Source organism: Bos indicus, chromosome 15 (assembly GCF_029378745.1).
Source record: "Bos indicus isolate NIAB-ARS_2022 breed Sahiwal x Tharparkar chromosome 15, NIAB-ARS_B.indTharparkar_mat_pri_1.0, whole genome shotgun sequence".
Taxonomy (NCBI): Eukaryota; Metazoa; Chordata; class Mammalia; order Artiodactyla; family Bovidae; genus Bos; species Bos indicus.
In genome coordinates, this window is record NC_091774.1 from 64,954,165 (window position 1) to 65,098,343 (window position 144,179).

At 44.6% G+C, this 144,179-nt stretch overlaps 1 protein-coding gene and 2 long non-coding RNA genes across 6 annotated transcripts; 1 reads left to right on the top strand and 2 right to left on the bottom strand.

Moving 5' to 3' along the window:
* Positions 1–5,331: 5,331 nt before the first annotated feature.
* Positions 5,332–35,872, bottom strand: LMO2 (LIM domain only 2). Of its 4 annotated transcripts, XM_070804020.1 has the most exons (5): positions 35,733–35,872; positions 27,880–27,943; positions 16,718–16,949; positions 12,441–12,656; positions 5,332–6,340 (listed from the first exon to the last, which is right to left on the bottom strand). In XM_070804020.1, the coding sequence occupies exons 3-5, from the start codon at positions 16,756–16,758 to the stop codon at positions 6,121–6,123; spliced, it is 477 nt and encodes a 158-aa protein (XP_070660121.1). In that variant the 5' UTR covers positions 16,759–16,949; positions 27,880–27,943; positions 35,733–35,872; the 3' UTR covers positions 5,332–6,120. The 4 variants fall into 4 exon arrangements, with proteins under 4 accessions (XP_070660121.1, XP_019831094.1, XP_019831092.1 ...); XM_019975535.2 differs by lacking the exons at positions 27,880–27,943; positions 35,733–35,872 and adding an exon at positions 17,741–17,935; XM_019975533.2 differs by lacking the exons at positions 27,880–27,943; positions 35,733–35,872 and adding an exon at positions 17,214–17,356.
* LOC139187354 (uncharacterized) lies at positions 35,835–37,876 on the top strand. The gene is made up of 3 exons (XR_011570905.1): positions 35,835–35,972; positions 36,191–36,516; positions 37,132–37,876. It is a non-coding gene; the product is annotated as an uncharacterized lncRNA (long non-coding RNA).
* A 1,560-nt stretch (positions 37,877–39,436) lies between these two features.
* On the bottom strand, positions 39,437–75,156 carry LOC139187355 (uncharacterized). Its single transcript, XR_011570906.1, has 3 exons — positions 70,294–75,156; positions 69,226–69,351; positions 39,437–41,390 (listed from the first exon to the last, which is right to left on the bottom strand). It is a non-coding gene; the product is annotated as an uncharacterized lncRNA (long non-coding RNA).
* Between the last annotated feature and the right edge of the window lie 69,023 nt (positions 75,157–144,179).

The window sequence follows — 144,179 nt, forward strand, 5'->3', positions numbered from 1 at the left end:
TCCATCTAGTCAAGGCTATGGTTTTTCCAGTGGTCATGTATGGATGTGAGAGTTGGACTGTGAAGAAAGCTGAGCGCCGAAGAATTGATGCTTTTGAACTGTGGTGTTGGAGAAGACTCTTGAGAGTCCCTTGGACTGCAAGGAGATCCAACCAGTTCATCCTAAAGGAGATCAGTCCTGGGTATTCATTGGAAGGAATGATGCTGAAGCTGAAACTCCAATACTTTAGCCACCTGATGCGAAGAGTTGACTTATTGGAAAAGGCCCTGATGCTGGGAGAGATTGGGGGCAGGAGGAGAAGGGGACGACAGAGGATGAGATGGCTGGATGGCATCACCGACTCGATAGACATGAGTTTGAGTGAACTCCAGGAGATGGTGATGGACAGGGAGGCCTGGTTTGCTGCGATTCATGGGGTAGCAAAGAGTCAGACATGACTGAGCGACTGAACTGAACTGAACTGAGAAACTGGCACTGAGTGGACCCTCCTAAACGCATCATTTATATTATCTGTATTTGGAAGGAATTGCTGGCTTGGGACACATAACCTTTACTTCTAAGGCCAAAAGTGTATTTAAATTGTGACAAACAAATAGTACAATATCACCGACTTCTAAACTAAGCTATTTTCACTCTATCATCTCTCCTGTTCTAATTAAATCAAAAACCCGAGACAAGAAAAAGTCAAGATTTCTGAAGTTTTAAAAAATGTTTTACTTGTTAAATTATCAAATTTAAAGAAAAGATGCTAGAATAAAAATCATGCACCTATGCATCCTTTACCTAGATTCATTTGTTAACCTTTTTTTGGCTGCACCTCACAGCAGGCTGGGAATTCCCCGACCAGGGATGGAACCCACAACCTCTGCAGTTGAAGTGTGGAGTCTTAACTACTGGACTACCAGGAAAGCCCCTTGCCTTTAACATTTTTTTACTCATTTGTTTTGCCATTTATTCCTCCTCTCGCTCTCTACACACACGCACACACACACACACACATATACACACCACATGTGAATTTTTTTTGAGAATAAGTTCCATATGTCATGACCTTTTAGTCCTAAGTATTTCAGTACCTACCTAATAGTAGGGATAGTCTGTTTTGCAACCACAGTTGTCAACCTCAATAAATTTAACATTTGTGCATTAGTTTGAACTAATCTACCTATTCATATTTCAATATTACCAACTGCCCCTGTGATGTCCTCTATAACTTCTCCCCTCTCTGGTACTGGAGGGAAAGAAAAGGGCCAGGTATTAGATTCAGTCATCAGGTCTCCTTAGCCTTCTTGAATCTGGAACATTCCATAGCCTGCCTTTATTCTTTATGACACCTACATTTTTGAAAATAGAGTTTCATCTCCTCTCTTTTTGAAAATACAATATTCATCATTTTGAGTTTGCCTGGTAATTTGTCTCATACTTAGAGCCAAGCTCTGTCTTCTCAGGCAGAATGCTAAAACAGGGATGGTGTGTCCCCTGCAGAGGATCACATCTGGAGACACACACAGTCCAACCATCCCTCACTGATTACCTGGTCAAGGTGCTGTCCAATTTCTCCACTGAGTAATTATGGATTTCCCCCTTGCAATGAATAACAATCTGTGGGAAGGAACTGTAAGACCATCCAAGTACCCTGGTCTTTCTCTGTTGAAATTTAGCAGCTATTGATACTTCTTGCTTGATTCTGTCATTTCAGTATGGTAGTTTCAGAAGGATGACTTTCCAGCTCCCACATTCTCTTCACATTTACTAGTTAGCATTCAAGATTCTGCAGTAAACGAGAGCCCTTTCTTCTCTCCATTTATTTATTATTGGTATGAACCCACAGATTCTTATTTTTCCCCCAACACTTTGTAACTCATTACTGTCCTTCATGATTTTCGTAATCAAATTGCCCCAGATTTGGCCACTGATAGCCCCTTCAAGCTGGCTTCTTTGTCCTCGTGACATGCCTACATTTTTAAAAGCACTTCCTTATTTTCTAGTGTAATAAGATGTTCCAGGCCCATTTTGTACCTCCCTTGTACCCTTCCTCTGTCCCTCAGAGATTCCTGGGTTTGGATTTTGATTTGCCATGCAGACTCAAAACTGTGGAAAACCCCATCTACCTGTTTATTTACTCACTGGTCCAGCCCCTCTCCAGCCAAAGGTGACCATAATCACCACCACCATGAAAACTCTGGGTTCATTTGACTGCCTGCTCTACAAGGTCGAGGTCTCTGAGTCTTTGGTCTTGTCTGTGTCACCTCCTTGCTGGTTCAGGGACATTTAAAATGCCCCCAATAGCCACGCATGGGCCAACTGAATTGTTCCTTTACTTGTGTTTCCATAACATTTTTTACATACCTTTATTATGGTGTTAATCTGGTATCGTTGTACTTTGGTTACATTCCTGGCTAGACTGAAGTCAAATATTTTCAAGTGACCTGGGGAGGAAGGTATTTATTTTCCCTAAACTGCAGATGGGAAACCTGAGGTTCAGGGAGGTGAGCCTAAGAGAAGCAGCAGGGCACAGGTTGAGGTCTTGATTACAGCCAACTTCTGCCTGTATTCGCTGTAGGACCTTAAGCAGGTGACGAAGCCTGTCTGTACTTCAGTTTCCCTGGAATCAATGTGGATGACAATGAACAGAAACTGCCACGTGGGGCTGTTTTATGGTGTGAAGGAGTTAATACTTGTCCAGCCTCTAGAATAGTGCCTGGCACATGGTAGCTAGCTAAGTCACTTCAGTCGTGTCCGACTCTGTGCGACCCCATAGACGGCAGCCCACCAGGCTCCCCTGTCCCTGGGATTCTCCAGGCAAGAACACTGGAGTGGGTTGCCATTTCCTTCTCCAATGCATGAAAATGAAAAGTGAAAGTGAAATCGCTCAGTCGTGTCCGACTCGTAGCGACCCCATAGACGGCAGCCCACCAGGCTCCCCTGTCCCTGGGATTCTCCAGGCAAGAACGCTGGAGTGGGTTGCCATTTCCTTCTCCAATGCATGAAAGTGAAAAGTGAAAGTGAAATCGCTCAGTCGTGTCCGACTCGTAGCGACCCCAGACTCGTAGGACTGCAGCCTACCAGGCTCCTCCGTCCATGGGATTTTCCAGGCAGGAGTACTGGAGTGGGGTGCCATTGCCTTCTCTGGCACATAGTAAGTGATGGGTAAATGTTTGTTAAGTGATTAAGTGATGTCATTGCAATTCAAATCCCAGTCTTATGATGATAAAGCTCCTAGCCACTGCTCTGTTGTAACTTTGTAGGATTAAGATTCCCTGAGAAGCAGTGATTCTATTTTTGTTTCTGCTTAGTGGCTAAGTCATGTCCAACTCTTTACGACCGCATGGACTGTAGCCCGCCAGGCTCCTCTGTCAATGAGATCTCCTAGGCAAGAATACTGGAGTGGGTTGCCATTTCCTTCTCCAGGGGGTCTTCGTGACCCAGGGATTGAACCTTGGTCTGTTGCATTGCAGGTAGATGCTTAACTACTGAGTCACCTGGGAAGCCCAGTGACTCCAGACAGTAGTTCGATTAGAGACAGCAATAAAAGGAGGCTGGTTTGGGATATAAAACATGAATAAGACAAGAGGAAGTGAAATATCCCAGCTAACTGCTGAATTAAGTCATGGACTGCGGAAGGGTGCAGGTACCTTGTCCTGACTCTGGGTCTTGGGGCGCTGGCTGCACAGCCAAGGACGGACCACCAGGTAAATTCTGGGAGTTGGTCCCTCTCTTTACACGTCCTTGTCTCAAGTCAGTTGTGGGTTAGACATTTGACCCCCTGGAGTGACATCACAGAGACTGTCTATGCATTCACAATTCTGCAAGATGGTGCTATAGACAATCAGAAAAGTTAATTATTACTTTACTGAAGATGGGAAAGGCATTAGCTGAGTTCTTGACTCTTATGTGTGTTGTACTACTGTGGGGGTTAAGAATAAAATTTACATTTCTAAAGCAAGAATCATTTTTATTCTTACCTAATAGTTTACATAACTAAAATCTATTATTATTATTAATAATGTCGATATGGTTGAAAATGGTGGATTACATTGTGATTGTTCTGGCAGATGACAACTGCTAGCTGAGTTACAAAATTATGTAAAAGTTTTCAGTTTAGAGACCAGGGGTAGACAGTGTTTGTCTACATGTGGAAAGGTTACTCAGGGATTAACCATTGTGTCAAATATTAGCTATTAACAATTTAGAGCAGATGCTTTACTAAACTGGGAGATGTTGGAGAACATTCTCAAGCTTGAGCATGAGTCAGGAGCATTTTTAGGGCTTGTTAAAACAAAGATTGTTGAATCCCATCCCCAGCATTTCCAACACATTTTGTCTGGGATGGAGCCCATGAATCTTCACTTTTAATAAGTTCTCAAGTGACTCTGATATTGCTGGTTCTGGGGCCACAATCGGAGAACCACTTCCCTCTGCTGATTTAGAACAAACATCCCCTCACTGGCAGTCCTTTCCACCACCTGAGTTGAAACTCAGTATAACTAGATTTGATTTAAATAGGCCACCCTCAGCAGTCAAATTTCCCAACCACTTTTAGTATTTTACAGACCAAGGGAGCCATCACTTATTTCTCCAGTAGAAAAACAAACAAAACCCAAACAAACCTTAAAGTTTTTAAAGGAATATCATGGTTACTTAACTGTAGTATTAGATGCATGATTCTGATGTCTTGATAATTAAACACATTAAGACTTCGTGATACTTGCCAATATTTTTACGTAACAATTGAAATGCACCTGTTAGTCGGTCATTGGGACATTCTTCAACTAGAGACCTGAGAGGTGGTGACCAGCAGGTGGCGCTCTGAGTCAGTTCACGGTGGCCTGGATGCCGTGAAAGGCAAACACGCAGACGAGGTGCCTGCTTTAAATCCTCAAAGTAAGGTTCTTTTAACCACTTGTCATAAAACACCCTGAGACACACGTCTTGGAAAATCGAAGTGTCAAGCTCAGCATCTTTGCCACATTTCAAACTAGGTAATTACCTTCTCTCCCAAAGGGAATCTGCTTTATGTATTTGTGTCCTTTCTAGGTTACAGGTTTCCCAAAGGCAAAGATCTTGCCTTCCATTCACTGCATACAATGCTGAAGTGAAATGCTTGTTTTACAATAACAATCTAATTATTCTACGTCCCTCTGAGCTACATGATGACCTGTTACATACTAATTGCTAGTAATATAGAAATGTGCCTGCCTCCTATAAACCCCACACATAAACCTAAGTTTTATTTGACCTAAAGGTAAATTGCTTATTTACTTCTCCTTTTTCATATAAAGTCATTTTTCTGCCATTCCAAATTATAAGTCATTGCCAAATACACAACACTGCATTTTAGTCAGTCATTTTTATTTTCCGCAGAGTTTTTTTTTCAAACTACACACAACAAATACTTTGATATAATCTAAGATAATAAAATAGTTGAACAACTTTTTTTTTTTTTTTAGATTTACATTTGTATAGAAACAATCTGTGGAATTCCTCACTTCAAAACTAAGGTGTCTAAAAACAGTGATTCATCAGCATTGCTTTAAATAATTGTTTGGTTAAAAGTTGCAGTTTTCATTCTCAACTAAAATGTTGTCTCCATGCAGTGTCCCTTGGGTCCAAAGCTTAAGGCCTTGGGAAGGTGGCCAAGAAGAAGAGGATGGCCACTCTTTATCTCTGTCCTTCTCTCGTGTGGAGGACAGTGGCTGGAACAGGGTTGTCATAAAAACCAGGAAGAAAACAAATCAATTGCACATCTCTAGTTTTCAAGGGTCAAAGACATAACAAGTCTGGGCAGAATATGTCCCTATCTGTAGATGGAAGTCCCATCATGACGGCACCGCAGTCCCCGACTTTCCTTGGCTAATCATGTCAGTTATTACCAGAGGCTGTGGCCACTGTCCCTAAGTTCTCCCCCAAGGCCAGTCATTTTGTGACATTTAAGTTCTGCCCCTTGCATCATGTCACTTGGGTGCTATGTCTTGGTTCTTGGTGCCCAGTTAGAATCTACCATCCCCTAAGAAATGCCTCAGCCCACCCTCAAATCCCCAGAATGCCCGAGAGCGTAAGACCCCACAGAGACAGGGACTTTTCAGTGAATCTCCACCCCGAGAGGCTGGGGCCCCTGGCCTATATCATCCCATTGATCTTAGTCCACTCGTAGATGTCCTGTTCACACACGATGTCGGAGTTGATGAGGAGGTATCTGTCACCCACGCAGAAATGCTTCTGACAGGCGGCACATTTGAAACATTCCAGGTGATACACTTTGTCCTTCACCCGCATCGTCATCTCGTAGGCACGGATCCGCTTGTCACAGGATGCACAGAGACCATCTTGGCCGAAAAGCCTGGGGGGAAGAAAGAGAGAGAAGCTAAAAAGGCAGGTGCAGAGGTAAGACTGGAAGAAACAGCCTGAGGACGGGTTCCATGATGTAGGTTGGATTTCCAAGATGTCGCGAAGCAAGGAAGAGTTGGGTCCAGACAGACGGCCAACTAATTCATCCACCTCTCCACAACTGACTATGACTAATTCATAGTCTTTCCTAGAAGGAAGAGGGTCCTCTGACATGAAACCATGCCTGGGGCATTTGTGTTTGGCATAACTCGTTCTTCTTCCGAGCTCTCTCCTTGCTTCTAGGATGCCCTAGGACCTGCCTCTGTGAAAAGAGTCTTAACTGAAGTGATTTAAGAGGTTAGCTGTGTGTAAACTGATATAGCCATGATGAAGAAGAGTATGGAGATACCTTAAAAAACTAGGAATAAAACTACCATATGACCCAGCAAGCCCCCTACTGGGTATATACCCTGAGAAAAGCACAATTCAAAAAGGCACATGTACCCCACTGTTCATGGTAGCACTATTTACAATGGCCAGGAATTGGAAGCAACCTAGATGTCCACTGACAGATGAATGGATAGAGAAGTTGTGGCACACACACACACACACACACACACACACACACACACACACACACAGGAATATTACTCAGCCATAAAAGGAAGGAATTTGAGTCAGTTGTGGTGAGGTGGATGAAGCTAGAGCCTGTTATACAAAGTGAAGTAAATCAGACAGGGGAAAACAAATGTCATATATTAACACGTATATATGGAACCTAGAAAAGTAGGACTGATGAACCTGTTTACAGGGGAGGAATGGAGACACAGATGTAGAGAATGGACACAGCAGAGGAAGGAGAAGGTGGGATGAATTGAGAAAGTAGCATTGACATATACACACTGCCATGGGCAAGATAGATAGCTGGGCGGAAGCTGCTCTGTAACACAGGGAGCCCAGCCTGTGCTTTGCGACAACCTAGAGGGTAAATCAGGGCAGGGGACATATATATATCATGTATAGTTTTACATACATAATTATGACTTACTCATGTTGTACGGCAGAAACAAACACAACATTGTAAAATAATTTTCCTCCAATTAAAAAAAAAAAAGGTTAGGCATGGATTGTGTGTTTCCTCCCAAGGGAACTTTTATTTTAGAAGGGGAGCAGGAGTAAAGCCCAGGGGCCTTCTTGAGAGGAATGCAATGAAATGGGCCTCTTTCTGAGGCTCCCTCCCACACACTATCACATCAAGGGCTCTAATTCCACCCCCAGGGAGGGCTGGTCATTGACTTCTCCAGAGCCACACAGGCCATTGCACACAACAGCTTCTGGGAGATGGAGGGAGCTCAACAGTGAACAGTCCCTCAGCCACCCGGGGGACGAGCAGTATCTCTCCATATTGAATGGAAGATCCTAATTCAAGATCCTCGCTGGCCCAATGGCATAAGTCTCTGAAAATCTTCTCTTCTGTCATCAAAATCAAGACCCTCCCAAGTCTCAGTTGACTGGTCACTTATTTTAAGCAATATGCGGTGTCAAAGCAGGAGATGCACTATGGTGGAGCCTACCGCATGCTGAGTTGCTTCAGTCCTGTCCGACTGTGCGACTCTATGGACTGTAGCCCTCCAGGCTCCTCTGCCCATGATTCTCCAGGCAAGAATACTAGAGTGGGTTGCCGTGGCCTCCTGCAGGGGATCTTCCCGACCCAGGGATCAAACCCGCGTCTCTTACATCTCCCGCATTGGCAGGCAGGTTCTTTACCACTTGTGCCACCTAGGGAGGCCGGAGCCTAGTGCAGTGGTTCTCACAGTGTAGTCCTGGGACCAACCGCATTGCATCCCCCGGGAACTTGCTAGAAGCGCACACTCAGGCCCTCCTGACTGAGACCTCTGTGGGTAGAGGCCCAACCGTCTGTCTGGTCCTGAATACGGCCAGGTGATGCTAATGCAGGCTGAAGTTTGAGAATCAGCCCGCACGAGTTGGATAACACAAGTGCTGGAATCAGAAGACTCCGATTCAGGCAGGACCGGCCCTGAGTACCTAAGTGACCCTGTTGAGACCTCTGTTGACTGTGAACTTGTGGAATGACGGTCATCACAGCATCAACCTCACCCGGCTGTTGGAGGATGGAATGCAACAAGTCAAAGCTCCAGTGCTCAAGGGTGAAGCCAACGCTGGCTGGGTTTTAACACATTTTGGGGGTATTCCCAAAGGGGCCAGTCTTGCTGCCTGATTACATGGCATGTCAGCAGGTCTTTTCCATGGGAAACCTTCAGGGAAGTTTTAGGTAAATGGTTGTTCCTCTCAGAAGTTCTTAGGAACTTCAGCGTAGCAGCGAATCAACTGGTAGGCTCTGAGAGGATGTAGAGGCGATGAGAGCAGTTGACAAATTTAGAGCAGAATGAATGGAACCAGGAAGACATGGTCTGTGGGTAGAGAGCTCGCAGGTACAGACAGGCTGGCTAGTTTCCCTCCAAATCCCACTCTCCATGCGAAGATCTCCGAGTGTTTTCAAGGCCCCACCTGGGTGCAAACTCATTACTGGGGGAAGAACACTTCATCCCAAGATGGCAGATGGTGGAACTGTCGGGAACTGCCACCTTGGAGGTCATGGAGTGGAAAGACAGTTCTGATTTCCTGATTGTTCAGTCAGAGGAGTTTGGGCCTGAGTGAGAATAAACGACTCACAAAACAGCATGCGTGGAAAGCAGCCAACCGCCTGGAGTGTGTGGCCCTTACGGAAGGGGAGCGTTTATTAAAGGGAAATCAGGGGGTAAATTACACACACGTCAGGCAGTTGATGACGGGAAGCATGAAGGACTAATATCTGGGAGACACCTTCAGATCCCAACATCACCTCCAATCAGCCAGTTCTCCTGGAGCCAGGGACATCCTCTGCCTTGGCTTCCGTGTCTTAAGCTGTAAGACAAGAGAACTGAAAGGGAAGGAAGGCCTCTACAGCCCCTTCCAGCTCTGGTGTGCTGAGACTTCACTAAGTGAAAATAAGCTAGGACTTGACATCTAACTTGCACATTCACCTCTGGCACCAAGAATTGGTAACTTAGGCTGGCTATCCCAGAAACTGACCCAGAGGCCAGGATTTATTAAGGATGTGTCATCAGGGAAAACAGGTACAGTGGCGAGGGAAACCAGACAGAAGATGGAAGGCAGGCCAAGTTGCAGTCTTGGGCCAAGTCCCCCAGAAGGGAGCTTTGGCCTGAATGCACGGGGACTCTGGGGTGTAAGTTATGTCTCCAAGCGGCCTTGGCTCCAGGCAAGATTACTAGACTTCTGTCTCTGGCAGTGCCAGCCACTGGGCAAGGTCTGCTGGGCATTGGGTGGGTGGGTGGGGGTACTGGGCAGGCTTCTGGCTTTAACAGAAAGGTGCTGTTGAAGGTAAAACAATAGGGGGTAGGGGCTGCACTGAGCACAAAAATCGTAAAAAGGGATCTGAGGGGATCTGGACTTGGTACTGACATTAACAGCTACTGTTAAGTTCCCAAGAAAACAACATAAATAGCACAGGGTTTATTTGGGTTCAGGCTTCCCTGGTGGCTTAGATGGTAAAGAATCTGCCTGTAATGCAGGAGACGTGGGTTCAATCCCTGGGTCAGGAGGATCCCCTAGAGAAGGGGATGGCTACCCTCTCCAGTATTCTTGCCTGGAGAATTCCATGGACAGAGGAGACTGGTGGGCTGCAGTCTATGGGGTCGCAGAGAGTCGGACACAACTTAGCAATTAAGAGTTTATTTAGGTTCTGCATGGGGATCTCCTGATTTTGTGAGGCTAAATGTCTGAAAAAGACTTTAACGGGCCAGGCAGCAACTGGAAACCCTGGAGAGAAGCTCTCCTGGGGTGACGGTGGGGGGTGGGGGGACGGGGGCAAGGACTGAACACCATCCCAGCACACATATCCTCACTCCTCCAACTTGCCTTTTGCAAAGGCGCTGTCAGCTATGTGAAGAATGCAAGCAAACAAGTCCATGGCTGAAGGGCCATGCCTGCAGCAAGAAACGATTTTTCTCCTCTGTCAAGAGGTGTCATGTCTGAAGCTTCCACCTGCCCATTTTAATAACAATAATATAAATATGAAAGGATGGCTGGAAACGCCTGCACTAACACAGAGTTAATTAACATGTTGCCTAGGAATGTAGCAAGGAAAAGAATTATTTCATGTCACCAAGACACAAGTTAATTAACACTGGGTCTCCCAGACTATTTTTTTTTTCTATCCTTTTTAAAAATGCAAGAGATTAACAAGCCCAGGCAGCACGGAGTTTTCTTCTTGAATGTTATATAAAACCTCAGAGATAGGGAGAAACCTGGGCTCTTTTGACCTTACTCTATCTGTACTTCATTTAATAAGATTCAAATGATTTGACAGGGATGTAGTCAGGGGGCCCAGTGGGAATCATTTACCCGTCTGCTTTTCCACACTGATTTGGCAAACTAGTAGGGAGGAGAATCAGGTCTCTATTTACCCCAGTTCTATGTTCTTGTTCCTTAATAATAATAATAATAATAAATGGTGAAAATTAAAATCATGATCCTTGGAAACTTCTTTTCTCTGAACCACCAAATCTGCAAGGACTTTAATCAGGAAATTTAGGGGGGAGAAAAAGCTTATTCTGTCAGTCTCTGGGTAAACAGATAAGCTTGCTTCACCATGGAATTGCCTGCAGTTTTTTTTTTTTTTTTTTTTTTTTAATGTAAAATGCTCTGAGGGCAGGTTTGGGAGAAAGAGCTGGCCTGGCAGCCAAGGGCACTGGAGTCTAAACAAGCTTCCCTGGGTTGGGTGGTCCTAATGTATTAAGGCTGCATGCTCCACAGACCCTGTACCCCGCGAAGATGGCAAAAAAAACTGACAGCTGCACAGTCGAGCAGGTTTGACAGCAGAGGGCATGGAGTTACCTCTGCCGCAGCTAATATGGAACTGGAAATTTCATATGAAACTAGAACATTCCAGGCAAAGGCACTCGTTTGAGAATCGGAAAATTCACATAGCCAAATGTATGACCCAGAGTATCCGAGATAGCTTCAGTGCCTGTCTCAGTGGGTGTTCTAGAGTTCCTCTTTTGCCTTTCCATTCTTCCATCACTTTGTTCATTAGGTCGGGAAAGACTCTAATGATAAACGTCATGAGGGTTACTGAAAGACAGCAGCTGACTGAAGCGACTTAGCAGCAGCAACATCTATTTGATACCCATGCACCATGCCAAGCACCTTACATGTACCACCTCATCTAATTCCCACCCCTTCCTGGAAGCAGGTACTGCTATTCTATAACCCCATTTTACAGATGAGGAAATTGAGGCTTAGGAAGGTTATGTAACTTGTCCAAGGTCACAGAGCTAGAAAGCAGTGATGCCAGGGCTCAAATCTACAGCTGACTTCAGGGCCTTCCTGCTGTGACCAAAACTGCTTGGTGTGCTGGGGTGAGATTGTACTTTCAATTTTTGTAAATTTATTTTTAATTGAAGCATAATTACAATATTGTGTGGGGTTCTGCCATACATCAATATGGATCAGCCATAGGCATACATATGTCCCCTTCCTCTTGAGCCTCCCTCCAACCTCCCACCCCATCCCACCCCTCTACGTTGTCTCAGAGCCCCAGATTGAGTTCCCTGAGTCATACAGCAAGTTCCCAATGGCTATCTATTTATAAACATTAGTGTATATGTTTCCATGCTACTCTTTTTAAATTTCTCATCACATTATATTGAGATCTTACAAAAGAATACTTATAACCTATGCATATGTTTTTGAAGCATCAAATGAGCTGCTAGGAATCCACCCTCAAACTTACAAGCTTCAAAACTCTCAGTTCCCTTGGCATACCCTGTGCCTTCCTTCACCACCCTCTCCCTTTGTCTGACCCCCAGAGGGAACCATTATTCTGAATTTTGTGCTCATCACTCTCTTGCCTTTAAAATATGAGAATTGGACCACACAGGCATGTGTCCCCGAGAACATGCTTCCCTAACAGGAGGAAAGGCCAACTGCTCCCCTGCACAGGGCAGCTGAGACCAACGTGATCTCACTGGCCCAGGAGGCAGGCGCCAGAGAGACAGAGCCAGGGCCCCAGGAGGGCGGGGAGGACGCACCTGAGATAGTCTCGGCGGCAGAGCTTCCGGCCCAGCTTGTAGTAGAGGCGCCGGCCCACCTCGCCCAGCCGGCACCCGCAGAGGTCACAGCTGAGGCAGTCCTCGTGCCAGTACTGGTCGATGGCCTTCAGGAAGTAGCGGTCCCCGATGTTCTGCTGGCAGCCTCCGCATGTCAGCAGGGACGGGGGCATCTGCAGCACCTCGTCCACCGGCTCCCTGGAAGGAACGCCGCACATTAGGGATGGCCTCACCTCGGGGAGACGCTGCGCCCACAGAGAACCTCACTCAACTGTCTGGTGACATCGGAGAAAGGAGGGGAGAGCAAACACCTAGGGCAGACGACGGCAGAGAGGCCCCGCCAGCCTTGGGTTAGGACGGGAAAGGGCTAGCCCCTACGTTCTAGATCCTGGAAGAAGCAAGGGCAGGGCACCAAGAGGCACTCAGGCAAAGGGCACTGCAACCCCCCCAGCTACAGCCCAGCCCCCTCCCAGACCTGTGGTCTCTCTTCTTCTTGATCCCCCCTCCCCTCCTACTCTACCTCCACACCTCATCTCCTTCCTCCCCCCATATCCCGGAGCCAAGGGCACTGCCCAACCCGAGGAGACACCAGGACTCTAAGAGCTGCTTGTGGCCAGAACAGTGACTAGCGGGTTAAACATTTTCAAATTCCCTTTTGAATCTCTGCGCCACCTGGACTCCATCCCTTTCCAACTGCACGAATGTAAAGATGAGGATGAAAGGGTCCCCAAATTATTTTAGGTTACTTTCTCTTTCCCAAATAAAAATACCATCAAGATATAATAGAAATTCTCATTATTTTTAACAGAAACTCCACATCCTATCCTTCTTATGGAATGAGTCCTTGAGGAAAAATCTCAAGGTGTTGATTAAAGCCACTGTTATATTTATAAAGGAGATCAAACAGACCTTTTTGTACATGAACACTTTTACAGCAGCAAAACTGATTCGCATGAAGTTGATTTAGGAAAGAAAATGGGGAGGGGGCAATAGTTCTTTTCGGGAGAGAGTGTGGAAGGCAATTAAACACTGAAATCTCCTCCAGGCAATTGTTAAGAGTGAGCCTGTGACATGCGTTCTTTTATTACAAAATCATACAGTGTCTCCAGTTCACTTAACTGGAATCTGAATCCTTTTGTTTTACATTTTAAAAGAAATAACCTTACTTGCCAGAAGAAGATAAAAAAAATAGAGTGCGAGAAATGATTCCTGCACCAGATGGGACATAGGAAAAACTGAATACCTGTTGATCTGTAGCAATTAATAAATGCTCTCTTGAACTTCACTCAAACACAAATCTATTTTTCAAAAATCTATTACTTTTGGAAAAATGGACCTGCTGCCAACTGTGAAATTCCCAAAGGGAATTTCCCCTTAGTACCTTGAGGATATAAATCTGTGTCTCCTATTTCCAGCTGATGCTGGCTTACTTGGTGACCTTGCATCCTGACTGGCCTGTGCCCACAGCATTTAAGGGCCTTTATACTTAGGAAGGATGAGGCTCAGGGAATCAGTGTTGATAACACACTCTGACACCTTCAGAGAACTCTGTCTTTAAAGTACACACTTCCCTGTGAATATTCAGGCATATTGAAACCGAGCCCACACTTTGTAGAATGGGTATGAGGGTCCTTTGTGAGATGATCTCCTTTTAGACCAGGGAAGTGTAAAACCCAAACTAATTATCTCCTAAAAACTCCAGACTTTAAATAGAGTTTTAAACATCCACTGAACCCTGACTTGTCTTTGTTTCCACAGGTTATGTATAAGGACTTCCACCCTCCCTCCTGAAAAATAAAACACCCAGCATTTTCCTGTGCCTCGGAATCACTTCTCTTCCCTTTTCACAGCCCGTGGCCTTACTTTAGGCTTTCAGAAACATTCATGGAACCTCAACACCACTGGATGCCCTGACGCAGATCCTGCCAACCAACTGTGAAAGAAGAGAATTTGCACTTAGCTGGTGCAAAACTGCCTGGAATTGAAATGAACTGCTCCTGTTACTCACAGGGAGGCAGTAGGGGCCACCGACGGCACAGTAGAAGAGATCTGTGTGTGTGTGAATTCTGGCTGGCTTTCTGTCTAAATGTTTCATTTGCATAGGCCTAGTCAAGTTTCTGGGTGTAATGTGGAGTTGCTGATCAGACTGACCTCAGTCACACTGACCCAAGTATGTACACATTGAAGCATCTGGTAGGGTAGTGGTCCACAGGAGAAATGTTAAGCCAAAAAGCTACTGTCTGTGATGGCCTAAGATGAGATAGGAAAGGACTGGATAAGATATTGGCTCTATCTTTCTATAATTAAAGATAATATCACATTATCTTTGGTGGATGTTCCAAGCCAATAACTGTGGGACTCAGCCTCTAATTAATATTTTACATTCTCCTAGAGCCTATCTGAACATTACACCTCAATACACTTTGGCCTGGATTTCCGGGATAATTTCTCAACAGTTTCCAAGGAAGATATGGGGAAAAAATGCTCTGCAATAATTTCTCAGCTAGCTGGTCCATCTCCAATTAGAGCCTATCTTCACTGGGCAAAAAATAAAGCAAAGGATAGAGAAGAGCACCCTACTGAGCATCCTTCCGCAGATGCCTGCTGTGTTATGAGGTGAAGATGTTTCAATTTTCCAGTCTCTTTGTGAAAAAGCACAAACTTTGAAAGGAGCAAACTTCCTTCAGGGAATTGAAACCTCCAGATTTATCTTCTAATAAAAAGATTAGTGACTAAGTTCTGTTGCTCGAAAAAGCATTAGGCACCTTTCAAAGGTAATTCATCCAAATCACTCTTTTATTGTATTACTATCATCTTGCCCAGGCTCTGAAAACTCAGGGCTAAGTGGTAATTCTAGGTTTGTAAAAAAAAAAAAAAAAAAAAGTGAGCAAAGCACCCTTCCCAGAGTTTTCCTAAATAAATACTTAAAAAAAAAAAAAAAAAGCAATGTTATTTTTTTTCCCTGAGAATTTAAGGAAGCTGGGTTTTTGTTAGAACAAACCTGACTCCTTGTAGATCTGGCTTCTGAACCTTCAAGTTTGAATAGTGATGTTTATATTCTCACTGGATCATGGTTACTTCCTGTGTTTTATGAGAACACGCTGAGCTTTTATGCTGGTAACTGAGGGTAAAACCCAGGTATATAAACACCATAGGAGGCTGAAATTGGGAGGAGGTATTTCAATCAGGAAAGCACAATTCTTTTAAAGCAGGAAAACAAAACAAAACAAAACAAATGCCTCTTAAAAGCACAAATGGACAAGTCATTAACCAGCTCCTTTGGTCTGTGTAACAAATCCCTTCAAAGGATTTAGATGGGGACTTCAAAGGCATAAAAATTCTCAAAACCAGACAGCTAATGAATCTTAAAAGGGCATTTGCGCTGAGGGGAAAATGACATCTTAAACATCCCTTTCTCTCCATGTTAACACTGAGCAGTGGGCTGAAGGTAAAGATTGGGAAGAGGGGGATACTTCAAGCCAGTCGGGGCTCAGAAAACAAATGCGGTTCATTTAGAGCTCTGGTTCCCAGACCCCAAACCCTTTGAGATTGTGACAAAAGCCGTAAGACTCCGCTCTCTGGAAAAATTCACCTAATACCCAAAATGGTGCACTAACTTTGGAGGTTCAAAGGTACCCATCGGTGGACTCTGAAGGGAGAGGCGTGTCCGCGTATCCAAACTAACTCCCGTGTTGTTCGGCTGCTCTAAAGTCTCTGGAGGCCTGAGTGAGCTCCGAGGTGAACTCTCGCACCTCCTCACCCGCGGGTCCCCGGCGCCGTGGGCAACCGCTCCACCTGCGGGCCCGGAAGGGGACCGTCGGGTACCTGGGGTGGGGGGCTTCACTTGTAGTGTCCCCCTTTCCTGGACCAAACGGACAAAGAGAAGGAACGAGAGGGAAGAAGGGAGCAGAATCGAGTCCTGAAGGCTCTGGGGACTGCACCGGCGCGCCTCTAACCTCCCCCTGTGCATGCTCCTGTGCAAACTTTCTGGCCCGAAGTGGCTTTAGGGAGCGTCCCAGGGAGCCGCGAGGGGCCCGCTGAGGCGCCGGGCCGACCCCTCTTCCTGCCGCCCGCCACCCAGCCCCTCTCCCAGTGTCCCTGGAGTCACCCAAGAGGATGCGGGAGCCCGGCGCACGGCAGAGGGAACCAAGGGCACGCCGCGGGCGCGCACCTGGAGCCTTCTAGCCGGCCGCCCGCCCCACCCCGCCGCCCCGGGTCGCGAGGCCGTGGACCCTCGGTGGCAGGGGCGTCGCACTTACTCAGATGGGTCCAGGCTCTTCCTCTCGATGGCCGAGGACATTGGGGAGGGAGGTGGCGTGCCAGGCGGCGGGGGCGCTCCCTTTGTGGCGCGGGGCTGGCCGGCTGCCGGGGCTCGGACCCCCTCGGGTGCTCGGGCGCCGCCGCCGCCGCCGCCGCTCCTGCGCCTCTTCTTGCTCCGGCGCTCTGGCGGCGAGCTCGCCCCTCCGCGCTCAAGGACAGTCACCGCGCTCCCTTCAAACGCCAAAGAGAGAGAGCGAATCACCGGGCTGCCGGCGCGCCGCGGCCGAGGAGGGGACCGGGGCGCGCAGCCTGGCCCCGGGCGGCTGCAGCTGCTACTGCTGCTCAGGACTTAACCTTCCATCCCGGTCCCGCCGCCACCGCCGCCACCGCCGCCGCCGCCGCCGCCGGGTCTGGCTCGGCTCGAGCGCTGTCGCCGGCTCCGCGCCGCCCGCGGGGATGGTGCGCGCCCGCCCGGCCGCCCCGCGCCCCTCGCACCTTCAGCCGGCGTTGCGGCGCGCAGCTCGCCGCCGAGGGCAGGGAGGGGGCGGCGGCCTGGGGGCGGGGAGGGGACACCGCGCCTCTCTCCCCCGGCTCCCTCCTCTCTTGGGAAGGTCTATTTTCGCTCAGCTTCCCTCTGTCTCTGGTTTCATTTCCTTTTTCCTGATCACGATTCAAACACAATAGAAGGAAATCACATTTAAAGAGACAGCTGCCCGGTCCGCCCCCCCCCCCCCACATCTTTTTTCTTCCCTTTTTTTTTTAAACGGGGCTCCTGGGGATTAGCGATACAAACAGCGGCAGCCGCAGCAAGACTGAGTTGGCTTCTTAAAGGGGCCCAGCGTCGGGGACAGGGAGACTCGCTCAGAGAACACCTCTCCTTGGAGAGGCGGCTGGGTTGCCTGTAAAGCATTCTTTAGGGCTTTCCCTCTTCGGCGTTCCCCTTTTGGTTAACTAAGATTGAAAGTGACCAGCGGGCCGCTCAAGGAAGAAAGAAAAAACGAAAATGTGAAATAAACACATACAGAGATGTACGCGTTCCAAGTGGCTTTCGCGCGCGTCCGGGGTTGGAGGTCCCAGGTCCGCGGTCAGGGAACGCGGAGATGCCCCCAAGACAGCGCGGCTCTGCTGGCTGAGGACTTATGACTGCGTCCGCGCTCCAAAAAGACGACGGGAGCTGTGCGAACAGGGACCGCACGGGCTGGGTACGCCTGAGCAGTACCAGGGGCAGCTAATCCCGAGGGAGGGTGTTTGGGAGGGACCAAGCTGGTCTGAGTCTCCTCTCCATCTGCTGGCGGCAGAATTCCCTCCCTCAGCATCTTTAAAAATCGGACCCCTGCGGTTAAACTGGCCCCTCCTGTAAAGGGCCAATAGCACTCTTCACAGAGAAAAGTGCCTCTCCAATGATGGAAAGCAACGCTTAGAGACTATTTTGCCCTGGGTCAGGAAAAGAGAGAGAAAGCAGACTTGTTTAGTTCAGGTTTCCCCTCTAATCTCAAGGGCAAATTCCAAGAAGCGAAGGGAATGTAGAAGGGGAGAGGAGGAAGCTAATAGTCTTCTCTTCAATAGAGCAAAGCTTTAGGTCCCTTGGGCCTCATCAGAGTTCCCTGAAAATAATTGCATTCAGAAATTATTACTAAAGGCCTACTTGTGCATGCCACAAGTCTTGTAAAGAAGAAGCTACCAGTATTCTCAGGATCCATGGTTTTACAGGAGCAGTCTAGATCATGGTCATGGACACTGTATTCCCGTTTTAAAGATGGCACTGAAGAGTCTGGATGAGTTCACCCCGGAAGGTGGTGGTTGAAGTCAGAAGTACATCCCTGTAGGCTTCGTTTTCCTTGTTTAAAGCTGATTCTAACTTCTCACATGCATACCTAGAATTTACCATTGTCTGCATGCTCTTGTCCTTTTCTTATGTCCATGTCCAAAGCTTAGGTCCCTATGGGTATAATAAAAATCTCTCCCTGTTTCCTCCACCGTCTCCTATGTGTGTGTGTGTGTGTGTCAAAGGAAGTCTTAAGAGTAGCTGTGGGTCCAACTCAAGCCTTTCAATCTAAAAAGAACTTCTCCTGCTCAGGCCCTTGTTTTTAATTAAAAAAGGAAAGATGTCTAGCATTTTTAAGTCAGTCTAAATTATGTGATAAACATATAACCCACCACTCTACAATAAAAAATGGAAATAAACAAATAGGCTTTGATGAACAATTCACCTGCTTACAACCAATCAGTGTGGTGGTGAAACGCTAAGACTTGGGCATTGGACTGCATGCGTTTGATTTAGGCTCTTACTTATCAGCTAGTGGAGCCTATCTAGGAAAGTCACTTAATCTGAAGAGGCAGTATTGGGTAGTGGCTGTGAAGTCAGACTGCCTTCATAACAACCCACACTTTCCTACCTGTGATCCTCGTGGAAGAGCAGGAATTTATAAACTCCCAGGATCCTTATATGTCAGTGAGGGTACCAGAGTCTATTGCATCAACTGTTGTAAGGATTAAATGAGTAAACGCATGCAGTGTGGCCCACAGACCTGTAATGAACTGGGGGTAATAATGGATATGAGATTACATGCATGCAAAGCATTTGGTGTATACTAAGCACTCATAAATGGTAACTTCTGTGTTGTAGGAAAAAATTGCCGGGAGAATTTAGAGAGTTTGAAATTAAATTCAAAGGTGAAATGGAGGTTAAAAATAAGAACTTCCCAATTTCTCATGTAGGTTTGAAAACCTGTCCCATTTTTAAAAAGCAAATAGAACAGTGTCCTTTCACTTCATCTCCTTGTGCTCGTATGTAAAACATATATGCATTTTCCAGTTTAATGTTCACTATCTTGATGACTACGTGATGTGTTTTCATCTGCTTGCTTTTATTAAATCTGATAAGTTGCTTCCTTCCTTGCTATATAGTTTTGCATGGAGCCTAAGTTAGTTGTTAAATTAAATATATCCTTGGGTTCCAGGAGGTAACCTCCAAACAGCCAACTTTGGGACATGAAGTTTCCTTTTAATAATATGCTTCTGTTTTGACCCAAATGTGTAAAGAAAGAGTGATTACTGATGACTTTGGGTCAGTTTCTTATCTTTCACCACTCTTTGGGGAGAACTTCCTTAGAGAAAGTGAATATTTGAAATGGTATCTTAAGATTTCAATTTCACACACAGTGGTTGTAAGAAATAACTGCCTGCCGGTGGGATTTCATTTCTATTCAACGGGCAATTAAATTGCTCAAATTTAAGTTTAACATTTAGAATCGAGTCTCAAAATGTGTTTTCATTATGAATAATTTTAAAGCAATCATGACCTTATTGTATCCTTCCATAGCAACCTTATGCCTTATGTAGAAGAGCGACTCAGTAACTAGGAGGCAATTCGAACATGTAAAATGGTCCTTGAGAGTTGAGGAAATCTGGACTTGATTCCTCCCCAGTGGGTTTGCAGTTTAATTCCTTTTACCCACCCCGACTCCTTGCAAATCTTACATACCTTAAAATTTAGAAAATTTTCAAGTTTTCCTTCCTGAATGTGAATGTCACAGGAAGACTGAATCAGTTGGCATGATGATTCTGACTCTAGGTGGATTACTTTCTTCCTGTTGGCATTTTCTATTCTTTTTGCTTATTACATCTACAATTGTTTTCTCAGGAAGAGCAGTTTCAAGTGACTAAGGCTACATTTCTTTGCTAAAGTGGACTTCTAGTAGAAAGGAAAATGCAAATGTCATTGGGAAGATGCCAAGAATGACAATTTACCTCTTCTATGTTGTTTTTTTTTTTTTTTTTTGCCACCTTTAGAAGCCAAGTTGCATCATATACCTGTTAGTTGTGACATTCATGTATAGGAACAAAAATAAAGATTTGTCTTACTATGGCTTCAGCTCCCATGGAAACTTCTTTAAACAACTCAGCTGTCATAGGAATCTGGTTTCCAAACTCATCTCAAAACATTTCAGGGCATGTTGATGGACATATTTTCAGCATGTTAGATCTATCAGTAACATTTGTGAAAAATAAACCAGTTTTCCTATATAGGAGAAAAAAGCCCCACAAATCTTTTTGAAAAATCTTTATCAACTGAGTTTAGGAGATGAGCATAGGTGTCAGAAGGCATAACTCAGCTGTTTACCAGCTGGGTGACTTGGGGGAAGTTATTTCACCTCTCTGAACCTCAGATTCTATATCTGTCAAATGGAGGCAACAGTAAACTCAGCAGGGTTGGGACTAGAGTAAGGTCACAGGGATATCTGCTTACTTCACAGGAGTTTTAAGAGGATTCAATAAGATCATGTGTATAAAAATGCTTTGCACAGTGATGTAAATGCTCAGAAATGATACCTGTTGTTATTACCCCATCTTTCAGAAGTCATCACTACTGTATCAGGAAGCAGCCATCTCCTAGCCAGTCAGGACATCCACCAAAGAATGCTGAGACTGGGGTGCTGTAGAAAAAGCTGAAGTGTACCTAAGACATAAGCTGGCTTCAGGCTTGGGAAGCCCCCACTTTCCAATCAGAAATTCAGGAATGTGACCATTTAGGTCCTAGGTACGCTGTTGACAGCTTCATCGCTTCCCTTCATCTGCTTCAGCCACATCCCTGATTGCATGTTTCTGATTTTCCCCTTTCCAGCAACTTCTAAATCACCTGTTAGGACTGAGATGAGAGACAAAGTCAAAGTGCTTAAGTAACTGCCCCCAAATGTCACAACTCTACAGCGAGGTCTTAAGCAGAGTTAAACTCATGGCATGTCTGAGTGGAAGGAGCCTCTGAAATGTGATTTCCCAGCTTGCTCCTTGGAGCAGTTTGAAGTGTTTCCCTAGTAGGCTCCACCCGTTCCTGCTCCAACCACAGCAGCTCTGCACCTATTGACATGTTGCTCAGCCTCTCTGGACTTCAGCTTCTGCATCTGTAAAGTGGGCATATTCAGGGTACCTATCTCACGGAGCCGCTATAACAATTCTGTGAAATGAGACATATTATATAAGGTACTCAGAAAGGAGACAGGCACAGAGTAAGCTTCTGCAGAAGATTCGGCTTATACAGAGAGATTCCAGCTTTAAAGTATTTGAACACCCATTGGTGATTCAGGGCCCCATTGATGGACAAGGCAAGTGAGACCTAGAGTCAACAGTTCCTTCTTCTGTCTCTGTCCCCTTCAAACCCTCCCCCACCTTCTCTCTTGGGTACCAGACCTTGAATTTATTTGCTGCTCTGAATTCAAGGGGGAGTCAGAGCTGGGCGAGCTGGTCAGAGCTGTCCTGATGCCCTTTGTTCATGAGATTCATATCCTCCCTTTAGTTTCTCAGACGCAGACCTGCCTGAGTGACACAGCACAGTGCCTGGGACGCTCCAACGGCACACCTGAAGTCCAGCTCCTTTCTGTGGCCTTGAAGGCCTTATCCTATCTGGCCCCTTCTCCTCTTTTTCATTACAACCCTTTCACTATGCTAGATCCACACTGATGTTTTCCCTAAACTTTAAAACAAACCAAGTCAACTCCTATTGGAGGGCTTTTGCACCTGTCCTTTCCTCTGCCTGAGATGCTCTTCCTCTAGAGCATCCTATGGCTCCCATGTATTTCATTCTGGTTCAAATGTTTATCCTCATAAGAGCCTTTTAAAATCCCATTTCTTATCATCCTCCATTCCCTTATCCCGCTTTATTTTTCTTCCTAGTATCATCATTACTTCTACTTTACTACATATGTGTTTGTAGTTTTTTATGGGTTTGGTTTTGACCTTTCTTCCCAGCTAGAATATAAACTCCATAAGAATATGACTTGTTTCCAATTGTGTCTTTAGGACCTAGAATGTGCCTAGCACACAGTAGGCTTTCAATAACTGTTCGTGGAATGAATAAATGACAGCCCCACTCCCTGTGGCCAAAATATGCCTGCACTATACTCTCCAGGTAAAAGTTGAGAGGGAACTTGAAGATCACTTGTTTTCCTAGAGCATTGCTATTGGGAGAAAATAAGGGCCCATATACCATTCAGAGTCAGACCCAGGAATTTGGTTTGGGAACCAGATCAAACTCTTGGCTCCTAGGAACACACAGATACAGGTGGTGTCAGTAACAAGGACCTGCTTTGAAGCTTGATTCTCCACTGCAGGTCCCCCATGCCCACAAGGAGACGTAGTTACAGTGGGCTAGTGCATAGAATGCAGTCAATTCTATGCGTAAAGGCACAGGCTTTGGATATAGATCGGCTTATGTTTTAGTCCTGGCTCTTTCAGCTCTGTGGTTTTAGGCAAATCATTTGATAGCTCTGAGCCTCAGTTCCGTCACGTGTAGAATGAGGATAATTATATCTTCATCACAGGGTTGGAGGAATAAAATGAGATCATGCATGTCAAATGCTTAGCACAGGGCTCAATGGATGGCAGCTATTATTAGAATTAATGAAGCTAAGAGAACCTCAGAGGAGGACAGGCGACCAGGGCAGGCCTTTCTTGACACGCAGGTGGATAACTGGAGTTATGTTACAATATAGGGCTCAGTCCAAGCAGGTGGGGTCAGCCTCCTTGCCTGGGGGACTCCTGCCTTATCTCACCAGCTCGGGCAACCCCCAACCCCCAGGGGGCAGGTGGGTTAGACTCACAGACAGTTGGCCCAGCTCCATATTCAGATAAGCAACAAAAAGAGATGGCATCAGGAGCCTTTCCTGGTCACTGGTTCTTCAGAGTTGGGGGTCTCTGGTCTGAGACATCTCACTCCAGACAGACCTTCCATTGGAGGAGGGGCTGGGCTGCTTCTGGGGAAGCAGTGTTTTCTGACATTCGTGTCTAGCTGAGGGCCCTGAGCCTGGCTGGGGAAGGGAGTCTGACCTTCCTGATGGCACTTGACTTCCTAAGCTCCAGACCTCAGGGGAAAGGAGTCTTGTATGTGATGCTCCTGGAAATATCTGTAGCTAAGGGAGATATCTTTCAGCCAAAACCAGGGAAAGAGCTGCTTGCTTCTTAGTGCCAACTTTCTCTGCTTCCCTTCAGCTACCCCTCATGTATCTGGCTGCCTCACTAACCCATCTGGACTACTCTTTTCTTCTCTGTCACCACCCTGCTCAAAAATTTGCAATGACTCCCTTATTGCCTGTGATCATTGGCAAGTCGCTTAACCTTTTGGGATCTTGATGCTCTCATTTTATAGAAGAAAGAGGTGGACTGAAAGGTTAGAGCTGCAGCTCTATGTGAGATTCTGTCCTTCCAGAAGATCAAGACAAACTCTTGATGATTCCATGAAAGATGCTTGTGACCCTGCCCATCCCATCGAATCAACTTCACATCCCAAACCCCTAGAGCCTGACCCTTCCCACCAACCAGGCTGCTCCTCTTTGACCTCAGACATCCGGCTCATGCCCATTTCTGTGCACTGTTTTATTCGGTTCTTTCCATCAGGAATGTCTGCTTTGTCTGTGCTCCAAAACTTTGGTGCTAGAATTGTAGAGGGGTTAAGAATAGAGATTAATAAACCTGGTTTCTAGTCTCCACTTTACAACTTACTATCTGGGTAATTAATCTTAGGCAAATCTCTGTGCTTCAGTGCCTGCAGTGATAAAACAGAGGCGATGATAAATATAGGGTGAAGAGGCATGGCTGAGATAATGTATGCAGCAGGCAGAGCACAGAGCCCGGCACACAGTGAGTGCTCGGTAACAGCAATCATCCTGCAGTTTGTACAAAATCCTCCCCAGTCTTCTCTGCCTCTCCAGATTGTGTCCATCAACTTGGAGCCCACTCAAGCCACATCTCTGCACTGAAGGTTTCTCTGTCCCCTGAACTCAACTCCTTCCAGCTCTTGGTTCTGGGGCCTGGGTAGGTGCTCATTAGACTCTGCCTTGCAGAGCCATGATTTTATGTGTGCACACCATCTTGCCATCTCATAAGTGACTTATGTTCTTAGAGAAGAGAGATCATAATTTTCATTTTCACTAAATATGGAGATATTCAATAATTCCTTTTGAATTAAAGACTTCACATATCACCACCATTTTATCAATTTCCCAATTCCTAGCTTCATACTGACATTCGTCAATATGTGAGGGTCTCCCCGCTATCAGTATTGAGGATGGCCCATGCTTTGTCAGTTACAGACCTCTTTAAAAACCTGCCAACTCAAAACTATAAAACTCTTATAAGAAAATAGGGTAAAAAGTACATGACGTTGGATTTGGCAATGACTTCTTGAATATGACACCTTTTATTGTCACAGGCTACAAAATGAAAAACAGATGAACTAGACTGCAGGTTAAAAACTTTTGTGTATGAAGGACAGTATTAGGAGAGTGAAAATGCACCCTATGGAATGGGAGAGAATATTTGCAAATCATATATCTGATAAAAGGTTAATATCTAGAATATTTAAAGAACTCCTATAATTCAACAGCAAAAAACAATTAAAAAACGGGCAAAAGACTTGAAGAAATATTTCTCTAAAGAAGATATACAGATGGCCAATAAGCAGAGAGAGAGAGTTTCAAGAAATAATAATCAACAGAGAAATGCAAAACACAGCCACAGTAAAGTACACTTCACATCCATCAGGACAACTATTATCCCCCAAACAGAAAATGAAGTGTTGGCAAACATGTGGGGAAATTGGAAATCCCATGGTCTGCTAATGGGAATATAATATATATATTATATACAACATATGGGCTTCCCTGGTAGCTCAGCTGGTAAAGAATCTGCCTGCAATGCAGGAGATTCTGGTTTGACTCCTGGATTGGGAAGATCCCCTGGAGAAGGGATAGGCTACCCACTCCAGTATTCTTGGGGTTCCCTGGTGGCTCAGATGGTAAAGAATCTGCCTGTAATGTGGGAGACCTGGGTTTGATCCCTGTATTGGGAAGACCCCTTGGAGGAGGGCATGGCAACCCACTCTGGTATTCTTGTCTGGAGAATCCCCAAGAACAGAGCAGCCTGTCAGGCTATAGTCTATGGGGTTGCAAAGAGACACAACTGAGTGACTAGGCACACATGTATAATATATATTATATATATATAATATATTAATGTAATATAGTTTATGGTATAAGCAGGTTCTGCAAAAAATTAAAAATAAATTAATATATGATTCATCAATTCCACTTCTGGGTATATACCCAATAAATAAATATGCATAAAATGTGTGCATACTATCTTGCCACCTCATAAGTGACTTACATTCTTAAAGAAGAAAGGTCTACCTTAAAAAAGAAATCCTGTCACATGCTACAACGTGATTGAAACTTGAGGATGTTATGCTAAGTGAAACAAGCCAGTCATAAAAGGATAAAGACTGTATGATTCCACTCATACGCGGTACCTAGAGTAGTTAAATTCATAGAGACAACGAGTAGAATGGGGGTGGCCAGGGGCTGGGAGAGAGAAGAGTTGTTTTTCACTGGATATCATATTTCAGTTTGGGGAGAATAAAAAACCTTCTGGAGATGGGTAGTGGGTGACAGTTGCTCAACAGTGTAAATGTGCTCAGTGCCCCTCAGCTACATCCTTGGGAGTGGTTAAAATAGTAAATGTTACGCCGTGTGTATTTTTCACACACACACACACACACACACACACACACAACCTGGTAAAAGTCAAACACCTCTCCCTAGGTGCACAGCTGTCCAAGGTGCAAAGAATTTTGCCTTTCATTTCAGGGAGCTTGCAACCTTCTCAGGTTCACCCATAGATATATTTAACAACATCCAGTGTTATGGTGGCACTAGTGGTACAGAACCTACCTGCCAGTGCAGGAGATGTAAGAGATGTGGGTTCGATCCCTGAGTTGGGAAGATCCCCTGGAGGAGGTCATGGCAACCCACTCCAGCATTCTTACCTGGAGCATCCCACGGACAAGGGAGCCTCGCAGGCTACACCGTCCATCAGGTTGCAAAGAGTCAGACGTGACTGAAGCGACTTAGCACACACACACACAAGGCTACAGTGAGCCCTGTTGCATGAACTCTGAGACGTTCTTTGGGCCCCCCAGTGGCAATCCCTGCCCACTTAGGCCCCCGTCAGCAGCGCTGGTCCCTGACTCTCAGATGATCTTCCTTGCAGGCCCGCTAGGCCCCAAGGACGGGGAAAAGGGGGCAGTTTGTTACTATGTACAGCCTCCTCCTTAAAGGGACTCACGCTGTCATCGATTCCTATCTGCCCTCTCCTCTGAGAAACCGAGGGTTAGCATATAGCAGGCACAGGCTCCACATGGAGTGGTGGTGGCAGGATTGGGGTTGGGGTGGGGGGTGGTCTCATAGTAGAGCATCTTGAATGCCCCCTTCAGGGCACAGTCTCTCTCTAGACGACCCTGGGATGCTCGCGGGCCCGTTCAGCTCTTCCCATGCTATTAGGCTATAGTCTTTCCCATCACGCTGCAGAAACTGCCTTGGTCATAGCCTGCAAAGGAGGAGCTGTTAAAAACTCTTCCATTTGTATTTCCTGCATGGCTCTCCATCTGGAAATATCTTTTATCTGGCAACTTTTGCAAAGTGAACTGAATCTTGAAGGAGGTCCTGGCAGGTTTATGCTGGCCTCTCCATCACTCCAATAAGTCATTTCCATCCTAACCTTCACCAGAATCGAGGAATCGTGACTTAGTCCCGAAAACGGGACAGGCATGGCATGGCAGCAAGTCTTCCCGCCCCTGAGGCAGCTTTTTAACCCTGAAAACACCCACTGGGAGGGCAAGAGTGAAATCTAGAAGATTACACTAATACACTTCTCTCAACTCAAACATTACTTCAGCAGGGAAGCCCCCAGCCCCTCATGACTGTACTAGGACCCATCATTATATGACCCCACTCCCAAGCTTTTTGTTTTTAATATTTTTTCCTTTTTATTTATTTAAGTAGAGTTGATTTACAGTGCTGTATTAGCTTCTGGTATACCACAAGGCGATTCAGTTTTTTTTTTTTTTTTTTTTTTTTCAGATTCTTTTCCATTATAGGTATAAGATACTGAATAGTTCCCTGTGCTATTCAGTAGGACTTCGTTGTTTATCTACTCTTTGCCAGTTTGGATCACAATGGATAATTCTACGTTTTGTGGTTGTTAAGTACTGTTGGGTTCCCCCAAACACTGCAGGCTCCGTCTGCGTTGGAATTGAATCCAAGAGCCTAGCCCAGCATGTATTAAGCACCCAATAATTACTTACTGAAGGAATGAACGAATAAAATGCTCTTACCTGCCTCTCCACCAGTTACTTCAAGTCCAGGGTGAAAAACAACTTCTTTTCAGAGTCGGTGTTACTGAAAGAAAAGGAGAGGAACTCTCTGGTAGGTATTTAGAAGTAGAATGGAGGGAGAAGGGGAAAGAGCTCTTTATCTTCAGTTAGGGAAATGTTTTCACAGGTCCCTGATAAACTAGGGACAAATACCTCCAGGGCTTTGCGATGGCCTGAGTGTCCTTGATAGTGTGGCTGGGTGGGGCAAGTTGAGCTTTGGCATGGGGCAAAGGGATGGATTCTAACGGTTTCTTCACTGGTTGAAAAGGCTGCTTCCTGCCCAGCTTTCTTTTTTTTTTTTCTTCGTTATGTACCAGCTCAGCTTTTAACGCGGAGGAGTGGCCCCCTTCTCTAAGTGAGTGGAGGCCGGCAGAGCAGGAGCGCATGGGGGCCCGTCAGCTGGATGGGCCAGTTGCTCTGAGAAGGCAAGTGTCCTGTTTGTGCCTCATACTTTGCAAATCTCACATCCCTGCAGGTCTCAGAAATCCCCCCATCCCTGCCCACCAACTTAGAAAGGCAAGTAGCCAGGCTTCCACTTGACTGGAGAGGAAATTAAGACAAAGTCCTTCCAAACCTGAAACCTGCCTCAACTAGAGTGCCAGGGAATATATTTTCACTGGACTCTGGCAGTCCTGCTGACAGGAAGGTCTTTTGACAATTTATTTTTCAAGAGGAAGAGTTTTCATTAGGCAAAAACCAACTAAAGGCTATATTCAATACCTACTAAATGGTACTTGTTGGGTCTGTTTTTTGAAGATTATAATTAGGAGGAGATGGGCCCATTGTTGTAATTAATACCTGCCTGTTATTGAGCATGCACTATGCACCAGGAATCTTATATGTTTCATCTTAGTTAATCCTAATATAACCTTCTGAGATGAGTAGTAGTAATATTTCAATTTAACAGATAAGGAAATTGAGGGTCATAGAAATTCAATAACTTGCTCAAGTCACACAACTATGTAGTGAGGAAGTGGATGTAAGGTCTTCTGACTCCAGACATTCACTCTTACCACGTCGTGCTCAGTCCCTTAGTCTTGTCTGACTCTTTCTGATCCCATGGACTGTAGCCCACCAGGCTCTTCTGTACATAGAACTTTCCAGACAAGAATACTGGAGTGGGTTGCCATTTCCTACATTTGCTTGTTAACAACACATATTCTGGGGCCCACACCAAATCTACCAGATCAAAATCTCTTGAGGCCTCAGAAAGTCCCTGGACACTCAACCTCCTCGCCAGACACTACACAGCACTGTTTTATTTTCATCCCTGTACTGATCACTATCTGAGATCTTCTCACTTATGCATTTGCATATTTTCTTTCTTCCCCATTAAGTGACAAGTTCCACAAGTGCACCAACAGCACACCCAAAGTTTTATCCCCAGAATACTAAATAAGAGTAGTACCTAGTAAGTACTCAACACTTAACTTAATTACTGAATACATTAGTAGACACTGTCCAAAGCGCTGCGCTAAGGATGCTGAGTTTGGAGACGGGTGAGGAGGAAGAGAATTATTGTTAAGTACTAGTGTCTCCCAAGGCTAAGGGGTGGGGAAATGTTGGCACACATGCCACATATTTGCCACATATTCCAGGGAAAGAAACTCAATCCTAAAAAAATTAAGTGCAAGATGACACAGCACGTCAGTGGGCGAGCCATGTATAATGTTGTCCCTTCCTCAAGGACCTTTATGTCTTACTTGGGAAGCCAAAATGAATGCATATGTAATGGAGAACAGATATATGATTCACAGCAAGGTGCTGAACAGAGATGGAATCAGATTAATTGGATTAAGGAGAAATTGGAGTGGGAATAGATGTGGAAGGTTTTCTGGAGGAAGCATTAATAGAAAGTGAGGTACCCTTGATGAATAAATACCTGGGTATTTCTTTTGTGTCAGACTTGTACTGTGGGCTTTACCTAGAGTGGGGTATTCACATCTCTTACAACACCCTAATGGAGTAAGTATTGTGTTCATAACTTTATGGATGGGGAAACTGAGTCACAGAAAGGTTAAGGAACTTGCTACAGGTCACAGAGCTGAGGAATGAGTAGGGATAAACAGCAGAGGTTTCAAAGCCCATAGTCCTAAGCACCCAGTGAGTGAAGCAGGTGTGACTGGCAGGAAAGAGCCTAAGTGTCTGGGGTCAGGAGTTGGAGGCGTGGTTCTGGGGTACTGATGGAATAAAGACAGGTTCAGGTTTCATTTCACTGGAATATTGTTATGATTCAACTCGACAACCTGTCTGCCATTCCCCCTTGTTTAAAGGCATTGCCTGTCCAAACACACCACCCCTTGGCTGTGATCACAAGTGACTCAAAGATTTATAATCTAATCAGACATTGGCAAAATGAGGGGAATCCCTAGGTGAACAGCCCCCTGACAATAGAGCTCCCTAACCTCTTCAGGGAGAGAAAACCTGGTCCTGGGGACATCGATATAGGACAGGAGCCCACCTGCTGAAAAATGCCAGGAGGTGATGGAGAAGAGAGATTAATTTCAGGTGGTCTCTTATTAATACACTTGACTGTGGGCTGTACTGACTTTACATAACCCGTTCAGTATGTGAGGTCCACTTTCTGGTGGGAGGGTCTGGAGCAGGTCACCCCAAGAGTCAGGGAACATTCAGAAACTAGAGACTTCAAGCTACTTTGTATAAAATTTGGTTTTGGTTTGATGGTGCATCTGCTGGGCTATTTAGATGACTTTGCCTGTGTCACTTATCCACACATAGCAGGAAATTCCCTTGAGGACACATACTCCTCCTCTTTGAGGGCACATGTATTACAGTGGTAAGGTCATCTGGAGCTAGTCTGCCGTCTGCCACCCTGGCAGTTAGGACTTTTGCCCTTCAGTGAAAGCTTCAAGTGCTGCCACTGTTTGTTACACTGTGAACGTCACAAGATTCTAATAGAACCTCAGACATTTCCTCTGCTGCATCTGCTATAATACATTCCTTATGTAATCGAGCCCTTAGCCCCACTCCTCTAGCCCCAAGGTGTCACTTTTATATCTGGGGCCATGCATAGGGAAATGCTCATCATTTCTGCTGGGGATTGTGACCAGCAGGGTCCCCTCACGGGGTGGTTGGAAAAGGTCAAGAAGATCAATGGAGTCAGTAGGGTGTGCGGGTGAGTTTAGGAGTTGGGACATCAGGAGTGAGTTATCTAGGGGAGGGACACTGGCGAACCAGGTTCCTTCTGTAGCTTCTAATCACTCATGTTCCTTTACTATCTGGGCCTTTACTATCTTGGAGAGCTGTGCCTCCTATCATGCTATGTGGGCCTGGGAAGACACCAACACAGACATGTGGATTTGAATGGTTACATGTCCAGACTCATGGGCCAGGGACCAAACTTGATAACATTCAATCAATGTCCTGTCGGGTCCTGGGTAAGACAAAGCAAGACCTAGAGACCCAGACCAGTAGCATCAGTATTGGTGGGTGTAGGGGGGAGCCTTTTTTCATGAGTCTTGGGTCATCTGGCATGGAGTGAATAAGGAAGTGGCTTGCCCATAGGGGCTGAGTGCACCCAGTGACTGGGCCTCTGGGGCGTAGCCTTGACCATGTGTACATACAGACTAGCTTGGGGAGGGCCTTAAGCAGGAGGCTTGCTTTAGGAGGTTTAGGAGGGAACATTTTAGCCACAGTGGTAATGGGGTTTATTGTGCCCAATGGGGAGGAGAGGGTTAAGTTTGCAGGTCTGTCTGGTGTTCACCTCTTTTGAGTGTATGGTATATGCTAAGTGGGCTATCCCCTGAGGGGAAGATGCCTGTGTTCTGGCAGGGGCACCTTGGCAGATGATGTGTGTAACTGGGTAGTCATTTTCTGAGGGGTGGTTGTCTGGGATCAGGTCATCACCTGTAATGCTGTGATAGGCTCCCTGGGCAAGTGCAGCTCTTGACCCAGGTCGTGGAAGGATAGGCTGACATCAGAAAGGCTGTCACAAGGATGCACAGGGTAGAAGGTGTGTTCAAGGGCACAAGTTTCTGTGTACTGGGCATCCAATTGGGCATCATAACTATGATGGAGCAATCTTCAGAAGTGGGCACTAAAATACAGAATCACATTCCATTTTTATTTTCCTGCTGGCTGCTTAGGATAATGTAATCTGCTTGGCCGGTGGTGTTGGGGAAGAAGAGGGGTACACTCAAACAGATAGGAATGACAGTGTGGGTGCCACATTGCCCAGGCGTCCTGGCATTGAGTAGGAAAACTGTGTCCCAGACTGAGGCTACATCAGCCACATCAGGTGGAGCCAGCTAGTGAAAACCTACAGGTTCGGCAGTAACATTTTCAGATGTGTAGGCTCCACAGTGGTATTCAGGGATGCCATTCATAATGCTAGGGGGCATCTGTATCCCACAGTCATGAATGGCTGTCCTTGCTTCAACATCGTGTGGTAGAGAATAGAAAGCCTCAGGCACGTTCTTTTAGAACATCAGTGTTGAGGATCAGGATCTCTTTTGCTTTTCTCCAAGATCCACATGGTGGTAAATGTCAGTCCAAGGGCTTTCCCTACAAGAAGGGTCTGAAATTAGCCAGGCTTTAAATTCATCATAAATGCCATCATGGGGGACGTTTTAGAGGCTGGTGGTGCCTGTTCACCAGGCTGGTAAAACCATAGTATTGGGGAGTTTACTGTTCTGTGTACGGCCAGAGGGTCCCAGTTTAATGTCCAGACCAATGTGCCCTTGGTCTGGACATTAATCCTTTGTGGATTGAGTGCTGATTGAAAAAGAATGGAAGAATGGAGGACCAGGGAAGCTTGCAGCCGTTGGATACAGGAATTTATGACTGGAGCCTGGATCACCCATTAGAATCAGTAAAGGCAAAATGAGGTCATTTTGTTATGGGTGAGGGGCCCATAGGAGCAGGGATCAAGATAAAAGTAGTAAAAGAAAACTGATTTGGGAAACCACATGCCATTTTGTAGCTTTAAGAAAAAAAAAAAAGCCAACTCTGTAGACATCCTCAGAATTTAGTTTTATAATAAAAACTGTTTGAATGATTAAACCTTTACATTCCTGAAGATAAAATAAACATGTACTCTTTTATCTTATCTTGCTCAATAAAATTGTTCAGAAGATCAAACGTGGTAAAGACAATGTAAAATTTAACATTTTAATACTGATGTAGTACACTGTTTTACTTAACATTTTGGGGAGTAACTGCCTCTGACTTCAACTCAAGAAAACAGTTTTTGTTGCTAATGTAATCGGTTTTTGTAATGGCGTCAGCAAATAAAGGGACGCTTATTACTCAAAAAAAAAAAAGATGCGTTATCGCCGACTCCATGGTAACACTATGGGAAGGGCGAGCCAGTAATAGGGGTCCTGTCCACCTTGACTGGAACATGCGAACCTGGCCCAGGGAATCTGGGATAAGGGCCCATCTCAATCTGTTCGTCATTGGGAGTATGCTTAGGCTTTTTTCCTCAGTCATTCTGCTGAGACTGACAAAGTGCACCCAGCTCTCTCTCCTAGGATTAAATATTTCTGACAGCAGTAGAATATGGCTGGAAAAGGTGAATGTAGCCTCATATTGGAGGTGGTTCTGAAGGTCAGTCTCTAAGACTATGAACTTAATGAGCCATTAGCTCTTTGCAGACTTTTGAGCAGAACAAGGGATGTGACTGGATTGCACTGGGGCTGGACTGGGGTGGGAGAGGCAGGAGGTATCTTTGCTGTCTTCCTCTCCCTGGAATCTTATTCTCCGGATGCAGTTTCTCCTTATTAGAAAGGCCTCCCTTCGTCCCCAGAATAAGACACTGATAACCCTGACTGCCCACTTCCTTTCCCCAAAGCACATGCACCATCCAACCCCCTATCTGTTTACTGGCTTATTTGTTTAGTGTCGGTCTCTCCCTCTCTAGTTTGCATGTACCATTCAGGCAAGAGCAATGTTTGTTTTGTTCACATAAATGTATCTCTGGGGCCTAGAACAGGTCCCGCCATGTCTTAGGCGCCCTAAGGTGAATAGGTGAATAGAGTGTATTATTGCCTCATTTGTTGAAAGGGGAAATTGATGCCCAGGAGAGGTAAGCAACTCATCCAGATAAGACAGCTCTCAGTTGCCAGAGTCAAGATTTGAGTCCAGAAAAGCCTGATTACAAAGACTGCTCTTCCCATAGGGTACAGTACTCCAGAGGAGACTTAGACCATTATAACTGAGAAAAGGGTCTTTAATAAACTGAAGTGGGAGCCTCGACAGAAGAAGAGGGTTAGGTGGTGCTGGAAGAGAGATGACAAATCCACTTGACTCCACGCTCGGAGTCCGGGAGGACAGGAGATTTCTCGGACACCCATCTGAGCATGCTGTGCCAGGCACAGAGCTGGACACCAAGGATTCAAAAGTAAACAAGACGCAGTCCCCACCTTGAGAAGCTCACCATGCAGGGGTGGTGTGTCGAGGGCACACTTACTGAATTCAGGGAGCAGGAGGGATCCCTGAGCCCCCACCCAGCATCAAATGGGCACGAGGCCGCCTCCCTTAGCCAGGCACTGGCTGAGTAGCAGCATCTCATGGTCCCGTTCATCTGTTCAGTACAGTCACTGAACACGTGGGTTGTACCAGATGAAGTGGTGATATTACCGATACAGAGGCAGGTTAGACAAGGGTCCACTCTCAGGCGCATACAGAAGTGAGAGGTGGCAAAGCTTTCACTCTGATTCACTCACCAGCTAGAAAACAAGTGCCTCCCACGTGCCAAATACTGCTAGACTCTGAGGATAAAGCAATGAACCAAGTAGTTAACATCCCTATACTCAAGGAACTTACAATTATACGTAATCGTATGTGGTATTATTGTTACTGTTATTAATAACAGCAATGACTGGCAAGGGATAAGTGCCAACTGCTGTCAAAACACTTATGTGACTTATTTCATGTATTCCTTACAATGACCCTATGGTTACCCTAATATTACAGAGGAAGAAACTGAAGCTGCCATCTCCGTAAAGTCTATGATTTTCTGGGAGCACAAAGGAGAGTGTAACTAACTGTGATAAAGTCAGAAAAGGTTTTACAGGATTTTTCAGCGGGCACCTAAGGACATATGAGCGTCCTCGAAGCAGAAACATTGGGGCAAGAACCTGGAATGGTGAAAGCATAATACCTGCTTCAAAGGGTAATTGAGAGAAGCCATCATGATAAGATATGTAAAACCTGAGCCCCGTGCCTGGCAAGAATTAGATATTCTCAAATGTTTGCTCCCCTTCAGGTCCCCTGTGGTGGCCGGAACACATGACCACTCTCTCCATGCACTTGGATTTTTAGAAGACATACAAGCCATCATGCCCGTGGAGGTCACTCCAGGACAATCTCTGCCCTCAATTCAGAGTTGGAATGCTTGTCATTGCCAGCCAGGGCAACGCTTCATTGTATGAGGTCGTTGTACAAACACACACACCCACAGGGTTGCTGGGGAGTTTGTGGTAAACACCAGCCTCTCTTTTGGATCAAAATAACTGAGTGGTCTTTGTGGCTGGTCTAGAGGAACACATTACATGAGTAAATTAGCAGTTCCCCCACGACATGAGTGACCGCGGGGCGCACACACACAGAGAACCCCTGACTCACCGTGGGGCCTCTCCAAGTCACAGCCCATGAATAGACACTCTTCCTTCTTCCCAGAGAGAAGCCAGGGTGCCAGATACACCGGAGAAGCTTAAAGGCTCGTCCCTGCCACGGGACAGTTTTATTTTACAAAACAAATCTAACGATCACTTTTTCTGGCTCCTGGAAGAAGAAAAAAACCATTCCCTCTCGACACTGCACTCATCGGAGAGTTAATGAAGCCTACTTACCGGTCGATGATGTAATCCTGGTGACTTCCCCAATCAGCTCTAGGCCGCCTGCCCCCCGGACGCCTTCCCAGCTAATTGCCTGCTTCACACCTGTTCCTTCTCAGGAGGCTCTGGCACCCTAGTGCCTGGGGCCTGTGCTACCTCCTGTCTCTGCCAGGACACCCGCAGTCCCTGGTGGACAGCCAGGCCCCCTCCACAGCCTGGGGCTGAGGGGGTACTTCCTTCTCACTTCTGCTCAGGGTCAGTGGCTGTTCTGCGAGGGGGTTGCAAGCCCACGGCTCGGGGGCTGGGCCTGTGGGCCGCCTGGGTGTCTGACCGGATGGAACATGGCTCCCGCAGTGAGCGCTCACACCACGTGTGCTCTGCGTGGCACCCCTGTGTCCTCAGGGCAGGGCCACTGCAGACAGCAACTGCCTGATGGCTCACATCCTAATTCAGACCCTCCTTCTCTGCCTCAGAAACTGGAGAAGACTCATGATTACAGCTTTGAACCAGCTCCAACAGACCCTCTGCTTCCAAGAAGCCATCCTTTGACGCCGTGCCTGCATGGCACCCTCCCTCCTAGGGCTCCTCCTGCTGCTCTTCTCCCCTGCACCTCCGGCCGGTATTTACTTTTCCCTCAGAGTCAGACACAGCTGAACATCTAAGCACACTCGCTCAATGGAGCACCGTATTATTCCAGTACGGGAATGCTGCAGGCTATACTAGAACGTTCAGAGGCTCAACACAGGCTTGGATCCGAAGCCTGGCTCAGTCACTTACTAGCTGGACCAATTCAGATAAGGTACACAGTCTCTCAGAACCTCAGCACCCTCATTTCTAAAACAGGGACAACAGTCCCCACCTTGCAGGGCTGTCGGGTGGATTAAATGAGATAAGGCAAGGAGAAAGAGCTTGTGTGAGTGCCAGTGCTGCATGACCCATGCAGGACTGTCTCAGCCAGCAGTAATTTCAGTGTATGGATTTGATCTGCTCTTCATTCGATGTGAAATTCTAACTTGGCTCTTTCTTTGAGCCCCTCAGGGCCTGGCACGTGTGTGTGTGTGTGTGTGTGTGTGTGTGTGTGTGTGTGTGTGCGCACTCAGTTGCTCAGTCTTGTCCGACTCTTTGCAACCCCATGGACTGTAGTCCACCAAGCTCCTCTGTTCATGGCATTCTCCAGGCAAGAATATTGGAGTGGGTTGCCATTCCCTTTTCCAGGGGATCTTCCTGACCCAGGGATCAAACCCGGGTCTCTCTCATTGCAGGCAGATTCTTTACTGTCTGAGCCATCAGGGAAGCCCCAAGGCACACGGATAGGCAAACAGAAGTCACTCATAAGTAGCTGGGTTTGTATTGGCTGCATATTGATAAAAGAGACTCCTGACTCCTACCTCTCCTTTGCCTTTTTTTTTTTCAGCTGTGCTGGATCTTAGTTGGGACATCAAGGGTCTATTTGTGGCATGCAAGATCTAGTTCCCTGACCAGGGATTGAACCCGGGCTCCCTGCATTGGGCACATGGCGTTTAAGCCACTGGACCACCAAGGAAGTCCCCTCGCCTTCCTTTGTCTTCACTACAAGTCTCCTATCAGCAGCTCTCCAAACCCGGTCTCTTTGGTCCTGGGCTTTGGGGCCACATCAGGCTCTCCTTTCTTTGTGCCCCTAGTGAGCTCTCTGGCTTCTGAGGTCCTGGTTTCCATGCTGTTGCTGCATCCCTGAAATGGCTACTTCCCCACGAGAGCCTTGTCTATCATCTGCCTCCCCAACCTTTGTCATCTGTCTGCTGGGCCAGGCCCTACCCCAGGTTGACAGCTCACCAGGCCTCACCCTCCAAGTCTCTTCTGAGCATAAGCAGCCCAGCCTGGTCCAAAGATAACCTTTTATAGCTGATGGTACCTCCTACCATCCAATTAGGAGCTTGTCAATAACTGGGCCATCACTCGTCCTGCAGCAGCTGACAGCACAGGTGCCCACCAAGTCTGCTCTGGGAGAGTGGAGTAAAATTATTTTGGTGGTGGAGGTGATGCTGAGCACATGAGTTGGAATCTAGGTGAATCTGAATCTAGTCCAGCCTCCTTGTTCTGTGAACAGATGCCTCATCCTCTTTGGATTTGCAGCAATAAGCACAGCCCTTGGCATAGAGCAGGCACTCAATAAATAAACACAGGGGAATTGAAAAGACCAAGGACACATTTTTTTAAACTGGCAGGCTCCCTTTCTCAATGCCTGTTGATGTCCAATTCATTTCTCTTGCAAATAAAAAATTTCTTTTGCAAATAAAGTTAGCTCACGTCTAATCTCTCATAATCTTCCCTTCCCTTTACTTATGTGGTTGAAAATAAACTTATACCTGAAAAGAAAGAGATCTGATCCCTTCTTCTTTCCTCTTTCATCTTCTCTTAATCTTAGGATCATGGCCGGGCTCTCTGAAACTCAGAGCCATTTTCAGAAACTAGCGCTGATGAAGGAAATATGACACAATCGAACATTTTTCTTATCTGGCAGTGTGGTCTGGTGGTTCGCACAGAGGCTCTGCAAGTCGGAAGTCTGGCTTTCTATTTCTGGGGCTTAAGGGAAACCATGTAACAGCAGTCTTTGCAGCGCTTACTCTTGCTTTCTCTTTCTCTTGTTCCCTGTAATGAGTCCGAAAGGGAATGGCTTTAGCCACAGCAGTTAGTATTTCAACCAAGAAAGGAAGCGTACCACCCTGCTGGCCCCCGCTTCAGCCTTGGTTGAGGCTGTGAGGGTTAGTGGTGAACAGATGAAAGATAATCCAGAGAAATGGAAAGTGAGGGTGATGTACCCTAGAGTGGTTTGGGGCTGAGAGTCTGAAGACACTGTGATGACTGGTTTAACCACATCAAACTAAAGCTTTACTCTTGCTACAAGCCTGAAATTGCCAGAGCTCTCGGGGTGGGGGCTGGGGTGGGGATCTTATTCAGCTAAGGAGCACCCTGTGTGCCTGGAAAAGGAGATGGGAAATCACTGGATTTGCCTTCCAGGGAGTAATTTCAGAAGTGAGGAAATGGAGAGCTCCTTTGAACTGAAGTAGAAAAATGGGAAGAGAGAGGGAGAAAGATCCAAAAAAGAGGGGATATATGTATATATATAGCTGACTTTGCTGTACAGTAGAAACTAACACAACTTCGAAAGCAATCATATGCCAATAAAAATGAAAACAACAAAAAAAGAAAAGAGCCAAAGTGACAACGAATTTAATGAAACCAGAAAAGGACAAAGAGAGGCAGGAATTAAAATGAGATCCTCGGAGGGCAGAAGACTACGAGAACACACTTCGTTGCGGGCCTAGGAGAATTTACATGGTGGCTTGCGAAGGGCCTCCTAAGAGGGTATTTGTGTCAAACCAGCCTAACAGAGATAAAGGCATAAATTTCTTAGGAATTCCACTACACCCCAGACTTTGAAGTACTTCAAGTTTTGAACAGCCTGAACCTTGGTAGAAAACTTTCAGCCTTTGATCGATCAAATTCTCCCACTGTAACTATGCAAGTTCTGGGACTATATCTAGAAAGAATAGGGCCAGTTGGGGAAAAATAGTCATTCAACATGCCATTTCCTTCCTCATTTCTACTCTGCTGATCTTTAGGTCTCAATTCCTGCTACTGTAGTTGTTGTTTTAACAACCAGGAAGCTATGAGACCTTTTGGGTTATCTTTAGAGTAACACCCTGCAGAAAGTTTTAGGCTGAGCCTTGGGCTGGGCCATCTTTAGAGTAACACCCTGCAGAAAGTTTTAGGCTGAGCCTTGGGCATTTGCCACGGACTTATTGCTTTGAGGTTCTCTTTACTGGGATGGTTCAAACATTATATTTTCCCAGTTAGTTATATGTGCATTTTGCAAAGTCTCAGACTACGGTGGGAATATGTTGTTTTATGAACTCCCGGTGGTAACACACAGAGAAGGAGGCTGTTTTGTGTGTTTTGGGGGTGCTTTAAGGAAAAAAATCTCTCCGGAGAGGCAACACTAAGCAGAGGACGCTGTAGTTAGAAAAACCTTAATTTGAATTCTGGCTCAGCTCTTTATACAGGCAAGCCACTCACTCACTGAATCTCCACTGTTCGTCTATAAATGAGGATTATAAAGCCCTCTTCAGGCTGTTGTGAGGATTTAGTAAGACACAGAATTGGTATAATTTCTGGCACATAGTAAGTAGTAATTTATTGCCCCTCTATGCAACCTGTGACTTAATTTTTAAAAATTAAAAAAAGGGTTTTCACTGTGGAGATTTCTCTCTAGTGTGTTGATGTTTATGGAGAAAAAGCTTTTAGTTGGCAAAGGCTTTCAAATTGGTATGGTCTTCCCTAGTGGCTCAGATGGTAAGGAATCTCCCTGCAATGTGGGAGACTTGGGTTTGATCCTGGGTCGGGAATATCCCCTGGAGAAGAAACTGGAAACCCACTCAAGTACTCTTGCTGGGATAATGCTATGGACAGAGGAGCCTGGTGGACTACAGTCCATGGGTTCACAAAGAGTTGGACTTGTATAAGCTCATTTTTGTACAGTGATCAAATCAGCAATGACTCCCATGTGAAGTGGAGCTGAGCAAGGTCCCTGCACTGCTCTAGAAGACAGCAGCAAAGAAAGAGCAAAGCACTTGCGTCATTTTGATTCCAATGTGCTACCACCTTTATGTATCAGATAACACAGCTTAAGCTGGGTCCAGACATGTTGGAACCAGACTGGAGGACCGGTGGGGTACCATCCCTGCCCAGGATCCAATTACCTGCAGGACTAAGCTGCTTCTCAGAAGATGACTTGTCTCAAGCAGAGGCAAAGTTGAGGGATATTTGTCTAATTCAAGGACAAGGGGTAACAGTGGAGAGAGGGCAGAATTGTTTCTGATGACAGCTAAGGCACCCACAACAGAGCTCCGGAACAAGAGAGCTATAATAAGAGTGAGTGAAAATTGAGTCAAAGGTTTCTCACTCAAATATCTGGGGAGTAGAAAGACGCAAGACATCCAGGCGAGCTCCTTGGCTGTGAGCAAAGATGGTACTGGTGGCTTCAAAAGATGATTGCCTTGGTTTCAGCAACAACATGGTGTTTTTGATTTGTTTTTAGTTTTTTTTTTTTTTTTCCTGGTGATTTCCTACCTAGTGATGTGAAGATTTATTTAGTTTTCATTTGGGGGCAATTAAAATATTAATATTTTATGAGATTGCAAAACACATCCTGAAAAATATAACACTAGTACTCTGATTCTCTACTTCTCCAAATCAGAGCAATGTCACATCTATTTCAAGAAGAACAGATTATAATTGACAGAGATATCAGGATTTTGTCAAGATTTATCAATATTAATTTGAAAAGATTATGTCCTGAAAACGGCAACATGTATAAGGAAGCTACACCCAATTTTGACCCACGGATGCATTCACTTGTTCAACACATTTATTGAATGAATGCCTATTATGTGCCAAGTTGGACACAGGCATCAGTCTGGTGCAGACATCAGTGCTGTCAATACACAGAGTCCACAAGAAATATTCCTAGGAAATTTTTTGCCAAGACTATTTTAGGGGGAATGTGATGGATCTGGAGCCCCCAGCAGAGCTGGAGCCAGGGGAGCCTATAAAATTACACGTGATCACAACACCCTGTGACCCTGTCTTATCTGCAGGCTTAGATGCGCAGTGGTTTAGACACATGACGCTTATCTGTGGAAAAAAAAATCAGCTCAACCAGGTGATTCCTAAGATCTCTATTTTGTTTGAACGTCCACAAACTGAAACTCAAAGCAGTTTGTTAAGCAGTAACAAATCACTCACCTGGCATTTTCAAAGCAGCGTATATTACTTTGGGATCAGTTTGATATGGCCTTGGCTGATCAGCGTCTGAGATGGTCCACATCTTCCCCCTCTCGCTTTTACCTCTCTTTTGGCAGGATCAGGCACTACTTCCCTGTATGCCCTTGCTGCCATGTAGAATTACAGGCCCCCAGATAATAGCCAATAGGGATTTCAAAATGAATTCATCTGATTTTTAAATATTGGCAAATGATTCAAAAATATTTTTAAAACCTTGCATGGGCCAACACTGTGTACAATCAAACAACAACGACAACAAAAACAGCAAGCTAACTTTAACCCATTGCCTCCGGTTTGCGATCTGATTTTTATAATTAGGACTGGACTGAGTTAGGAGAACTGGAATCCAGTCATATGTTCCTCTGATCTCTGCATGGCCTGGACCAAGTCATCAAACTTCCCTAAGACCCAAATTTCCTCATCTTATGATGAGATTTTAGAATTCAATATTCCTTCCAACTCAGAAAGCTTGTGCCTATGTTCTAGAGCAGAGCATCATGAATGGACATGTTAGCTCGTGATTATGTTCCTGTTTTGTGTTCAAGACTAGAGTGTAATCCATGTCCTTTTGGTTGGGAGGCGAGGAGGTTCTGGAGGAACTTAATGGCTTACCTTTCCTCCTCTTCCCTTTTGTATTTTGAAACTACTGAGAACTAGACCAGGAGGCCAAGTGGGAATTAAATTGCAATATATGTTTTATGGCAGGTAAAGCTGAATAATGACCTTGCTTTTAACCTGTGACCAGAGTCAGAGCCTCCCATTACCTCTTCCCAACTTCAGGCCAAGCGACCTGCTTGCAGACAGTTAGGGCTGCAGAATAGAACCTGACACTGACATTCTTAATGAGAACCTGGCCTCATCACCTCTTGGGAGCGTTCCTGAGTAACAGCCAGCACCCAGCATGCCCCACCTGAGTCATGCCCCAGGTATGCTCACCTGGACCAGGAGCTCCAGGAAGTAGAAGCAGAGAGGAAACCTGACTCTGCCTGCAGAGAGGCCACCAAGGACAGACACAGGGCTGCTGCTAGTCCACATGGCGCCTTGGGAGGAATTTTTTTAAAGCTTCCCCTTCCTCCAAGCAGACACAACCACATCTTGGGTCACAGCTTGGCAAGCAGGAAACAAACTGTGTTTCAGCCCAACTCAACCACTTGGCTGCACGATCACAGCAATGGCTGGCTTAGGAGCTCGTGTTGTAGGGGCCGAGGACAGAACAGCAAGGTGGGGATCTTGAGGGCTCCCTCTATACACTCGAAGTTATTGTCATAAGTTTGATGGTAACACTGACCAGTATCGTAGCCACTAGTCACATGGAGCTACATAAATTGACATTGAAATTAATTGAAACTAAAAATTTCATCTCTCAGTCATACTGCTGCTGCTGCTGCTAAGTTGCTTCAGTCGTGTCCGACTCTGTGCGACCCCATAGACGGCAGCCCACCAGGTTCCCCCGTTTCTGGGATTCTCCAGGCAAGAACACTGGAGTGGGTTGCCATTTCCTTCTCCAATGCATGAAAGTGAAAAGTGAAAGTGAAGTCACTCAGTTGTGTCCACCTCTTAGCGACCCCATGGACTGCAGCCCACCAGGCTCCTCCGTCCATGGGATTTTCCAGGCAAGAATACTGGAGTGGGTTGCCATTGCCTTCTCCACTCAGTCATATTAACTCCGTGTTAAGTGCTCAATAGACACACAAGGGCTTCTCTGGTGGCTCAGATAGTAAAGAATCCTCCTGCAATGTGGGAGACCTGGCTTCGATCCCTGGGTTGGGAAGATCCCCTGGAGGAGGAAATAGCAACCCACTCCAGTATTCTTGCCTGGAGAATCTCCACGGACAGAGGAGCCTGATGGGGTCCATGGGGTTGCAAAGAGTTGGACACGACTGAGCGACAAAGCACAGCCACACAAGAGAAGATTCTAGAGAGTCCCTTGGACAGCAAGGAGATCAAATCAGTCAATCCTAAAGGAAATCAACCCTGAATATTCATTGGAAGGACTGATACTAAAGTTGAAGCTTCAATACTTTGGCCACATGATGTGAAGAGCCAACTCATTGGAAAAGACCCTGATTCCGGGAAAGATTGAAGGCAAAAGGAGAAGGGGGTGACAAGAGGATGAGGTGGTTAGATAGCATCCCCAACCCAATGGACATGAATTTAAGCAAACTCTGGGAGACAGTGAGGGACAGAGACACTACAAGTCCATGGGGTCGCAAAGAGAATCAGACATGACTGAGCAACTGAACAACAACAAACCACACAAGGCCAACTGGCTACCATACTGGACAGTGCAGATGCAGAACATTTCCATCACAGGAAGTCCTCTGGGATAGCATCCTTACTTTCATGGGATCATTCTTGGTTGTAGCAACCATGTCTAAGTCTTGACCAGCTTGCCTTTCTCACCTCCCTCTTGTCACTGCCCATTATGTACTCTATTCTCCAGCCTTTTAGACCATTCATGCTGCTCCTAATACTCTGGGTCTTATCAAATCACTATACTTTTGTTCACGTAGCTCCTTCTTCCTAAAATTCCCTTTCTCTACTAATTACTTTTTGTCTAATAAAATCCTGCTCACCCTTCAAAGCCCAGGTCTTATGCCTATTTGCTGTATCCCCTAGGTGGACACTCTTCACTCTCAAGAGCTCCCGGAGCTGCTCAGTCATCTCAGCACATTTCGTGTTGATTCTAATGGTGTCTGCCTGTCTTGTTTTCCCTGCTCATTGCGTGCCCTGGTGGGCAGGCCTTATTCACCTCTGTCTCCAGGGCTTGTGTGACAAAGACCCTCAAAGCTGCATCTCTGGAAGGGAACATACCATTAAGGCTCTGGGTGGGACAACTGTGTAATAATATCTTTAGATACAAAGCTTTGAGATTCACCAGCAGTGTTTTGCCCTCTCTGTCTCTGAGCCTCAAACCACTGGGAGATTGGCACTGTTTTCCCCAACTTCATGAGGGAATAGAGGCTCAGAGAGGGGCAGCCACCCAAGATGACTCAGTTAGAAATGACAGAGTGACATTTGGACAGAAGTCTTGCTGCCTCCAGAGCTCAGATGTTGGGGTACCTCTTATCTGAGGGAGAGGTCTGTGAACGCAACCTGGCAGACCTACACTGACTTACTTTAGGTGGGACCAGGACAGTCATGTATGGATGTGAGAGTTGGACCATAAAGAAGGCTGAGCGCCAAAGAATTGATGATTTTGGACTATGATGCTGGAGAAGACTCTTGAGAGTCCCTTGAACTTCAAGGAGATCAAACCTGTCAACCCTAGAGGAAATCAATCCTGAATATTCACTGGAAGGACTGATGCTGAAGCTGAAGCTCCAATACTTTGGCTACCTGTGTGAGGAGCTGACTCATTAGAAAAGGCCCTGATGCTGGAGAAGATTGAAGGCAATGGAGAAGGGGTTGGCAGAGGATGAGATGGTTACAAGGCACCACTAACTCAATGGACATGAGTTTGAGCTAACCCTGGGAGATAGTGGAAGACAGAGGAGCTTGGCATGCTACAGTCTACGGAGTTGCAGAGTCAGATGCAACTTAGCAATTGAACAACAGGACAAGGTGCTCTAGTTAAGCAGAGAGTTCAGGGCAGCTATACACAGACACCTGCCCCTACCCACCCACACCTGCCCCTACCAGGGAGATGACTGCGCCCTGGGAGATTCTACAGGCTTAATTCCTCTGGACAGGGCTGGGCCTAGTCCAGGGACTCCCATTTGTCCTTTTATTTTCCTCTCTGACTGTGTTGTTTTTTCCTGTTGACTGGGGATGCAGTAGAAAAGCCAGTGTGACTCTGAGCTGGGAGGGGACCTGTGTCCCTCGCTTTCCCTTCTGCCTCGGCTTCAGGTCAGATGCTCTTATCTCCACTCTGTCCTCAGAGTCACCATTTCCACAGCAGGTTTAGAGGAGTTGAGCAGTTTTATGATGACATAAAAAAATATTTCCTTCCTGTGAGAGGCTTCAGTGTCATAACTAACTCTGGGCATCTTATTACTAGAACTCTTCCTGCCTAGGGAGAGATATTTTATACTCAAAATTTGTTCAGAAGAGTGGACAAATGTGGGGGAAGGAAGCCCAGGTTGTTCAGTATAGCCTGCCCTCCCTGCCTGCCCCTGAACAGGTTTCTGGGAGCAGTAGTGTGGGGCAAGGCAGTAAATGACACAGCTCGATCCTCTGACCTCACAATCACCTTGGTGTTGTCCTTCTCCGCTCTTGCCCTCCTGCAAATTCTTGTTTTCTTGTTTCCCATTTCTTTCTTCTGCACACACCTTAAATATCTCACAGAGTCCCCCTGGCATTGTGTGGCTTCGTGGTGGGACACTCAACACAGAAAATGCTTTGATGTGGTCTCTGAGTTCTGGCTGACCACTTCTGCCCCCTCCCAGCCCTCCATGAACTATGCCTTGAGGTCCTGATTCAGCACAAAGGGATTGAACTGTGAGCCAAGATACACACTGGCGGGGAGAAACACCCGCACATTCAGAGCCAGGTCAGTTGGCTCCTGGCAGATCACCTTTCTCTCTGGCCCTGCCCCCTGCCCCAGCCTCGGGCCTCCTACACTTGTTGTTCAGACCTTGGCAACCTGATTTCCTGAGCACTGGGGTTCCTGGTCTGTCTTTGTCCCTGTGTGTGACACTGGCTGAGCCTAAGCTCTAATTGAGGACCAGACTGACAACCTGTTGTCTCCTCTGCTTTGATTTAGCATTTTCAACCTGGGACTGTCCACAGCTCATGTAAGCCCTTTATAAAGCCTGAACCTCTTCTAAAACTAAGCACTTTGATGTAGCCCCTAGTGTGAGACTGGTTGTATTTGAACCTTAGTCCTTGTCACTTACTAGTTGTGTAGCTGTGGATACATTATTTTGCCTTCCTGAGCTTCCTACCTCTTACCTATAAAAAGTAGAGATTATAATCATCTCATGAAAGTGTTGTACGGATTCATGGCAAATGAGATATGTAAAGGGCTTCTAACATACTTGGAACATATTAATATTATAGAAAAGACTGAATAAAATACCATTATTCTTATCTTTATAAGTGTTTTCATTAGTTTCCAAATAAGGAACATTTTTCCTTTTTTCCTGAAACCTAATAGGCTCAAGATGGTTTTCATGGAAGCATCCTGAATTCCCCCAAGATTGATGAAGAAGGCCCTGCCCACATGGGATGGCTCCTACACAGACCTCTGGGAACCCACAGTATTTCCTCTACTTCCAACCAACTCAGGACTTAGGATATTTTCTGTTCATGAGCTGTCTCCAGGCCTGCATGCTGATGAGCTATAACACATATGCATTAAAAGGGGTTTTATTTTCAGATCTACAGACAGCACCAGTCTTCCCACTTTATAAGGCCAGAGAAGGGTCACAAGGTCAGAGCTCTAGCCCAATTGTAGAGAATGTGCCTCTGGCCCAGGGTGGTCCAGAAGACACTTGACTGTCCCTCTCAGAGCTGCTGGACGCCCAGGCCTCCCATCCTAGGAGCCTATCAGGCTGACAAAATCTAGAGGTGTCTGAAGTACAGAACAGGGCTGGTTGTGGGAGCAGGTGGGACTGAGGTTGGGAGAAGAAGGAAGGCTGAACCAGAAATACCATGAGACCAAACAGATGGAAGCTCATCTCTTGAGAACTTGACAATGATGTCCAAAAGAGTATGAATAAAACCCAAGTGCAATGTAAGCAGATGATGATGACCAAGGAACCCAAACTGATGGAGCAGGCAGAATGGTGTATGTAGACTGGACGGTCCAAAAGATCAGAAAGAAGAGCAGTGAGAGAAGCCAGTAGCAAGATGCACAGGCAGGAATTCTGCTGTAGAGCCCAAAGCTGCCCATCCCTGCCCCTGGTCTCCTGCAGGATTAGGGAAACCTAGAAACCAATGCTGGGAAAAGAATCAAGCAAAGGGGACAGGATTTGTAGCCTGCTGCTGGGGTTCAGAACTAGGGCTCTGGTCTATCTCACTAGGTTCTAGAAGAGCCAGGGAGGTGGGTTAGTACCACCGGGAGCAAGGAGGCAGAAAGGCACGGCACAGTGCTTATGACCTTAACCTCTCTGTACCCAGAAAGGTTTGCCTCTTTGGCACTCACCCTCCCTTTCTTGGTAATAGCCCTTGCCATTCCCCCAGGAAGCCATCTCTTCCCTGCTTTCCGTCCCTGCCACCTGTGTAGAGTTCTTACATCCAGCCACCAGAGTAGACCACATGACCAAACCTGGCCAATCAAAGCACTGTGCCTCTCTGGCCACTGGGATTGGTTCAGAGAAGAGCAGTTACCTTAGGTAGCTGATGTTGCTGCAACCATTTGTGGCCAGGCAAAATGGAGACTGAAGGAAGAAAAAGAGTAGAACAAAGAGGAGACAGTTTCTAATGATGCCGTTGCAGCCCTTGAATCCAGCTGGTCCTGGAGCTAGTCCCTGGTCCTGGGTTTTCAGTTGCATATATTAATAAATTCCCTATTAGCAGAAATAGGGAATTTATTAATGCAGCTTGGCCTGCATTTTCTATCACTTGCAACCAAAGCATCCTAACTGAAGGCTGAAGCAACTGAAGAGAGCCTATTTTCAGGCACAAGTTTGCTCATTGATAGATAGCAGTTTCCTGGTGTGGTATGAGGCCAGGCTCCCACTGGCCCAGGGCTTGGGTAAGACTCAGGCTACAGATGCCTGACATCACTGTGGATACCCTGGCAGGGCTGGGTTGGCAGAGAAATGATCAGAGATACAGAAAGCCAGGTTCTTTCTGATGCCTTACACTCTGCTTTTGTATCTGCATCCATCTACCCTTGAAAGAGTTTATGTTTATACTATACTTTCAAATATATCTTTATATTTGTATATCTCTATCTATCTATATATCTACTCTCTTGCCATGGAAACACCAAGGCAGAGAAAAGTGTAGATGATTCTCCTAGAAGGCAAGTCCCTGGAACAATCAGACTAAGAATCCCATTAAAAATTGAAATTTTTAATGACAGCAAAAGCACCCATTGCTGATATCTGTTACAGTTCCTGATTTCTTCCTTCTTATAGGCCTAAAATGTGAAGACTTGGTTGCCATATGAATTAGTTTAATTAGTATAACTGCTGAACCAACAGACCCCAAAAGCCTAATGACACAACATAATTGAGATTGACTTCATGTTCTCGTAATGGCAGTAGCTTGGTGAACAGCTCACAGGGCAGGCTTCTTCTGTGCAGTCATTCAGGGATCCAGATTGATGGAGGTTCTGCCATCTTCAACATGTGAGGTCCCCTGGATTCTAGCCAGCTGGAGCAGGAAAGAGCATTGTGGGAGAGGATTTTATGGGCCAAACTTGAAAGTGATGAGCAATTTCTTATTCCTTGACTAGCATATAGTCCTGTGGCTGTTGTTACATGCAAAGGAAACTGGGGAATGAGTCCCTCTGTGTGTCCAGGAAGGAGCAGAAAATATGTGTCATTAGTCCCCGCAACCGCATTTGATGTTTCTTTTCCAAATTCTGAATGGTGCTTTGCTCTTGCAATTTCTTTATTAGTTTCTTCTTGGGAAACTTTGCAATGCCCAGTGGGTTTGGGACTATAAGAACTGCCCTAGAGACTCTAGCAAATTATTTCTCCCGTGTACATTCAGCTGGATACTCAATTCATATTTGTTGAATGGATAAGTGAATTCAATAAGCCTGTTTGAAGGTAATATATTGTTTAACAGATCCAGCAGTTTCAGTTATTAAAAACTGGGGACAATAAGACAAAATTTACTATTTAACCCTAGAAATCTAATTTTCTTAGAATTCTGCTTAAATGGATGTCTCTTCCCATCTTCATTTTACAAATAACGTCAACACCATAGAAAGGAAAAATCAAAGAAGTAGAAACACATACACATGCTCTTTCCCATTTAACTCAACTGTTATCAAGTACAGGCTACTGTCCATAGGGTTGCAGTCAGACACTGAATTTACTTAGCACACACACAGCCGGTTACTGCTGAAACTTTTCTCTTTGGGCTTCCCAGGTGGTGCTACTGGTAAAGAGCCTGCCTCCTAATGCTGGATAGACCCAGGTTTTGATCCCTGGGTCCAGAAGATCCCCCAGAGGAAGGCATGGCAACCCACTCCAGTATTCATGCCTGGAGAATCCCCATGGACAGAGGAGCCTGGTAGGCTATAGTCCACAGGGTTGCAAAGAGTCAGACATGAGTGAAGTGACTTAGCACACGAGGGCAATCTTTTGAATGCTTGAGAAAACTGCTCTCTCTCTCTCTCTGTTTGTGTGCCTCTAATATACAAAAGTCCCAAGTTCTCAGCTGGGCTCAGTTTCTCTCCTAAATTTATGGCTGCTGGAGCTTGAATATCGAAATTCCTCACCAGGGCTTTTCAATAGTATGGCTTCCTCCTGCAATGTTGAGCCTTACCATTCATTTAAAAACCATTTAACTACATGTTTTCAAAGTGCTTCCACTGCCAGGGTTTTATTTGATCCTCCAAACAACTCTGTGAAGGTGAGATGAGGTCACTGTCATCCCCAGCTCCCAGAAGGGTGACCAGGTTCACACATTAAGATGGTCAGAGAGCTAGAAACCAGCACCCAGTTCATCTGCCTTTCCACTAAACCAGGGGTCCCCAGCCTCTGGGATCTAGTGCCTGATAATCTGAGGTGTAGCTGATGTAATAATAATAGAAATAAAGTGCACAATAAATGTAAGGCACTTGAATCTTTCCAAAACCATCCTCCCACCCCATCCATGGAAAAACTGTCTTTCACAGGGCTTCCCTGGTGGCTCGAATTTTCCAGGCAAGAATAGTGGAGTGGGTTGCCATTCCCTTCTCCAGGGGATCTTCCCAACCTAGGGATCGAACCCAAGTCTGCATTGCAGCCGGATTCTTTACCACCTGAGTCACAGGAAGATCCAACACAGCCAAAAATAAAAATAAATAAATACAATGATTTTTTAAAAAACTGACTTCCACGAAACCAGTCCCTGGTGCCAGAAATGTTGGGGACCGCTGCACTGAACCATCTCCTGAAAGAGCGTTGTTTTATTCATCTCAAATAAATCCCCTCCCTTCACCATTTACCCCTGTTTGCTATTGCAGATAAGGAACAGAAAAAAAGACAAAAGATCCAGATCAAGATAAATCTCTTATCCTCCAGTCAACACAGTCTGTATCCAAGCCTCAAAGTAGTTCCCCTAACAATAGATAATTTGTTCACTCAACTTCCTGTCTACCTTATTTATCAATAAGGAATTTGCATGAATTTTCCTCATGTAACCTAAGAGGCTTTCTACTATTATGGGCTGCATCTTACAGGGAGTAGACCCATTTTCCTCTAAACATTCAGAAAGGTATTTTGAAAATAACAGAGCAGGGTGTGGATTTGTTTTGTTTTTTTAAAGTATACAGTGGTTTCCTCACTTCTATAAATACAGTCAGAGTCACTTGTTGGCACTGTATCACCAGGGGCTTAAAGATAGAAACTGGGTTGATTTCTACATAATGATCCAAATAAAAAAGCCTGAGAAATGAGCCCTGAGCCGCTAAGCCCACTGCAGTGTATATAACCAGTTAATGTTTAGCAGTGGCCACGGCAAGTTTCCCTGATTTGTGAGCATAAAAATAAAGCATTTTTCCTGTGGATTATTTCTAACCTGCAAATTTTTTCCATAGCCAGATTTGCCTTGACCCCAGGGGTAAACCTTTAGTGAGCAATGCTTCTCGCTGGCTGTTCCCATGATGCTATCAATCCCATTGCAGGACCAACAATTAGTTATAACAATAAGAGAGACATTATTCATCCAGTCCTCCCTTCCTGCTCTTAAATTCATAAAAATCCCTGCCACCTGGACAGCTGTTGATGTGCGTGTGTGTGTGCACACGTGTGCACTTAAAGTGACCTGAATAAAATTATGTGTTAAACACACAGTGGAAAATCCCTGAAAGGAAAAACGTCAAAATAATGAAAGTAGCTGCTTAAGAGTGGTGGGAGATATGTCTTTTACCTTACTCCCTTTTTCTAAAAATAACTGTGATACCATTTGTTACATGAATAAAATTATCATTAATTCAATATAAAAAATTTAAATACTTTATTCTTCTTCAGTGTTTATTGAGCACCTACTATGTGCCAGGTTCTCATCTGGGTCCTGAGAATACAGGATGGATAAGATAAACACAGTTCCTTCTTTCATGGAGGTTCTCTCATAAATAGGGGAGACGGGACATAAACAAGTAATTATATATAACTGATTTATTAATTCATGTATTTAACGAGTATTTACTGAGTACCTACCACATGGCACAAGTGTTGCTAAGCACTGCAGTTCAGCAGTGAACAAAGCATGTAGACAGCTTTGCCTTCAGGAAGATTACATTCTAATGATGTAAATACTGATTTATTTCTAGTTAAAATAAGTAGCACGAAGTAAAAGTACAGGGGACCTGCCTCATCTGATATCCCTGAGGAAATGACATCATTTTAAGTGCCTCAGATAAGATGAGGCTTTGTTTTGCCCGCCAGGACTGAGAGGGCTTCCCTGGACAGGGCAGGAGTTTCCCTGGGAGACTAAATTCTGGCTGAGGCTGCCCGAGTTCCATCTGCTTTAGAGAGTAGCCTGGTGGGAGAGATGCTCCCGGCGATAGGCAGACAGTGGGTAGGGATTTGAAACTGCGTCTCCATTAGCAGTCACCACCCATTTTCGCCCCAGTGCATGATGTCTGGGATGTCCTGATACAGAAAAAAGCAAGACCGTCCTTCCCCTGTAGCACAGACAGTAACTAATGGACCCTCCTTTCCCAGACGGGAAAAACAGAGCAAGAAAAGACAAACCCAGCTTGAGCCTGAGGGGCCTGTGCTTTGCTGCTCAGGAGGAAGCAACTGCTCGATTTCTGGTCTGCCCTTCAGACTGCAGAGCTGCAGGTCGCCCGCCTAAACCGCTTTAATGCACATTACGCTTGGGTCTACATGGAAATGGCGGAAGGCACATAAATGGAACACCCAACCTTTGTCCTCACTTCGAAACCGCAGGTAAGTATTTAGGTCTGTGTTGTATCGATCATGCCTCCCACTGGCACCAGGAAAAACGCTGTGAAGCAAGTCAACTTCCCAGTGACAAGGAAGTCATTCTCCTAATCCGCTCTCACTGGACAATCAGGTTGACAAAAACCATTAAGTTTTCTAAGATTAGAAATTCACTGTCAGAGGGAGCCATGTATAGAGTTTTCCACTCCATTACACCCAGGACAATAACCAGAGACCAAGTGACAGGAAAAGGCTTCTTAAAGTTTCCTGTGTCCTTGGGTGGAGGGAAATAAATTAACAAGTGCCTCCCTTTTGAAGGACATTGGTTATATATTATCTCATTAATCAATGCAACCACTTCCGAGGTGGGCTGCGTCGTTGCATTTGACAGAAGACTAAGCTGGGGCTCAGCAGGATTCAGACACCATCTAAAATCACCTGGCTCATTCACATGAGACGGGATTGAGAATCAGAGGCACTGGGCCAAGGTGGGGGTCTAAAAGCTAATGACCTACTTGCTTTGGGTTGAACTGCACTTTAACCATTCTTAACCTCATTTCCCTCTGAAAGATGCCATGGTTCTCTAGTACAGGGGTCACCAACCTCCGGGTAATGATCTGAAGTGGAGCTGATTCAAAAATAATAGAAATAAAGTACACAATAAATGTAATGCACTTGAATCATCCTAAAACTACCCCCCATCCACCTGGTCTGTGGAAAAGCTGTCTTCCATGGAACTGGTCCCTGGTGCCAGTTTGGAGACCACTGCTCTAGCAAGTGGAAGGAGGCTGGTGTAGTGATGAAGACCAGAGGGTGTGGTAGATCCACGTTTGTGCATCAGCTCTGCTCTCACTCTGTAGCTTGGGGGAAGTACCTGCCCTTCTAAGCCTCCTCCTCCTCTTATTCATAAGGAGGCAATAATCTAAAAACACTCCTCCCACAAGGGCTCTGGAGATTAAACAAGATCACATACATAAGGCATTTAGCATCTTGCCGGATACATGACAGGTACTGAAAATAGGAGTCAGTTACTAATAGGAAGTGGCTCTTTAACTTATTTAACTCATTTTGATGATAAATTTATATAACTTCATTACCTAAGGTTTAGAAAATAGAAAAAAGGAAATACCACTCATATTCATAACTACTCTTATCATTGTAATTCCTTCCAGTATTTTTCCAATGCATCTTTCTTCTCTTACAGATGTATTTATTTTTGTCTTTGTATTTTAGTGTCCATAAATAAAGTTCTTTTGGCACACAGTTATGCCAATTTCTTTATGTATTATCTATGACCAAGCTAGTGCTCAGTGGAGTTGAGTAGTTGTAAGACAGAGTTTGGCCCGGAAAACCTATAATAGTTACTATTTGATTTTTTACAGAAAAGGTTTGCTGGATACCTAATCTAGAATATATGCTCTTGAGTGGAATTTCTATGTTATAGGGTATGCACTTGTAACATCTTTACTGGACAATGTCAGTTTCTAAGGTGGTTGTACCACTTTTATATTCCCATCACTACATTCTTATCAACACTTGGCTTTATCTGAATTAAATGTTAACCTATCTATTGAGTGTACAGTGGTATCTCCTTGTGGTTTAAATTGCATTTTCCTGATTATCAATAAACATTAAGCACATTTTCAAGTGTTTATTAGCTATTGGATTTCTACTTCAGGAAATGCCTGTTCAAATCTTTTGCCCCCTTCTCTATTATGTTATCTGTCCTTTATCTATTCTGAATACAGTTCCTTTGTCATTCATATGTGTGAAAGTATCTTCTCCTTGCTGAGACGCGTCTTTAAACCTCATGATGGTGTCTTTTAATGAACAGAAATTCATTGTCTTTTTTTCAATTAGCATCATACTAATTCATTAATTAATTTCAATTCACTTATTCATGTTGCTTCTGTCTTTATTTGAATAATTGCACAATATTCTATGGTTGACTTATCCATTCCTTCATGGTTGTTCAGTCGCTAAGTCGCATCTGACTCTTTGCAACCCCATGGACTGCAGCACACCAGGCTCCTATGTCCTCCACTATCTCCTGGACTTTGCTCAGATTCATGTCCACTGAACTGGTGATGCTTTCTAACCATCTCATCTTCTGCCACCCTCTTCTTTTGCCTTCAATATTTCCCAGCATCAGGGTCTTTTCCAATGAATCGGCTCTTCACATCAGGTGGCCAAAATATTGGAGTTTAGCATCATTCCTTCCAATGAATATTCAGGGTTGATTTCTTTTAGGATTGACTGGTTTGATCTTGCATCTAAGAGACTCTCAAGAGTCTTCTCCAGCACCACCGTTTGAAAGCATCAATTCTTTGGCACTGAGGCTTCTTTATAACCTTCTTTATAACCATAGTTTTGATTATACAGACCTTTGTTGACAAAATGATATCTCTTCTTCCATTACCTGACATTTAGGTTGCTTTCAACTTCTCCCTGTTATCACCTAACAATATGTTGGAAATGGTGTGGGCACTACCCTGGACTTAACTGAATGAGAATCATTAGAGAGAAGGACCAGGAATTTGAATTTTAAGAGGCCCTTGACTATTTTCATAACACAATTAAGTTTGAGAATCACAGCTGTGGAGAAACTCACACATAGATGCATACGGATGCATGTACAAGAATGTTCACAGCAGCTTTGTCTGTCATAGCCTCAAACTGAAAACTACCCAAATGTCTAGGATCCGTAAAATGTTCCAAAGCAGTAAAATAGGTAAGTGGAATAATATTCAGAAATGAAAATGAAGAAACCAGAGTCGTACGCGATGCTGTGCTGTGCTGTATCTGACTGTTTGTGACCCCATGGACTATACAGCCCACCAGGCTCCTCTGTCCATGGGGAATATGGATAAGTATTAAAAAAATAATGTTGACCACTCATACACTCACACACAAAAACAAGTCTAGACACAAAAGAATATGAACTTGATGATTCTGTACAACAACAGAAGGTTCAAAAATAGACAAACTGAATTATACCATTTTGGGGTGAATACTTCAGTGACAACAGTAAAGTGAGGCAAGGAAGGTATACTCATTAAAGTCAAGGTTATTATATTTGAGGAAAAAGACAGCACTGTGTTTAGGAAATAGCACATGGAAGTTTTGGCGGGCTGGCAGACCAAGATGATAGTTACCTATGCATTCACTTTATAATAATTTGTTAAAGTATACATTTATGTTTTGTTCACTTTTCTGTATGTGTGATTTGGGGCTTGCCTGGTGGCTCAGTGGTAAAGCATCCGCCTGCCCATGCAGGAGATGCATATTCGATCCTTGGGTTGGGAAGATCCCCTGGAGAAGGAAATGGCAACTCGCTTCAGTATTCTTGCCTGGGAAATCCCATGGACAGAGGAGCCTGGCGAGCCACAGTCCATGGGGTTCAAAGAGTCAGACATGACTTAGCAACTGAACCACAGAAACTTGTGTGATATATTTCACAATAAAAAAATTTGAAAGAAAAATAGCTGCCAGAAATGGTGACTCTGAGCTAGCCCTGTGTGTGGAACCTGCCAGATCCACTTCACACCTTGCCTTCCCACTTGGCCAAGTCCTCGTAGCCCACCCAACTGCAAGCTGCAAATTTATAGGCCAACCAAGCCCAGATGGTTTCCTGTGATAGCTGCTAGGGGCACAATAATGAATACATGTCTCCCCGCACGTTTCTGAATGCGTTTTGGCAGGATTTTTACTGCAGGCAATAAAACCTTGTTACAAAGTCCCTCGCTGTCTCAGAAGCTTGGTAGCATTGTGATGGAGCCACACCACCTCTTGTTATAGGCAGCCCGTCCTCCTTGTCCCACATAGAATCCTTGAGAGCTGGCTTTCTCTCATTGTCCTCAGAGGCCATTTGATTGATTGTTACTAATAATCACTGTGTTTTAGGACAGAACTCGATTCCTGTCCTCACAGCTGGAACTTCCTCTTTGCACTAATTGGAAAAACATCCTCCGGGAAACGGGGCAGCTTTATTGAGTCAATCTTTGGCCATGGCTATGTCAACTGGCAAGATGAAGTTTGCAGCAGAGAGATGAAAGCTCTGAAACCTTCCTGGTGCACTGGCCCCAGGACTGAGACCAAGAAGCCAGGCTGACTGGATCGATATCCAGATCCCCATTCGGAATCGTTAAGGGCCACATAAAGGAAGGGCTAGCTTGACAGGTTGGGGTCAATGCAGAAGTCCAATAGCCATCCCAATTAATGATTCCCTAGTTTCCTTCCCTTTTTTTCTCATTAGCAGTAGCCCTGAATGTTAGCTGCATAATTAAGACCACATTTCCCAGATTCCCTTGCAGTTAGACAGGCTCATGTGACCAATTCTGACTAATGAGAATGCAAGCCATATATGGAACTTCCAGGAAGGGTCCTTAAAGAAAGAGTATATGTCCTTCTCTTCCCTTCCTTTCCTTGCTTTTGGCTGGAATGTAGTTGGACAGGGTTCAAGCCATCTTGAACAATGGGGTAACTTAAATGGAGTCCATGCCAGTGGATAGCAAAACACTGGACCAGCCCAGCAAAGCACTGGACCAGCCCTGGACTCACTTCCTGAACTTTTTCAAAAGAGAAGCAAACTTTTATCTGTTTAAGTCACTGCTTTGGGGGATTTTCTGTCACTTGTGGTTGAACCCAATATTAACTGATACAAAGCATTTTTATAATGGAAAAGAAATGAAAGCAATCTCAGTAACCCATAAAAAGTGACTGGTTACATTTGTTTAGCCATTTGCTGACTCATTCATCACATTTTTAGTGAGTACCTACCCCATGCCTGGCTCTCATCTAGGCATTAGGAATATAGTGATTTTAAAAAGAGAGAGAGCGATTGTCTATGCCCTCAAGAACTTTGTTAGAAGAGGAAGCAGAAGGCATCAATAAATGGACAGCTAAAATGTAGCTTAATTAGTGGAACCATAAAGGCTGAGTTGTTTAAAAATATACTTTAACAAGGTGGGAAAAATGTTCATGACATATTGCTTAAAACAGTAGGTTATTAAAGATCATGCATAGTGAGTCCAGTTTGTAAAAGAGCATATCTATTTGCAGGGAGAAAAAGCAAAACTGATGGATACTTTGTCTGAACACCTTGAACAGTCCTGGCATTTAGCAGGTGAACAATAAATGGTTAATTAATAAAAGAATCTATCGCAGGATGGAGGGATATTTCTATCCTCTTTTATATACTTTCCAAATGTTCCCCCTAGAATATATATTACTTTTGGAACAAGGCAAAAAATATCACCATTCGGTAACAATGCGAATTATAAAGTTGAGAATCCAGACAAAAGCTGTCGCATAGTGATTTTAGATAGAAGGTAAACTAGGCTGTGCTTAATAGGCTCAGAAAGAAACTCAAGTCTGAGGTCTGAGTTTGGTCTCCCCCTCGGGGGGAGGACCCTGGAAGGGTCTGGTTCTCTGCCCCAGGCACTGTCTGCAGGCCGGCAGGAAAGTTTGCCCAGGGCTTTGTTCTCCGTTTTTAGTGGAGCAGGGCTCACTGCAGCCAAGTTATTAAGCACTAACCCTATCACTTCTCTTCCCATGGCTCCTCTGCTGGGCCTCCTGCCCCACCATTAAGGCAGCTGTTGTTGTTTTGTAGAGGCTAATTAACTCAACACTGCATGAAGCCAGACGATAATTGGCCCCTTCACTTAATCAACTTTAATGTCTCTCTTCTGGTGGACCTGGCTGCTGCTTTTTGTTCTCGATCCCCAACAAATGCAGATCAAGGGATTTGGCAATAACAGCCTCCAGTGGGCACACACAGCCCCTACCTGTCACCTACCATGGGGGGCAAAGAGGCTCATTTTGACCCTCAGCTCAGTGGGCAGACTCTTAAGTTCACAATCGCTGGAGCATCTTGGGACCTGGGCTTATTGCTTCTCTTCCAAACATTGCATGATGATATGAGTCATCAGATGGTTGGTTTCTCAAGAGAATCAGCCTCATCTCTGCCTGTTGCTGACACGTATTTAAGGCTCTAAAACCTAACTAACTTACACAACTACTGTAAGTACATCTTACTGTTTTTTTCTGTGGCGGATGCATGTCAAGTCCTTTCCAAACCAACACGACCACCATGTAGCTCAGGGCAAGTAAACAGTACATAGTTTTAACTGAAGAAAAAGAAATACCACTCTTATACCCATTTGCCAGATAAGGAAACTGAGGCAGTAATACTATTTACATCCGTGATTGAAATGACATGCCCACTCATTATAATCATAGACCTATAAGATTAAGACTGAGAATTATGATGGTCCCCATTTTTGGAGAGAACTGGAGGCTTTCAGAAAGAAAAATGCCTTTCCTAAGGTCACAAAGTGAGGTAGACAGAATAATGCCTCTGCAAAGACATTCACATCCTATTTCCCAGAATCTGTGAATATGTTATCTTACAATGCAAACGGATTTTGCTGATGTGATTAAGTTAGGATATGAAGATGAGATTATTCCAGATTATCAAGGTGGTCCTGATATAATCACCATGGTCCTTACAAGAGGGACAAAGGAGGCTCAGAGTCTGTTGGAGATGTAAGAATGGCAGCAGAGAAGATGGAGGAGAGGATCAAAAGCCAAGGGATACAAGCAGCCTCCAAAAACTGGGAAAATAGAGATATGGATTCACCCCTGAAGCCTCCAAAAGGAACACAGCCTGCCAACACCTTGATTTTAGACTTCTGACCTCCAAAAGGTCAGTTTTAATTCCAATCCCAAAGGAAGGCAATGCCCAAGAATGTTCAAACTACCGCACAATTGCACTCATCTCACATGTTAGCGAAGTAATACTCAAAATTCTCCAAGCCAGGCTTCAACAGTACATGAACCAAGAACTTCCAGATGTTCAGATTGGATTTAGAAAAGGCAGAGGAACCAGAGATCAAATTGCCAACATCCACTGGATCATAAAAAAAGCAAGAGAATTCCAGAAAAACATCTGCTTCATTGACTATGCTAAACCCTTTGACTGTGTGAATCACAAGAAAATGTGGAAAATTCTTAAAGAGATGGAAATACTAGATCACCTTACCTGCTTCCAAGAAAATCTGTATGCAGGTCAAGAAGCAACAGTTAGAACTGGACATAGAACAATGGACAGGTTCCAAATTGGGAAAGGAGTATGTGAAAGCTATATATTGTCACCCTGTTTATTTAACTTACATGCAGAATACATCGTGTGAAATGCCAGCCTAGATAACACCACCCTTCTGGCAGAAAGCAAAGAGGAACTACAGAGCCCCTTGATGAAGGTCAAAGAGGCGAGTGAAAAAGCTGGCTTAAAACTCAACATTCAAAAAACTAAGATCATGGCATCCAGTCCCATCGCTTCATGGCAAATAGATTGGGAAACAATGGAAACAGTGACAGAGTTTATTTTGGGGGGCTCCAAAGTCACTGCAAATGGTGACTGCAGCCATGAAATTAAAAGATGCTTGCTCCTTGAAAGAAAAGCTATGACAACCCTAGCAGCATATTAAAAAGCAGAGACATTACTTTTCCAACAAAGGTCTGTCTAGTCAAAGCTATGGTTTTTCCAGTAGTTATGTATGGATGTGAGAGTTGAGCCATAAAAAATGCTGAGCACTGAAGAATTGATGCTTTTGAACTGTGGAGTTGGAGAAGATTCTTGAGAGTCCCTTGGACTGCAAGGAGATCCAACCAGTCAATCCTAAAGGAAATCAGCCCTGAATATTCATTGGAAGGATTGATGCTGAAGCTGAAGCTCCAATACTTTGGCCACCTCATGCGAAGAGCTGACTCATTTGAAAAGACTCTGATGCTGGGAAAGATTGAGGGCAGTAGAAGGGGATGACAGAGAATGAGATGATTGGATGGCATCACTGTCTCGATGGACATGAGTTTGAGCAAGCTCGGGGAGTTGGTGATAGACAGGGAAGCCTGGTGTGCCACAGTCCATGGGCTTGCAAAGAGTTGGACAAGACAGAGTGGCTGAACTGAACTGACCTCCAAAACTATAAGATATAAATTTATGTTAAGCCACTCAATTTGTGGTAATTTGCTTCAGCGGTTGCATGAAACGAATACTGACTTTGTCACAGCAGCAGTGGGGCAACCAATACACACTAACAGTGGAAAAGTTAAAGATCTTGGGTTTAGGTATCATAATATGAAGTCTCATTTTGACTGAATTGACAAGAGTTCCCTATACTCAATCAATATATGGCAATTGTGGATTCTACCTTCCCACAAGAGAGGCAGAACCATGCATGCAGGACTGTTGACTAGCTTCTCCTTGGGGCCCATTATGCCCTCTGCCACCTTCCCAAGTCCGTTAAACACTTTTTTTTTTTTGACTGGAGTATAATTGCTTTACAATGCTGTGTTAGTTTCTGCTGTACAAGAAAGTGAATCAGCTATGTGTACATTTATGAACCTCCCTCCCCCCACCCTATCCCAAACCCCTAGGTAATCACAGAGCACCTTGCTAAGCTCCCTGTTCTATACGATAACTTCCCATTTTACACGTGGTAGCGTTATATATGTCAATGCTACTCTCCAAGTTCATCCCACATTTCATACTTCTTACTCCTCTTTTACTTCCCAAGTATCTAAAACCCAACTCTGCCAATATAGTTCATCTGGAGAAAACCAGGGTTCTGTGTCTATCTGAAGATTGGCTTTAACCAGGACAGGATGAATCAGAGAGCTTGTGTTTGGTGTTGGGGCGACAGTAGGGAAGGGTGATTAATTCTTGCATTTGAATTCTATCAGTCCCACTTAATTCCAGTGTACCTCCATTTCATCCTTTAAAAAAAGGTTGTCATGAGGGTGAAATGAAACCTGTATGTCATGCTTAGCACAAAACCTGGCAATGATAAATACTCAACAGATGTTGGCCATAAAAAAAATCAATGCAAACTGAGCTCCACTCCTCAGAGCCCTAAGGGTCTAGAGAAGCGGTTCTCAAGCCTTAGCATGCATCAGATTCACCTGGAAGGGACTGGGCCCCACGTCTGTAGTTTCTGATTCAGTAGGCTTGAGGTGCGTGCTACGTTGCTTCAGCTGTATCTGACTCTGTGCAACCCTATGGACTGTACCCCGCCAGACTCCTCTATGTATGGGATTCTTCAGGCAGGAATACTGCAGGGGGTTGCCATTCCCTTCTCCATGGGATCTTCCCCACCCAGGGATCAAACCCAGGTCTCTCATGTCTCCTGCATTGGCAGGCATGTTCTTTACTACTACCGCCACCTGGGAAGCCCTAGGTTTGAGGTAGGACTTGAGCATTTGCATTCCGAACACATTGCCAGGCAGTGGGGATGTTGCCCCACCAGGAACCACACTTTCAGAAGCACTGATTTGAAGCACAGGGCAGAGATCATACCTTCCCTGCTATTTGTCCCTGATGACCAGCACAATGCCTGGCATATAACAAGCACAAATGTAACAAATATTTGTGGAGTGAATACATTTTTCCCTCTGTCTCCCTGAGGCTTTAAATGTCCAGGAAGCTACCCTTCTCCATAAAAGAATTCCATTCTCTATCTTTTTTTATCGCCATCATATTTACTACAACTTGGCACTGACAATCTCTTCTTCATAGACTCTGTTTTCCCCTTGAATACCCTCCATTTCCCCAGCGAGTGTCTCTCCCCAGGATCTCAACCTTTTCCATTAACTCCATACACTGCACAGCCTGTTCCAGGACATCAAACTTTAATTTAAACAGAAAATAATCAATAAGCTTAGCAAATTGCCCATGGCAACCTCTGCTGAGTGAATCAAAGGGTTTTATAGGTAATTTAAAGGGTGTCCTCACTCATCCCTCAAGGTAAAGCTTAGCACATTGACAGGAGCCCTTTTCTACCCTGACCCGGGAAGCTCTGGAAGGAAATGGAAGGACCTGGGTTCTGGGGATGGGGGAGGCTGAACCAGGGAGGAAGGGTCTGTCTTTCAGGATTAAAAGCTTTTAAGTAAAAAGTCCTGACATTCATTTGATATTGACCCCTGTGTGAGTAAGGGGTTTCGGGTTTGTTTGGCTTTTTTTGATGTTGCTTTTGTTACAGCATCAGAAACAGACTCTGGATAACTTCAGAAAATACAACTATTGAAGAAAAAGGCTAAATGGCTGGGTCTCAAAAATATCTGAAACCAGGGTGGCTCTCTTGAAGGCACTGTTTGGGGTGCACCTGGCTGTTTTCTGTCACTGTGTCTTGATTCAGGATTCATATTCCAAGTGGGCATCTGAACAGCCTCCGTGGGTCACATGGGCCTCCTTTGGCCCGGGAGGATGGAGCACCCTGATGAACAGTCCCACCAACAGTAAGTGGGGAGGGAGAGCTAGTTCCCCAAAGGAAAACCAAGATAGAGGAAATGAACAAGGGAATAGCAAAGGTGAACTGGCAAAAATATGTTTCTACTACAGAACTCTTCTGGTCTGGTTTTGACTTATCACGTTCTCCAAACAAGCAACCGATCTAGCAGCATTTATGAGTATTTATGAGATCCTGGGGCCTCTGCAGGACTTTGAAGGGCCATGAAGCACATTGCTTGGTTATCTACCCAAGCCAGGGAGCTGTCTATCATTTTCTAAGAATATCCCCAAACTCCTTTGAGAAGATTGTCCAACTACTAAATATTAATATTTGCAAACAAGACATTCTTCTCTCTATCAGGGTGATAGTAAATAATTGGCAACTGGAGTGCCCTGGGCGTGAACTAATCAAAACTATCCCAAATATAGTGAACCCATAAGATCAAACCAGCCCACGCAATCCGACCATCTGTCAGGTGTCTCCTAAGTGGGGCATTGGAAACCTGTTCCCTCTGATCTTCACAATGGAGGCCGAGAACATTTCCTCATCCCTTGGGAGAAGTACTGGGGTCTTCTTTCCTGAGTTTCACAGACCCATGGCTTTGTCTGGGACCTCAGGATTTAGTGTGGCAACTCTAAGTTGGATGCAGCCTGCTTAACAGAGCTGCAATGATGTGACACTTAATCTGCTGCTTTCTCTTGCTTATTGAACTCTGGGGCCTGGATTCAACACCCAGTTTTGCTGCTTACCAGGTTGGTGACCTTGAGCAAGTGATTTACCCTTTCTGAATGTACCTTTTCATTTGTAAAAAGGGGATAATAATAGACCCTGCCTCATAAAGACTGTTGTAAGCATTACAGGAATTAAAGCTTATAAGGTGCTTAGCAGTATGCCTGGTTCATACTTCGCACTCAACAAAGGCTATCTGTTGTCATTATTATGTTATTAACATTTATCTTCTGAAAACAAGGGGCAGAGAACCCTTGGAAACAAGTGTGTTCAGCTGCTTCCTTGGACAGAGGGGATTCTGAGGCCCTGGGAAGGAGTCATTCACCCAAGGCTGCACGGCCAGTTGGTGGAGTGCCTTGACTGTGACCCAGCCTGTGGCAGTAAAAGGGGTGACAATGGTCGTATTGACCTCATGTATAGATCAAGAAGGTGGGTACCTACCGGGGTGGTATTGGGAGTCTGGGAGAACTTATCATAGAACCTGCCTCAGCCTTGGCTGTGAACAGCTGAGCTGTGCCAGCACCTCTTGCCACTCCCTGGGGAGCTTAGGGAGTGCCTCAGTTTCTTCATCTATCAAATGGGAATTTTAGCAGTACCTGCCTTCTAGGGTTGCTGTGAATCAATAATGCCCCTGATCAGCTTAGAACTTGCCTAACACTTAATTCTCATTAGCTAGTGTTAGTATCAAGTCAAAGGTGGTGGGGAGGGGGTGAAAGACCGCAGGGATAAAGATTTGGAGAACCTGGCTTGTGTCTCTAACTTGGCTTTATGCCAGCTACATCCTTACGAGAGTAATTGGCATTTCTGACTGCCTTTACTCATGTGCAAGTATTTTTATATACCCTCTCATTTCATTTAATCTCCATGCCACCCTGCAAGCTAATTACTATTATTAGTCCATTTGAGAAATGAGACAGAGGTTAAATGACTTATACTTTATCCTTAAGTTTGTTTATTATGGAAAATTTCAAACATGCATAAAAGAAAAGAATAGGATCACAAACCTCCATTTATCTATTCACAGCTTCAACAATTATCAACATATGGCCACTCTTGTTTTATCTACATTCCCCCACCAACCTTTTATCCTCCTTCATTTATGAAGCATATTCCAGACATTATATTTTTCATCACTAAATATATCACCAGATGATAAGGACGCTTTTAAAAGACAAGTACAGTACCAGAATTCTTTTATATCATCAAGTAGCTATTCCTCTTTTATGGTTCTTATGTATCTTAATTGTTTTCTTAGAACAACAGTAATTTTTTTCACTCAATGTAGTATCATAAACATTTTACCATGTCATTAAATATTCTTCAAAACACTGTAACATATAAGCACAAATGATGTTAATAAATCCGTTAATTTGCTGAGCCAATCACCATTTATAGATATTTACATTAATTTTACTATTAAAAGGTGCTTCCGCTAAAAAGGGCTTCCCTGGTGGCTCAGATGGCTAAGAATGCACCTGCAATGCAGGAGACCTAGGTTCAATCTCTGGGTTGGAAAGATCCCCTGGAGAAGGGAATCCACTCCAATATTCTGGCCTGGAGAATTCCACGAACTATTCCATGGGGTCGCAAAGAACCAGACACGGCTGAACAACTTTCACTTTCACTTTTCTGATAAAAGGCTGTGATAGGCTCCATTCTCCCCTTATTCTTTAGAATAGTATCCCTATTTTACTTTGGTGTAACAAAAAAGATAAAGAATATCATTTCCCAGCTTCCCCAGCAATTAACTGAGGTCAGGAGAACATCTTTAGTTAGTGAGATAAACAGAAATAGTAAATGGGGCCTCTGGGAAGGTTGCCTGGAGGAAATTGACTTAGCTGGGAAATGCTGTATTTTAGCCCTTCTTCTTTTCCTCCTGTCTACTGCCTGGACTCAAGTAGACTGGCTGGCAGTCCAGCATCATCTTGAATTATGATTATGGAAGCCACGCTCTAGGGTGGTAGAGCAGGATAGGAGGAGTCTGGGTCTCTGATGATCCCAGAGTCAGAGGTCTGTTAACCTCCAGACCTCCTTTAGGTGACAAAGCAATAAATGTTTTATTTATGCCACTGTTATTATGGGATTTGGCTTTGTATGCAGATGAACCTAGCTCTAACGAAATCTTTGCACGTGGGCATTCTTGTGTATAGCAGTTTGAATTCTTAGCTTGTGTTCATATTTCCATTTCACTTCTCTGACTAATCTGTAAACTCCTTCAGAGCAAGCATTTCTATTTTACCTTTTTATCCCATATAATACCTATCCACAGTGCCTGGCACAAAATAGAGATTTTAAAACATTTTTAAAAATAATGAACAAACATGAATGTGGAGATGTGCTTGATCTTAAACAACTGATTCTGCTTAATTTCCTTAATTTTAAAAAGAGGTATCAATGCCTACTTGGAGAAGGAAATGGCAACCCATTCCAGTATTCTTTCCTGGAGAATCCCATGGACAGAGGAACCTGGCAGGCTACAATCTGTGGGATCGCAACAGTCAGACATGACTTAGCGACTAAAATACTACTACTAAAATTCACATTGGAGAGGGAAATGGCAACCCACTCCAGTATTCTCGCCTGGAGAATTCCATGGACAGAGGAGCCTGGCAAGCTGTAGTCCATGGGGTCACAGAGAGCTGGACATGATTGAGTGACTAACACATACATCAATACCTACTACAGGAGCTTTTGAGAAAAACCAATGATCTGTCATTGAAAGATCTACAAAAACTATAATGTAAGAGTTTATCATGAAGGAGGACAAAAGAGCAGGGCGGAGGAGGCCTTGAGGTCAGAACATACTTGCCTTCACACGGAGCGACAGGAATGTCACATGGCTGGAGCACAGCTATGGAGGGGAAGAGGGATTTTACAACCCATGGTGAAGACATATATCTCATGTTGGCGTGAACCTCATAGTGTTATTAAGAGACTTGACAGTGCTTACCAGAGTGCCTGTCACGTGGTAAGTATTTCCTATGTGGTAATTATCATTATTATTCTTGTTATTAATGGCAGGTGGTATAGTCATAAGACTGGGGACTTCCCTGATGGTCCAGTGGTTAAGAATCTGCCCTGCAATGCAGGGGACATGGATTCAAAACCTAATCAGGGAACTAAGATCCCACATGGCTTGGAGCAACTAAGCCCACACCCCAACTACTGAGCCCAAAGTGCTCCAGAGCCCACATGCCACAGCTAGAAAGCCTGTGTGCCACCCTACTGAAGCCCCCACCCTCTGGAGCCCAAGTGCCACAACTATTGAAGCCCTCGCTTCACAACTAGAGAATCCATGTGTCACAACTAAGATCTGACTCAAATATTAAAAAAAAAAAAAAAGAAAGACAATGGGCCCAGGAGTCAAAAAGAGGGCTCTACTACTGGTTTTCAATTTCAAGACACTAGCTAAACATCTTTTGCTTCTTGTGATTTCAGTTTCATCATATGATAAATGAAGATGTAGAAAATGTAGGACCAGGTAAGTGACTGTCAAATTTACATTAGCTTTAGAGCCCTTTGCTTGATGAAATATTCAATGCAAAGTCAATGTCAAATAGACACAAAGGGGATGACTGTGGCAGGAGAAGGCTTGGGGGCCTTGAGTACCACTGCTATATGCTTGGCCTTCTCTTCCTCAGCATGGCAGCCCTGCAGGGGTCTTATGGAGGCACTGCTTAAAAACCACTAGACTAGTGCTGAGCATCATTCGTCATTAGGGAAATGCAAATCAAAACCACAATGAGGGGGAACACAGAGGAGTTTTAGGGCACTAAAACTATTCTGTATGTTACTATGGTGGTGGATACATGTCATTGTACATGTGTCAAATTCCATAGAATGTACAACATGAAGAGAGAACCCTAATACAAACTCTGGACTTTGGTGATAATGATATCAATGCAGCTTCACTAATTGTAACAAGTGGTCCCCTGTAGTGTGGGATATCCATAGTGGAGAAGGCTGTGCGTGTGTGGGAACACGGTAAATGGGAACTGTGGACTTTCTGCTCAATTTTGCTGTTTCCTTTGAAGTGACGGAAATGTTTTAGAACTGGATAGAGGTGATGGTTACACAACATTGTGAACATACTAACTGCCCTGAACTGTATACTTTAAAAGATTAATTTTATATTATACAAATTTTACCTCAAATTCAAAACCAAAACATCACACTAGAAGCTCTCTGAATTTTTTTCCAGTTCCAGTGCTTTGCCATCCACACCCACTGCCACTCACCATCTGCAAGAGGATTGTAATTTTGAAGTGGGTTCATGTGTGCAAGTACCCAGAAAGAGTCCCACAGTCTATTTTGACTGTTAGTCCTTACTTTCATCATCCTCTAAACCCTTTGTAGGATTCTGAGGGAAAAGGAACCCAGGAAAGGAAAGTTTGAAAGGATAAAGAAAGTACGGAAAGTGCCAGAGCATGAAACACAGACAAGGTATGAATGTAGCATAAATAGGGGTGAGGGGTGATGGGTACCCTAATGGAAGGCCCCTGAAATGTACCAGCCTCCATCTCAGAGAGCAACAGAGACAATTATACAGCTGAAGGGCTAACTAGCGAGCTATTCCTGCTGCTGCTGCTAAGTCACTTCAGTCGTGTCCGACTCCGTGCAACCCCACAGACGGCAGCTCACCAGGTTCCCCCGTCTCTGGGATTCTCCAGGCAAGAACACTGGAGTGGGTTGCCATTTCCTTCTCCAATGCATGAAAGTGAAAAGTGAAAATGAAGTTGCTCAGTTGTGTCCAACCCTCAGAGACCCCATGTACTGCAGCCTTCCAGGCTCCTCCATCCATGGGATTTTCCAGGCAAGAGTACTGGAGTGGGGTGCCATTGTGTAGGCAAAAAAAAAAAAAAAAAAGCCGGGCTCTTTATTGCCTACAAAGTTTAAAAGAAAAGACCCTCCAGGGCTTCAAGGAGTCTGTGGAAGAACTCTGGACAGTGCAGTCCAATCTGGTAGCCACTAGCCATGTAGCTCGGAGAAGGCAATGGCACCCCACTCCAGTACTCTTGCCTGGAAAATCCCATGGACGGAGGAGCCTGGTGAGCTGCAGTCCACGGGGTCGCTAGGAGTCGGATACGACTGAGCGACTTCACTTTCACTTTCATGCATTGGAGAAGGAAATGGCAACCCACTCCAGTGTTCTTGCCTGGAGAATCCCAGGGACGGGGGAGCTTGGTGGGCTGCCATCTATGGGGTCACACAGAGTCGGACACGACTAAAGTGACTTAGCAGCAGCAACAGCAAAGCGTAAAATACACATGAGACTCTGAAGACTGAGTATGAATAAAAAAGAATGAAAATATCTGAATCATTTTCCTATTGATTATATGATGAAATCTTCATATTTTAGATATATTGGGTCAAATAAATAAATTAAACTCACCTATTTCATTTTAGTTTTTTATATAGCTACTAGAAATTTTTAAATTACATACATGGGGACTTCCTTGGTGGCCCAATGGCTAAGACTCTGTGCTCCCAATGCAGGGGGTCCTGGTTAGATCCCTGGTCGGGGAACTAGCTCCCACATGCCACAACTAAAGATCTCATATGCCATAATGAAGACTGAAGACCCCACAACTAGGACCCAGCACAGCAAATAAATAAATAAATATTTTTTAAAAAATAGTAAATTCTTCCTTATAAAAGAAAATCACATACATGACTCACAATGTATTTCCCTGGGACAGCATGGCTGTGTAGACCATTGTGTTACTCCTTCAGGGCAGAAGTGGTGCTGTTCAGGGTCTCTGTCCAGGGCAGAGACTACTCAGGCTTCAGCACCTTCTGGAAATACAGAATTCCTAAATGGTTGCCTGGAAATGTGGGTGTGTCTCAACTTAAGAAAGCACAACATACAGAAGCCAGTAAGCAAAGCAAATTTTCTTGCAGCCTGGGTGCATCCAAAGCTTAAAGTCTTTCCCACCCCCCCCCTCACTTTTTTTTCTTTAAAAAAAAATTAATTAATTTTAATTGGAGGCTAATTACTTTAAATATTGTGCTGGTTTTTGCCATACATCAACAAGAATCACCCATGGGTACACGTGTTCCCCCATCCTGAACCCCCCTCCCACCTCCCTCCCGACGCCATCCCTCCGGGTTGTCCCAGAGCACTGGCTTTGAGTGCCCTGAAGTGACCCCATTTTCTCAAAAAGACCAGATGGCCATAAGCATAGTGTCAGTGGAGGTGGGAGGCCCCACCGTGCTTTTCCCCAACATCCCAATAAATCTCCCAGAGTCCCAGGGGTCAAGGTCATAGAATTTCCAAAATCACTTGAAATCGACCTGGAAAATTGTAAAATGTTTATTCTGTGGCAGAGTAAAAATTGCTTGTTTTCTATCAAGGTAGAATATAAGAACAAAGATCCAAATAGCCAGTCCCTCGCACCGCCATTTTAGTCACAGTCTGCCGGTGATTTTGGCTGTGTTACAAAATGAAATAAATCCCTTTATAATCCTTCATTCTGGCTCCAAAAAAGTATTTTCACAAGCACCAGAGCAGACCCTCTGGGCATTATTTTTTCCTATAAAAATGCTCATCTCCACTCAAAATCTTTCTCTTTTTTAATCATATCCTCTTACAAAATGGTAAACTGAAATTATTTTGGTGCAGGTTCTGTTGGATGGAGCTGGGGAGGAAGGAAATGTGGGCAGTGGTCCAAACAGAAATCCCCCTCCCAAGCTCAATATCCTCCCCAAACTCTCCGTAATCCTCCCCAGATCACTCACCTTCGATGGTCTCTGCTTCCACGCAACATAGCAAATTTCCCATTTTCTGCCTGGAAACATTCTCTTGCATTGTCGTTACTTAAAACTTCATAGTTTGTAGGGTCTTTGAGCAGCAGGACACTCCCCTTGACCCCCACCCCTATACCTAGCTCAGTATGACTTCACATAGCACTCAATAAATAGTTGTTGAATGACTGAATGAAGTTGAATCTGATATTTGCCAACTCTGATAAAATAGAGTAAATCAATGTCAGTATTTCCAGCTAGATAGAGAAACAGGACAGCTATATAAAATGATCTGAAGGAAAAATTGCATCCAACACTTTACTTTCAGGTCTCTGAAGGAGGCTGTTATAACAATGGACTATAAATACAGGATGAATGCTATATCTATAAAGAAGCAATTCCAACACTGGTCTGCAAGAGCCAAGAAAATCCAGCTTCTTCTCCCCGAGTATATACACAGGTGCACTGTGTGGAATGAAATCCACTTAACTTGATTTTATGGACAGTGATTCATGCAAACTCAGTTCCAAACTGCTCGGCATGGCTCAGTTAAATAAATTACAGCAAGAGTAAGCCAGCCAGCAGTAAAGGCAAAAGACAGAAAATAAAAACTCGAGGCTGAGGACTGAAATTTTAGGAGAGCCTGGTGCACCAGAATTGTCTTTCTTCTGGGGGTTCTGTAGGGGGTTTAGCAATCTTCAAGGTCAAGGCCCTGATTGGACTGATGGGGAAACTGAGGCCCAGTGAAGACTGAGTATATGTCCAAAGTCACTTAGTGAATAAGTGGCAGAATCAGGGCTCCTGGATCCCAAGTCAAAGAATTTTTCATCTTATCAGGCCCCTGAATGTAGTGTTCTCTGTCACAGTGCCAGGCACAACCAAGAGAATCAACATATATCTGTGGAATGGATGAATTACCGCATCTGCTGGGCTGGGGCTAGCCAGAGTCAGCCTGAGGGATGCAGGGGAGAAAGATCTATGAAGCCCCTTGAGACTAGATACTCCTGAATTTAGGGACGGGAGAGACTGCTCCTAGCAGTGGCCCTACATCCTCAGTGTTCTAGCTCCCACCAGGGGAGACACAACTATCTCCACACTTTGGCCTCCTATTTATTATGTGGGATAAAACTGCCTCAGTGCTCTGCTTTCCCTCCACTGGCACTCCCCAAGGGCCTTCAGGGATAAGGCATCACTGCCCAGCTGCAGAGATAGGTCAGTGGGGACATTTGCCTCATTAACCTGTTAGCATCCACAGGCACTGAGCACACAACAGGACAATGGTGATGTCTTTGGGGTGTTCTGGGAGATAACATTGCATCCTTATAATAAATTAACTGATGTCTTTTTCTAAGCTAGCTTGGTAACTTTTTGTTCCTTGCAACCTAAAGATTCTTAACTAAAATAAAGGATCTTCATAACTGGCAAAATAGACAAAGAAATTTAAGGTATGATGGTTTTACAGATTTAAGGTATAATGGACTCCACACATGGACATTACCAGATGGTCAATACCGAAATCAGATTGATTATATTCTTTGCAGCCAAAGATAGAGAAGCTCTATATAGTCAGCAAGAACAAGACCAGGAACTAACGGTGGCTCAGATCATGAACTCCTTATTGCCAAATTCAGACTGAAATTGAAGAAAGTAGGGAAAACTACCAGACCATTCAGGTGTGACCTAAATCAAATCCCTTATTTATATAGTAGAAATGACAAATAGATTCAAGGGATTACATCTGATAGACAGAGTGCCTGAAGAACTATAGATGGAGGTTCATGACATTGTACAGGAGGCCGTGATCAAGACCATCTCCAAGAAAAAGAAATGCAAAAAGGCAAAACGGGTTGTCTGAGGAGACCTTACAAATAGCTGAGAAAAGAAGAAAAGCTAAAGGCAAAGGAGGAAAGGAAAGATATACCCATTTGAATGCAGAGTTCCAAAGAATATCAAGGAGAGATAAGAAAGTCTTCCTCAGTGATCAGTGCAAAGAAATAGAGGAAAACAATAAAATGGGAAAAACTAGAAATCTCTTAAAGAAAATTAGATACCCAGGGAACATTTCTTGCAAAGATGGGCCCAGTAAAGGACAGAAATGGTATGAACCTAACAGAAGCAGAAGATATTAGGAGGGGTGGCAAGAATACACAGCAAACTATGAAAAAAAGATCGTCATGACCCAGATAACCACAACGGTGTGATCACTCACCTAGAGCCAGACATCCTGGAATGTGAAGTCAAGTGGGCCTTAGGAAGCATCACTACAAACAAAGCTAGTGGAGGTGATGGAATTCCAATTAAGCTATTTCAAATCCTAAAAGATGATACTGTGAAAGTGCTGTACTCAATATGCCAGCAAATTTGGAAAACTCAGCAGTGGCCACAGGACTGGAAAAGGTCAGTTTTCATTCCAATCCCAAAGAAAGGCAATGCCAAAGAACGCTCAAACTACCACACAATTGCATTCATCTCACACGCTAGTAAAGTAATGCTCAAAATTCTCCAAGCCAGGCTTCAGTAGTAAGTGAACTGTGAACTTCTAGATGTTCAAGCTGGATTTAGAAAAGGCAGAGGAACCAGAAATCAAATTGCCAACATTCACTGGATCATGAAAAAAGCAAGAGAGTTCCAGAAAAACATCTATTTCTGTTTTATTGACTACACCAAAGCTTTTGACTGTGTGGATCACAATAAACTGTGGAAAATTCTGAAAGAGATGGGAATACCAGACCACCTGACCTGCCTCCTGAGAAATCTGTATGCAGGTCAAGAAGCAACAGTTAGAACTGGACATGGAACAGACTGGTTCCAAATAGGGAAAGGAGTATGTCAAGCCTGTATATTGTCATCCTGCATATTTAACTTATATGCAGAGTACACCATGCAAAAAGCCTGGCTGGATGAAGCACAAGCTGGAATCAAGATTGCTGGGAGAAATATCAATCACTTCAGATATTCAGATGACACCACCCTTATGACAGAAATCGAAGAACTAAAGAGCCTCTTGATGGAAGTGGAAGAGGAGAGTGAAAAATTTCGCTTAAAGCTCAACATTCAGAAAACTAAGATCATGGCATCCAGTCCCATCACTTCATGGCAAATAGATGGGGAAATCGTGGAAACAGTGGCTGACTTTATTTTTCTGGGCTCCAAAATCACTGCAAATGGTGACTGCAACCATGAAATTAAAAGGCACTTGTTCCAGGATTTCCCTGTAGCTCAAACGGTAAATAATCTGCCTGTGAGGCAGGAGACCAGGGTTCAATTCCTGGATTGGGAAGTTCCCCTGGAGAAGGGAATGGCAATCCACTCCAGTATTCTTGCCTAGAGAATTCCATGGACAGAGAAGCCTGGTGGACTACAGTCCATGCAGTGGCAAAGAGTTGGACATGACTGAGCGACTAACACAGTACACACAGTAGCTCCTTGGAAGGAAAGCTATGGTCAACCTAGACAGCATATTAAAAAGCAGAGACATTACTTGACCAACAAAGGTCCATCTAGTCAAAGCTATGGTTTGTCTAGTAGTCATGTATGGATGTGAGTTGGACTATAAAGAAAGCTGAGCACTGAAGAATTGATGCTTTTGAACTATGGTGTTGGAGAAGATTCTTGAGAGTCCCTTGGACTGCAAGGAGATCCAGCAAGTCCATTCTAAAGGAGATCAGTCCTGAATATTCATTGGAAGGACTGATGCTAAAGCTGAAACTCCAATACTTTGGCCACCTGATTAGAAGAACCGACTCATTGGAAAAGACCCTGATGCTAGGAAAGATTGAGGGCAGGAGGAAAAGGGGATGACAGAGGATGAGATGGTTGTGTGGCATCCCTGACTAGGTGGACATGAGTTTGAGTAAGCTCCGGGAGTTGGTGATGGACAGGGAAGCCAGGTGTGCTACAGTCCATGGGATCACAAAGAGTTGGACATGACTGAATGACTGAACCACATTCTGTCAGAGCTCTCCACCACGACCCGCCTGTCTTGGGTAGCCCCACCGGCATGGCTTAGTTTCATTGAGTTAGACAAGGGTGTGGTCCTAGTGTGATTAGATTGACTAGTTTTCTGTGAGTATGGTTTCAGTGTGTCTGCCCTCTGATGCCCTCTTGCAACACCTACCATCTTACTTGGGTTTCTTTTACATTGGACATGGGGTGTTTCTTCATGGCTGCTCCAGCAAAGCGCAGCCACTGCTCCTTACCTTGGACAAGGGGTATCTCCTCACCACCGCCCCTCCTGACCTTGAACGTGGAGTAGCTCCTCTAGGCCCTCCTGCGCCTGTGCAGCCACCGCTACTTAGACGTGGGTTTGCTCCTCCCAGCCGCCGCCCCTGACCTCGGACGTAGGGTAGCTCCTCTTGGCTGCTCCTGCGCTGTCGCAGCCTGGCACTCTCGTCACTGCCCCAGACCACGGATGCGGAGTAGCTCCTCTCGGCCGCCACCCCTGACCTCGGACGTGGGGTAGCTCCTCTTGGCCGTTCCTGTGCCCTCGCAGCCTGGCACTCTCGGCCACTGCCCCTGACCTCGGACGTGGGGTAGCTCCTCTCAGTGCGGCTCTGTACACAGTCGCAGCCGCCCGCGCTGCAGCCCCACACACCTCACTGCACATGTGCAGAAGCGCCTCCGACGCCAGAATGTGGTGCACTGGAGAAGGGAATGGCAAACCACTTCAGTATTCTTGCCTGGAGAACCCCAGGAACAGTATGAAAAGGCAAAATGATAGGATACTGTAAAAGGAACTCCCCAGGTCGGTAGGTGCCCAATATGCTACTGGAGATCAGTGGAGAAATAACTCCAGAAAAAATGAAGGGATGGAGCCAAAGCAAAAACAATACCCAGCTGTGGATGTGACTGGTGACAGAAGCAAGGTCCGATGCTGTAAAGAGCAGTATTGCACAGGAACCTGGAATGTCAGGTCCATGAATCAAGGCAAATTGGAAGTAGTCAAACAGGAGATGGCAAGAGTGAACGTCGACATTACAGGAATCAGCGAACTAAAATGGACTGGAATGGGTGAATTTAACTCAGGTGACCATTATGTCTACTACTGCGGACAGGAATCCCTTAGAAGAAATGGAGTAGCCATCATGGTCAACAAAAGAGTCCAAAATGCAGTACTTGGATGCGATCTCAAAAACGACAGAATGATCTCTGTTCGTTTCCAAGGCAAACCATTCAATATCACAGTAATCCAAGTCTATGGCCCCACCAGTAACCCTGAAGAAGCTGAAGTTGAACGGTTCTATGAAGACCTACAAGACCTTTTAGAACTAACACCCCCAAAAGATGTCCTTTTCATTATAGGGGACTGGAATGCAAAAGTAGGAAGTCAAGAAACACCTGGGGTAACAGGCAAATTTGGCCTTGGAATACGGAGTGAAGCAGGGCAAAGGCTAATAGAGTTTTGCCAAGAGAACGCACTGGTCATAGCAAACACCCTCTTCCAACAACACAAGACAAGACTCTACACGTAGACATCACCAGATGGTCAACACTGAAATCAGATTGATTATATTCTTGGCAGCCAAAGACGGAGAAGCTCTATACAGTCAACAAAAACAAGACTGGGAGCCGACTGTGGCTCAGATCGTGAGCTCCTTATTGCCAAATTCAGACTGAAATTGAAGAAAGTAGGGAAAACCACTAGACCATTCAGGTATGACCTAAATCAAATCCCTTATGACTATATAGTGGAAGTGAGAAATAGATTTAAGGGACTAAATCTGATAGATAGAGTGCCTGATGAACTGTGGACTGAGGTTCGTGACATTGTACAGGAGACAGGGATCAAGACCATCCCCATGGAAAAGAAATGCAATAAACCAAAATGGCTGTCTGGGGAGGCCTTACAAATAGCTGTGAAAAGAAGAGAAACGAAAGCAAAGGAGAAAAGGAAAGATATAAGCATCTGAATGCAGAGTTCCAAAGAATAGCAAGAAGAGATAAGAAAGCCTTCCTCAAATGCAAAGAAATAGAGGAAAACAACAGAATGGGAAAGACTAGAGATCTCTTCAAGAGAATTAGAGATACCAAGGGAATATTTCATGCAAAGATGGGCTCGATAAAGGACAAAAATGGTATGGACCTAACAGAAGCAGAAGATATTAAGAAGAGGTGGCAAGAATACACAGAAGAACTGTACAAAAAAGATCTTCACAACCCAGATAATCACGATGGTGTGATCACTCACCTAGAGCCAGACATCCTGGAAAGTGAAGTCAAGTGGGCCTTAGGAAGCATCACTATGAACAAAGCTAGTGGAGGTGATGGAATTCCAGTTGAGCTATTTCAAATCCTGAAAGATGATGCTGTGAAAGTGCTGTACTCAATATGCCAGCAAATTTGGAAAACTCAGCAGTGGCCACAGAACTGGAAAAGGTCAGTTTTCATTCCAATCCCAAAGAAAGGCAATGCCAAAGAAGGCTCAAACTACCGCACAATTGCACTCATCTCACATGCTAGTAAAGTGATGCTTAAAATTCTCCAAGCCAGGCTTCAGCAATACGTGAACCGTGAACTTCCAGATGTTCAAGCTGGTTTTAGAAAAGGTAGAGGAACCAGAGATCAAATTGCCAACATCTGCTGGATCACGGAAAAAGCAAGAGAGTTCCAGAAAAACATCTATTTCTGCTTTATTGACTATGCCAAAGCCTTTGACTGTGTGGATCACAATAAACTGTGGAAAATTCTGAAAGAGATGGGAATACCAGACCACCTCACCTGCCTCTTGAGAAACCTATATGCAGGTCAGGAAGCAACAGTTAGAACTGGACAGGGAACAACAGACTGGTTCCAAATAGGAAAAGGAGTACGTCAAGGCTGTATATTGTCACCCCGCTTATTTAACTTATATGCAGAGTACATCATGAGAAACGCTGGGCTGGAAGAAGCACAAGTTGGAATCAAGATTGCCGGGAGAAATGTCAACAACTTCAGATATTCAGATGACACCAGCCTTATGGCACAAAGTGAAGAGGAACTCAAAAGCCTCTTGATGAAAGTGAAAGAGGAGAGTGAAAAAGTTGGCTTAAAGCTCAACGTTCAGAAAACGAAGATCATGGCATCTGGTCCCATCACTTCATGGGAAATAGATGGGGAAACAGTGGAAACAGTGTCAGACTTCATTTTGGGGGGCTCCAAAGTCACTGCAGATGGTGACTGCAGCCATGAAATTAAAAGACACTTACTCCTTGGAAGGAAAGTTATGACCAACCTAGACAGCATATTCGGAGAAGGCAATGGCACCCCACTCCAGTACTCTTGCCTGGAAAATCCCATGGAAGGAGGAGCCTGGAAGGCTGCAGTCCATGGGGTCACTGAGGGTTGGACATGACTGAGCGACTTCACTTTCACTTTTCACTTTCATGCATTGGAGAAGGAAATGGCAACCCACTCCAGTGTTATTGCCTTGAGAATCCCAGAGATGGGGCAGCCTGGTGGGCTGCCATCTATGGTGTCGCACAGAGTTGGACACGACTGAAGTGACATAGCAGCAGCAGACAGCATATTAAAAAGCAAAGACATTATTTTGCCAACAAATGTCCGTCTAGTCAAGGCTATGGTTTTTCCAGTGGTCATATATGGACGTGAGAGTTGGACTATAAAGAAAGCTGAGCACAGAAGAATTGATGCTTTTGAACTGTGTTGTTGGAGAAGACTCTTGAGAGTCCCTTGGACTGCAAGGAGATCCAACCAATCCATCCTAAAGGAGATCAGTCCTGGGTGTTCATTGGTAGGACTGATGTTGAAGCTGAAACTCCAATACTTTGGCCACCTGATGCTAAGAGTTGACTCATTGGAAAAGACCCTGATGCTGGGAAAGATTGAGGGCCAGAGGAGAAGGGGACGACAGAGGATGAGATGATTGGATGGCATCACTGACTCAATGGACATAGGTTTGGGTGGACTCCAGGAGTTGGTGATGGACAGGGAGGCCTGGCGTGCTGCGGTTCATGGGGTCACAAAGAGTCGGACACAACTGAGCGACTGAACTGAACTGATGCATCTCTTTCAGTTATATACTGTCATGTAACAAACTATCCTAAACTTAATGACATAAAACAGTCACCATATTTTTTTCCTGTTCGTGTCTTCTGCAGGTTAGGAATTTACAGAAGGTATGGTGGGACAGCTTGTCACTGTTCCTGCATGTATGAGCTTTAGCTAGGAAGATTGGAATGGCTGGGGCTGGAGTCATCTGGAAGCTTCTTGATTTACATATACCTGTTGCCTGGGCTGGCTTTGGCTCAGCTGGAACTGTTGACACCAACATGTAACCTGTCCACAGTATGTTGGTTTTGTGGTAGGCAGACCTTTTTCTTTTTTTGATTGCACTGAGTCTATGTCACGGTACGAGAGGGCTCCTCTTGTTGTGGAGCAAGGGCTCTAGACTGCGTGTAGTTGCAGCACATGGGCTTTCTCTAATTGCCGTGTTTGGGCTTAGTTGTCCTGCAGCATATGTGATCTCAGTTCCCAGACCAAGGATCAATCCCATATCCCCTGCACTGGAAGGTGAATTCTTAGCCAGTGGACCACTGGGGAAGTCCTGGAAGACTTTCAATAGAGCAGCACAAGGCTCCAAGAATGACATGAAATCTCCATGGCTATTGATGAATTATCCTTGGAACTCAAACATATCTTCACATCTCTCATACTCTATTGGCTAAGACAGTCACAGCCTTCCCAGATTCAAGGGGAGGGGACATAAACCTCATTGCTTGATGGGATAATCATCCTGTACAAAGAATTTGCAGCTGTGTTCTAAAACCATTCAGTTCAGTTCATTCCAGCCACTCAGTTCAGTTCAGTCAGTAGAGTCATGTCTGACTCTTAGCAACCCCATGAATCACAGCACGCCAGGCCTCCCTGTCCATCACCAACTCCCGGAGTTCACTCAGACTCATGTCCATCGAGTCAGTGATGCCATCCAGCCATCTCATCCTCTGTCGTCCCCTTCTCCTCCTGCCCCCAATCCCTCCCAGCATCAGAGTCTTTTCCAATGAGTCAGCTCTTCGCATGAGGTGGCTAAAGTACTGGAGTTTCAGCTTTACCATCATTCCTTCCAAAGAACACCCAGGGCTGATATCCTTCAGAATGGACTGGTTGGATCCCCTTGCAGTCCAAGGGACTCTCAAGAGTCTTCTCCAACATCACAGTTCAAAAGCATCAATTCTTCGTCGCTCAGCTTTCTTCACAGTCCAACTCTCACATCCATACATGACCACAGGAAAAACCATAGCCTTGACTAGATGGACCTTTGTTGGCAAAGTAATGTCTCTGCTTTTGAATATGCTATCTAGGTTGGTCATAACTTTTCTTCCAAGGAGTAAGCGTCTTTTAATTTCATGGCTGCAGTCACCATCTGCAGTGATTTTGGAGCCCCGCAAAATGAAGTCTGACACTGTTTCCACTGTTTCCCCATCTATTTCCCATGAAGTGATGGGACCAGATGCCATGATCTTCGTTTTCTGAACGTTGAGCTTTAAGCCAACTTTTTCACTCTCCTCTTTCACTTTCATCAAGAGGCTTTTGAGTTCCTCTTCACTTTGTGCCATAAGGCTGGTGTCATCTGAATATCTGAAGTTGTTGACATTTCTCCCGGCAATCTTGATTCCAACTTGTGCTTCCTCCAGCCCAGCGTTTCTCATGATGTACTCTGCATATAAGTTAAATAAGCGGGGTGACAATATACAGCCTTGACGTACTCCTTTTCCTATTTGGAACCAGTCTGTTGTTCCCTGTCCAGTTCTAACTGTTGCTTCCTGACCTGCATATAGGTTTCTCAAGAGGCAGGTGAGGTGGTCTGGTATTCCCATCTCTTTCAGAATTTTCCACAGTTTATTGTGATCCACACAGTCAAAGGCTTTGGCATAGTCAATAAAGCAGAAATAGATGTTTTTCTGGAACTCTCTTGCTTTTACCGTGATCCAGCAGATGTTGGCAATTTGATCTCTTGTTCCTCTGCCTTTTCTAAAACCAGCTTGAACATCTGGAAGTTCACGGTTCACGTATTGCTGAAGCCTGGCTTGGAGAATTTTAAGCATCACTTTACTAGCGTGTGAGATGAGTGCAATTGTGCAGTAGTTTGAGCCTTCTTTGGCATTGCCTTTCTTTGGGATTGGAATGAAAACTGACCTTTTCCAGTTCTGTGGCCACTGCTGAGTTTTCCAAATTTGCTGGCATATTGAGTACAGCACTTTCACAGCATCATCTTTCAGGATTTGAAATAGCTCAACTGGAATTCCATCACCTCCACTAGCTTTGTTCATAGTGATGCTTCCTAAGGCCCACTTGACTTCACATTCCAGGATGTCTGGCTCTAGGTGAGTGATCACACCATCGTGATTATCTGGGTTGTGAAGATCTTTTTTGTACAGTTCTTCTGTGTATTCTTGCCACCTCTTCTTAATATCTTCTGCTTCTGTTAGGTCCATACCATTTTTGTCCTTTATCGAGCCCATCTTTGCATGAAATATTCCCTTGGTATCTCTAATTCTCTTGAAGAGATCTCTAGTCTTTCCCATTCTGTTGTTTTCCTCTATTTCTTTGCATTTGAGGAAGGCTTTCTTATCTCTTCTTGCTATTCTTTGGAACTCTGCATTCAGATGCTTATATCTTTCCTTTTCTCCTTTGCTTTCGTTTCTCTTCTTTTCACAGCTATTTGTAAGGCCTCCCCAGACAGCCATTTTGGTTTATTGCATTTCTTTTCCATGGGGATGGTCTTGATCCCTGTCTCCTGTACAATGTCACGAACCTCAGTCCACAGTTCATCAGGCACTCTATCTATCAGATTTAGTCCCTTAAATCTATTTCTCACTTCCACTATATAGTCATAAGGGATTTGATTTAGGTCATACCTGAATGGTCTAGTGGTTTTCCCTACTTTCTTCAATTTCAGTCTGAATTTGGCAATAAGGAGCTCACGATCTGAGCCACAGTCGGCTCCCAGTCTTGTTTTTGTTGACTGTATAGAGCTTCTCCGTCTTTGGCTGCCAAGAATATAATCAATCTGATTTCAGTGTTGACCATCTGGTGATGTCCACGTGTAGAGTCTTGTCTTGTGTTGTTGGAAGAGGGTGTTTGCTATGACCAGTGCGTTCTCTTGGCAAAACTCTATTAGCCTTTGCCCTGCTTCACTCCGTATTCCAAGGCCAAATTTGCCTGTTACCCCAGGTGTTTCTTGACTTCCTACTTTTGCATTCCAGTCCCCTATAATGAAAAGGACATCTTTTGGGGGTGTTAGTTCTAAAAGGTCTTGTAGGTCTTCATAGAACCGTTCAACTTCAGCTTCTTCAGGGTTACTGGTGGGGCCATAGACTTGGATTACTGTGATATTGAATGGTTTGCCTTGGAAACGAACAGAGATCATTCTGTCGTTTTTGAGATCGCATCCAAGTACTGCATTTCGGACTCTTTTGTTGACCATGATGGCTACTCCATTTCTTCTAAGGGATTCCTGTCCGCAGTAGTAGATATAATGGTCATCTGAGTTAAATTCACCCATTCCAGTCCATTTTAGTTCGCTGATTCCTGTAATGTCGACGTTCACTCTTGCCATCTCCTGTTTGACCACTTCCAATTTGCCTTGATTCATGGACCTGACATTCCAGGTTCCTATGCAATATTGCTCTTTACAGCATCAGACCTTGCTTCTGTCACCAGTCACATCCACAGCTGGGTATTGTTTTTGCTTTGGCTCCATCCCTTCATTTTTTCTGGAGTTATTTCTCCACTGATCTCCAGTAGCATATTGGGCACCTACCAACCTGGGAGTTCATCTTTCAGTATCCTATCTGTTTTCATATTGTTTATGGGGTTCTCAAGGCAAGAATACTGAAGTGATTTGCCATTCCCTTCTCCAGTGGACCACATTCTGTCAGACTTCTCCACCATGCCCACCTGTCTTGGGTGGCCCCACAGGGCATGGCTTAGTTTCACTGAGTTAGACAAGGCTGTGATCCTTGTGATTAGATTGACTAGTTTTCTTGATTATGGTTTCAGTGTGTCTGCCCTCTGATGCCCTCTTGCAACACCTACCGTCTTGTTTGGGTTTCTCTTACCTTGGATGTGGGGTATCTCTTCACGGCTGCTCCAGCAAAGCGCAGCCACTGCTCCTTACCTTGGATGAGGGGTATCTCCTCAACACTGCCCCTCCTGACCTTGAACGTGGAGTAGCTCCTCTAGGCCCTCCTGCGTCCACGCAGCTACCGCTCCTTGGAAGTGAGGTTGTTCTTCTCGGCCACCGCCCCTGACCTCGGGCGTGGGGTAGCTCCTCTCAGCTGGCTGCTCCTGGGCTGTCGCAGCCTGGCACTCTCGGCCACCACCCCTGACCTCGGACGTGGGGTAGCTCCTCCTGGCCACCGCCCCTAGCCTCGGGCTGGGGTAGCTCCTCTTGGCTGCTCCTGCACTGTCGCAGCCTGGCACTCTCGGCCGCCTCCCATGACCTCGGACGTGGGGTAGCTCCTCCCGGCCGCCGCCCCTCGGGCATGGGGTCCTCCTGGCTTCTGCCCCTGACCTGGGACGTGGGGTAGCTCCTGTCGGCTGGGAGGAGCCAGCGCAGGAGATAAAGCACCTGGATCCAGCTGACAGCAATGTCACTTTCACTCACCTCATCCTCGAGAAGGCCTTGAGTTTTGGTAAAAGCAGAGGGCAGACACACAAAAGAGAAAAAGAAATACGAAGAATCAGTGCTCATGTTAGACAGTTCCGCTGGTCGATAAGGACGTAGTACAGTGGCGGCTCACCCACACTACTTTGATAACGATTTGCGTGCAGTCAAAACAGTCAAGCAGGCACACTGTGTGCGTGGCCCAGTCGCGCACTCCTAGCTGATGCTCAGCGGAAATGTGTGCACACACACCTAAAGGACACGCATAAGAATATTCACAGCCGCATTTTGCACAACAGTCACAGATCAGAAACAACATTTGTCCGCCAATAGGAGAATGACAACTTGTGATACCTTCGTACAGCGGCATACTCTATAGTAATGAAAACGAGTGCGGCACAGCTACAGCAACAAAACCCAGTAGAAGAAAAGAAAGCAGACATAAGAACATACACACATGGCCTCATTCATATACACACACACATATAATTCCACTTCTGTAAAGTTTGAATACCTAAAACTAAACTATTGTATGAGAAGTCAGGATAGTGGTTACCTTTGGGGAGGACCTAGGGAGTAATTATTGGGAGCGTGTGTGAAGGGGCTTCTGGGGTGCTGGTAGTAATCTATTCACATGGTATTTACTTTATGCTAGCCCACTGACCTGTATATTTAACAATTTGTGCAATTTCTATGCATATATGATATACTTTGCAATAAATTTTTTAAAATAAAACGCATTAAAAATGGCCCTTCGCAGGTGGTTCAAGTGGTAAAGAATCTGCCTGCCTATGCAGGAGACTCAGGCAGGAGACGTGGGTTTGAATCCTGGGTCGGGAAGATTCCCTGGAGAAGGAAATGGCAACCCACTCCAGTATTCTTGCTGGGGAAATCCCATGGACAGAAAAACCTGGCGGGTTACAGTCTATGGAGTCACAAAAGAGTTGGACAGTACTTAGTGACTGAGCACACACACACGTGCACACACACACACACACACAACAAGACATGGCTTTATAGCACTTTCTAGGAGTTACTGCCTAGCAAACTGAGGTTGGCTATCTTTTGTGATTCCCCAGGGGACAACAGGGCATCCATCTGAGTGTGGCCAGAACACACAGGAGTACTGGGATGATTCATAAATAGGCACAGCCCAGGCTCTGATAGGAGAAACCAATCTAGCAGCAAACTTAGACCAGAAGAAACCACAATGAGGAAAGTCTACAAGGAGCCTAAAAGAGATGGGAGTGACCCACCCCCAGGGCAGGGATAGGCAGGCATTGCCAGCTTTGGAGATAGGCAAGCATTTAAACTTAACAAAGCCCCTTCCAGCCCCCACTGAAGGAGCTGTTTGTTTCCGAAGGCCTGATGGAACAACTAACTGTAAGCTAGGGAGAGGAAATTACACAATGGATGTTGAAATGTGGGCTTGTTGAAAAGTTGTCCCTCGAGTAATGAATGCCCTATTTCCTGTTTTTTGCTGAAAGTTAAATGCTGGGCATAATTAGCTAGTAAAAAAGCAAGCTTGGCAGCAGAACAAAAATAGCACATTTTGGGAGCCCAGGCCAATTAAAATTGTTTATGCAGCCATTTAGCAATATTTTTCTCCAAACTATTATGACCAGGAAATATGCAGCGTGAGACTGGGAGGCAAGTTCCTCAGAAGAAAAATGGCCCCCACACTGATCCTTTGAACAGCCTGCTATTCTCAGGGGATTTTATAATAAGAATGAGTACTTCCATCCTCCCGAACTCCTTGGGCCTCCTTGGGATCTTGAGAACAGCATCACTCACCCCGTGAGCGGGCAGCTGTGGACGGCGGGCTGCAACCTGCTAATGTTAAGATTAGCCAAGCTCCCCTATGTGTCAGAGCAGCCAACGACTGTGGATTTAGCTGCCTAATGCAGTCGTTTAAATCATCTGGCTGATGCTGTAATCAGATTGAGTGTATGAAACGTTTTTGTTAATAACGACAGTCTGGCTGGTGTCAGGATTAGTTGCTAGAACTCAGCAAAATTGCTCTGAGCGAAGTCAGTCACCATGCCAGCTCCTTCCTGCCCTCTCTCCAGCACTTTCTAGGTCTCTGAGGATCTTCCATCTCAAGGACTCAGGTTCCATCTTCCTCTTCTTCAACCTCCTTGTCAAAACATGCTTTCACATCCTTCCTTCACGGTAAGATATCATGGACTGATAACTGCTTTAGAAGTCACTGATCACAGCTTCTAGCTGAGAGGTGGAGTTTTGATTATGGAATTTTAGGCAGCATCCAGCTGAATTAAGGGATCTGGTAGACAGTTTGGAGGCAGGAAGCTTTCTCAGCATCCCTAAAATTTCACCCAAGGGAAACAGCCAATCTTATTTAACTTACTAGTTTAACCCACTTGACTGAACTGCTCTACTGGCTGACAGGAGAGAGAAAATCACTGGAGAATCTCACTCTGCTGTATGCATTGTTCCAGAATTCCCGTGCAGTTTATATCTTCACCTAACCACCTCCTCCACTGGCCTTCTCCAAGGCCCTGTCTTATAGTAATTAAGTCCTGGACTTCCGCTTGAGCCCTCACTGTGAAGTGGGTGGTAGAGGGGTAAGGGCTGCAGAAGCAGAGGAGACCCAGATTTTCTTCTTTATGAGCTTCCAAGTGCTTGAGCCCTGGAGAAGGAAATGGCAACCCACTCCAGTATTCTTGCCTAGAGAATTCCATGGACAGAGGAGCCTGGCAGGCTACAGTCCATACAATCCGTGGGGTGGCAAAGAGTCAGACACGACTGAGCAATTAACATACACTTGAAATTATATGACATCTGAATTTGCTTTAAAAGAATGAAGCAAGGGAACAGAACAAGTGGAGATGAAAAAGACTGACTGTAAATTGATAACTGTTGAATCTGGATAGGGGTTCATAGGAATTCATTATACTATTCTCTCAACTTCCTAATGTTTGAAATTTCTGTAATAAATTTTTGATGTTTAAACAAAAAGAAAAAAAAATCCAGGATCTTGCAGATGAATGGATAAAGAAGACGTGGTGTATGTATACAATGGAATATTACTAAGCCAGAAGAATTGAATAATGCCTTTTGTGGCAGCATGGGTGCACCTAGAGATTGTCATGCTTAGTGAAGTAAGCCAGACAGATCAGGAGAAATATCATATGACGTCTCTTATATGCAGAATCTAAAAAGCAATGATACAGATGAACTTATTTACAAAACAGAAAAACAGACTCACAGACTTAGAGAATGAACTTATGGTTGTGGTGGGGGAAGGATGAGGGGAACAGATAGGGAGTTTAGGATGGACATGTACATTCTGCTGTATTTAAAAGCTATAACTAACAAGTTCCTACTGTGTAGCACAGGGAACTCTGTTCAATGTTATGTGGCTGCCTGGATGAGAGGGGAGTTTGGGGAAGAAAGGATACAAGTATACGTATGGCTGAGTCCCTTTGCTGTTCACTTGAAACTATCACGACATTGTTTGTTAATTGGCTCTATTCCAATATAAAATTAAAAGCCTTGAAAGAAAAAAAGTACTTGAGGACACAAACATTTGGAGAAATGGAAACTACGCGTAGAATCCAGGCTGTTTCACTTATTCAATACTCCTTCTATCAACTGAAAAACTTTAGTGAGTTGCCAAGACCATGTGAAGCCAGAACTTTGGTCAGGGAGGAGGATGGCAGCCTCCCAGGCCTGAGGTATGGAGGTGAGCACTGTACACCCTAAAGGCTGCCATTCTAAAGCCTCTTGTCATCACCGGATTGGACCAGGGGGGTCAACAGCAGAAGAGTTGGCTCCTTCCCTCCTGTTTATGTTCTGTTCATGTTCATATTCATTCATATGTAGACAGAAGTTATAAAATATACATCTATGAACCAAAAACAGTAATTTAGCTTGGTATTAAAATTTCTCCTTTGTAAAACTAAAAAATAAATTACATTAAATTAAAATTTTAAAAGAAATGGAAGGAAAAAAAAAGAGCTCTCCTTGGTTTGACCCAGACTCCCTGTGTCCCTGTTTCTCTGACTCGTCATGTTCCTGAGCTGGCCAGGACCTTCTTGCCTCAGAAGCACGCTCTGTGCTTTTCTACTTTTGTGCTTTTTTCAGGCTCTGTCCCTGCCTGTGCTCCTTTTTCTCCACGGATCCAAATCTCTCCCATCATATGAGACCAGCCTGAATCCCACTTCTCACCCCTGAAGCCTCCTTTGACCACCTCTGGCTTGATGATCTCCTATACATCTGAACCCCTGTAGCATATATTCCCTCCACCTGGCCTTCAGTCAAGAATTGCCTCTGACATGTCCTGTATCGCCACTGAACACTGATTTCGGGGGAGAACTTACAGCCTCTTGCTCATGGGCATTTGGGTCAGAAGGGGACCTCTGGTCAACAGTGTCCAGGTCAGAACTAAATGAAGTTCCTGACCATGAACCCACCCCTGGGTCCCCACAGGAATTTCCTGTCAAACTCCCTCCCCCACCCCTCTGTGTTCCATTTCCTGTCCTCCCAGCCTCACCTCTGAATCATAGATTTCCCTGCTAGCCCTTCCATGCTCTCTCTCCCCTCCATTCAATAAGCATCACAAGTTTTCAGATAAGAACGCTTTAAGAGATCAGCTCTGCAGCCTCCAGAATGGCTCCAGGAGAGTTGATTCCGTTTCCACAAGCTGATATGGTACAGTGGCTGTAACACTTTGCAGTTAGCCAACCAGGGATCCTGAAAGGTCATCCGCCCCCCTGCCATTCATTTATTCATTCAACAAATATTTTTTGAGTATATGCTATATTCTAGAAGGGATCCAGGCAAGCAAATAAGCAGTTACAGTGCAGTTACAGTGTCTGATGGTGCTGGTAAGGTATCCCACATGGATGAAATTCTACTCTGTTTAACAATATGTTAAGAAGCAGGGGCCTCCATGCTCTTCTGCAGCCCTTTCCAGAGACAGAAATTTTTTTTTTATGGTTCACCCAAGTCTTCAAATATCTCAGACTGTTTGCATTGTGTTCAGTCCCTAAGTTGTGTCCAACTCTTTGTGACCCCATGGACTGGACCCTGTCAGGCTCCTCCATCCATGGGATTCTCCAGGCAAGAATACTGTAGTGGGTTTCCATTTCCTTCTCCAGGGAATCTTCCTGACCCAGGAATCAAACCCACATCTCTTGTATAAGTCTAGTTAACAGGTAGATTCTTTACCATTGAGCCACCAGGGATGCCTTGTTTCCATGACTTATTCTTTAAAATATTTATTTATCTGACGGTACTGGGTCTTAGCTGTGGCATGTGGGATCTAGTTCCCTGACCAGGGATCAAACCCGGGCCCCCTGCATTGGGAGCATGGAGTCTTAGCCTCTAGACTGCAAGAGGAATCTCTGTTTCCATTACCTGTTAAACTTAGCAAGAATCTTTAAAAAAGAATTGGTCAAAACACTTAGGAGTCTTCATGTAATTCAAGATGGTAATTAGGGCACGCCTCCAGCATTTCACCAGGTGCTTCAGCTTTGCCTAAAGTTTAAAGTTATGCTTTAAAGGCAAAAATTTAAGCACTGAATGATTCTAGCTGTCATTTACTGAATACATGTTCAGTGTCAGGCAATTTTCATAGGCCTAGTTGAGAGACCTGAAGGCTCAAGAGAGTCTGAATTACCATACACTAGGTCATTAGACCCTCCTTTGGTCCTGTATCCCTAGATGTCTGTCTATCTAGTGGACTTCTGTTGTGTTTCTGGACACACTCCATTCTCTTCTGTCCTGGTATCATCACTCACCTTTGTTCAATTCAGACCATCTAGTCTTCGCACCCACCTTTGGTCAAAGGGTAGGTAAGTGACCCATACTATACCAAGCTGCCATTCTCTCCCTTGAGCTTGAATCTTAAGAAGCTTGGCCTGTGCTATCTAGCCTCACTGATGAATTCTGAAGCGACTTCCCATTAGGCCCTACTCTGCTTAGAGTCACTGCCGTTGATTTCTGCTGCTTGCAACCAAAGAACTGTAACCAAGACAGTGGTTCACCAATTACCATGAAAACTGGAATTCTTTTGTTCCGAAGAGAGCAAGCTGATAATGTCTGAAGCTTGCAAACTCTTCTCAGCTTTCTGTAAAAGGAGGAGGGACTCAGGCACCAGAGCCATGGACCGTGGGACATTAGAGAAAGGAACTGCCTGACAAACAGCAAACGTGCCAAATGAATGCTTTCAGGGAAACCAGGGTTGCCTGAACACTATTGATTCTGGGTCCCCTAATGGTTCGGGCTGGGGGGCTGGCGTGACAGCTCTGCCCCACTCAGTGCGGGGCCGCCAAGTCAGGCCCATTTTCTGGTGTCAGCAGGGAAATGGGAGACTATTAAGGAAGTACCTTATCAGGAACTGAGCTCAGTGTCACTGGGGAGACAGTGGCAATTAGCCTGATGGAGGCCATGAAGCAGCCCCAGCTCCCGGGCAGGTGTGGAAGAAATTAGCCGGAAGCGTCTTAACTGACAAGTCAGCTTAGGCCCCAGCAGAAAGAGGGCCCTGAGCAAATGCTCATGTGCCCTTTTCTCTGGTTGGGAAGGTCCCCAGCCCTTTCAATTTTCTTCTGATCTGCTCTCTCTAAACACACACACACACACTTGCTGCTGGACATCTATGCACTTTACCAGCCCCATTTACAAAAGCAAAAATGACGGCTCTCAGTTGAACAGTATGTTCGTATTTATTAGGTCAGGCAAGCAATGTGGTTAAGGGCTCAAGCTTTAGAGACTGGACTAGAAGGAGTCACGAGTATGTGAGGGGTCTTATTTTGAAGAAACTCTCACACAAGCCTCATCACTTCCCTCCCACTCCAAACATACATGAGGCAAAGTCAACAGATATGACCTGAGGGCTGGGAAAACCCTTTCCTGCTCTGCAAGAGTTTACTGTGTGACCTCAGGAAAATCCCTTTGCCTCTCTGAGCTTCAATCTCTCAACTATAAAATGAGGCAATTACTAGGTGATCTCTGAGTTAGCCCAGGTCCTCTGAGAAGCAGATGGCAAAAAGGGGTTGTTGAACAATTCAAAGACTTTAGAGGAGAAATTCCTGTGAGAGAAAATGAAGGGTGAGCTGAGAAAGGCTGAGACAGTCCTCAGACCACAATGCAAGAAGAGAAGAGGAAGGGTAAGTGGAAGTGTCTTAGATGGGCCCTAAATCTAAGGAAAGTTTAGCGAGGCCATCAAGCAGTCCTTAATCGAGGGACAGCTGTCAGCAGAGTTCAGTGTCTCCCAGGAAGAGGTCTGCCTTAGCATCTGCACTGTTTTCTGTCATCTGGGAAGTGTGGCCTCTGAGTAGACAGTCCAAGAAGCTCGTTCAGAGCAAGCAGCTGGGGCCTCCCGAGCTTGGAGGTCTGCGAGGTGCATTCTTTGGGCCATAATCCTCTCTAAGCAGCCTGTGTGCTCTCCTGTCCGTTGTTCTAAGAACCCTGGAGCTCTGCCAGCAGACCCAGAGCCACGTCGACATGAGGGGTCTGGCCGGGCACTGCCCCGCAGGCTGGCCTCCTGACTGGCCTGCGTGTAGCAGCTGCTCTCGGGCACTCCCCGATGGCAAAGCTGGCAGGATGTTTGTGCTCATTTAACACATTGGGATCAAATGTTTCCTGTCACTCCTATTTTTGGCTGTGCTTTGGTCTTCAGAGAAGGGAAGTGGGGGCTTCAGTTTCCCTGCTGTCGTCTTTGTTTGAAGTGAAGCCAAACAAAAGAGGCCCTACCCTGATTACATCTGTCCTGTCTTTCCTGGTTCCCCCCTCCCCAGGCTGGAGACCCTGCATGCACACGTCCGCACATCCACATATAGGGATTTGTATGCCTTTGAGTTCTGGATGGGTCTGGGCTTAGGAAAGCCTAGGTTTGAGTTTCCTGGATGTATAACCCTGGGCAAACGACCATCTCCACCAGCCTTGACATTCTTATCTATAAAGGTGGGATAATAAAACTTACCTCTTAGGGTCATTGTGAAGATTTCATAAGACAAGGCACACAAAGTCTTTAACACGCATCTTGGAGCATAGTGTGTGTATACGTGTGTGTGTGTGCGTGCGTGCAAATACACTTAGTTGAGTGTGCACACGCACTCAGTTACTCAGTCACATCCAGCTCTTTGCAACCTCATGGACTGTAGCCTGCCAGACTCCTGTGTCCATGGAATTTTCCAGGAAAGAATACTGGAGTGGGTTTCCTACTCCAGGGGGATCTTCCCAATCCAGGGATTGAACCCGCATCTCTTGCATCTCCTGCATTGGCACATGGATTCTTTACCACTGTACCACCTGGGAACCTCCTTGGAGCATAGTACGTGCTCAATAAATGATACTCATTCATGGTGTCACCTACTAAACACCTGCTATCAGTATCATCATTCCTGCCTTCCATTGTATCTTCTCGTGAGAACAGAGGTATCAGAAATTTCTCCTGTTCTCAAGAAGCATACAGACTAGACTAAGAACATAGAGAAAAACAGAAACAGAGAACGAAAACTTGCCTGGGGAAAGAATGGGAGGAAGAGATAGTTAGGGAGTTCGGGATGGACATGTCCTTGCTGTATATTTAAAATGAGTAACCAAGGACCTATGTATAGCACAGGGAATTCTGCTCAATGTTACATGGCAGCCTGGATAGGAGGGAAGTTTGATGGAGAATGAATGCTTGTTTACGTATGGCTGAGTCCCTTTGCTGCCCACCTGAAACTGTTATAACATTGTTAATCGGCTATATTCCAACACAAAACAAAAAGTTAAAAAAAGAGAACACACAGAAAGTTGCTAGACAGTGGGGCTGGCTTGGGAAATTTTGTCACAATCAGGACTGTCTCATTCATTTTGTGACTTCTATTGGAGCTCCCTCTGATGTCTGTATATTCAGTCTCCTGAGCTCATGGATAATGTCTTAGACCCAACACACCATAATGTGTAGAGACGGTGCTCCTGGCGTGGTGAGTGTACTTTCCACACACTGAGAAAAGTAGAAAAGAGAGTACTGGTTGGGAGTGATGATAAAGCTAGAGGAAGCAATGGACCACCAAACCCAGGTGATGATGGGCTTCGTAAGCCATATCAAAGAACTGGTCTCGAACCTGAAGGTAACAGGGTGCCCTTGATGGGTTTCAAGTAGGAGAGTGATGTAATCAGACTTGTCTGATGGCTTCAGAACGATTTACCCCATTAGCGCCTTTCCCGGGGGGGAAAGCCTGTCCCCTGGAGAGGAAAGTATGAAGAGAAAGGATTGGAATTGCACCCGCCCCTTCAGAGCACTGTCTGCTCAAACTTTCCCTGACCTGTCCACCATCTGAACAAAGGCCCCACGGCCAGCTGGAGAGGGGCCTTGTTGATTACTCACAATTCCCTTTCCAAGAGGACAGGCGTTGATATGTTTTCTCTTGATAACACTGGCTCCTTTCGAGCAATAGGACTTCCTGTCTGATCAGAGAGCAATTACTGCACCTCCAAAGAGAAAACACTTTAAATAAATCCAGTTTTAGCCCTCCGTCCTTGATAATGGAGACGTTTGCTCACTAATCAACCACTGGCCCTGAGTTTAAGGAGGAGTGGGCATTTAGGACACCCCGTAAACCAAATCAATGTTTCCGGATTTGTTTGGTACAAGAGTCCAATGGCCAAAGGAGCCTTTCCCCAGGGAATCTGGACCCCTCTATGCCAGCCTGGGCATGGAGCTTCTGGTTTTCCTGCCCCCAATCCTTTCAGTATCTGGGGCCAGGGACCTGTGAAGATCAAGGCCAAGATTTGGTCCGCCTGGGGCAAGTCCAAGCTTATTCAGGTCAAACTCTGTGCGGCTTGAACTGTTTACATTAGGGGGTCACGAGGAAATTTGCATGAAGGAAGGTTGTCACCCAATAGTCATCATTAAATACTGCATTTTTTCCCCACCTTGGGAGAATTTTTTTTTTTTTTTTTTGAATTTTTTACAATTTGTTGCTTCTGTTTTATGTTTTTTTTTTAATTTTTATTTTATTTTTAAACTTTACAAAATTGTATTAGTTTTGCCAAATATCAAAATGAATCCGCCACAGGTATACATGTGTTCCCTATCCTGAACCCTCCACCCTGGGAGAATTTAAAAATGGAAAATTCTACCTCTAAATGAGCATTCCTACTAGAGATCATTAGTTGGCTTAACTGTCTTCTTTCCAGTATCTGCTGGGCTATGCCTCACCCCTTGCTTGCTCTTTTAAGACCATCAGAAGGATAAGAAGTGGACAATAATGTTAGTTAACCTTTATATAGCACTTGCAGTGTGCCAGATACTGCACCAAGCACTTCTCATATACTTAGTTGTGTGGTTTTCCCAAACACCTCTGTGACATGGGTACTCTGTGACAGAAACTTGCTCTCTCTCTTTTTTTTTTTCTTGGCTGTACCACACAGCTTGTGGGATCTTAGTTTCCCCAACCAGGGATTGAACCTGGGTCCTTGGCAGTGAAAGCCTAGATCCCTAACCACTGGACCACCAGAGAATTTCCAAGAAACTTTCTAAAGTTCGAATAGCTGATACATGGCAGGGCCAGATTCTGAACCCAGGAGATCTTGGCTGTGGATTCTGTGCTTGTAACCTATGCAGACTACCTTTCCAAACCATCATCCTCACTCCAAACTCTTGGCCTTCTCCTGTCTAAGCCTGGCTCCATCCTTACCTCTTCCAGGGGATTTTCCTGAGCTCTTAGACTCCTAAAGGACAGAAACAGTAATCTTGTTCATCATTGCCTCCTGAGCACTTCGCACCTAATTGATGCTCAAAATAGTTATTGAATAAATATTATGACTCATTGAGCACTGGCCCGAGGCGCTTCATCTCCTAAGGGCTGTTGTACCCTGTTACCACTCTACGTTGTAATCACTTGTCATGTGCTCTCGACTGTTCTCACATGTGAATGTCTTGCATACTGGGATGGATGGCAAGATCTTCTGTCCTTCCTTTATAGGAAGCTCAGCCCTAAAGTGGTGCCCACTTAGCGTTATTATCTGGCTTTTGTCTACTTTCCTTCCTACTGGGTGTGGTAGGCTAAGTAATGACTCCTCAAAGTATGCATATTCGAATCCTTAGATGGATATAGATGCTATATAGCAAAGGGGGGATTAAGTTCACAGATGGAGTTAATTACTGCCCTTGGGCTGGGGAGAGCAGCCTAATCCAGGTGAGCCCGGTGTGATCACGAGTCCTTGTAAGTGGGAATCAGACTCAAATTTGAAGACGCTATGCTGCTGGTTTTGAAGATGGAGGAAGGGGCCAGGAGCCCGGAAGTTCAAACAGCCTCTAGACAGCTTCCCAGAGCCTCCAGAAAGAAGGCTGCCCTTTAACACTTTGATTCTCACCTCATGCGACCGACTTCAGGCTTCTGATCTACATAACGGTAAGACAATAGCTGAGTGGTGTTACCTTAGGAGTGTTGTTTGTTTTTTTTTTCTTTTTGGGGGCTCTGGGTCCTCATGGCTTTTGTGCGGGCTTTCTCTAGTTCCAGCAAGTGGGGGTTACTCTTGGTTGCAGTTCTCATTAGGTGGCTTCTCTTGCGGAGCACAGGCTCTAGGTGCGTGGGCTCAGTAGTTACTCTGTGGCATGTGGAAGTTTCTCAGACCAGGGATCGTCGCCTGTATTGCCAGGTGGATTTTTATCCACTGCACCACCAGGGAAGTCCAACTGGTGATGTTTTAAGCCATTAAGTCTGCAGTAATTTGCTATAGCAGCCACGGGAAACAAATACGCTTGGTATTGAGGGTAAAGAGGTGAGCAAAACCAACATGATATCTGCCCTTGACAGGTTACTGGATAATGCCACTGTCTCGGGGACTCTGGGTCTGGCTGGCAGTTCCTAAAGCATGTTAGGTTCCAGAAGCATCTCTGGGACAGCGGGAACTCTGCCCTTTCTGGAGCCTGGAGCCTGTCGGTGGTGTTCAGAGCTCTCCTTGGCTCATCTGGGTCATCTCTTTTGGCTGCCATATATTATTTTCTATGTGTTTGGGACTATACTAAGTATTTTGCGTAAGTACCTAATTTCATCCTGACCACAGCACTCTGAGGTACTTTTATCCCCATTTACCAGATGAAGAAACTGAGGCACTGAGAGGAAAAGTGACTTTCCTAAGAGCACACAAGTAGTTAGTGGCAGAGGTGAGCCCAAGACGTCTGACTCTGAAACCCACCCATACTGTCAGCCACTCAGTTTTTGTCCCATCTTTGGCCTGCCAGCTTCACTGCACCTCTCTCCACCCCCATGCGTGTCTGAGGGCAGTTGCAGGGTCCACTCTGGCTTCTAATAATAGGGTGGAGTCCCTTGTTAGGGCAAACACTGCTCCCACCCAGATGTACAAAGGGGTGCTTTTCTCGCGGAAGCCCACTGAAGGCTGAGATGAACAGGATGCTGAATGGCTCTTGAGAAGATGTCCTGGAGACAAGCCCTTGGCAGAGTGGGTAGACCAGGACAGCACCCGGTGGTAAAGAAGACCACATCTCAAATGCAGGCTGAGGGCGATGGGCTGTGTTTCTGGGTGAGCTCTGGGCCCAGAAGTGGCCCCTAAGGAAGCCAAGACTCCGATCTACCCCGCTGCAGGCCTTCACTCTAGGCAGCCTCATCTTTCTCCAGCCTTCCCCTTGGAGGCAGCTACATTTCTCTCAAGACAATGTGACCTGCCCTCTAGACTCTGGGGGAAGAGAGGGTGGATGTGGGCACAGGGAGGGGAGGTGTTCTTAACACCAACCACAGCAGTAATAATAACAGCTACTATTTATTCAACATTAAAGGAATCCCATTTAATCCTCAGAACATCCTTTGGGGTAGATTCTCTTATCACCACCACTTTGCCAATGGGGAAACTGAGGCTCAAAGAGAGGACTTCTCCGGCTCACACAACCAGAAAACATAGAACCTGGTCTCCCGGTTCCAAAGTCCATGCTGTCACAGGAGTTAGGGACACACAATTGAAATCATTAACTAGGTTGCCTGTCACCTTGACCTAAAATAGAACTGGGGAAAGGGGCGGTCTCCAGCCTGCTCCCACTTCTCCCACGATCGTGGCCCTGATGAGGCTCCCAGCTGCCTTGCTTGGGAACCTTGCCATGGGGCGTGGGACTGTCCGGCCAGCAAAGGGTGTGTGTCTGTGGGGCGAGCTGCCCTATCGCACTGGAGTGAGTGGGGAGGAAGTGACTCAATCATCAAAGGCCTGGTCTTCCTCCGGGAACTGTCCCTAATCACCATTATCCCACTACAATAATACCATTTCAGAGAGACTGTGAGCCGGGGCACTGTGTAGCCATGTAAACTGCTTCCTGTATCTGCCAAACCCAACAGCATTCAGCAATTAATAGAATCCAGCGAGGCCTCCCGCCCTGATAAGGCCGGGCAGCGCTGCTGCTGCTGGCCTTGTTGTTCTAATGACGCATCGCCCTTGTGCTGCTAAGTCATTCTCTCTCCTCCCCGGCAGCATGGGGCCACAGTGGCCCAGGGTCCCTGGGAGGTCAGAAAGAGTCACACATACTCTGCTTGGTTTTGCCATTTTGTGGGGATGCAAATTATTTTTATTCTCCTGCTGAACAAAAGTCAGTCCAGGCCACCCCAGGGTGCTGGAGGAGAAGGGGATGATTTGGGATTGGGCACAACCCCAGCACCCTAGATCAGGGACCCACAGATAAGTAGATGCTTCATGAGGTGGTGCAAGGGAAGAAGAAGTTGGAAAAAGTTAATACAACATGACCTCTAGATCATATCCAGAAAAGGCAATGGCACCCCACTCCAGTACTCTTGCCTGGAAAATCCCATGGACGGAAGAAGCTGGTCGGCTGCAGTCCCATGGGGTCGCTAAGAGTTGGACACGACTGAGTGACTTCACTTTCACTTTTCACTTTCATGCATTGGAGAAGGAAATGGCAACCCACTCCAGTGTTCTTGCCTGGAGAATCCCAGGGACGGGGGAGCCTGGTGGGCTGCCGTCTATGGGGTCACACAGAGTCGGACACGACTGAAACGACTTAGCAGCAGCAGCGGCAGCAGATCATATCATGATTTTGGGATTTTAAGAGCCTTGTGTGTGCATGCTAAGTTGCTTCACTTGTGTCTGACTCTTTGCAAACCTATGGACTATAGCCCGCCAGGCTCCTCTGTTCATGGGATTCTCCAGGCAAGAATACTGGAGTATGTTGCCATGCCCTCCTCCAGCGAATCTTCCCGACCCAGGGCTCAAACCCATGTCTCTTACATTTCCTGCACTGGCAGGCATGTTCTTTACCACTAGCAACACCTGGGAAACCCATTAAGACCCTCAGATCCCTGTAAGAAACTGCCTTTAGGATGTAGAGAAATGCTTTAGAAAAGGACCTAACCCCACATAAATTATCTGTGGTTCTATGGATGCAGTTGGGGGGTAACATTTCACAGTCCCAGGGCTCCCTGAATCTTGGAGGGAGCATGGTTTGACGGGTGATGGCAGCTCAGAGACCTCCTGTCTGTGGCCCACAACTGCAGTCCAGTGTGGGTGGAAGCACATTAAAATGCCGGGATGTAAAAGGTGCAGCTACAATGGAAAGGCATGGAGGTTCCTCAAAAAATCAAGGAAATTACTATATGATCCAAGCAATCCCACTACCGGGCATATATCCAGACAAAACTATAATTTGAAAAGATGCATGCAGCCCTCTGTTCATAGCAGCACAATTCACAATAACCAAGACATGGAAGCAACCTAAATGTCCATGATGAATGGATGAAGACGATGTGGCCCATATATACGATGGAATATTATTTAGCCATAAAAAGAAGGAAATCTTACCATTTGCGACAGCATAGATGGACCTAGAGGGTGTTATGCTAAGTGAAATAAGTCAGACAGAGAAAGACAGATACTGTGTGGTCTCACACATGGAATCTTAAAGCAAAAATCCAAAAAAACTCCCAAACTCAGAGATACAGAAAACAGATCTGTGGTGGTTGCCAGAGGTTAGTGGGGGGTCAGCGGGTGGTGTGGAGTGGGCGAAATGGGTGAAAGGAGTCAAAAGGTGCAAACTTCCAGTTAAAAAGCAAAGTCCCAGTGATGTAACATATAGCCTGATGACTACAGCGTATGATACTGGATTGTACATTTGAAAGTTACTGAGAGAGTGAATCTTAAAAGTTCTTATCACAAGAAAAAAGAATGTGTAACTGTGTGTGGTGATGGATGTTAACTAGGATGCTGGTGATCATTCCACAGTACATACAAATATTGAATCATTATGTTGTATACCTAAAACTAACATATGTCAATTAGCTCTCAATTAAAAAAACCAGAAACACCATTCTTTCCGGTTTTCTTTTTGGTGACCTGCAATGTGCCCTCCTTTCTTGTAAGTGGATGGGACGCACTCATGCTCTTTGCAGAGGATCAGTGCTACAGTCTTTGGGGGAAACATTGACCACTTAGTTTGACTCGCTTTGGACCTTTTAGCCAGATTCCCACAAAGTCTTGGCTGGTCAAGTTGAAGGTGTGATTCTGACTCTTCTCCGGAGAGGAACTTCACACTTGCTCACTTTCCTCCTCTCAAGAATGATGCAAATGAAGGCAAAGGGATTTCCCCCCTCCCCAGCCAGGCCAGAAGAATCCTTGGGGAGGAGAGTGAGGCTAGAGGATGTGGGCATTTAAAAACTGACTCTCACTTTGTAGGAAGACTCTCTCTTGGTGATTTGCAAATTGTACTCAAGTGTAGTAACTTCCCGGATTTGGGTGTTTTGTGTTGTTAGCGTTGCTGTTCTGGGTTAGGGCCCATTCCAATGAACTTCCTTGGGGGACATCGCGTCATCATACTCCTGTAGTTATTATGCTCTAACAGAAGGGAGCAGGGAGGTAGAGAAGAAGGGAGCAGAGGTGAGGATGGGACCATAGCAGAGTGGGGAATAGTTTAAGATTTGAGTTCCAGATCTGCACTTCCTAGCTGTGCAATCTTGGGCAAGTTACTTCACATTCTTTTGTCTCCTGTCTCTAACAGGATAGTGATTAAAGGACTCCATGCCTCAGACTGCTGTGAGGGCTAAATGATATCATGCATGCAAAGTAGTTAATATAGCGCTTGGTGGATATAAGCACTCAATACCCACATACTGAACTGCTAATTCAGGCTTTTATTGTGTAGTCATATTATCTCTGTCCCCCTACTCCCAGCATCCAGACCTTCCTCAGGAGCAGCAAGCGTATGTAACATCCCTTGTTATATATATGGTAGAATGAAATATAGGACCACATACCTTGCCCAGTCTTGAATACCTCCAAGGACAGAGGACTTACTACCTGACTAAGTGGCCCATTTAATTTTCAGAAAGTTCCGGCTGATGGACATTTCTTCTTTTCATTGAGTCAAAGGCTATCTCTCTGGGGTCATTGCTTGTTTCTTGCTGTGCTGTCCAGAATCACAGGAAATTTAAATCTGATCTTTGGTCTACATGGAAAGTTCACATATTTGGAGAGAGGTGGCACACCCCTTCTGAGATGTCTCCATCCGAAAGGCTTGAGAGCCCTTAATGAGGTTGGCCACTCTTTTGGAGTTTTTTGTTTTGTTTTAGGAGGTTTTCGGTTTTTTTCTTTTTGGAACTTGTTTCTCCTCATCACTTTCTCTCCAGTGAGAGGATAAGATTAAAGAAGAACAACAATAGCAACAACAAGCCAGAAGACTCATTCACTTAGCAGAAAACACAGGGCAAGTTTCACATCTTTTGTTGTGGATATGAATCTCCATGTCTATGGCGCCAGAGCAGTTGGAGGTGGATGACTGATGGGAAGTGGTTCTGGGTACCAAGTACACGGCAATGTCCTGTGGCTGGTGGAGCAGTTCCTTCACCAGAAATGCTGGAGGTAGCTTTACTGGAAAGGTAGGAGGGCCCCTCTGAAGTGGGGCTGTGGCTGGCCTCCCCGAGGCTCCAGAGCAGGTTGGGGTAGATAGCAACTGGACTGTGATATCAGGGGGCCTCAGGAAGGCCAACGGTAATCTCTCAGGCCGTAGTGGATGAGCATCGAGGATCTGGGAAAGGGGCACTACAGGCTTTGGTGTACTTGATTTGGGCCCAGGCACTTACCTTCTCCCTCCTCTGCATTCAATAGTTAGCTGCTTGGAAGATAATACTAGTCTGAATTCTGTCATACATACTTCAAAGGGAATGACTCAGTTCAACTTTTAGTTGCTCCCTAATAAGGGTTTCAATCCAAATCTCTTGGTCCAATGTGATGTTGAACAATTATTACTATCGCATACGTTTGAGCCTTAAGTTGCTTTGCCCAGGCTTTTCTTTAATGTCTTAATAGAAGTACCGTTGATTTACAAGGCTGTGTTAGTTTCAGGTACACAGCAAAGTGACTCAGTTTGAATATATATGTTCTTTCTCAGATTCTTTTTCATTATTGGTTCTTACAATATATTGACTGTAGTTCCCTGTGCTATATAGTTAACCCTTGTTGTTTATTTTATATATAAAAGTGTGAAATCTGTTCATCTCAACCTCCTGGTTCTACTTTAGTGAAAAATGTCATGGGTAATTTGATAGGGATCGCATTAAATCTGTAGATTGCTTTGGGTAGTATGGCCACTTTCTCTTGTAATTAATTAATTTATTTATTTATTTTTGGTTGTGCTGGATCTTTGTTGCTGAGCACTGGCTTTCTCTAGTTGCAGAGAGCAGGGGCTACTCTGTTGTGCTGTGCAGGCTTCTCATCTGGTGGCTTCTCTTGCTGTGGAGCACAGGCTCTGGGTGCATGGGAATCGGGAGCTGGAGCACACGGGCTCAGTAGTTGTGGCTTTCGGGACCTAGAGCCCAGGTTCAGAAGTTGTGGTGCACAGGCTTAGTTGCTCCATGACATGTGGAATCCTCCCAGACCAGGGACTGAACCCACATCCCCTGCATTGGCAGGTGGATTCTTACCCACTGTGCCACAAGGGAAGTCCAATATGGCCATTTTAGCAATATTAACTCTTGCAACCCAAGAGCATGGACTATCTTTCCATTTCTTTCAATCATCTTCAGTTTCCTTTATTAATGTTTTATAATTTTCAGAGTATAAGTCAGTCAGCTCTTTGGTCAGGTTTATCCCTAGGTATTTTTTTAACATGATTTTAAAAGTTTTTTTTTTTTTTTTTAACTTTCTCTTCTTTCATTGTGCATGTAAAGAAATGCAACAGATTTCTGCATATTCATCTTCTATCCTGCTACCTTGCTGAATTTTCTTATCAGTTCTAATAGCTTTTGTGTGGCGTCCCTAGGGTTTTCTATATAGAGTATCATGTCATTGCATTTAATGACAGTTTTACCTCTTTCTTTCCAGTCTGGATACCTTTTATTTCTTTTGCGTGGCTGTAGCTAGGACTGCCAATACAGTATTATGCTGAATAGAAGTGGTGGTAGTGCTTTGCCTAGAGTTTTGCATTACCTCGGAGAAATACCCATTTCCTTTACTCTTACACAAATACCACACTCACAGCACTTCTGACACGAGATGTATGAATTTATTCCTACACCAGCCAGTTCTCTGACTAGCTGGATATCCTAAAGTTCAATTCAGTCCTGATCTCTGACTGTAACCCAGCAGGCTACTCTGTCTATGGAATTCTCCAGGCAAGATTACTAGAGCAGGTTGCCATTTCCTCCTCCAGGGGATCTTCCCCACCCAGGGGTTGAACTTGGGTCTCCTGCATTGCAGGCAGATTCTTTACTGTCTGAGCCACCAGGGAAGCCCATCTACGTGGAATTAGCATCAAATCCCACAAGTTAAGGGCTCAATCCCACAGACTGACCCTACTTCAGACACCAATTGCCAGTTCCATTTTGTCTCTGGTATTTCTGACCAACTGGCTGTAAAGTGGGGTTTAATAATTTGCTAGGACAGTTCACAGAACTCAGAGAAACACTTAGGTTTACCAGCTTACTATGTAATAAAGAAGACAATAGAAGATATGGATGAATAACCAGATGAAGAGCTTCATAAGGTAAGGTCTAGAAGGGTCCCAAGCACAGGAACTTCTGTCCCTGTGGACTTGGGCTGCTCCACCCTCTCTGCAAAAAATGTGTTCACGGCCCTGGAAGCTCTTCAGATCCTGTACTTTGAGGATTATTCTGGAGGCTTCATTACAGAGGCACAGTGGATCATTAGCTCAGTGTCCAGCTCTTGCCCACTTCCTGGGGGATGGAAGATGGGGCTGAAAGTTTCAAGCTTCTAATCATGACTTGGTCTCTCTGGTGACCAGCCCCCATCTAGGAGCCCATCAAGAGTTGCCTTATTAGAAAACCTATCACCCCAGAAATTCCTAGAGATTTGGGAACTCTGTGTCTGTCAACATAAGCAAACCAAAACCTGTAAATGCCTCATGGTTAAGAAATCAAAACACAAGGACCACAGATCATACATACCCAACTGGGCTTTCCCAAATCAGCCAATTGCTTTAGCCAATCAAATAATACCCTAGCTTTATTCCACCTCAGTTCAGTAGCCTCCTTGTTTAATCAGTTTAACAAATGTATCTGTGACCAAATAATTTCAGAAGTGATAATTATCAACATCTTGAATCTTGTTTGCATCTTCTACATTAATATATATGTGTATACGTTTAGTGTGGGATGGATATGCCTGGACCTGATAAAACCCTTAAAATTCTCCTCTTCATCTTGAGACTTTCCTGCTTCGTTACATTCAGTCACACGCTCTCTACCCTCGACCACCTGCCCTTCTTTATTCACCTTTGGTATTCAGTGCCCTTCATAACCCAGTCCATCGTGAACCTTGTCTCATTCATTCATTCATCTACCCATTCATTCCGTAAATTCAACTGAACCATGTTTATTCAATTGAATCAACTGTTATCGATAGTCTGTTAAGCATGGTTCTAACGGGAATATAGCTCTAAGCAAGACAAACATTGTCCCTATCCAGAAATTTAAACTAGACTGGTAGGGATAGGAGGGTAATGAGTGGATTGGAGACAGCCAGTAAGCAAACAAACAAATGGATGATAGTAATAAACTATCAGTTTTATTTGAAGAAAAATAAGTGAGGGTAAGGAACTTGAGTGTGGCTGGAGGACTGGTGCTCTTTTTAGATAGAGTGGCTAGAGAAGGCCTTTCTGAGGAGGCCACATTAAAGCAAAGACATGAACTATATCGGTGAGTCAGCCAGGTGTGATGGCAGAGAGTTCCAGGCAGAAGGACCGGCCAGCGCAAAGGCCCTGAGGGAGGCTGGGTTGAGTGGGTTGGAAGCAAAGTGAACAAGGAGACTGTGTTAGATGTTAAGATCAAAGAGATGGGGTGGAGAAGGCAGGATATGGAAGACTTGGTCAAGACTCAATTCCTCTGCTTTCCAGTATGTTCCTTCAGCTGCTCATTTGCAAATGCTGCCATAGTGTAGGAGGCACTTAATGTCTGACTGGCTCATTAAGCAGCAGTAGCAGTTTGCAGAACACCAAGGGGCGTCACGGATCTGCCGACACCTCCCTCGGACACACATCGCTTGCCAGGGCCAGCCAGGCGCAAATTGCCTCACTAACCAGCCACTGCCTGCCAATTTCGGCAAAGGCCTTCTCGGCGCCCCCTTGGCTTTGCTTCTCAAAGAGTCCACTCGCCGCCCACAAGTTTCCTCTGAAATGCCCTTGCCCCTGTCTTTGACCACACAACTGTGAGCCTCATGTATTCTGCCTTGACTGGTATTGCAGGGTACAAACCAAACTTGTTGCTTTCCCTGCTTGGTAATATTTTGACTCAGTATTCTGAGTCAGACTCTTAAAGTATTCTGACTCTTAAATCATGTAGTCAGCAGGTGTTCAGTGAATATAACTCAATTCAGAATGCTCCTAGTTTAGAAGTCCGAGGTGAATTATAAACATTTTTCCCATGAATGGACCTTCTTTGACTTTTGTGAGAAGTGTTGGGGGTTTGTGGGCCTGTAGTTAAATGTGACCAACGATTTTTTTACTGAGCACCTCTCAATATCTGGCATTCTCTGAAGCACTGATAAAACTGAAGAGGCACACCAGATCCCCTGGGGAGGAACTTACAGTGGGGAGGAGAACGGACAACAAACAAACAATAAATGATCAAGGCATGTTTGGATTGTGACAAATAACCCTGGGGAAACAAACAAGGTGGGAGAGTGGCTGGGGCAGACAGTTTCATGGAGTGGGTGGTCTAGGGTGGCCTCTGTGAAGATGGCTTCTGAGACTAGACCTCAATAAAAATGAGGAGCCAGCCATGAATTTCCAGCAGATGTAACAAAGTTCAAAGGCACTGAGGTAGGAATGGCTTAGTCTTTGGAGAAACAAAGGAGAGTGGATGCCCAGGGCAGGCATATAAAGTCCAGTGAACCATTATTAAGAGGTTTGGATTTTAAGTGCAACAGGGAAGCACTGCAGGAATCTTCAGCAAAGGAATGATGAACAGTCCACTGTGGCTGCCAGGTGAAAAAGCCATCAACAATCAGCCCTGACGTTTGTACAATGCTTTTCCATTTACAAAGCCCTTCCTTACTGCCTCGAAAATTCCATGGACGGAGGAACCTGGTAGGCTACAGTCCATGGGGTTGCAAAGAGTCAGACATGACTGAGGGACTTCACTTTCTTTCACTTTCCTTATTGGCAATTTCAAAATCATCACAATACCAAATGAAATTCACAGAATAATTCTTGTTTTATGGATGAAAAGCTGAGGCTCAGACTCATTCAAGTAACTAAAGGCAGCTAAAATAACCAACAAGTGACAGGACTCAGCTGAAAGTACAGCCAGCTCTCTGTTACCACAGGTTCTGCATCTGCAGTTTCAAACAACCCTGGATTGAACACAAGTGGAAAAATTCCAGAAAGTTCCAAAAAGCAAAACTTGAATTTGCCTCATACCCGCAACTATTTACACAGTATTTACATTGTATTTACAATTATTTGTTGTTGTTGTTCAGTCGCTTAGTCATGTCTGACTCTTTGTGACCCCATGGACTGCAGCGTATCAGGCTTCTCTGTCCTTCACCATCTCCTGGAGCTTGTTCAAATTCATGTCCATTGAGTCAGTGGTGCCATCCAAGCATCTCATCCTCTGTCGTCCCTGTCTCCTCCTGCCTTCTATCTACTTCAGGGTCTTTCCCAATAAGTCGGCTCTTCTTATCAGGTGGCCAAAGTATTGGAGCTAGCATTTATAATGTATTAGGTATTATGAGTAATCCAGAGATTATTTTAAAGGAGGATGTGCATACCCAGGTGGGAAAACCCTTTCTTTGAGAAAGGTACTGTTGTTATCAACTTATACATGAAGACACTAAGGCTCAAAGATGATACTAAGGAGCAAATGACTCTAAATCCTTGCTCTTAATCTCCACTGTACTTCCTTCTTTTGGGAGACAGAGTATCTTTGCTTTTTCAGCCTTGATATTTGACCCTTAAGTGTTAAATCAAAATGTTTTCTGTTAGGAACACATGGAAGAGCCTTACAAAATTCCCTGAAAGGAATCATCGATCCATTGGTTCATCCATCCATCCATCATAGCAACCATCTTTCCCTCTGGTTAAGAAAGAATGGTGGGCAGGGTAAGAGCAGGAATATTTGAATGAGCTACTGCCCTGCTTTCCCCTGAATTAACCCCTGGGCACCTCTAGAAGAGACTGAAATGTTTCAGGATGGCTATGAAGACAGACTCTCGCCTTCCTTCTCTTCTTTGTCACTGCTGCTGTTCACCCACGGCTGGCCCTGGAAAAGCAGCTGCGAATCTACTTGGGCTGGAGCTTCTGTCTAACTTGTCATCCTAGGGAGACAACGTATATTTCAGAAACATACACTCAGGTGTGCAATTTGTTGCTCATGTGGATCAGCGGTGCCCACTGGGTCAGTGAAGCAGAAATGACCACAGCTGTGGTGCAGTGGAGATGCCAAAAAGGACCATATGGGTGTCTTTCTTCTGCAACACACCTTGACGAGTTTCTTAACCTCTGAGCCTCGGTTTCCTTTTTTGTTTACTAGGACAGAATTTTCCTTTTTCCTCGCCTCCTTTTTCTCCAACACAAAGCCTCTGGTATGGAAGAGGTCTTTAGTGAGACAGAACAGAAAGATTGAGATTTGGTTAAGCTAAAAACAAATCAAAATGCAACTGATCAGTTGAGCTGGACAACATCAGCTAGAGCCACATCTGTTAGTCCTGTAGATACTCCACTCTAGACTCATGCAGGTAAAGCACGGGCAACCAAATAAAATGCCCAGAAGGACCAGGCAGGAAATACACATGAATGCCATTGGAGACAGCACCATCTACACCACAGGAAGAGTGCCTTGAGGAGCTCAGGCACATAGACCTGCCTCAAGGGGCAGGTGTGATTCAGTTCTGAGCCATTGTTGCCATGTGGCAACACAGGTTCATTGCTGATGAACCATTCCAGTTTTCAAAGAACACCTGAAATTCTGATTTTTATGCAAAATCTCCTTATTATAAACATTACCTACTCTGTCTACTTTTCTTGTCTTTATAATTTTATTTATTTACTTTCATTATTTTGGCTGCATGCAGGCTTTCCCTAGCTGCAGCAAGCAGAGGCTATTCTCCAGTTGCAGTGTGAGGGCTTTTCATTGCAGCGGCTTCTCTTGTTGTGGGACATGGACTCAAGGACACGTGGGCTTCCGTAGTTGCAGCACATGGGCTCAGTAACTGTGGCACAGGGGCTTGGTTGCTCTGTGGGATCCTCCTGACCAGGGATCAAACTGGTGTCCCCTGCAGAGCAAGACTGACTCCCAACCACTGGACTGCCAGGGAAGCCCTCTGTCTACTCTTCGAAAACAGTGTGGGGCCATAGAACATGCTATGTTAAGGGGAAGCACTTCCCTTCTTGATGATTCCTCCCAAAAGGAGACATCTATAAAAAACAAACTTATGGTTAGCAAAGGGAAAGTGGGGGGAGAAGTAAAATAAGAGTTTGGGATTAACAGATACACATGACTAAATATAAAATAGATAAACAATAGGGCCCTACGGTACAGCCCGGGGAACTATACTCAATATCCTGCAATAAACCAAAATGGAAAAGAATATGAAAAAGAATATATATAATTGAATCATTTTGCTGTATAGTAGAAATTAACACAACATTGTAAGTCAACTATACTTCAATAAAAAAATAAAAACACCGTTGGCCTCTGGCCCACTCTTCACTCATTCTTCCTCAGGTAGGACAAAATAACTTACCTGATTGATGGGTTTTGAAGAAGGCACTGGGTTATAAGAAAGAACCGGGTATTTATAACCCCAGTGCCTTTTCTCTCCCTTTCCCTTGGGAGCTACCCACCCAAGGATTCTGCCCTGATGAAGGCCAGCCTACCCCAGTCCAGCGTGGGCAAGTCTCTAATCTGGGATTCTGTAGTAGGAACCCTATCTGCCTACTGCTATAAGCCATATTCCCCTGACATCCACTTTCTTGTTAAGGTGATACATCACTTCCATCAGCATACTCTTTGGTCTTACTTCTCAGTGGGTTCATAGTTCAAGCAGGAAAAAAGAAACCCTAATTACTGGGTCTACCTCCAGGAGTCAGCTCTGGTCCCAGGTCTTACATTTGCTTCCTCTAACAACAAACTAAATCTTTGAATGCAGGATTGTAACTGCTATATCCCATGAGAATGAAGGCAGGAGTGTGCTTAGAAACTTGAAGACTGGGATTCCCTGAAGGCTCAGTGGTAAAGAGTCTGCCTGCCAATGCAGGAGACACGGGTTTTATCCCTGACCTGGGCAGATCCCATGTGACGCTAAGCCCATGTGCCACAAGTACTGAGCCTGTGCTCTAGAGCCCAGGAGCTGCAGCTACTGAGCCCACGTGCCAGAACACTGAAGCCCGTGTGCCCTGCAGCCTGCACTCTGCAACAAGAGAAGCCACCACAATGAGAAGCCCGAGCATCTCAACTAGAGAGTCGCCCCCACTCGCTATTAGAGAAAAGCCGGCACAGCAGCAAAGACCCAGCACAGTCAAAACTAAATATAAACAAATAAAAATAAAATTATTCTTGAAAGTATTCCTTTCTTTAAAAAAAAGAAACTTGAAGATCTTTTGGTGACTCTTTGGGATGGAGCTTGGAGAGATGGGTAGAGAAGATTGAAGGGATTATGGGAAGTAAGAGACGATGGAAAGAAGATTCCAAAAGAGAGTCACTGGACACCCATCAGAGGAGGACACTGCGTGGAACAGAGGTGAGTCAGTGACAAAAATACAGAATATTTTGTACCATCTTCTGAACATCATTTGTGTTCAGGATCACCTAACAGTAAGGGTATTTTCTTTCAGGTAAAGGTCTGTACTTACACACCCTTCCTAGGGGTAACATGAAAATAATAACATCTCTCATGCCTCCTTCACAAGGTTGAAAGGATCAAATGAGTTATCTTTGGAGAATCTGACTGTAAGACCCTGTTATCTGTATCATCAATAATGTAATTCAAGATGCCAAGAAGAGGCAAACTTACTTATTCTGAAACTCACTTTCCAAAACCCTAGAGAACTAAAATCAGATGTTCTTTTCTTGAGAATGATTTAACAGCCATTGGGAACAAGAAAAACTAATACCTAGAAAAAAGGTTAAACAGCAAAGTAAACCATTTTGAGACTCATTCATTGAACATGTATTGAGCATTTACTATGCCCCTGTCACTGATATGGGAACTGGGCATGCAAAATTGAATAAGCACCCTGAACAAAGAGAGGTTTTAGTGGTGGCAATTTCCAGCAATTCAATGTGCTGTATTTTTGTTTTGTCTGATTTTAACTGAAAGTACATTTTTAAAGAATGTTTGGGAATTATAGCCCTACAATAAAATATGTTTTGTTTCACTTCCTTTAGCTGTTGTTTTATGACAGCACTGACCTTCTGACCAGAAGCAAAATTCTTGCCTTTCTAAATATCCCATATTGGCTGGGCTTAATGGGTTTTCAAAATAAATGGATTGGATTTCTCAACCTGTCAAAACATAGAGCATGAAGGCTTTTTCGAACTTGAGAGGCCTGCTCTGAGCACGGATTCGGAGTCCACCGTCTGAGCCAGGGAGCCGAGAGCCAGCTTATCAGCAACCTGTTATTTTTGATGGAAGCAAAGGTGACCAGGACAAAGAAATGAGCTCAGGGAGGTCAGACTAACTTAAACATGATGTCACCCAGGGCAATCAATGCATCAGAGGCCTTGGATTCTCTCAGAAGGGAATTTTAGAGGATTTTAACTGAGGCAGAAATCTAAGCCCCACCTGGCAGTTCCTGTAGGATGGTCTTCAGGAGGAGTTCAGAAAAGGGATGGCCCCACTTGGAAGATCAGCCCAGATGCTGATGAGTAAGTCCAGGGCTAACTATAAAACGGTGGGCTGTGTTATTATTAACAATGGAAGTATGGGAAGATGCTTCAGTGATAGACCAGCCCAGCTCCACTCCATTTTTTTAAGTATCTTTACTTTTTTAGAAAAAGATTTACTTATTTGGCTGTGTCCAGTCTTAATTGTGGCACACATGGTCTTTGTTGCATCTCATTGGATCTTTCATCGTGGCACAGGGACTCTCTGGTTGTGGCCCGTGAGCTCCAGAGCATGTAGGCTTCAGTAATTGTCGCACGAAGGCTTAGTTCCTCAGTGCATGTGGGATCTTAGTTCCCTGACCAGGGATCCAACCCACATCTCCTACATGGCAAGGCAGATTCGTAACCACTGGACCACAGGGAAGTCCCTCCACTACTTTCTATCTGTGTAACAAGGCCTCAGGCTCTCCATTTGTGAAATGACAACAAAGGGCTGCCACACACGGCTGCCATATGATCACATATAACAATTGGGTAGATAAGTCCCTCCAGGAAATGAAAGCCCAAAGCAGCTCTTCTGACCCTCAGACTGGCTGCTGCGGGGTCACACCCAGGTCCTCGGCAAGGTCAAGAGAGGCTCCTTATGTATTAAGAAATGCCCAAACTGGGTCAAGCAGAAAGTGTAATACTTTAATGGCTGAATTTTCCTGACTCTCTTCCACATCTCATTTGGAGATGAATGTGAGGCTCTGTGACTGAGGCCTTTGCAAAACCGCTCCCTCCTACTTGGCCCCCACCTGAGACCCTGTTCTCGGTGTGTAATTGAGAGGCCTTTGGGAATGTTGGGGCTTGTCCCCCAGGCCTTCTCCCCACTATCTTATAGGCTGTGTAACTTTTAAGTATCTGATCCCAAAGTATGAGGGGGAAGAGAGACTCCCAGAGACCATCACTCTGGGAAGAGACACGAAAGCCCTCACCAAGCAGGGGCTTCCTCTGCAGGAAGTGTTTTATTTCACAATTAACAAAGGCAAAGAGAACCCTTTCTAGGATACATTTTTCCCTCAAGGCCACAGGGTTTAAAACTCTCTGCCTGCCAGCCATTGCTCTGTATGAATTAGAGGAGCCAATGATTGGGGCAGTATGTGCCAGCTCTGTTGAAATAAACTTCATGGAGTTCGTCTGCATCTTTCTCCAAAGGGATGGGGGCTCTTGTCAAGGTCAGCAAGAAGCATCATTTTATGATTCAGCACAGATCCAGAGACTTCAAAAGGAGGTGTGTAGGGGAGTGGTGGGGTGAGCGGGGAGCCAAGGAGAAGAAAGGAAGGGGGGAAGGAGGCAGGCAGGCAATTACTAACTCTACCTGACCACAACCAACAGCTCATCCAAGACACTTGCAGAGTGGTTTGGGGATGACAGGAGGCACATGAGAATCCATCTCAGACCATGCTGTATTAGTGGTGCAGGAATCCACTGAAGAAATTCCACATATCCATCTTGCTGGCTCTGGATCCCAACAGATCACTGAAAGGACATCAAGAGCTGTCCCTGGTGTTGGCCATTACAAGATAGAAGGGTCTCCAAGCCAGGATGTGAAATAAACCATGAACAAATGCCCACAGACAAAGCCTTGACCAATGAACAACCTGGGAGCTACAATGGCGTAAACCAGAAGGGGTGGATGTGGCTGGTTTATATGCTTCTAACTCCTTGGTACTGTGATTGTGAGCCAGGGAGCAATGTTTGTAGCACATTGAACTAGAAAAGGACAGTCTACAGTATTCCCAAGTTTGCCTTCTTATTAATTATCACCATTACCTTGACCTTCACCACGACCTTCACCACTACCATTGTTATGGTCATTATTGGCCATTTTCATCATTATTCCTTGCCTGTATGCAGTCTCTCACAATTGACAGAGAACTTCTGCATCTACTCTGATAATTTGAGCATTACAGTACCTCTCTGAAGTGGGCAGGGTACCCCATTCTCCCAATGTGTAAACCAAGGTTTATTGAAGGTAAATTGCTGGCCCTAAGTCATACTCAACTCTGGTTTCTTGTAAGTATTGTCAACTTATAACACTACAACTTTCCTCTAGAATGATACTAAAATACTTAACAACTGATAAGACATAGGTAACATCTATTTCTGCTTTATTGACTATGACAAAGCCTTTGACTGTGTGGATCACGATAAACTGTGGAAAATTCTTAAAGAGATGGGAATACCAGACCACCTGACCTGCCTCTCGAGAAACCTGTGTGCAAATCAAGAAGCAACAGTTAGAACTGGACATGGAACAACAGACTGGTTCCAAATAGGAAAAGGAGTACGTCAAGGCTGTACATTGTCACCCTGCTTATTTAACTTATATGCAGAGTACATCATGAGAAACACTAGGCTGGAAGAAGCACAAGCTGGAATCAAGATTGCTGGGAGAAATATCAATAACCTCAGATATGCAGATGACACCACCCTTATGGCAGAAAGTGAAGAAGAACTAAAATGCCTCTTGATGAAAGTGAAAGAGGAGAGTGAAAAAGTTGGCTTAAGGCTCAACATTCAGAAAACTAAGATCATGGCATCCGGTCCCATCACTTCATGGGAAATAGATGGGGAAACAGTGTCATTCTTTATTTTTCTGGGCTCCAAAGTCACTGCAGATGGTGACTGCAGCCATGAAATTAAAAGATGCTTACTCCTTGGAAGGAAAGTTATGACCAACCTAGACAGTATATTAAAAAGCAGAGACATCACTTTGTCAACAAAGGTCCTTCTAGTAAGGCTATGGTTTTTCCAGTGGTCATTTATGGATGTGAGAAGTGGACTACAAAGAAAGCTGAGTGCTGAAGAATTGATGCTTTTGAACTGTGGTGTTGAAGAAGACTTTTGAGAGTCCCTTGGATTGCAAGGAGATCCAACCAGTTCATCCTAAAGGTGATCAGTCCTGGGTGTTCATTGGAAGGACTGATGCTGAAGCTGAAACTCCAATACTTTGGCCACCTGATGTGAAGAGCTGACTCATTGGAAAAGACCCTGATGCTGGGAAAGATTGAGGGCAGAAGGAGAAGGGGACGACAGAGGATGAGATGGTTGGATGGCATCACTAACTCAATGGACATGGGTTTTGGTAGGCTCTAGGAGTTGGTGATGGATAGGGAGGCCTGGCATGCTGCAGTTCATGGGGTCCCAAAGAGTCGGACATGACTGAACAACTGAACTGAACTGAAGACATAGGTACTGACTAGGCAGGACAGACAAACAATGAATGGATGTGGCCATTCTCATTCATACAGTTGAATATCTCCAGGATGATCGACTCAAGGACATTGAACACAACATTGCATCTCTGGGTCCAGCCTTCTCTGCCATTCACAGAAGTCCTACAGCTCCCAAATAAGACTCAAGATGAGGCACAAGAGGTGAGATGGTGTGGTCATTATTATAAACAGAGGGCTTTCAATGTCGTCTTCCTCCACCATCTTGAGACAAGGTGGTGGAAAAAGGAGGTGGAGTGGGATGGGAAGTATGACAGCCCATGACATGGGTGTCTGGGCTGAAGGAAAAGACCACACTTCAAGCTGGAAGACTGAGTTCAGACCAAGTCTTTAAGGTGTCCTGAGGAAATCCCATGGCTTTAGAAAGAAGAAGCCAGGAATTCAGAGCCAGGTGGAAAAGGATTTGGGTGGGAACCAGTTGGCAATCAAATGAGAAGCTTATTTTCCCACTGAGACATAGGAGGGTCTGCTGCTGCTGCTGCTACTACTAAGTCTCTTCAGTCGTGCCCAACTCTGTGCGACCCCATAGACGGCAGCCCACCAGGCTCCCCCATCCCTGGGATTCTCCAGGCAAGAACACTGGAGTGGGTTGCCATTTCCTTCTCCAATGCATGAAAGTGAAAAGTGAAAGTGAAGTCACTCAGTCGTGTCCAACTCCTAGCGACCCCATGGACTGCAGCCCACCAGGCCCCTCCGTCCACGGGATTTTCCAGGCAAGAGTACTGGAGTGGGGTGCCATTGCCTTCTCCAAGGAGGGTCTGCCGCTTGCTTTTTCCTGGCATGTGGTAGGTAGGCATAGTGACCTGCCTTAGATAAGAGGATGAGGCTGGCCAACAGGTAGTCAGTGTTTTCATCACACTAAAGAAGTGTGCACAATATTAACTCAGAAATTAATAGAAGATAAATCAGCTTTTTTACTTTCTCAGGATCTACTCTATTTTCCATGAAAGAATGATACTAATTCTATTTTTATACTCAGTTTTATCAACTCTTGCTATGTACCATTCTTTGAAAAGGATCTCTTTTTATTTCAGTAGTAATATACATTCACAGTTAGAAAAAAATTAATATAGATAAGCCAAAAAAGAGAAAAAGAAACTTAAAATAGCCTCTGATTTCTCTATCCAGAAATCACATGGCTTAATAAGTTGATATATATCCTCCCAGACATTGTCCCATGCATAAAACTATCATTGTTATTATGATGATTTACAAATATTTATTTTATGCCTAATGTTTTCTCTACCTACGGTTCTTCAAGTTTGGGAATATTATCTTTGTTTGACAATGTAGACTTAACACTAGGAATCTGGACATATTTTATTGCATGAGTATCTTGTTGATATCATAAAATCAGAGGAAGAATAATATTTATTAGAAATATCCAAGCACAGGGCTCAGAAACAAATGGCTTGTGCCTGAGCAGCATTCTGTGTTTTCAAAGTGGCCATGTAAAACACAAAGCCCAGTGGAGTCATATATCACTAGTACATAAACAATAATAACAATTCTTGATTTATATCTTCATATTTTCTGCTTTGTTCTTGCAGAAAAGTTGGTAAAGGCTGATTAGACTGTTACACCTACTTTTTTCCAGAAGATGGAAGATAGGAGAAAATATTACCACCATGAAAGGAGGGGGAAACCCAAAGGAAAATCTGTTTTTTAAAAATCTGGGGCTTGTCAGCAAGATACACAGCTCTGAAGATTAGAGCAAAGAAAACAAATGTGTGAGTTATTTCTCGGATCAAAAGTTTCAATCATCTCTTGGGTTCACTTCTTAGGTATTTGGATATCTGTAAATGATAAGGAAGATGGCAAACTAAAAAAAAAATCTAAAATGTGAGGCTTTCAGGTGAAATGGTCCTTAACCATGTTTCTGGCTACAGTCTTCCTCATCAAAAGAATTTTTATCAGTGGGGGGAGCAGAGCTTAACATTAAGATGAAGGTTTATTCTTTTTTTATGAGTATAATCCTTCTGAATTGATATGGAGCAGAAGTGTGTGCAAAGATATATCACCAAACAAAGGACCCCAGTTCCCCATTTCAACAGGGAGTCATCTGTAAGAAATTATTCTGCAGGATTCTGGGCAATACATAATAATAATATTATGTGATTACCTCTAATAGAATTTCTACATGAAAGGTGCTTGGCTAATTAAATTTTGTATGCTGTTGGGTGGTAACAGTTTCAGAACCCACTGATTTGGATTTTTTTTTTTTTTACATTTTGAGCACAGCATATCCTAGTTTTATTTGGTTTTCTAAAGTGCGGCTGATCAAGGCCCTCGTGTTTATTGAGATTTACTTGCCCAGAACTCAGTCCACCCCTCTGAGCTAGAAAAAATTCTCTTCTTAGCTTTCATCATCATGGAGGGGGAAAGTCTTATTCTTGTGAAAACATAAGAAAAGACTGAGAGAGTTCAATGTTCAATACTGAGTTTCTGTTGAGAAAGTTTCAGAAAAGAAAAAAGTAATTTGTTGTGGACTAGAAAGATGAATTCCAACATATGTTTATGCTAAAAGCAATAGGAAAAGAAAAATAAAAATGAGAAAAAAATGGATGTTCTACTCCATGATATATTTTGTGAAAACAGGAAATAGAAGAAAATCCAGGCAAAAAGTGACAAAAAATAAAGGTGGTAGAATTGGCAAAGGTGAGAAAGCATGCTGGGAAGGGAAGAAACATTAACAATGCTCATTCTTTCTCTTTCTTTCCTAAAACAAGTAATTATGGGATACCTGTTAACATGCAGAGCATTGTACTAAGTGCTGGGGATAAAGGTGAATCCGATACACATGGTCCAGGCCCTCATAGACCTTAAATAAGGGGGAGTGGAGGTGGGGGGGCAATACATAAGTAAGCAAATAAAGTGAATATTTTCTTTGTTAATTACTGTCAAAAACAAGACAGCAGGCCCAACAGGGAGTCACTTAGGCTGGAAGTCAAGAGCCTGAACGAAGACTCCAGAAATGGAATCTTAAACCAGGCAGTCAGGAATCTCCTCATCATCACTGGTTAGGTAATCTGCCTCATAAACCCCTGCCATCCCCTAAAGCAAAATCACTTGCAATAACCACCATGCTTTTTGCCCAGCACAACTTCCTCATACCCACTCCCTTCTGCCGACAAAAGTCTTCCATTTTCTGCAGCTACTTGGAGCTCCTTTCTATCTGCTAGATTTGATGCTGCCTGACTCATGAATAAAGCCAGTAAGATTTTAAATTTTGCTCAGTTTTTTTAACATCACTGTGACGGAAACTAAGGAATAAAGTGTGGTGTGGGGAACCTACTTTACATAGAGCTGTCAGGAAAGATTTTCCTGAAGAAGGCAAACTTTTAAACTGAGATCTGAGGAATGAGAGAGAAGCCCCCAGGTAGTCTGTGTTTAGGTACAGGGAATAGCAGGGCAGAAACACTAGGGCAGGAAGGAGTTTGCATATAAGAACTGTCAGGAGGCGCCTCTGGCTGCAGCAAACTAGAGGGGCTGGTGGGGCCGGGGGGGATGAGAAAACAAAAGACCCTGTGGTGAGGAATGTGAATCTGTCCTAAGAGCAGTGAGAAGCCAGTGCCGAATTTTAAGCAGGGGGAGTCATGGAATCTGGTTTGTACTTTTAAAAGATCGCCTTGATTCTACCTCACACCATACACAACAAGGAACTCAAAACGGATCAGAGACCTAAATGTAAGAGCTAAAATCTACAAAACAGGTAGAAGAAAACACAGGACTAAATCTTTCTAACTTTGGATGAGGCAATGGCTTCTTAGCAGTGACACCAAAGTATAAGCAGAAAAAGAAACAGATGAAGTGGAGTTCTCAAAATGAGAAATTTGTGTGTTTCAAAGTATATCATAAGAAGTGATAAGGATCTGATAAGGGACTTATATCTGAGATCTATAAAGAACACTTACAACTCAATAATATAAAGACAAATAATCCAATTTTAAATGTGCAAAGAACATAAATAGACATTTCTCCAGAGAAGGCATACAGATGGCCAACGGGAACATCAAAAGATGCTCTACACCACTAAGGATTAGAGAATGCAAATCAAAACCACAATGACATACCACTTCTTGTCCATTAGGATGGCTTTTGTTAAAACCAGAAATAATTAAAATTAAAAAGCAGAAAGGAGAATAGTTGTTACTAAGGCCTAGGAGAGGGAGGTAACAAGGACAGTTTCCGTTTGGGATGATGAAAATTTTCTGGAGATGGATGGTGACAGTGGTTGTACAATAATGTGAATCCACTTAATGCCACTGAACAGCAATAGCTAAAATGGTAACTTCTATGTATTCAGTTTAGTCACTCAGTCATGTCCGACTCTCTGCGACCACATGGACAGCAGCACGCCAGTCTTCCCTGTCCATCACCAGCTCCCGGAGCCTACTCAAACTCATGTCATCACGTCAGTGATGTTATGTATAGTTTACCACAATAAACAAACGTTTTTAAAAGGTGGGGGTGGGGACAGGAGGCAGGAAAGCCCAGTATTTTGAATGGACATTTTTCCAAATAAGATATATAAATGGCCATAAAGTACATTTTAAAATGTTCGACATCATTGGTCCTTAGGGAAAGGCAAACCAAAGGCACCTTGAGATACCAGTTCATACTCAGCTAAATGACTATATTAAAAAAAAAATAGACAATGACTAGAGTTGTAAGAATATGAAGAAATTGCACCCTTGTACAGTGCCAGTGGGATTCTTAAACAGGCAGTCACTTTGGGAAACACTTCGGCAGACCCTCAAAAATATCATTTAAAAAAAAATTTTAAAGGACTGTGGTTGATTTACAATGTTATATTAGTTTCAGGTAGACAGCAAAGTGATTCAGTTACATGTACACATATACCCACTCTTTTTTAAAGATTCTTCTCCCATATAGTCCATTACCAAGTATTAAGTAGAGTTCCTTCTTCTATACAGCAAGTTCTTATTAGTTATCTATTTTATAAACAATTGTGTATATGTCAGTCCCAATCTCCCAGTTTATCCCTCCCTCCCTCTTATCCCCTGGTAACCATGTTTGTTTTCAATATCTGTGATTCTACTCCTCTTTTGTAAATAAGTTCATTTGTGCTCTATATTTGGATTCCACATAGAAGCGATATCATATGACATTCGCCTTTCTGTGTCTGACCGACTTCGCTGCGTATGACATTAGGGTTATCACATTCCAGTCCTAGGCATACACCCAAGAGAAGGGAAAACATATGTCCATGCAAAACTTGTACAAATATGTTCATAGCAGCAGCATTATTCATGAGAGCCAAAAAGCAGAAAGAACTCAAATGTTTATCAACTGATGAACGGTAAATAAAATGTGGTATAGGGACTTCTCTGGTGGTCCGGTGGCTAAGACTCCTTGCTCCCAATGCAGGGGGCGAGCGGATCAGGGAACTAGATCCCACATGCTGCAGCTAAAACATTCTGCATGCCGCAACTAAGACCTGGTGCCGTCAAGTAAATATTTTTTAAAATGTGGTATATCCATACAATGTAAGCTTATTTTGCCGTACAAGCAAATATAATACTAATGTCTGCCGCAATATGGGTAAACCTTGAAAACTATGTTGAATGAAAGAAGCCAGAAGCAAAAGATCACATATTATTTGAGTCCATTAATACAAAATATCTGGACTTCCCTGGTGGCTCAGAAGGTAAAGCCTCTGTCTACAATGCCAGAGACCTGGGTTCGATCCCTGGGTTGGGAAGATTCCCTGGAGAAGGAAATGGCAACCCACTCCAGTACTCTTGCCTTGAAAATCCCATGGACGGAGGAGCTTGGTGCAGGCTACTGTCCGTGGGGTTGCAAAGAGTCGGTGCACGACTGAGCGACTTCATTCAATACAAAATATCCAGAACAGGCAAATCCATAGAGAGAAAAAGTACTGGTGAATGCCAAAGTCTGGGGGAGGAGGTATTAGAGAATGCCTGCTAATAGGTGTGGGGTTTCCTTTGGGGGTGATTGAGTGAAGTGAGTAGTCGCTCAGTCACGTCCGGCTGTTTGCGACCCTATGGACTATACAGCCCATGGGATTCTCCAGGCCAGAATACTGCAGTAGGTAGTCTTTCCCTTCTCCAGGGGAGCTTCCCAACACTGGGATCAAACCCAGGTCCCCTGCATTGCATGTGGATTCTTTACCAAGTGAACCACTTAGGTGATTAAAATGCTCTAAAATTAGATAGTAGTGATGATGGTACTCTAAATTAGTTTCTCTAAAAATACTGAAACTCACTGAATTGTACACTTTAAATGGGTGAATCTTATGGTATGTGACATATCTCAATAAAGTTGTTATTAAAATATATATATATATATATATATCAACAATTTAAAGGATCACCTGGCTTCTTTACAGAGAAAACAAGAGAAAGGATCCTTGAAGGAGGGAAGTGGAAGCAGGTGGTCAATTAAGAAGCTCCTGCAGCCATCAAGACAACAGGTGACGGTGATTTACATAGGGGGAGGGTGGGAGGAGGTGGCGCTAAAAGAAAGGGGGAAGCATAGGTTTCGGTTTGGGTAAATGGGTCACAGGGTGGTACCGTTTACCACCCTCCATCAGGGAACTGAGTTTGGGTCCAAATGAGAAAATCTGCACTGAATTATGATCCCAGCCCTGTGCTGCTGCTGCTAAGTCGCTTCAGTCGTATCCGACTGTGTGTGACCACCATTGACGGCAGCCCACCAAGCTCCCCTGTCCCTGGGATTCTCCAGGCAAGAACGCTGGAGTGGGTTGCCATTTCCTTCTCCAATGCATGAAAGGGAAAAGTGAAAGTGAAGTCACTTAGTCGTGTCTGACTCTTCGCGACCCCATGGACTGCAGCCCACCAGGCTCCTCCATCCACGGGATTTTCCAGGCAAGAGTACTGGAGTGGAGTGCCATTGCCTTCTCCGCCCAGCCCTGTGATGTAGGTGCAATTATCCCCATTTATAATTAAATGAATGAGGCACAAAGAAATTAAAATAAATACCTTAAATAAATAAAATAAATACCTAATTAGTTCTGTGATTAACATCAGCCTGACTGACACCTGGGCTCTTTAGTACATACTATATAAGGAGAGATTAAAAAAAAAATAGGTGGGAGGGCAGTTCAGGATGGGGAGCATATGTACACCTGTGGCAGATTCATGTTGATGTATGGCAAAACCAATACAATATTGTAAAGTAATTAGCCTCCAATTAAAATAAATAAATTTAAATTAAAAAAAAAAAATAGAAGGTGGGAGGGGGTTCAGGATGGGGAGCACATGTACACCCGTGGCAGATTCATGTTGACGTATGGCAAAACCAATACAATATTGTAAATAATTAGCCTCCAATTAAAATAAATAAATTTAAATTTAAAAAAAAATAGAAAGCATGGGGGCAATAAGAGAAGAAGGGTAAAGAGGAAAGCATCAGGCACTCCCAAGGGACCATTTTTGCTGCCTAGTTTTGGCCTGATACCTGTATTTTGTTGTTCAGTTGCTAAGTCTTGTCTCTTTGTAACCCCATGGACTACAGCACGCCAGGCTTCCCTGTCCTTCACTATCTCCCAGAGTTTGCTCAAACTCAAGTCCCTTGAGTCAGGGATGCCATCCAACATCCTCTGTTGCCCCCTTCTTTTTTACCTTCAGTTTTTCCCAGCATCAGGGTCTTTTCTGATGAGTCGACTCTTCACATCAGGTGGCCAAAGTATTGGAGCTTCAGCATCAGTCCTTGCATGAATATTCTTTGATTTCCAAAAGTTGATTTCCTTTAGGATTGACTGGTTTGATCCAAGGGACTGTACAAGGGACTCTCAAGAGTCTTCTTCCAGTACCAGTTTGAAAACATCAATACACTGTCACTAAGAACCAGAGAAGCCAAAAGGTATCACCCTCAGTTCCCAGTCAGTAGCAAGAGGCTGTTAATTGCCCTCAAATTTGCTTACCATCTCTCTCTGGTAACTCAGCTGATAAAGAATCCACCTACAATGCAGGAGACCCCAGTTTGATTCCTGTATCAGGAAGATACCCTGGAGAAGGGAATGACAACACACTCCAGTATTCTTGAGCTTCCCTGGTGGTTCAGATGGTAAAGAATCCATTGCAATGAGGGAGACCTGCGTTTGATCCCTGAGTTGGGAAGATCCCCTGGAGAAGGGAACAGCTACCCACTTCAGTATTCTGGCCTGGAGAATTCCATGGACAGTGCATGGGGTCCCAAAGAGTTGGTTACAACTGAGCAACTTTCACTTTCAGTTTCTCCAGTCATAATACTGGCGTTTCTGTAGTTCAGTGCCCCCTGTCTCTCCCGAGAGGTACTGCAACACCCTCCTAACTTCCTGCTTCTGGTTCCACCCATAGGACCATCCCCATCCCAGCAATGGTGCTCTTTCTAAACTGCAGACCTCTTCGTTGCACCACCTTCCTTCAAACTCTTCGTAGATTCCCCGTCATGCTCCAGATGGAGTGTAAGCTCCTGAACACAATTTACAGGGCCCTTCATACTTCTCCAGCCTCTTCTTCATTCTCTCTCCCCACATCACACCCCCTGTACCCTGTGAGCCAGCCACACTAAACCATTTTAAAAACCCTAACACACCCCAGTGCCTCTCACTAACCTCAGGCCTTTGCATGTGCTGTTCCCTCTGTCCAGAGCAGCCAACCTTACCACTCAATTGTGTTACTAACACCTACATATTCTGCAGTCCTCCCTTACCCTCCAAGTCAGGGCTAGGCTCCCTTGGAGGTGTCCTCGTGACACTCTGCTCAGCCCCCATCAGCAGAGATGGATTAGGGGTGGTCAGCTAATCAGTCACCTGGGGCAGAAACCTACAAGGGGGAATAAAAAATCATAGGAAGTGTAATGAGATCAGAAAAATTCTGTCCTACAATTTCCCCAGATAGTATGCTATGTGGTTGGAATGAGTACTCTGCTAAGTTCCTTGGGGCAGGGGTAACACCCCAAAGGAACTTGCTTGGAAATGCTAGGTGAGCTTTTAATGTGGTGGGGTTGAGGGCAGGGGAGCTTTCTGTTTAGATCTTCCCAGGTGGTGCTAGTAGTAAAGAACCCACCTGCCAACGCAGGAGACCCAAGAGATGGGTTGGGAAGATCCCCTGGAGGAGGGCATGGAAACCCACTCCAGTATTCTTGCCTGGAGAATTCCATGGACAGAGGAGCCTGGCGGGCTATAGTCCATAAGGGTGCAAAGAGTCGGACACAATTGAAGCGACTTGGCAAGCGCGCACACAGTTGTCTGTTTAACTTCAAAGTGTTCGTTAGGCTTTATGGGGACTGCAGGTTTGGAGCTGAGTGGAATTGCTCAGGACTTTGGTGTAAGGATCAGGGTTGGCACCAGCAGGTCTCCTTTCTCTGCCCTTCCCTGCTGACTGGGTCCCAACATCCCTTTCTAGTTGCACCGGGCAACTCCGAGCGGAGAGAGAGGTACCATCACAAAAGCCCTGTTGGGTGAGCCATAATCCTGCCTCGCAAAGCACTTAGCCTTTCCTCTAATGAAAACTGAATAGAGATTTAGAGCATATTGATTTGATGGGGTGTCTAATTATTGGGCTGTCCGGACACTCACATATTTCAGTTCATACTCCTCAGAGCATCCTTCACATAACAGTAACTTCTCTGTAGCCCTTGCTGGAAGATATGCACCGTGATAATCATTAATACTTGAATCAATAAGATGTGTCAAGTATTAATTCATTTAATTGTCAAAATAATCCCTTAACATGGCTGCTATTTTATCCCCATTTTACAGCTGAGGAGACTGAGGCACACAGGCATACAGGAATTGGCAGAGCTGGGTTTTGAGCCCAGGCAGTGTGGATGTATCTTGGGCTTCCAACCTATATAGTACACTCCCCGCTGTTGATGGGGGCTGAGTCATCCTTTTCACTGATGCAACCTCTTCAGTTGAGTACAGACCTAATGTATAAAAAATTTTAATAGCTATTTATAGAATGAGTCTTGGATGATTAGAAGACTGTTATTCATTTGTTCAACAAATATTGAGTCCCTTCTGCATGCCTGCCCTTCAGCCACATGCATCAGTAACCTCCTCCTTCTGCCTCAATCTAATGAAAGGTTCCTTTCTTCTCCATTCCTGCTAGATGTTCATGCTGCCTCTGGCTGAGATGATTGGATGGTGTTTGCCATCAGTGCCTCTAAGACTCCTCACTCTCACTGCAGAGGGCCCAGGTTCGATCCCTTGTCAGGGAAATAGATCCCACATACAGCCACTGAAGTTCTCACGTCCTGCAACAGAAGATCCTGTGTGCAGCAACTAAGACCCAGAGCAGCCAAATAAATAAATATTTTTAAAAAGTAACTCCTTTTATGTTTAGACAGCTCTGAGATTCTTCTTTGTTAAAGAAACTGGCCTCCCAAGACTTGAAGAGGCACAATTTTGTTCTGCAATCTCCTCTGCGTGACACCTCTCACGTGTGTGAAGATAGTTCTTGCAGCTTCCTCGGGTCCTCTTTCTGCTTATCTAGACCAAGCTCCCTGACAGTGCCTTCCTCGGTTCAGGCTCAGATATCACTTCTGCAGGAGACACCCTTCATTCATGAGGTCATTCATTCATCCAAACTTTATTAACAACTCATTGTGTACCATGTACTTGATAGAACCTAGAAATACAGAAATGAAGGCATAGTTCCTACCTTCAGGAAATACAGCATCCATCGGGAGAGGGGGACGTTTAAAGAAATAATTGTAACATCACTGGCAAGTGCTGTAACAGGGATATGGTGCGACACAAGGGCCACTCAGTCCAACGACTGACTTTTAAACTGGCCATGCTAGGGCATTCATTTTACCATAATTATCTTGCATGGTGATCACCGGAACTAAAAAGACTAGAAGAATTCTAAAAAGAGTACTTCCACCACTCTGATCTAAATGTGATAATCCTAAGAATGCAGCCCAGAACTGTAATTAATTTATTTAGCAGATGACTAACTTAAAAAAAAACTTATGGCATTAATTTCATGAAATGCAATTAGGTCCATTCTGTGCAAATGAAAAAAAAAAAAAACAGATGGAAGGATAGATAGATAGAGTGACAGTAGACAGATATAGGAAGTATTTTATATTTATTTATCCTTGGTAAATACCTTCTCATTTCAGTCTAGCAAAACACTCAGATACAGTGCCAGGCCTAAGAAGCAGGGTTGAATTTCCAATTCTGCTTCTTCTAGCTGCAGGAACTACCTCTTTAGTCTATTTAGGGGATTAAAAGAAATAATGAATGAAATTATCTAGCGTATCTCCAGCCTCAAGCTTGGTGCTCAATATATACTAGCGATATTTATTCTTGGCTCACTGGTTCATCAAGATTTTTTACACCTGTGTCCACCACCATATTATATATATATTACACCTGTGTCCACCACCATATATATATATATATATATATATATATATATATATATATATATGGCTACCCCCCAGCTTCATGCCAACTGCACACCTGACAGTTTGTCTTCTGGTTTTCAATAATCCCCCCACTCCTGACTCTTCCTCACCTGCATCTGCTTCCCCTCAATTTCAAGCTTTTCTTGGCCCAAGCTTCAGGCTCTCAGAAAGTTGACAAACCAGCATCGCCATCTGCAGGACAGCATGAGAATCTGGGTAAGAGAACAATTTCAGGGTACCAGATAAACTAACGCAGCTGTTTTGTGCTGGCGTTAACAAGGCCAAGTTCACAGGTTCATCCCCAAAGGGGCCAATTAGCTTTACACCGAGAAACACTTCGGAGCAGACTCAACCTCTAACCTTGGCCCCCAGTTCGCACGTGTGTGGCTGTCGGTTAGAAAGCAGAGTCATCAATCCAATCTCATTTTGTATAATTTCTTAAAAACAACTGTAAGGCCGTGTGGAAACAATGAAGATGAGCAAGACCTGCTCCCTGTTCTCAAGGAATCTTGAGCCTGCGGCTTTGTCTTCCCCAGTAATTCCTGAGACATTAATAGGAGTTATGAGAATAAATGACTCCACCGTGTTAAATTAGTTTGGGAAACACTGATCTAATCAAAGTCAAGCAGGTTCTTTGTGGAAGGGCTTCCCAGAGCCTTTAACATGCTAATATGCACTGTTAATTTTCCAAGAAGGAAATGCAAGATGCAGTGTCTCTCAAATTTGGCATCCATGAGGCATCCCTCTCTTAAAAAAAAAAAACAAAAAACAATGAATTTTCTGTCCCAGGGTATGACTGCTTCCACTGAAATATCTATTTTAAGAAACAACTCATCCATAGAGAAAAGTTCACAGTCTATTGCTAGGTTTAAAAAAAAGCAGACTATAGAACAGTATCCTATTTTGAACAGACAGAACAAAGATGTGTATACACTTGCAAGGAAAAAGAAAAAGATGAACCAAAATGTTAACACTGGTGATCTTTTTGTTGAAAGAGCTGTTGTTTTCTGTGTTCTTTATGTTTTTCAAGTTTTTAAAATTGAATAGACATGTAAATTTTAAAATAAAACCCACAAAGCACATGTTCTAGGATCTTATGCATGCTAAGTTGCTTTAGTCGTGTCTGACTATTTGCAATCCTATGGACCACAGCCCACCAGGCTTTTCTGTCCTTGGGATTCACCAGGCAGGAATACTGGAGTGGGCCACCATGCCCTCCTCCAGGGGATCTTTCTGACCCAGGGATCAAACCTGCATCTCTTAAGTCTCCTGCATTGGCAGGCAGATTCTTTATCACTAGCGCCACCTAGGAAGCCCAGGATGGTATACCATCATCATAAGACTATTATTGTAGAATACTAGTAAGAGCTAACATTTACTGAAGGCCAAGGACCTGGCTCATGGATTATCTAGATAATCTCATTTAAACTTTACATATAAATTGTATGATATAAGGAATGCTTTTTCTTTTTTTGTATATTTATTTTTTATTGCAGTATAGTTGATTTACAATGATGTGTCAGTTTCAGATATAAAGCAAAGTGTTTCTGTTTTACATATATATAGTGCATAGGTTATTATAAAATACTGAGTATAGTTTCCTGTGCTATACACTAGATCCCTGTTGGCTATCTATACTATGTATAAGAGTATGTCTATGTTAATCCAAAACTCCTAATTTATCCCTCCCCTCCCCTTTCCTTGCGGCTCAGCTGGTAAAGAATCCGCCTGCAATGTGGGAGACCTGTGTTCAATCCCTGGGTTAGGAAGATCCCCTGGAGAAGGAAAAGGCTACCCACTTTAGTATTCTGGTCTAGAGAATTCCATGTTCTCTATAGTCCATGAGGTTACAAAGAGTTGGACACAACTGAGAGACTTTCACTTTCACTTTTTCTCCTTTCCCATTTGGTAACCATAAATTTGTTTTCTGTCTATGAGTCTATTTCTATTTCGTAAATAAGTTCATTTGTATCATTTTTTTTTACAGTTCACATATAAGTGATATATGGTATTTGTCTTTCACCATCTGACTTAGTGTGATAATCTCTAGATCCATTCCTGTTGCTGCAAATGGCATGATTTCATTCTTCTTAATGGCTGAATAATATTCCATTTTATATATATACACACAATACATACAGATTAATGGACATTTTGGTTGCTTCCATGTTTTGGCTATTGTTAATAGTGCTGCTATGAACACTGGGGTGCATATATCTTTTCAGAATATGGTTTTCTCTGGATATATGCCCAGGAGTAGGATTGTCGGATTATATGGTAGTTGTATTTTAATTTTTTAAAGGAAGCTCCATTCTGTTCTCCATAGTGATTGTACCAATTTACGTTCCCACCAACAGTATAGGAATACCCTCTCCATCATTTATTATTTGTAGTGAGGTACTATCTCTGCCCTAATTTAAAGATGGAAAATTAAAGGAACAGATAAGTAGACCCTGTGAAATCAGAATTTGAAGCCACTGCACCCCACATGTCATCTAATGCACTTTCCCCAAGACAAACACACCCCATAAAAGAGAGAGGATTCTACTCCTCTGGAGACAGAGACTATTAGAGGACAACAGGGAGATAGCTTTGCTACACGCTCGTGGCTGCCCCTTATTAAATGCTTGCTGATGCCAGGAATTCTTCTAAGTGCTCTCACGGATATAAACGTCTAAACGGAACAACAGCTGGGCTCCACTGGCCCTTTAAGACCTGCCTTCTACAGCACTGTTTGGGCCATCACTCTCTCCTTTCTCTCTCATTGGCCACTGGAAGCTCCCAAAGCTATTAAGCCCCCCAAAACTATTTACTGGGCAAAGCAATTCAGCCCTCTCCAACTTCTATGGCGTATTCAGCTCCAATTTTACTGTGGATCATCCAAACACTATTCATGAAAAAGCACAAATGAAAAATGTATCTCCTTACTGACATGAGGCATACCTACCTCCTTTAAAAAACAGAAGTGTTAATGGTCAGTTTTGGCTTATAATGCTACCTTTATTTTCTATTATATATATATATATATCAGTTCAGTTCAGTTCAGTCGCTCAGTCATGTCCGACTCTTTGCGACCCCATGAATCGCAGCACGCCAGGCCTCCCTGTCCATCACCAACTCCCGGAGTTCACTGAGACTCACGTCCATTGAGTCAGTGATGCCATCCAGCCATCTCATCCTCTGTCGTCCCCTTCTCCTCCTGCCCCCAATCCCTCCCAGCATCAGAGTCTTTTCCAATGAGTCAACTCTTCGCATGAGGTGGCCAAAGTACTGGAGTTTCAGCTTTAGCATCATTCCTTCCAAAGAACACCCAGGACTGATATCTCATCATTGACTCAGTGGACATGAATTTGAGCAAACTCCGAAAGACAGTGAAGGGCAGGGAAGCCTGGTATGCTGCAGTCCATGGGGTCACAAAGAGTTGGACACAACTTAGTGACTGAACAACAATAGCATATATATGCTGACTGTGCCAGGTCTTAGCTGTGGCATGCAGGGTCTTCAATCTTCGTTGTGGCATATGAACTCTTAGTTGCAGCATGTTGGATCTAGTTCCCTGACCAGGGATCAAACCAGGACCCCTTACATTGGGAGCATGGAGTCATAGCTGGAGACTGCCAGGGAAGTCCATATATATATATATATAGTTGAAGTTCTTTTGTTAATTCCATTCTACAGATGAGGACACTAAGGTCACGTGACTGTAGTTTGTGGTTGCACCGCTCTTTGAACCAGGCCTGTTCAACTCCACGTAACACCAAGATTTAGAGGAGAGTGGGGACACTCTAGGCTCCAAGACACAGAAACTGCCCCCAAACGGGCTCTTACACCCCATCAGGCTGACTCTGTTTCTTCAGTGTAAGTGAAAACAGACTGGGTAGAAAAGACTCCCGACTGAAGAAGACACACAATTCCTCACCTTCAGGTTGAGAAATCTGGTCCCACAAAGCAGTTAGAAATGATTTACTGAGCAGCTTACCTCACTGACAATGGTAGCCCTCTGATAGAAAATCCCTTTTTCTCTGCTCCCCCACCATTCTTGTTTCCTCTAGAGGAGTCAGGCAGGCAACCATCTCCATTCAAAATTTACTGCATTATGTTAATTTTTTAAATTATAAGATATACCTTCGTTGGCCGTCCTTGGATCTGGAGGGAGAGGATTATTAGACCCTTTTCCTTATTGGGGCATCTTGTACCTCAGCCTGAGGTCCCAGGCTCCTGCAAAGCGGAACAAACCAGGTTTTTGTCCTTCCTCTGCCTTCCAGCTGTGCTTGCCTCTGAATTTTCCCACCAACTGAGCTTTAAAGGGCAAGCAGGGCTCAGGGCAGGAGGCATCACAAAACAATTTTGGACAATATGGGTTCTTCATTACATCTGTGAAACGCCACGAGCACCTTTGACCAAATGTTAATACTGCACAATTTTGACATCTTATGGAGTTTGAGAAATGGGGCTGAAGGTTGATTGGGGTACAAAAAATAAATCTTTTCTATTGCCACAAAGCAGTTACAGTTCCACAACTGAAATACCAGCCCTTTGGAAAAGCTATCAAACCCACTCATGCAGTTGGGTAATATCATCGTCCAAAGCACTCCTTAGATGTCTGGTGTTCACAGCACAGCTCAAGTAACTTAGGCGGACACAGTCTATTATGTGGGATGTTTCCAGGGCTGGATGTATGTTTCTGATGCTGGCAGTGAAACTGGTTCAGACAGATGCCAAAGAATCCCTCTCAGAGGCCAGCATGGTATATGATCATCATAACTAACATTTATTGGACTCCTTCATTTGCCAGGACCATGGGACAGGTCTCACTGATCTTTAGAGCAAGCTTTGCAGGAGGGGCTATTGTTACCCCTGATTTACAGAAAACAAAACACAGATGTTAGTAGTCTAAGATGTTCAGTAACATCTCCTAGATGTTAAGTAACCCCAGGACGATAGAGCTAGTAAACAATGGTTGTCGTTTTTGTTGTTGCCCTCTAGTTGTTAAGTCGTGTCCAACATTTTTGCGACCCCATGGACTGTAGCCCACCAGGTTCCTCTGTCCAGTGGATTTCCCAGGCAAGAATACTGGAGTGGGTTGCCATTTACTTCTCCAGGGGATCTTCCCGGACCAGGAATTGAACCTACGTCTCCTGCATTGCAGGTAGATTCTTTACCACTGAGCCATCAGGGAAGTTATTAAACGATGGAGCAGAATCCAAATCCAAGGCCCCCTGATGCCATGCTTCTCACACTCAATCACTGCATCATACCTGTGTGACTCACGTAGAATGGCTCCAACATGAGTCCTGGAGTTGCATACCCCTGGATGCAAATTCTGGCTTTAATACTCAATTAGACCAGGTATACAACCTCTATAAATTTTTTTCACTTCACCTGCAAAACATGGGGACTCTAATGGCTAGCTTGCCAAGAAGTAAATAAGTATTTTTATGACCAATTGCCTCCAAAGATCCACAAGGATCAGTCAGTCCCAGAATCAGAACCCTCTTCAAACGGTGGAAAAAGACTCCTATGTCAATAATTATTGTGTTTTTTTTTTCATTTGTGAAGCCTCTTAGCCCATGGTAGGCACTCAATAAATTGCAGCTATTGTAATTCTACATTCTATATGCTATACTGTATTGTAACTTTATATGCGTGCTGTGCTGTGCTTAGTCGCTCAGTCATGTTTGACTCTGTGACTCCATGGAGTGTAGCCCACCAGGCTCCTTTGTCCATGGGGATTCTCCAGGCAAGAATACTGGAGTGGGTAGCCTATCCCTTCTCCAGGGGATCTTCCTAACCCAGGAATTGAACCAGGGTCTCCTGCATTGCAGGTGGATTCTTTACCAGCTGAGCTACCAGGGAAGCCTGTAATTTTATATACTTTTAACTTATCTTTAAAGACTAATCCAACCCATATATTTGAAATGCTACTTAAATGAACATACTTTTCCACACACCCTCTTACTTTTTAAAAACTAAAAACTTTAGTTCTCCTCATCCATGTTAAAACAGAATGAGGTGTGTAGCAGGAGCCCCATTTTAGCAGCTTCAAGCTGTGTTTCTCAAAATTTAGGTTCATTTTCACAGGTTTGGAAATCTGAATAAACACATTCCCAGGACAAGCTGCTCTTGGCAAACAAATTAGTGGTGAGACCTACCTACCAGCCTGGTTTAAGTACAAGGACAACTTCAGGGTTGAAGAGGAGACATAGATATTGCACACAGATTTTCCTCTGGCCCAGCTCCTGGGACTATTTATATGATTTGACCCAGAAGTTCCTACCTCTTGACCTGAGACTTTTCCTGTAAGACTCATGTCATACTGTAGTTTATCCATCCCACAGCAGCCAGAGGGTTCTTTCTAAAGTGTATATTAGGAACTTCCCTGGTGATCCAGTGGTTAAGAATCTGCCTGTCAATACAGGCGACATGGGTTTGACCTCTGGTCCAGGAAGATTCCACATGCCTCGGGGCAACTAAATCCACGTGCAGCAACTGCTGAGACCTAGAGCCCTTGCTCTGAAACAAGAGATGCCCCGAAGCCTGCGTTGCAACTAGAGAAAGCCCAGGCACAGCAAGGAAGACCCACTGCAGCTGTAAATAAACAGACACTTAGTTTAAAAAAAGTATAAATTAGATTGCGTCAACTCCTGCCCTGTTTAAAACTTTGAGTAGGTTCCCATTGCTTCGATACAATCCAAACTCTGTATCACAGCTCACAAGACACAGCATGGTATGGCCCTTGCCTCCCTCTCTAAGCTCATTTCCCTCCTCCTCTCCCTTTACTCACTGCACTCCAGCTATGATGGCCTTCTTCTGCCGTTCCTGCCATAAGGACTGGCCCTTGCTGTTCTTCCCACCTAGAACACCACCTTAGCTAAGACTGCCTCCCCTGGAACTAGCTCCCTGACCCTATCCTATGCTACCTTTCTTTGTAGCATTTACCAGCACGGGAATGTGGCTTATTGTAATATACGCTCCCCGTATCAAGAACAGTAGCTGGTAAAATATTCTCTGTCCTCTGCACTCACTCACCCTGGTTTCCAATCCCTGCTCTGGTAGCGGTTTAGTTGCTAAGTCAAGTCCAACTCTTTGCAACCCCATAGACTGTAGCTCACCAGTCTCCTCTGTCCATGGGATATTCCAGGCAAGAATACTGGAGTGGGTTGCCAATTCCTTCTCCAGGGGATCTTCCCCACCCAGGGATTGAACGTGGGTCTCCTGTATTGCAGGAGGGTTCTTTACCAACTAAGCCACCAGGGAAGCCAGTAACCCCTGCTCTACACCCTGGATTTCAGCACAGCGTCTGTCTGTCTTTGCTTGGCCACCCATTTGAATCTCATTGTTTGGCTTTCTGACCTCAGCTCATATGCCTCTTTTGACCTCATTGAGTCTTGGTTGGGCAGATTCCTCGGATAAAAGCATCACTCACAGCTTTACTTGAGAAATACTTCCTCTGCCATCCTGGGTCCCAAGCCCATTTCCTAGCCCACATGGGGGCAGCAGTCTACACAGGCTCTCAGGACTACAGTAAGGCTCCACCTGAAGAGGCCCACTTTGGCCACTGGAACTTGAAGCAGCTACAGCAGAAACGAAATGCAGACCATTCCAAGGGAGGTGAGGTCCCTTCTTAGTAATTTTCTCCATAAAAAGGCAGCCAGACCCACTGTCTGCCAGAAATTTGGATGGTCAGGATGTGACTGGCGTGTCCCGGGCCAGAGCCGTTGTCCAGATGGAAGGGTGCTTCCAGCTCCTCCTGGGGGTGGGCAGCTGAGAAAGCCCATTACACGTGGTATCACACGAAGATGACACATGCAGAAAGCAACAGTGATCAGAACCATGACTATTACTGTCATTTAATGGACTCCATAATCAGGACTAGGTGCCAGGTATTTTATGTTCACGAGCCCACTTAATTTTCACAATAAAATTAAAGTAAGTGACTATCTCCATTTAAGAGAAAATAATCAAGGCTCAGAGACAGATAAAATTCTTTGCTCAAGATCATATAACAAATGAGTGGGAGAACTCCAGAACTCATGCTTCCAATCCCTACCCTCTAAGTATTCAATGGACAGCAAGGAGATCAAACCAGTCAATCCTAAAGGAAAACAACCCTAAATATTCATTGGAAGGACTGATGCTGAAGCTGAAGCTCCAATACTCTGGCCACCTGATATGAAGAGCCAACTCATTGGAAAAGACCCTGATGCTGGGAAAAATTGAAGGGAGGAGGAGAAGGGGATGACAGGATGAAATGGTTGGATGGCATCACTGACTCAATGGACATGAGTTTGAGCAAACTCCAGGAGATGGTGAAGGACAGGGAAGTCTGGCTGCTGCAGTCCATGGGGTTTCGAAGAGTTGGACACAGCTGAGCGACTGAACGGCAAAGTATGTTCAGTTATGGGTCTCTTCACACCTACACACACACACCCATACCAAATTATGTATTCCTCCAGAGCTAGGATTTATTTCTTGCTCAGCACCCACATAGCACAGGGGCTAATCCTTAGTGGCTGGTCAGCACATTTTTGTAAATGCATTTCTAATGCTATTGGATTAATATTATAATTTACATATACTATAATTAATAGATCAATATAAATATTCATAACACACTACTGTTGACTTTCCTATTCTGTACCATTGGCCATTTGGACTATTTCCAATTTTTAGTTTTAATGTGCAGTACGGTAATTGCTTTTACTGGAACATGGAATGGGAGAGAGAAGCAGAAGATGAATCTAATAAAGGAAAAATTACATTCTGCATCTTTCATGAGGCCATTCAGGGTGAATCCAATTAAGTAATATACTAATTACATAAAATAGAGAAACAATTCTGGAGTTACGATAATAAAATTATAAGCCTTTTCTAGCAAACTTAAATACCACAATTTTCACTAGAGAAGCATTTAATATATTGCAAGATACACAGTACCCTCTTATCTAGGCAAAATCCAAAATTTCTTTCAAAAGTATTAGTCTATGGATAGACGTGTTAAAACCTTATAATTAAGAAAATGATGCTGAAGCTGAAACTCCAGTACTTTGGCCACCTCATGCGAAGAGTTGACTCCTTGGAAAAGACCCTGATGCTGGGAGGGATTGGGGGCAGGAGGAGAAGGGAACGACAGAGGATGAGATGGCTGGATGGCATCACTGACTCGATGGACGTGAGTCTCAGTGAACTCCGGGAGTTGGTGATGCACCCGGAGGCCTGGCGTGCTGCGATTCAATGGGGTCACAAAGAGTCGGACACGACTGAGCGACTGAACTGAACTGAACTTATGGCTATATTTTAGCAAACTGACTTTATTTAATAATGTGCCCGAAGTGTTTATATATGTGTGTGTGTGTGTGTGTGTGTGTGTAGTACTTTAGGTCTGTAGTTTCTGGTTCAGATTTTTAATTTGGTTTTGTATTTGCTTTTGTCAAGCGACTCTCAGGTGCCCTCTAGTGGATGAACTGAAGAACAGTTTGTGCTGAGAGGCATTGGTCATCTTTTTACGTATTACATGCCTAAAAATGATCACAATTCACACTTTTAGGTTTACATGAAGGATATAAAATTAATGATTATTTTTAAAGAAATGTTTCATATACTTATGGATGGATGGATGGTTTAGTCTCTTAGCCGTGTCCGACTCTTGCGACCCCATGGACTCTAGCCTCTCAGGCTCCTCTGTCCATGGGATTCTCCAGGCAAGAATACTGGAGTGGGTTGCCATTTCCTTCTCCAGGGGATCTTCCCAACCCAGGAATCGAACCCGGGTCTCCTGCATTGCAGGCAGATGATTTACCAGCTGAGCTATGAGGGAAGCATGTATTTATAGTCATGCATAATGGTAGAGTTTAATATTTATTAATATTAATAGGTTTTTGGCCTCAGTTTATTTTTTTAATTTTAACTGGAGGAAAATTGCTCTACAATATTGTGCCAGCTTCTACCATAAATCAACATAAATCAATCACAGGTATACATATGTCCCCTGTCTCTTGATCCTCCCTCCTATCCCCCACGCCATCCCACCCCTCTAGGTTGTCACAGAGCACTGCGTTGAGCTCCCTGTGTCACACAGCAAATTCCCACTGGCCTACTGCATGGAGTGAAGTCAGTCAGAAAGGAAAGACCAATATTGTATATTGTAGTAGTGGTCGTTTAGTCCCTAAGTCCTGTCCGACTCTTGTGACCCCATGGACTGTAGTCTGCCAGGCTCCTCTGTCCATGGGATTTTCCAGGCAAAAATACAGAGTGGGTTGCCATTTCCTTCTTCAGGGGATCTTCTGGACCAGGAACTGAACCCAGGTCTCCTGCAATGCAAGTGGATTCCTGCATTACAGATGGATTCTTTACTGACTGAGCTATAATGGAAGACCCTTGTATATTGGCCTCAGTTTATTTTAGATAACTGCTACTGGAAATTTAATTTATCCCACTCTCTTTTGAAACATCAGCTAAAAATTATATCATGGTTTTAATCATCATAAATAAAGCACTAAATATATTTTTTCAAAGGACCCATTGGTAGTTTACAGAAAATTATTAGTTTTCTCCCAAATACAAAGAATTTACAAAGTGACAATATAACCCAGCCATAGTTTGTTGCTTTAAGGAGACATTGAAATGACATAGGCAGAGAGGTCAACATTTTCCAAAATGTACTCTGTGAGATACTAGCTCCCTGGTGTGCTGGTGGGGGAAAGCAGGAGCTCCTAGTTGAGAGACATTTCAGAAGATTAACTCACTCCCCTTATTTTGTTTCCACACTCAGTCCATAAATTTCTTTGATATGCTTTTCTGTGCTGCTTGCTCATGGGAAGAGAATGCAGTAGATAACATGACACAAGCTTTTCAGCTGGCTCTACAGCTCAGGCTATCACTGTGAATTTAATTGTTATCATTCATATTTATGCAGAAACACATATGCATGTGTATGTGCGTGTGTGTGTGTGTGTGTAGTTAGCTAGCTAGCTAGCTATTTAATGAATATCGGCATAGCAAACATACCAAACTCTTAATAGTGCTTTATTTCTTGGAGGTGTAGCAGGTGGAAGTGAGCAGCAGAGGGTTTCACTTTCAAAGTTATACTTTCTCTAATATTTGAAAGTTTTACAATAGGCATGTTTAACTTTTGTTTGTTTTTTCATGTTTAACTTTTATAATCAGATATGTGTGTATGTGACACACATTGATTATCATATTCACTTGTAGAATTTGAAAGATAAAAAACATTTCCCCAAGCAATGTCCCCAAACGCACCTCTCAAGCTCCCACATGCCCAGACTAATCCAATCTCTCCTAAGGACGGCCCACCCACCAACCCACCTCTTCTCTCCAATCAGATCAGATCAGATCAGATCAGTCGCTCAGTCGTGTCCGACTCTTTGCGACCCCATGAGTCGCAGCACGCCAGGCCTTCCTGTCCATCACCAACTCCCGGAGTTCACTGAGACTCACGTCCATCGAGTCAGTGATGCCATCCAGCCATCTCATCCTCTGTCGTCCCCTTCTCCTCCTGCCCCCAATCCCTCCCAGCATCAGAGTCTTTTCCAATGAGTCAACCCTTCGCATGAGGTGGCCAAAGTACTGGAGTTTCAGCTTTAGCATCATTCCTTCCAAAGAAATCCCATGGGTGATCTCCTTCAGAATGGACTGGTTGGATCTCCTTGCAGTCCAAGGGACTCTCAAGAGTCTTCTCCAACACCACAGTTCAAAAGCCCCTGTATTTGCTTTTATCCAAAAGGCAAAACCTGGCTGGACTCCTGCCTGGTTCCTAGAGCATAAGCTTAGAGCGCCCCCTTTAGGCCTAGACTCCTCAGCACTAACCCTGTCTGTTTCAGAAGATGCAACCTCCAAAGGTAACCGTGGTGTCAGAGCTGAAACCTGCCAGCCCCTTGAGACTGTCTTATCACCGCTGCTGGTGGTTTTCCCCCAGCAACCTTCAAACTCTTTGTAGAAATAGTTTCTCTCACTGAAAAATATAAAAGTCATCCTCACAAGACTCTAAGTTTTCATTTGCCCTGTTTAATAACTTTCCTCTTCCCCTTTTCTCTCTTTCTCTACTAGCGCGTAAGCACACGCACACACGCGTAAGCACAAACACACCAGTGTCCAGTCGTGTAAGTACACCCCCCAATTATAGCTGCACTCTCAGGGTGCTTACAAAATTAGGTTTCTCAGACTCACAGAGAACAAACTTATGGTTACTGGGGAGAAGAGTAGGGTAAGGGATAGACAGGGCTTTAGGCAGTGACATGTACACATGCTATATTTTAAATAGATAACCAACAAGGACCCACTGTATAGCACAGGAAACTCTGCTCAATATTTTGAAACAACTTAAATTGGAAAAAATTTTTTCAAAAAAATAGATATACATACATGTATAACTGAATCACTTTGCTGTACGCCTGAAACTAGCATAACATTATTAATCACCTATACTCCAATTTCGGAGAAGGCAATGGCACCCCACTCCAGTACTCTTGCCTGGAAAATCCCGTGGACGGAGGAGCCTGGTAGGCTGCAGTCCATGGGGCTGTGAAGAGTCGGACATGACTGAGCGACTTCACTTTCACTTTTCACTTTCATGCATTGGAGAAGGAAATGGCAACCCACTCCAGTGTTCTTGCCTGGAGAATCCCAGGGGCAGGGGAACCTGGTGGGCTGCCGTCTCTGGGGTCGCACAGAGTCAGACACGACTGATGAGACTTAGCAGCAGCAGCAGCAGCGGTAGCAGCAGCGGCATACTCCAATTTAAAAATCAGGTTTCTGCATCAATAGAATGACAACCAGACCCCAGATCAAAATGAACTTATTAGAATAAATGCTATTCCATGTCTGGGAGCTGGGCAAATTCACTTTGAGACATACTCTCTCATTGCCTGCCTTCCTCAGAGTGAAGCAAAAACCTAATCTCCAGGCTGTAATAAGATAACTTTTATTGAACACTTAACATACACAGGGGGCCTTCCCTGGCAGTCCAGTGGTTAGGTTGCGGTGCTTTTCACTGCCAAGGGCCCAGGTTCAATCCCTGGTCTGAACTAAGAGCTACACAGCAAAACAAACAAAACCAAAAAATCCCATAGGAAATGGTCTCTATGTTTTGTTTTTATGTATTATTTCATTTCAACCTTACAATAACCCTCTGAAAGGGGTACTATTCTTCACCCCCATTTTATAAAAGACTGAGGTTCAGAGAGCTTAAATAATTGGTCCAGAGGGATACTACATAGGGGACATGAACTTGTGTGGGGAGATTCTTTTGAAAATGTTTAATCAAGGGCTCTGCAGTCCACACTTGGTATGGGCTAGCCCCAAGATTTTCCCACAGTGTGCATACTTCCTGGAATGGGCAGGGTGCCACAGGCTGTCAACACTATACGAACACAAGATGCATCGTCCAGGAATGCCTATGTTCCTTCCAGATTTTTAGGGGGGGTAAATATTATTTTATCATGAGAAGAATAGATACATCAAAGAGTATAACGCAAAACTTCTGTGTATTTAGGATAAAATGCAAAAAGATAAAATCCAGCTAAAACCATCTCTCGGGTGAAAGGTTTCATCACACCACTGTGATGCTTCTCCAGCTTTAGAGCGAGTGCCTATCACCTGTGGGCAGGGCCAGCACAGGTGAGAGGCCTCTTAGTACTATACACAGTTGGCTTAATGCCCTGATGCCAAAGTCTTGAAATTCTTACTAATTTTTAAATGAGGGATTCTCATTTTCATTTTGTACCAGACCCTACCAATTATCCAGCTGGTCCTGCCTGAGAGTTTTGTTGAAATAACAGATCCTGGTTCATTGTACCTGGGGTTCTGCGGTTCTAACAAACTGCACATAAAGCTTGCTATTGGTCTAAGACCACGCTTTGAGTGGCAAGACCCAGGCTCTCACTTTCATCCACAGTTTCCAAAACTTCCTCTTCTTATAAGAACACCAGTCATATTGGATTTGGAGCCTCCGATAGGACCTCGTTTTATCTTAATCACCTCTTTAAAGGGCCTACCTCCAAACACAATCACGTTCTGAGGTCCTAGGGGTCAGGACTTCAACATATGAATTTAGAGGGCGGGGGGAACACAACTCAGCGTATCAGGTACAGACGACAAAACCAAACAGAAATAACGCGTCAGTGGGTCCATATGCAGCCTTTTTTTTTGTTTTTGCTGTTATTGTTCTTTATTGTTTTTTAAGTTTTACTGGAGTATAGTTGATTTACAGTCTTAGTTTCAGGTACATAACAAAGTGCAGCAGTTATACGTACACATATATCTACTCATTCTTAAGATTATTTTCCCATTTGGTTCACTGGAGAGTATTGAGTAGAGTTCCCTGTGCTATACACTGAGTTCTCATTATCTGTTTTATATATAGTAGTGTATATATGTCAATTTTAATCTCCCAGTTTATCCCTACCCCCCATCCTCTGGTAACCATGGTGACTACTTCTCTTTGTAAATAAGTTCATATGCTCAGTTCACCAATTCACCAATTTTATATATACAATTCAATGAATTTTGACAAGTATGTAGAGTAATGTGATCACCAACACAGTCAAGATAGAACACTTCTGTTCCCCCAAAAGTAACCTCATTTTATGTGTGTGTTGCTCAGTCGTGTCCAACTCTTTGCAACCCCATGGACTGTAGCCTGCCAGGCTCCTCTGTTCATGGAATTCTCCAGACCAGAATACTGGAGGTTGCTATTCCTTTACTCCAGGGCATTTTCCTGACTCAAGGATCAAACCCGGATCTCCCGCATTGTGGGCAGATTCTTCACTGTCTGAGTCACCAGGGAAGCCCAACCTCATATATCCTTATAGTCAATCCACTGCTATAGCTAGCCCTCAGCACCCACTGATCTGATGTCAGTGCACATGCAGCCCATTCTTGATTTCATCACTGTCTGCAATGCATCCTTTCTCCTCAGGTGACTGTTCATGGAGGACGAGGAATTCTTCCAAGGCAGGCCAGCAGTGCGTGCAAGAGCTCTGGAATCTCTTCTTCGTCACTAACCACGGAGAACTTGGGCAAGTTCCTTCACGTTGTGGGCCTTAGCGTTCTTTCTTGTGGCACGAGGATAACAATAACGCCTGCTTCAGAAGATTACCATGAAGATTAAATGAGGTAACCTCGGATCTCCTCTTCCCTGTTGGGCAAAAGAAACTGTCAGCAGTTTTGTATAGACTGCCCTTGAAGAGGTCTTTACAGCCTTCCTTCCCTAAGGAAAGGTCTAGTGGGTCTGATGTCTAGCTGAGTGAAGGGCCCCTCCTTGCTTGTAGGGCTCCAGGGAGGGTGAGGAGCCAGTTTGCAGAGTGAACCCACACATGTGGGAGGGAAAAGGCTGACCCTGTCTCCATTCCCAAACCTTCTCCCTGAGAACTGGAGTTAGAGAGATACGTGGAAATACTTGAGGGCAATTCAGAAAAGGATTAAGAAGTAGGAAAAGACAACAGGTCCAACTTGTTACCGTGTCCAAGCTTGTACTCCTCTCCGCATGGCAGGTCAATAAACCAAGGGAAGAGTTGTTGTGGCAAGGAACAGCAACTGTATTTGGAAAGCCAGTAGACCTTGAAGATGGTAGACTGCTGTCCCAAAGAACTGTCTTGCCTGGTGTGGATGCTAGTTTCTTTTATGGAACAAAGAGGAAGAGGAAAGGAGGTAAAGAAAAAGAGGCAATAAGTTGTTTCACATATTCCCTGGTTCTGGCCAGACTGCAGAGGCACTCTTTGTATTCCTTCTTGCCTGGATCCACTCACAGGTGGGCCGGGTCAGGAGGTTTCCTATGAGTGAAACCAAGGTATTTTAGCTTAACACTCAGGCATGGGAGGCAGGGTTCTTAGAGATGGGCTTTTATGTATGTTAGTCCGCTCAGTCGTGTCCAACTCTTTTGCGACCCCGTGAACTGTAGCCCACCAGGCTCCTCTGTCCATGGAATTCTCCAGACAAGAATACTGGAGTAGGTAGCTATTCCCTTCTCCAGGGGATCTTCCTAACCCAGGGATGGAACCCCGGTCTCCTGCATTGCTGGCAGATTTTTTACTGTCTGAGCCACCAGACAGTAAAATATATACTTTAAGCTAGAAGTAACATCACTTTGGTGATTAACTTGTAGCAAAAGCATTAGAAGACAAAGATTAAAGTGAAAGAAACTGATCCAATATGGAGTCAGATTTGTTCTTCCCTATTACAAACTGAATCCAGAGATGTGGGACTTGTCGTCAGACTTGGCAATTTGAACTCAGAAGGGAGAGTGCAAGATGGGGATTCTGGGTCCCTTTTTAATGCTTGATGCTGTCGTTGGTTCTGCCTATTCCTCAAGGCCAGTATATTTTTAAAATTTTATTTATTTATTTATTTTTGGTTGTACTGGGTCTTCCTTGCTGCTCAGGGACTTCTCTCTAGTTGCTGTGTGCGGGCTTCTTGTTGTGATGGCTTCTCCTGTTGCAGGCGTGCGGGCTTCCGTAGTTGCAGCACATGGCTCAGTAGTCGGGCTCCCGGGCCCTAGCGCACAGACCCAATAGTTGTGGCTTAGTTGCTCTGAGACGTGTGGGATCTTCCCAAATCAGGGATAGAACCCTTGTCTCCTGCATTGGCAGGCAGAGTCTTTACCACTGAGCCACTAGGGAATCCCAAGGCCAGTGTATTTTAAAAACAATAACCCTAAAAAAAATAAAAATAAAAAAAAATAAAAAAAATAACCCTAGAGGCTCAGATCTATTAGGAATGACAAGGAGACTCTCTGATGAGCACAATCTAGAGGCATCTCCTCCCCTTGAATAACTGTTAGTGAAGAACTGGGTTGGTGAGCTGAGGCCCCACCTCTGCAGCATCTCAAGCAAGAACTGGGCTTCACGTGAGCTCTGCTGCTGCCATCTTGCAAAGTTAGTGAGAAGTTGGGCCCCATCCCCACCATCCTGGAGTAGCTTTGCTTCCAGTGGACGTGGCTATCCATTGGGGAATCAAAGAGAACTGTGGACAGCTTGTCCGAGAGCCCCCTGAGGCAGAGTGGCCCTGGAGGACATAGCGTTTGTCTGTGAAGAATTCCTCTATCCCCACTGCAGCAGATTCTGCTCTAGCAAGTGGGATTATGGCAGGAGCAGAGAACTGTCGTCCAGTGCTTTGGCCACTGCCCACCATAACCGGCTCCCACCACGCTCACTGCCCTTCCCTGTGCTCCACCCACCGAAATGGGACCAGACACGTGTGAATTTCTTGCCACAAGACACATGTCACAGCTCCTGGATTCAGGATACCCAAAGGAAGAGGGGTGGAGCCCTGGGGACAGAGTGATGCGACTGCTAACCTTCCAGCTCTTACCAGCAGGTGGGGCCTCAAACAATGTAATCTGAGAAGTGACTGAGAACCTTGTACCCAGGAAGAGGGAATCTTCTAGAATGTAGTACAAATAGTCTCTGCTGCTGCTGCTGCTAAGTTACTTCAGTCGTGTCCGACTCTGTGTGACCCCATAGACGTCAGCCCACCAGGCTCCCCCGCCCCTGGGATTCTCCAGGCAAGAATACTGGAGTGGGTTGCCATTTCCTTCTCCACACAGTAACTGCCTGTGGCGGTGGAGAGGGAGGAAATGGTAGTTATTATTATGGGAAAATTAATTACTCACAAAATCCCACCCCCACCCCCACTGCCATCACCACCATTTTGTTTTGACAAAATGGAAAAAAAAGAGAAGGCACTTCTCCCTATCAGCAGAAGAATGACACTCTAGTTGGGAATATAATCTTCCCTCAACATTAAAGGGTTGCGTAGAGGATATGGAAAGTCCTGAAGTTCCCTTCTCACCTCCCTCACCTGTCCTTCCACCCTTACTCCTCCAAGCTTCATCGCCTACTACAGCTTTAACCATAGCAACTGTGCTGGTAGGAAAGGATGAAAATGCCTGCTCATCCTTCCAGAGTCACATAAGTCTTCACCTTGTCTGTGAAGCCTCTTTGCTGCTTCACTTCAGCCTCAGAGGAGACGACCTCACCCGTTATCCAACGCGGATGTCCCAGATCGCGGGCCTGCCTCACAGCACCCATTGCATTGCTTCAGAACCCTGTTTATGTGTTTGTCTCTGTGCCGACCCCACCATCTCCTTGGGCACATCTGTACCCCTCCACGTTTGGCTTAGTGCCTGGTACAAAGAGCTGCTCAGGGCATTTCCACTCGTGAATGTTGGAAGCTTAACGGAGGGGAGGAGACTGCACTGAATAGGCATGAGATGGGGTGGGAGGCAGGTTGTCCCAGGAATGGAGCTGAGCCAGAGCAGCCTCAGAGGACAGAAGTCATGTCCTCAGCCTCCAGGAAAGCTGTGCCCGGTATTCAGGCTGTTGCAGGCAGGGAAGGGAGGTAAGAAACTGCAGGAAAGCTATGGGGTCAGAAGCAGAGTAGATGGAATGAGGAGGGAGAAGCTGACATTCAGATCAGAGTGTAGCCCTGGAGGATCAGGACTAGAGGTTAAGGCTGAGACTTGGTGAAATTTCAAGGCCTATTTTTAAAGGGTGATGACTATAGAGGCAGGGGTGGCTTGCAGGACTGCTGAGTTTAGACAGAGAAAAACGTCTGTGCAGAATTCTTCTTCATTGGCTTGGGGAAGTAGGAAAGGAATCCATCCAGAATGAGTACCTTACACTCACATTTTTACCTTTTAAACGGCTAAACTGCAGACATCATCTCACTTCAAAACAATACAGAGTGATAGCCATCAGGCCTGGTTTCAAATCTCACTTACTAGCTCTGTGAATTTAGAGAAGTCACTTCAAGTCTCCGACCTTCAATATATTCTGTCAATAAAGGATATTAAAATCTTCCTCAAATGACTAATAAGAAAAATTTAAAATAATGGATGGAAAGTGTTTGGCACAGGGCCTGGCACAGGCCCTGGACATTTCATACTAATTCCACACTTCTCCATGCCAAGCAGGGATGCATTTCTCAAATGTTTCTTTCTGAATCCATCGAAACTGCACCAAATCTTATCACAATTTGTCTTTTAAACGGGGCGTGAGTGCTCAATACAATTGCACAGTCCAAAATTGGTGCAGATGTCCCCTTGCAGGGTCTGCAGAGGACAGCGTGGGTGCTTGCCAGCCTGTAAACTATATTCTTCTCCTGTCTCTCATCTGTTACCTGGGGGATGCAATCTGCCATTTTATTTTCCTGTTCTTTCACCTTTGAGTGATGAGGCAATAATCATTGCTGCAGGAGCATTTACTCAGCCTCACTATTTCACCAGCCTTTCACCCTCAAATATATTCTTTGTTCCCCAACTGAAAATTGGGCTGTCTTTCATGAACAGAGATGACACCATGACACTCTTCACCTTCAATGGACTTTGTTTGTTTTTTTAAAATAACAATAGTTGGTGGTGAGCTATCCACAAACATGTTTCATTGGGATCTCAGCCTTATTAGTAAGAAACATGGTTGGAAGACTGAAGCACGAGGCTGGAAATTTGTGCAATTACAATTCCAACCTTAGCCATAAAACTGTCCCGTATCACAGGATGGATGGGTGGACATATAGACTGACATTTCAAGTAAGGAGTCTCGAGGATGGCTCTGTTTGTATGATAACCGGCTTCCATGGGGAAGGAGGAAGTGGTCTCTTCTGTTATATCATTAATCTACTCTCAGCACATCACTTGTCATTTATCACGCCTTTATAATAACAATGAAATTCTGTAAACCCAATGGGAAACACAAGGTGCATAAAGAGTCTGTTTTCAATTTAAGGTCAAACCAAGGGCAAAACATCCATTTTATCTGGTTTACTAACCCTGGGGAAGGGAAAGGCTACCCACTGCGGTATCCGGGCCTGGAGAATTCCATGGTCTGTGTAGTGAATGGAGTCGCAAAGAGTCGAACACGACTGAGTGATGTTCACACTCACACTCACTCCATGAGAGATATTTGGAGATATCCAATAGCACTTGTCATGCCTTAAAACTAGCCATATCAAAATTAGCCATACAGTGAAATGGCCAGCACACCCCAAAGAATTCACGTCTATAGATGTTTCAGTCCCAAATGAAGGTGGGCTCTGGATGGATTTTGCCACTTGTTAAATGTATGACCGTAGGTAATAACCTGATCTTCCTGAACCTCAGTTTTCTTGTCTATAGATTATGAAAAATAATAATAATTAAAAAGAGAGTAGTTTACAAAAAAGGTAGAGCTATAATGCTAAACAACAAACACTTGGAAGATAGGTGATTGCAATTAAAATGTTTTAAGATCCTTATTTTTTATTGAAGGGAGCTAAAGCTATTGACTAACTTTAAACTATGTTAAAATAGTTATACCTTTTACTGAGTAATCAATTTAAGAATAAAAA

What these genes read in the sequence shown, in the direction of transcription:
- LMO2 (XM_070804019.1), bottom strand. An exon ending in AAGAGCCTGGACCCATCTGA is followed by an intron (nt 12,657 to 16,717) that starts GTAAGTGCGACG and finishes CGTTCCTTCCAG; the next exon opens with GGAGCCGGTGGACGAGGTGC. An exon ending in TGCCGCCGAGACTATCTCAG is followed by an intron (nt 6,341 to 12,440) that starts GTGCGTCCTCCC and finishes TCTTCCCCCCAG; the next exon opens with GCTTTTCGGCCAAGATGGTC.